The sequence below is a fragment of the Centrocercus urophasianus genome, unplaced genomic scaffold (genome assembly GCF_019232065.1).
Source record: "Centrocercus urophasianus isolate 14NV4802_14NV808 unplaced genomic scaffold, USGS_Curo_1.0 seq_10, whole genome shotgun sequence".
Lineage (NCBI taxonomy): Eukaryota > Metazoa > Chordata > Aves > Galliformes > Phasianidae > Centrocercus > Centrocercus urophasianus.
Genome location: NW_024884142.1, coordinates 96,765,760 through 96,903,607, shown reverse-complemented (window position 1 = coordinate 96,903,607; position 137,848 = coordinate 96,765,760). Strand labels below are relative to the sequence as shown.

General features: G+C 41.5%; 1 protein-coding gene and 1 long non-coding RNA gene across 2 annotated transcripts; one reads left to right on the top strand and one right to left on the bottom strand.

The window, feature by feature from the left end:
* The first annotated feature begins 17,200 nt into the window (after positions 1–17,200).
* On the top strand, positions 17,201–86,103 carry LOC122161982. The gene is made up of 5 exons (XR_006169367.1): positions 17,201–17,264; positions 59,174–59,262; positions 78,060–78,138; positions 79,861–79,995; positions 85,255–86,103. It is a non-coding gene; the product is annotated as an uncharacterized LOC122161982 (long non-coding RNA).
* Positions 78,510–88,371, bottom strand: ETAA1 (ETAA1 activator of ATR kinase). Its single transcript, XM_042821779.1, has 6 exons — positions 88,143–88,371; positions 86,419–86,556; positions 85,758–85,834; positions 84,123–84,241; positions 81,713–83,787; positions 78,510–79,764 (listed from the first exon to the last, which is right to left on the bottom strand). Exons 1-6 carry the CDS (start codon positions 88,369–88,371, stop codon positions 79,643–79,645), a joined length of 2,760 nt encoding a protein of 919 aa, XP_042677713.1. The 3' UTR covers positions 78,510–79,642.
* Between the last annotated feature and the right edge of the window lie 49,477 nt (positions 88,372–137,848).

The following is a 137,848-nucleotide window of genomic DNA, read 5'->3' as shown; positions in this document are numbered from 1 at the left end:
GTCCTGGTTGTTTCTGAATGCCCTTGATTTTTCTGAAAGCAGAGCGAATTGGGGCTACTCAGCATTTTTTGGTGTTTGCACTCTTGGCGTGCAGCAACTGGGAGGAAAACTGAAACCCATAGATTGTGCAGTCGCTCCTCGTCCATCCCATCGGAACGTTTGGGTCACCAGCACAGATTCCAATCTCAGGACGCTGAAAGGCCGATAGCACCGCTGTCAGCAGAAACATTCCTCTCTTTGCAGCTTCATGCAGCTTCACTTTAAACTTGTGTGGTTTAAATCTGTCCGCTGATCAAAGGATTGGATATGAAGTTTGATGTTGGGTTTCCTCACAGGGTTCGTGTTGGTAGATAGGGAGAGGGCAGTGTTTGTTGTTCACTCAGTTTACTCTCACGAAAAAGAAAACAAAATTAAAAAAAAAAACAACCCACAAAATTATTTGTATCAAAAATTACAGGAAAAGCCAAAATCTTTTACATTTCTCATTCTGAAATGAATCTTCAAGCTGAAATTCATCTAAATTAAATAAAAATTAAAAAAACAAACAAACAACAACAACAGAAAGGAAATAGGATCAAAACAAGAAACTCGCCTGGAATTTCTCTCTCTGCATGGAGAGAAATGCTCATGTTTCAACTTGCCCTTTGCACCGATTTTACTTTTTTATTTTACCAAGAAAGCCCATTGCATTTTGGGTCAGCTCCCAGAGAAATTTCTTCCTTTTCTTCTGTCTGTAGTCTAAGGGCACCCATCTGTCTTCTGGTGGCCACGGGTGCCCCTGCTGCAGCCCTGGTAGTGCAGATGCCAAGCCAAGGGACAAGCAGCTCTCCCTCTGAATGTTTTCCCAAGCCAACCTCTTGTGCAAGAGTGAATGTGTCATTTTCCCAAGCAGCCTGGGCAGTTGTGAGTCCTTCTTTGTCCCAGGTTTCTTTTAAACAGCTAAGTGAAGGAAGTGGGGATGGAGAATCCAGTTTTGCGTGCGTGTTGGTTTGGCATGAAAACCCCTTTCACCTGCCATTCATCAGAAATAGTCACCAGCTGCTCCCAGGCTAACATTACAGTGTCAATGGGAGGTCTTTAGCATGAGAGAGGGAAAAAGGTCTTTGCCAAGATGTTAAAAAATGGAGTACAGTGAAACTGGAAACTTCCCTTGATAGTGAGCGCATTATCTAAGCATCTTATTACAAATTACTGAGAGCACTTTTAGCAATTTTTTTTTATGTCTTAAGGGGATTTAACTAATTAGGCACAAAGTCTTATGCTCGGGATTTATTCAATCATATTTTTTCACTTAAGGTATGGCAAGTCATCTGTTTTTTTCATGTTCTGGTGGTCATTTGTGGACGAGGCAGATTTAGCTGGGAGAAGCCCAGCGGCAGTTTCTAATCATGCTCGGCGGTGCTGACTCCCCACACTTGCTGTGCACGGACTCCTGGTGGAGTCAGCTGAAGTTCCTAAGCTCCTGCCACTAAGCAGTTTTGGCCTTGCTGCTCAGATTTATGCCTTCACACAGCATCCAGTACAGCTATGGGAGCAGATGTAATCAGTGCTTTTGAAAATCATATATTTTGAGAATAGGAGGGTAGCAAGGCTGGGTCATAAATACTGAAGCATTTCTCCACATTTGGAGAACAGGAGCCCTCTCCTAAAAAGTTCCAGCTTGGAGCGGAGGAGGGACAACCACTGAGCCCTCCCTCAAGTATCTGCAGCCATCAGCTTGATGTTCTGGGTTGCAGTTGATGGATGGAATTGGTTCTCATTTGAGTTTGTTGCTGTAAAATGTTGCTTAGCTTATAAAAGATTTTTAAGCAGCCTTTTTGTTTCTAAGGAGTCAAAAATGTTGCTGGCTGAACTTCCATTTCAGGATCAGCTAATTTTTAATCATCTCGAAAGCCAATCCTCACGTTTTTCTAAATTCACCTGAGATAAAATTCTCAGTTGTGTTTTCTGATAAGGCATGAACTCCTCCATTGCATTTCTGAATTCTTCCTTTGGTTTCCTGCCTAGTGGCTAATTCAGAGCTCAGTTCTTCAAATGATCATCTTGTGTTCGTGCAACAGAACCTCATCCTGTGATCAAACTCTGCGCTGTTGAAGACTGTGTGCAGGTCTTCATATCCTGTGAGGCACAGGGAGACATTGCTGGTGTGTTCATTTAATTGATTTAATTCAGAAAACCAGACTGCACAAGCACTAAAATCTCACTGCTCTCGACTTTTACTGAACGCGTTACATGATATCTCAAACAACCAGAATCATGTGGCACCAACTGTGCTTGACTTACTGTCGTACTAAAAGGTATATAGCAAAAATCAATACCTGTTTTGTTTCACGGTGGAAGATCTCAGCATTTTGCAGCCTAACATATATTTTAGTGGTTTCATTGCACCACTAAAGGTCAAGTACCATATCTGTGCCTGTGATTTCCTGTGCTGCTTTAAAGCACATCCAGGGCCTGTAACTCCTTAAGCTCTTTAAGGATACAATCTGGTTACACTGGAGGTATATTTTGATAAAAATGAAATGTAAAAAAACCCCAATTATTTGTGCAGTATTTTTAAAGCTTTTCTTCAACCCTTGTTTTTCCTACGTAATATCTAGCTGTGATTCTATGAACTATACACCTGATTTTAAATTCTTGGATAAGCCCATACTGCAGTTTACTGGGCCAGGGACTCAGCTACCGGGAGCAAGGTTTGAGTACCAGATTATTTTTGTGTGAGATACTTTATGATTACAAATGTCACAGTGCCTTCAGAGGAATTTTGCATATTTTCTTAGTGTTGTTTCCTGGCTCAATTTATACGCTCTTGTGCAAGCTGCATTGTATCTCCAGTTTGTACTATTTGTATCATCCACCTCTTCCATTTGTCTACTGCCTAACAGGTTTTATTTTCTTATTAGGAACTTATCTGGTAAAATATTTGACACTACAATATCCCTGTGGCTAATTCTAGACAAATTTATAAAAATCTGATAAAACCCATGCTTGTTTACTCACCACTTCTGCATTTTATTGATGTTTCTGGTTCTGCCTACTTTCCTTCTTTATTTGCTGTGACTGAGGCTTTATGCTCTCTGATTTATTTGGTGTGGAGCACCATTACACATATGAAAAGTATGATATAAATCCATAAATAATAATGATAAATAAAGTGAAGCTAACATTTCACTTTATGATTTTCCAAGCATCAAAACCTGACGTCCCTGTTGACTGTTAGGTGTTAAAAAAAGCAGTGAAGAAACACATGCCATCACGCATTCTTGGAGCATACTTGATGCAATTAAACCCCAGGCTTAAGGGTGGCCTCCCAAGACTTTATGACATGTCTTTTGTTGGCCTATCTTTTACTTTTGAGCTGTATCATGTAAATCGATTCCTATTATAATTCTCATAAAAGTGTATTTTGTTCAATGAAGTTTACACTATGTGCTATTGGATAGCAAAACCCAGCACCCCTTAGCTTGCCCCAGCTGCGTGGGACAAGCCTATCTTATAAATTGCTCTCCCAGCTTGATGATGCATCTATGGTTGCTTGCAGGAAACTGTATTTTTTGTTAAGTCGAGGAGCCTGTAATTCTTAAAGTGATCCCTGAACCTTATTTCATGCTGCAAAACACTACAGGAAAGGGGGTTGAACTTTAATGTCTGCAAAGGGGAAAGTAATAACTTTCCCCATCTCTTCCGTAAGTGACTTGGGCTATGTGATGAATGCAGAACCTTCACTCACAAGGTTTTCCTGATATTATACACTTGTAGCAAATAAGGTTAGAACCTTTAAAATATAGCATTTAGTAATGTGCTGGAAATAGCTTCTTCTCGATTCCTTTAAAGGTCACTGCATTTGCTTTTCAGTCATAATTTTAGTTCAGGCCTCTACAGAGTAGAACTGAGAACACGTCTGGCGATGTTCTCTCAATTTCCCCAAGACCGAAAATAAAATGGCACAGGACATTTGTACACAGTGAACAAATGTGTCTTTCATGTGTCTGCGTTCGTATGTATGCAGACAGAAAAGAATCTTCAAGATGGGGAGCTGGTTACCAGACCAAATAATTAAGCATAGACGCAAAACACAAGGAAATGATCAGTTTAATATGCACGTGCCCTAAGTCTTTCTCAGCGTGATGTTTCTCCTTCCACAATCCAGAGCTCACCTAATCATCCTCCACAGCCAAAGGGCAGGCTTGTTCCTGATACTGTGATCCCATTTTGCTTACTAATGTGGCTTTGATGTGAAGCAAGATGTGTATTCCTTTAACGATTTAGTTAGTACATCCAAAATGAAGCAGGTCACTGAAGGGTAATGGGTTGGCTGCAAGTTAGGTTTTCCTCTCAGATTTAGGAAATACTATATAGATAGGAGCCATATGTTTCATAATGCTTATGTTTAGTAAGAATTACAGTTTATTCTTAAAGGACAGATTTCTATTAAGTATTGTGCACTCAAGGAGTGGGTTAGGAGTATCTGCAAAAGACAGGGTGAAGGAACTGGCATTTCACCTGAAGAGGAGTGGAAGAGGAGCAGCAAAGAAGAGTGAACACAGTGAATATTTGAGCTCCAGATTTCTACTTTCAGTGCAGAGTGTGGGAGCCATGGGAAATGTCAGGCAAGGGGCTGTGATGCCAGAGGTCTGTGTTGCAATACCTAAGTTGAACAGATTCCTCCGAGCAGATGCCGTGAGCTTGAGTTCATGAGCCATTGCTCTGCGTGGGGAATGGTTGGCAGCTGAAAGGATGTGCACTTTTTGCTGAAATAGGCCTGAGCCTTTACATTTTTTACACATGAACTTACGTTTCAAGGCTCACCCTAGGCGTATAAAACAAACGCTTTTTTTAAAGCACGTAAATCAAGTTGGATGTCAACTGGAATTTCCCAGGAGAATATTCATATTCAGTGACTGAAAGGATTTATTCTCTGTTTACATTTATGAGAATTGGCAACAGTTAATGGAAGTAGAAAAGTCAGCTATCTTCTTTTATAGCAGGTAAGTATATCTCTTTGGCTGATAAAGATTTACAAACATCTTCCCAGTTGATTTATGCATGTTAACATCACTACTATGCTATTTTAAAATGCAGAATGATGCCAGTTTTTATTTTTGTAAATGAAGGGAAAGAATTGGTTTTGTCAGCTACCAGTTAATAACTTTCCAAAGAGTATGTTTGGAGGGTTTCAGCAGAGTGGTGGGAAGATGTCTGGCCTGTTTTCTATTAACCAAAGGACTCAGAACTGCGTTTTCTAAAGTGACTGCTGAAAGTACTCACTAGTTGAGGTGTCCAGCTGTGACATCTGGTTTTGGGCTCTTAGGTGCTCAATGTGTGGAAATCTACCCTTTCAGGTGTCTCTGCTTGAATTCCAATTTGAAATATTCCAAACATTATTTATTCCTTCTACCAAATCCATTCTCTCTGCTCTGAGAGCATCTGCACTTGAAAGCCCTGTTGAACCCCTGAAATAATGCTCTTACTCTAGGTGAGGTTTCTAATGCAGTTGTTTAACTGCTGTGAGTGGCAACAGATCAGTTCAAGTTGCATGTTTGGCAGATGACCATCTGCATGAGTTGGTGTTTCCAAAAATGTTTGGAAGAAACCTCATTGTCAAAGCTGTGGCAGTCCCCAAAAGACTTTTATTTTATCACGCTTGTGGCAATCCAGGAAGACAGTGGTTCCCAACCACTTTATGTCCATGTCACGCTCTGGTGGATCTCATGGAATAACTTGCTCTGGTATGGATGTGGAAACAGTTTAGCACGTTTTTATGGACCAGCTGCAGAGTATTTACGAGGGCATTGCAGATCACAAATGATGCAGGACCACACTATAAGAGATCACGAATTAAGTCTATTAGGCTTTTCTGGCAGATTTATTCTTTTACGCTCTGTCTTGGCTTATGTGCTCTGCATTCAAACCTGACTCAAGAATATACTTGATTAATTACCTTGGTGTATTTGCTGGGCGAGGCACTTCACAAATATGCTAAAGCTACAATTACTGCTTTAAAAAACCCCTAAATCATTGATCATGTCCTTCTAAATACAGCCTATGCCACAGCTGGAGCACAGGCCACTTTGAAGATTGAAATATTGTCAAATATTCTCCTTTGCTTCTACAAAGGACTCGCACTCTCTAGACAAATTTCTTTGCCAGCTTCTTGACCATGCTTGCCATCCCTCACTGTGCAGCATGCTGTCTGCCTCCAAGCACAGAGGGGCCATAGAATATATTATTCCATTAACACTTGTCTGTATCCTGTACTCTGCATATTAAAGCAACTGAGGAGATCAGTTATCTTCAGCTGGGGATGCTAAGCCTTATTATGCCTTTTTTTAATGTTTATCCAGAACGCTATGAACTTTCATTCTCCAAAGGCAGCAATCAACGACGAAAAATCGAGTGGCAGCAAGCAGCTCTTAGCTAACTGCTTTCTCTGTTTGGCACAGGGGGCTGGATTCAGCAGAGGTGAGGCTTGGAGATGAAAGCTAGGAGAGGGTTGGGAAGGGAAAACCAGCCAGTTGAGATCACAGGGAAAGAGACATTAATGGCAAAGATCACACACAACAAAACCAAACAAAACGAAGCAGCTAAAGACGGTGATTATATAGATCTGAGCAGATTGTTGACTATGTGGAATTGCAATTATCTCTCAGGCTCCTGGGACCTTGCTCAGGGAATCATTACTACAAAACCAAGAAGATTGTTCTCAGGTGCAGAACATATTGATTTTGCTGTTCTCCAGCATCCTGCAAAGCAACTGACCATGTCATTTAAGTGTTCGTTAACCAAACACATCAATAAACATAAAACTTTCAAAAAAGTAAAAATCACCTCATAAATAATTATAAAGGAGTGAATTATTGCCTAGGAGCAAGTGTAATTGATGTCATTATAAATAAACCACAAAATATATCCTGTCCCAATCTTAAAAATGTATGAAGGCATCCATCTACCTTGTTAAAAAATGGTAGTTTATGCTGCCAGAAAGACAACTTTCATAGCTGCCTGATTGGAAGAGGTGTGTGCAGAGAAGAAATGACATTGTAAATATTTTTTTTATTTGATTTGGGGTTTTTTTTTGTTTTTATTTTGGTGTGAATTCAAGGCTTATAAAGAGAGATGAACTGATAACATTCATTACAACCCAGAATCAGGGAGGGCAAGAAGAGTTTCTCGGTGCGGTTCACATCAACCCTGACCTGCAGTGCTCCAACTATTGTAATCGTTGACCTTTGAAGAGTAGCTGTCGGTAAAAACAAGCTTCCCCCCACCCCCAAGTTTTCTTTTTTTATCTGACCCAAGGACTGCAGGGACAAGCAAATTCATTTTAAACGTGTGATGTGAGGTAATCAGTAATGGCAAAGCACTCACATTCTCTGTTCTTCAGTATTGCCTATTCACCCATAACTGCAATTAACACGAGTGAGATATTAGTGCTGGAGGAAATGAGACCCTTCACTCTCTGTTGACCAGTGTCTCAGCATATCTTTTAATCAGGGGTTGCTTCTTCACCAAATAGCAGGACAGGGAGAAACCCACAGGGTAGGTCAAAGGGGTGAAGATGAAGGCTTGAGATTTGCACTGACTAGTAAGTGAAATGGACAGATGAACCCATTTGATAATGGTCTTTTGCCTTATATTCTTTCATACATGAAGGAAAACAGTTGAGTAATTTCTTTGTTCATACACTCATTTAAATAAGCACAAATCCAGGGCTGACCAACTCCAGAGAAGTCAGCCAAAGATGGTCACTTGTGTGTGAGACAGAGCTGAAACGGATGTTGTTTGGCAAGACCTTGTACTTGCCAAAGGCTGCAAAACCTGAGAGTGCTGTGTTTGAGTTACATGTGAGCTGGAGATGCGACGTCATGTTGTGCATTAGAGGAACAAAAAGTTCAGATAGTGTGGGATTTAGTGAGTGTGTGTTTTTATCAGAGTGGGCTGATGTATTAGAAAACAAATATTTTCTGTTTTGAAAGTTTCTACAAAGAATTGAAAGAAAAACTGTTTTTGTTTGAGTTTTGGATATGTTCAGTGACATTTCTTTTCAGATCAGATTAATGCTAGTTTGTGGCTCTGCTTGGGCCGTCGCACATTCTGAGGTATTTCAAAGTGAAGAGGGGTTATTGCTTGCCTTGGATTCCCAGCAGTTCTTGCTTTGGGTTATTAAAGCAGTGCAACTGATGTCATCTACCTGGACTTTTGCAACACTTCTGATGTGGTTCCACACCTCATCCTTGTCTCTAAATGGGGGAGAGAGGGATTTGAAGGTTGGGCTATTCAGTGGATTAAGAATTGGTTGGATGGTCACAGCCAGAGGGTTGTGCTCAATGGCTCTATGTCCAGGTGGAGGCCAGTGGTGATGGGTTTCCCCCATGGGTCCATTTTTGGACTGGTGCTCTTAAACATCTTTATCAGTGGCCTGGATAGTTGGAGTGAGTGCACTTTCAGCAGGTTTGCTGATGACACCAAGCTGAGTGGTGCAGTTAATACAAAGGAAGAAAAGGATGCCATGCAGAGGAACCTGGACAGGCTTGAAAAATGGGCTCACACAAACCTAATGAGATTCCATATGGCCAAGTGTGAGGTAATGTTCTTGGGTGGAGGCATTCCCAGATGTATGTACAGACTGGAAGAAGAACTCATTGAAAGCAGCCCTATGGAGAAGGAGTTGGGCGATCGAGTAGCTGAAAGGCTTGATACGAGCTAACAGTATACACTTGTGGCCTGAAAGGCCAACAGCATCCTGGTCTGCATCAAAAGGGGAATGGCAGCAGAATGAGAAAGGAGATTGTCCCCCTCTACTCTGGCTGCCCTTGTGAGGCACCATCTGGAGAACTATGTCCAGGCCTGGGATCCCCAGTATAGGAAGGATGTGGAGCAGGTCCAGAGGAAGGCTATGAAAATGCACGGAGGACTAGAGCACCTCTGCTATAAAGAAAGGCTGAGGGAGCTGGGCTTGATCAACCTGGAGAAGGCTCTGGGGAGACCTCGTTGCAGCCTTTCAGTACTTGGAGGGAGCTTATAACCAGGAGGGAGACTGACTTTACATGAGCAAATAGTGATAGGACAAAGGGGAATGCTTTTAAACTAAAAGAGAGGAGGTTTAGGTTAGATGTGAGGGGGAAATTTTTCACTCAGAGGGTGGTAAGGTGCTGGCACAGTCTGCTCAGTCTGTGGATACCCCATCCCTAAAGGCTTACGAGACTATGCTGGATTGCAGCCTGGGCAAGCTGAACTAGTGTCTGGTTTAGCAGGTTTGATGATTTTCATGGCTCCTTCCAACCCAAGCTATTCTATGGTTCTGTAATTTACATTTCTCTCCTATGTTGCCTTCCCTCAGCTTTTGGTGGAGGGTCTCCTTGCAGATTTGTTTTCAAAGAGAATCTTGAGACTTCTATTCATAACAAGATCTAAGTGTCCTTTGCGAAGAAACTCTGATTTTTTCAACCAGATTCAAGACTAAGGCCAACGTCAAAATATTGGACTTTCTCACTGGGATTTTAGCAGCCTTTGCTTCCAGAGATCTTCCATAAATCTGGAGACACATTTTGCTGTCAGATTCAGTCAAGCTCAGGCACTGTCTTGGAGAGATGAGAAAATGACAAATTAGAAATGGAGGCAAGTGGGAGACTGAGATAGAAGGGCCAATGGAAAGACTCCCCTGGGACTGTATGGGACTTCCTTTAGATCATTCTGGGCAAAGGGATTTTATTCAGAGAGAACAGGGTGATGTTTTTCATGCAGCTTATTACTTTTATTTCCTCTTCCCACTCATAAACTTTGTTTATTCATTTCTTTTATTGTATCCAGAGCATCTGGATTGTTTTGGTTTTAACAAAATAAAGTTAGAGATGATATCTGTACAGGAGATGATTATTAAGAAGGTAAGAGGATGCTGTCACAGAAAAGGAAGAAGGTGGAGGAAAGTAGAAAGAGAATGGGAAAAAAAGATATAATTACAAAAAAAAAAGATTGAGAATAGGGGGAAGTTGGTGAGTTGCTTCTTAAAAAGAGACTCGCTTTTCTCTTATGGAAAGAAGAAAATTGCAGATTGAAGTGGCCAACTTTTTCCTCCCTATGTGCTTGAGCCTCGATTGCTCCCGTGTCCGACCCTGAGTTCCCAGCTAATGTTGAACACTCTCTCTGGTGACATTTTAGGAAGAGTTACTGAATTAAAAAATAATAATAGCAATCTCCTTGAGGATATATCAGACCTGGTCCATCCAGTTAGACATGGAAGTTTTTCTCTCAAGGTGCCATGTCTCTCTTCCTCTACTCTTCTGTGAGTCCACATTACCAGCCCAGCTTGCCTTCATTTTAGACTGCTAATTTTTTTGTGTCTGAAGTCAGACCTGCTTTAGAAGTCGTATTTCTTTCACAGAGGTCACAACTATGACAAGCTTTAAGTTTGCACTGCATGGGACCGTATAGCTTAATTAATAGAGTTGGCTGATGCAAGATCTCAAGGGTCTCACTCCTGCTGGATGTGCGTTATAATGCTGTAATAATTTAAGCGTATTTGAAATCTACAGAAGAGGAGGAGGAGGGTATGGAGCACAGCTGTCAAAAAGTAAATTCAGTTCATTAACAAATGTGATCGGATGGCTTGAATGATTTATCAGTTGATGTGAAATAGGAGACAGTGCAAGAATGCAGCTAACTTGAAGCAGACAAAAGGATGAGTTTTGGCATAACCGGTGCTGCTGTAAAGTGCTGGAACCAGATACTTGAAAGTTAAGCAGCAGATAATGCCATTGAAAAAAATAGGGAGTTGACTTGGATCTGCAAAACTTCATTTTTGTGTTTGGAGCTTTTTCCTCCGCTGTTCTACACCATCCAACACTCCCTCCAGCTCCTACAGCATTTCCTGGCACTGTCTCTGTAACCTGGGTTGGAGGAGCTTATCTGAAGCTCTCCATGGGGAATGGAAATAGTACATATAGTGCAAGTTCCTTGGCTCACCACCGACTCTGACAACAACCACAGCAACAACAAGAAGCTGGACTTATTTTTACAGCTTGGCAGTGCAACAGCCTTGGGAAGAAAACATTTCTGAAATTACATTTTCATTAAAATTTGAGAAAACATTAGAGGAGGAGCAAAAGGAGACATATTTAATGGTACATTAAGAGGCCTATTTTCAGCTAAGCAGAGGTGTGCTTGGGAATAAAATATGCCCTTGGACAAATGAAGAATGCAACAAGCTCAAACTGAACCCACAATTGAATTCCATATCCACGAAAGTTAGCGAATCATGCCAACAAAGAGAAGAGGGCAGCCTTTGAAGTAAGAATCGGAATACATTTCCATTTCATCTATAACATCTCAGCAAATAAGTCATAACTTTTTAGCTTCTGCTCATGTAGAAATCTTTTAAATCATTTTGTATCTTTTATATCTTTCCTAGGATAATGGGAGGTTCTGTATTAAGGAGTAATGCCATACTGACTCACTGGTTAGGTATTGTTGACGGACTAATTATCCTAGATGATAAGAATAGTTCCAACATTTGCAATAAGAAGAAGAAAAAAAGAACAAATTAACGTTTATTAAGTGCATTTGAAAAATAATTGTTATTCATCACTTCTTGAGGTTAGCGCTGCATTAATTATGTCTGCCTAGCTCATTTGCTCAGTCACACCTAATGAAGACAGCCGCTTCTGGAAACAAAAACTACTCTGTTGAGAAGACTAAAACTATAGGAGGAAGTCTGAAATTCATTCATTAAATTCTGCTGCCCAAACTTGTTCTAAAGTGTGTTTGTTAAGCTAAAGGAGGAGATTCCTCCTTTACTTCAGATTTGCAGAGCTTTAAATGAGAGCTGACTGCGAGATGTAGGTTTTCAGGATTTATTTTATGTGGTGGAACAGCTTGGTTCTGCACAAAACCAAAGTTGGCTGGTTCCCACATTCCTGATGATGACGTGCAAGAAGGAGTTTAGCACGTCGGCTGTTGATTTGTCAATAGCTTAATTCTCCATGACAACCTCCCCAGAGGAGTGAGAAAAGTCAATAGCACAAAGTTCACATCACCTTAGATAGCTTATGGGAAGCAAAACACAATAAAGAAGATAGAGGCCATAAACTGTGATAGGCAGTGATTAACCCATCAAACTGGAGAAATATAAAGAATCATTAAAGTGACAAAATACGATGAGTCATTTGGTGCTGATCTAATTAAATAATATTCCAATGTAAATCAGTGAGTTATAATCTGAGAGCCAGGGGAAAAAAAGAGCATTTGGTCTAGCAGATGATTTCTGAAAAGGCCCTGTGATTATGTTCCTCTGCTTGGTATCACTGTCATCTACCTATGCCTCACTTTTGTGAATCTGGTTTGGGTCGGGATGAGCTTGAGCCAGAACCACTTAAAGGCTGTGGAATGAACCTGAATAATTTCAGTCTGCTTTTTGGCACAGTATGACACAGGCGTGATGATCAGTTTGGCAGAATGGAGTTTTTTTTCAGCTGGGGAGAAAGATTATTTTTACCCTGAATGTGTGATCAAGTTTCATTATTGTTTTAGGGTAGATTTCTTTTTTATTTCGAATGGCACCAGAGATAGCTGCTGTAAGAACATGGATGCTTAGATTTTGCTTTGTAAGAACTTAAAATGAGAAGAGTGATGGAGATTTACGATCTGTATATTTTCTCCCAGGCTCTGGGGCTGTGAAATTCTTTTCTTTAATGGGAAAATCAGAGACTTTTTATTTATTAATTCATTTATTTTGCCATGCCATCTTTAGTATTATTTCAAGTTTATAATGTGGAAGCAGAATGGATTGATTTGGGTTTAGCTTCCATTTCGTCTGCGTGCTTCAAGTCTGAGGATGAAAGTTCTTGGGCATTTTCTAATTATTATGTTGATTTTCAGTAAAAAGTTAACATTTGTGAACTTATTTCTTTGGAAGAAGTGGAAAAGAAGCAGATGATACAGAAATTTATTTCCTGCCTATTTGTTGCTACTTTTGCTGTTTTTCCTTTATTTCTGTCAAATCTCATGCATGGTGCTGCTGTATTAGCTCCCTGCAAGTCAAGCTGCTTATGAACAACAGTATGGAATTAGGTTATTCTAGCTTTAATTCATGCAGAGAGCCAGCACTTCTGTTGTTACTGGTTGCAGTGTTTGCACAGAGGCCAGGTTTTGTTATGGAACCATGAAACAGGGTCAAGAAGAATGATGACCAGCTCTTAAGGATGTTTTCTAGTGTCCTGCTTTAATGCAGTTGGCCATATTGTTCACAGTGTGTGGTATAGTTTCACATGAGTTCATGTCACTATGTTGTTCTCACCAATTTATTATTCATCTGCCCTGGCTAAAATATTTATGGGCTGTAAGGTCTGTTTCTTCCCAAGCACCTGTAGTGCTTTTACACAACAGTAACATGGGCATCTGTCACAGCAGGCATATTTGGGGGACTTGGCTGCTGTTCCACCATCAGTGACCCAAAAGGCTCCTAAATGACCTAATTATGAAAAGATGCTGACCAGTAGCACATTTACATCGCTTGGTAGCAGCATTATTTTCAGCATAACTCTTTCACTTATGATGCTTCTGATCAATTAACCATGCCAGTGTCTGCTGTAATGCATGTCGGGTCTCCATCAAATAACCCTCTCTTATCCATTAGTAATTGTTGGCCGTGGCCTTCGTCAAAAAGAGTGAGCTGAAAGTAAATGTTCAGGTGGTATTATTTGACTAATGTACCACTTGAATCTGACCTCTTCTTCATTGTGCAGTATGGGCTGATAAGGAGTCTTTCAGAGGCTTTGCTCCTTTCTAGAGAAACATAATCTCTTTCATTAAAGTCTGAGTTATTTAATCACATCCTTTTCAATGAGGCCAGCTTTTCCAGCAGTCCAGGAAAAGAATGCCATTGTGAGATGGCTTCAATACATCCAAAGATGCTGCTTCAATACCTCCAAACCTTCGTTTTCTTTTTTCTTGGTTCAGTTTCTGCAGAAAGTCCTTGCAGTTTTATTTTTGCTATTTTCAAAGTAGTTTTTCATTCAGTTAAGCTTTCCCTCTATCACTTTCTGTGTGTCTTTTCAGCTATTGTCCCTCTTGCTCTGCCCTACTGATGATGCCAGTTTTCAGCATTGATAAAACAGTGTTTTATAGGCACTTGAGGGAAATCACAAAAGTTGTGCTGCTCTGCAGGTAGATATGGCTTAAAGTCTTCTTTCTTTATGGACATGAAGGCTCTCATTGCATGTTTCTCTTTGGGTAACTTTTATTTTAGAGTTGGAATGGTAAGTTTTTGCCAGGAGTTTATGATTATACTTTTACATCGTGTGTAATGGGACATGTTTGCTATTAAAAGTGTTCAATCTGCTCCAAGTGGCTCCAAGCTTTCCCTACTATCACCTATATTTTTAATTTCTTAATTGCACTTTTTCTTCAAAGAAGTCCATTTTATCTGAGAGCACCTCGCTTTCATCTGGAAATTTCTTTCTCTCTCTCTGGGATTTTCCTCTAGGTGAGGCTGTCTTCTATCTTCAGAGAGACCAGAGAGCACATCCTGAATGTTTGCAGTGTTGTGGCTGTTTTACAATACCTGCTTGTCTCTCCATTCCTGGTGCTGTTTCTTGGCAGAGAATTTTTCTCTATATCCAGTCGAGTGTTAGAAATAGAAAGCCTGTTTCCTGACACAATGAAGCTAAATGGGTTGCAATTAAGCACTGTGGCTTCAAAATACATCATCTGAGCATGAGTTGTCGGTTGCTGCAGAGCTGACATGGCCAGCTACCATCCAGATCAAACACAGTCTTCTTTGTTTGAGGGTACCACGTAGTAAGCAGGTGAAAAAAGAGATTTTGTTTTCTAAAACACACTTTCCAAAGCATACAAGCTTTATTGGCTGAGTTTATGGCAAGTGAGTTGATGTTGTTATTTGGTGTTTGGGATGCAGAACTTAACTGGTCGTGAGTTGATCTCAGCTGGCTTTTACTCCTGTGGACAGCCCCATGGACCCCCTCAGTGCTTCTTACCTTGTAGACTGTGCACATAAAAAGACTTCGACCTCACTGCTGAGTCTCTCCTCCTGGAGAGCCCTGCAGGTGTTTGCTAATTTGGAGATGGATCAGTTTGGGGCTCTAGCATACAGGGAAAGGACAAACCAAAACAGGCTCCAGCCAGCATGAGCATATAGACTTCAGTTCAGCAAACCCCTGAAGGACTGGCTGGACTTTAAATTGACTCCCAGTAGGACTGCATCACATGCATCAAATCAGACGTGTTTTGGGGGCTTTTCTAAATGAGAACCTAAAAACTTCAGACTTTGCTTAGTGAATGATGGTGTGTGCAGCATACCTCTGTCTCTGATGCCAGCCAAGGCACCCTGGAACACAGCTCAACATAAGAAGGACTCATTGTGAGCTTGAAATTGATTCCCAACCTGAAAATGTCAATGACTAACATCAAAACTCTTCATTTTTCTCCTTTTTCCCCTCTGGCCAGTGATAAGACCACAGGCTTGTTAGAGATCTGAGACCAATGAAAATTCGGAGCAGTTGTTCTTTACAGCAGGGCTGCCCATGCTGTTGTGGTGTCAAATTCCAACCCAGACAATTTTCTTCTCTGTAACGGAGAGGGGTTGAGAACCAGAGGGTGATTTAGTGCTGGTGGGAGGGACAGATGCAGGAGAGTAGCAGTTCTGGCTCTAACGCTGCGCAGCGTGTTGTGTAAGATTAATGACTGTGGACTACTCTCTATTTTTCTCTCTCTACAACTGTGAGCAATCTCCTCCAAAATCAGCCTGCTGCTGGCTAGCCAGCAAATAGATAATAAGATCCCTGTGTGTTAAATATGCACAGCTGCACATCTGACATTGCTGATCCATCTGCATGCTGAGATAGCACGTGCCAGCTGCCTTGCTCGGGGTGAACGAGGAAGGGATCCATTAAAGACAGAAAATCCGCAACGGAATCTCGGTCCTCTCCCCCTTGCTGTCTCCATGAGCTGCTCCTCTGGGTTCTTGGAGTTTCTCTCCCCTCCCATACTCCTTTTGGCTGCGGAGCTTTGAAACCACCAGACGGTTTTACTTTATGAGTTGGGCTGCCAGGTGGGCTTTCAACTGAGCTCCTTTAGTCCTGCTTTTCATCTCCCCAAGGTGGCGATTCAGAGGAGCTTGGCCAGTCAAGTGAGTCACAGTGCTCTCCTGCAACCTTCTTTTATTGCCTGCCACTTTCATTTGCTACAAAAGCCTAGCAGCCTTTTACTTGGCTTCCTCCTGTCTGCATCTCCCTTCCCGCACCCTCCAGCCCTCGAATCAGCCAGTTTCTGCTCTATGCTGCAGCTGGGAGAGCAGAAAGCCAGTGTATTCTTGACACGGTTGACTGATACCTGTGCTGGCCATGGAAGTCTGATAGCAGCTGATGAAAGAAAGGGCACTGTCTCTAGCCACAAGTTTCTAAACCAGGAGCTTTCAGCATTGCTTCTGGGTCCTTGTCCAGGCATTGTAGTCAATGTGAGCTGCTCTTGCTCCATGCTCTACTGCATGTCAAGCTTGATGCTGGTGCCAAGGTGGAGGTAATTATGCCATCCTTTGTTCCTTTGCCCTCCTCTTCCTTCTCAGGGTTGCAAGTTTTGGCTATCTAAGGAAGGAAAGGGTGGAGGAGAAACGAGAGAGCCAAGATCACCGTGGGAACCACAGGAGCGTCCAGTGGTGCTCATGGGCCAGTGCCATGCTAAACATTGCTCTGTGGCTGCTGATTCTGTTTGAGCTAGCTCACATCTGGCCATGCTGGATGACAAGAGGAGCATGTCTACAGCCAGGACACGGTGTCACCCCCAGAGACATTTTCACAGCATAGTGCCTTTCAGGGTCCTTGCTGGAGGAGGCAGTGGGCATGCGATAGGATGCAGTTATCTACAGGAAGTTTTATTTGGCCTTATCCTTAATCTTTTATTTCCACCGAAGTTGTGTACCATGCTTACAAATGAGGACTGTCATCACTGCTCTACTGACAGATGTATAAATCCCTTAAGCCATGATTTTATTATGTAAACTTTCTTGCCACTGGCATCCTGTTAGTACTGTAGTGGGAGGGCTTTCCTCCCCAGGTGTAACTGTGCAAACATTATGGTTACGGCACAAAGTCCAACTTGGTTAGATTCTGTCACATAAATATACGCTGAGTTAAATCAAACACAGCTTGCGTCCTGTTGGAAAAGCCCATTTGTAAGCAGTTGTTTGAGATCCGTAAGATAACTTGCTGTGTAAAGATAGCCAGTTCCGCTAAAGGCTGCTCCTGGGAAAGTGGGTGAGTGAAAATCAGTAATCAAGCTAGAGCTAATAGGTGAGCAATACCTGTGGGTATAATATGCCTGAATTTCCCAAACTCCCTCTACTTCTTTTTTTCCCCCTTCTTTGTTTTTGTGGTAAGGAATGGTTCTGGAAGTGGGGGAATACCCAGAATCTGGCAGGGAGTCTGTCCAAAATAACGTGTTACAGACGGTCACTGTCTGGGAAGAAAGGAAATGATAATACTTTGGAACATAATGACTTTTTTGTATATAAAATAATGGAATTGGCACAAGTATTGTGCAGTGCACATGCTTCAATTTATTACAAAGTGAATGTGGGAATGAATCACCTCCTCCCAGTCACTGTTACATTTTAAAGTGCAAAAGCATTAACAGCATTGAAACCCCAACTGGTACAGAAAAGTTTAGCAGAATAAGCTAAAATGGAAATAAACAATTCCTGGGGAAATTAAGTTTCTCACAGTCTTCTGGAGAGTTGGGTTTGCTATGACTACAGTATAGGAAACTGCCCAAAAATACAAAAAACAAACACAATACCACATTCGTGCTTGAAATATTCTGGAATCTGTGGTGATAAAGACATTTGTGTTCCCCTGACAATAAATACAGCCAAATAATATATCAAATTTATTTGCCCATATATATTATCATTGCTAAAATTCTACTTCATGCTTTCTATGTACTTTGTTAGATGCATGAGCTGGGACTGTTCCTGAGATCTGGCAGATCTTCGGGGGGTACAGGCATGTTGGCCCATGAGTGTAATGGATAAGAATGGAGTCAAGGCAGTCCATAGAAGTGAGTGACCAAACTTCAGCATTTGTCTGATTTTGGTAACACCCTTTGACAAAACAGTGCTCATTGTTAAGGGAGACCTAACAGAGAAATAGGTGTCTTGACCCAAATCCTTAGATATATTTAGGCATCTGTATCCCAGTAAATTACATTTGATAACCTCGTAGGTATAGATTCAGCCCATCTGACTTTTAGCAGTTACAAGATGTGCCTAAATGCCAGGTACCACTCTAATGGGAACAGAAAGGTGTCTCAGCTAGAATAAATCATCATCACGGAAAAGACCATGACTCTCCATTTGACAATAAGGGCAGTTTAAGATGATTTAGACTTCTAAAGTGGGCACTGTGGTTAGCTGCCCAAAGTTAGGTGGACCTGTGACCTTTTTGGAGACATTTTCGACCCCTGGTCTCTCTCATTCCCACCATATCTACACAGTGCCTAGCAACTCAATCAGATTCAAAAGCCTGCCTTAGGTAGGAATGTTTGGCTTCTACTTGTACATGGTGGTGGGAGAGGTAGTTTAGAGTGAAAAACATGATTATTATAATTTTATGTATCAAGTTTTGTAATCTATCTATGTACACATGGTACTGAAGAGTGTGTACATAAATTAGGTTGCTGAATGCAAATATGGCTAAGTAGATATCTAACTGGTTATCTGACAGGCATAACTCAGGACTGATTTATGCCTGCAGTCATTATAATGGAATGTACAGTTGTTAAGGGGCCAGAAGAGTCAGAGAGTTTCTTTGTGACTTCAGTCAAATTTAGGCTAAGCCCCCTGTAAGCAGTGCATTTCTTTTGCATTCCCAATATAAACAGCTAGGCTTCCCGCTTCTTTACAAGAATGTCCATTAAGATGTAGATGAAGAGGATATAAGCTATCTCACAATTCAGTGCTGAGGAAAATGGAAGCACTGGTATCAGGAAAATACCTCTCAGAGTTATGAAGCCACAGAATGTTTGCAGAAAGGCAGAGAACATATGAAAGTAGTCTGGTCTGGGGGCTTTGCTAAAAAAGAAATGTTAAGACTTGGCCAAGATTCAATGAAACATTTACTGGGAGAACAAGGCAACCTGCAAAAGCAAAAGTACAATTATCAGCCAGGAATTTTTGCTTGTCTGTGGTGCTCGGGCTCCTGCAATTTTCAGATCTATTCTAAAATCCACACAGTAAATGTATCTGGGTCGCTTGCAAACCCAGAAGCCAGATCACAGTCCAGACTTTGGTACAGCTCTGAGTTTCTCGTTTGGGCAGATCTGCTCTTCTTTTCTAGACCCATTAAATTCAAGCAGGCTGTGTTCTTGATCCAGTCTGTGTAGATCTAAAGTAATATCCTTTGACACAGTGAAATTATACTGGGATGAATGAAATTTGAATCTAGCCTTTAGAAGCAATGCACTCTGGAAAGCCACAAGAGAGGTTAAATCTACACGTTGATGTGCCAATGTACCACAGGAAAAACTGTTAGTGTATTTCTATACAGCCTGAAATTCTCATCAGCACTCTTGTCCAGTTTTATAGGCTTGTGAAGGCAGATCATAAAAGTTTCAAATTAGTGGGACACCTCAGAGGTAGTTGGCTGTATATTTGAAACATATTTTTAGAGGTGTGTCTCATCTCTGGTAATGAAAAAATCAGTTCTGCATATCCAGGTACATAAAGAAAAATACGCATCCCACTGAAAACTGCTTTAGGCTTGTTGAACCATTGTGTTTATGCGTTTAAAAAATAGTCTTTTCTATATACCCACATCATTCCTTCTATGTGTTTACAGGATGTTTTAAAAGGGCAGACACTAAAATTAGCAGTAGGGTGAAATGGTGTAAATCTTTGCTGCTGCCTGCATTGAGAGAAACTCTGCTTTTGAGTCTTCCCTAATGAGTGATGACATTTTGCATTCAAGGAACAAATGTGACTTTTCCTGTTGGCCAAGCACTCTCCTGCTTTCTGTCTTTTCTTTGGATATGTACAGCAGAGGCTTGCTAAGGAGGAAAACAGTCTCAAATAAATTGCAAAGTCCTAGATTGATTTATTATTTTTTTTTTTTTAAATAATATTATATCTGTGTAACCTTGTGGTCATGAATTAAGAGGTGAAAAAAATGTAGAGAGCTGGATGGTGGACTTAGCTACCTCTGCACAATGGGGAGCACCGCTTAGGAGTTCCTGGAGCCACAGATGCAAGGAGGTAAACTGAAGGAGCTGTAGGAATGGTTCTCTTCATCTTCCAGAGCTTTCCTGGTAAGTGTCTCCAATAGAGGATCTGCAGGGGGAGCAGCGTGTGTGAGTGTGTGAGCAGGAGGCAGCCTGGCTGAAGCAGCGTGAAGGATGCCTTGGGGCCTGTTCTCAACTGATCTCAATTCTCCTTGCCGAATTGATGCCCTCCCAGGGGATTGGTGTCTTCTTCCCACTGGTATGTGATGTGAGGTGCCAGGTTGACGACGGACAGCTGCACAGAGCTCAGAGAAGGGGCCTCTGCTTGGTTTGCTGAGTCGGAGCAAAGAGCCAAAATAGCACTTTTCTGCTGCTCTCTCACTCAGCCCTATGTACTCTTAGGGATCTGCACAGGCTTGAAGTAGCATCTTCGTATACCAATGGGAAATGCTTTTGTGTATTTGGTTTTAATGGGAGACAGAGGCTCAGGGATTCCATACCTCCTCTGAAATGCCAAACTTCTCTTTGCTTTTAATGTGGCAACTGCAAAAATAAAAGTGACAGATTTTAATTATGAAGTGGGGTGGGAGAGGGGAGGAAGGAATCAAATGCAATCCAACAAAGCCAAGATTTAGAGTGACATCACTTTCTGTGTAATTGCAATGCCAGCAGACACTCAATAAACATATCAGCATTGTTAAAATGATTTATGACCTGAATAGCTGAATATAAAATATTATCAATAGATGTGTCACCATTGATCTTTCCTGGGGCTAGCAGCTGAAGGATAGGAGAGGGAGATGATTTTAACAAACAATTCTTGACAGGAATCCAAAGGAAACAATGAGCAGGGACAGACAGCTGACAAATTCAGTATGGGGCCATTAAAACATGTGATGAATTTGCTGGGAAAGTATATATTTGTGGAAGAGGTGAGCTCATATCTACCATAAATTTGTCAGCCGTGACACAGTGTTCTCAGGCCTGGCATGAATAATGCCTAGCTATTTACAGGCTTTGTCTGGCAAAAGCTCTATCAGTCACTCCAGGGTTATTTACAAAGAAAAGTGTCTATCAGTTACAAGGACATGACTTTGCCACTAAAAGATAACAAAAGAGGAAATCAGGCATTGGCCTCTCAGTGCGAGATGCATCTTCTCCAGAGAAGCTCTGGACTGGAATGAATCGGATGGACTGCAGTAGGACCTCCTGGCAGAGTGCCTGGCATAGGCTGCAACAGTACATTTATCCACACTGATTAGATTAGAATTATTAATAGGGGTCTATGGAGTGGAGCAAAGGGTCATTTAGAGTTTAATTCTGTTCTCAGATAACTTCATTTCAGCTGATGGGATTGTTATTGTAGGGGTTTTATATGTTTATAGGAAACAATATACTCAATAATGAAGTCATGCATCCTTCTGCAAGATTAGGAGAGCTATTGTGTAGCTGGAGTGAAGTCTTCACAATTGTGTTAATTAAGTAATAGTGATTTGACTTTGTCTCCTCATAAAATGCATTGAAGAAGTGACTAAAAGCTGCTGAGAAAGTGTTCCCTCAATATAAATATATAGCAAAACAAGCAAGAAATGAAAGCAGCCTTGGATTGAGTAAACAGAATTGCTGACATGCTGCGTTTACTTAAGACAAATGGTGGCTTGGCCTGGAGTTTCAGCTTCCTGCTACCTTAATGTAAATGTGTATCAATTTAGTATTGAGTGTCCTCAGTCCTGATAAAAGTTGAAGGTGAGATTATAGACAGTGGTATTTATGGCGTGTTTACATGCCAGTCATTTGTTTCAGGCTTCAGACCAGAAGTTGCAAATGCTTTGTAGTTTGAGATTTCATCCAGCTTCTTCAAAGTGGGCATCCAAGGTCAGGCGCTGAGATCTGCATTTCAGATTGAAGTGGCCTGGTAGGGGAAGATAGCAAGTAGGGCTGGCGGGTATTTTCATGGCAAGATACAAAAGTACTCACAAGTAGTGACAATTAGGCTACTTTCTAAAGGAAACTGAAGAATCAATCTTGTATCAAATGACACACACCAAACATGCTGACCCACATTCTCTTCTGAAATGTTGTGGTCCTGGTTTCACACAGTGTGTCTTGCTGTTCCTAATACCACTGTGATGGGGTCATTGTCATTGTCACTAGGTACCTTATCTTCAAGCTCTTAGAACGCGGTGATAAAATTTTTCTGAGAACTTTAATTTTATTTGTTTTTCAGTGGCAGGGAGCCAGCTTCGTACATGGTGTAAATTGGACTCTTTCCATTCACTTCAGTGGGACTGTAGTAACATACACCATTTGAAATCAAATTAAGCAGTAAGCATGGAATGTGAAAATGCAGCATATTAATGCTTCGGGATAGGATTTCAACTGCAAGTGAAGGAAGTCTCTCGTTCATGACCCCAAGATGTGACCACAACATAAATAATAAATGCTGGCAGAAGAAAACACTTCCTTATCCTTCTGAAGGTGCTGTGGGTTACAGATAACAGTAATCCCACCTTAGTTTCTCCAGTAGGATGGTGCAGTTAGAGGTTTGTTAGGCAGATGTGTAAAGTGATGGTAATTGTGGTGCTCATGAGGAGGGTACAGCGTTTTCAAAATGGCCACCCAGCTTGTGCAGCAAAGGATGTGTAGAACACGAATGTTGTGTTTGTCTTACAGGCTTTGCAGGCATGTATGACAACCCCATTGATGTGATAAACTGTAAGTGCTCCAAAGGAGCTACCATGATCAATTGTCATTGATGGGTTGGCTCTGTATGATTTACTGTGTGTGATATATAGAATAACTGAAAGGAGTTACTGAGGCCTGGTGGTCAAATATATGCTGAAAGGACCCCAGGAAAGCAGCTAGACCAAGATCAAGAGCCAACCTACGTGTGACTGTCTTTGTTACTGACATAGCAAAAGCAGATTTCTGTGACTTGAAGTAGTGCATTTTTAAGTGCCCATGACAGCTCTGGGGGATCACTCTACTACTTCTATCCATTTTCTCTGTAACTTCATTGTGTCACTGAGAAAGCAAAAACGAATATTAGAAGACATGTCATCCAAACATAGAGATGGAAAACAAGGTGAGTACAACCTACACCATGCTTCTTTGTTGGGCTTTGTGCTGGGACAAGGAGCGGTGCACTGGCTCAGAACAGAAAGGTGTGCTTATGACAGAGTAACCGTGCTTTTTGGGGATCTTGTTTTGCACAGGTCTGGTGTTCATTTCCTCTGGAAGAGGAGTGCTTTGAAAGTTTGGGAACTTTTGTTGTGAGGGCTTGCACCATCCGCTCTGGGAATGAAAAGGCTGGATGGAGATCTGGTTTTGGCTCTGTCCTGAGTCTGCTGGGTGTATTTTGACAAATCTGGCATCCTTCTAAATTTGGTTTCCTCTATCTATGTGTTCAAGGCTTTATGCCTTTTCCTGGCTGTGTATCCCATGACTTTGCCAGGCAAACTGAAGATTGTTTTAACGAAAATCTCTTTCAAAATTCAGTTTCCACTACCGAAGCCCCACCCTGAGCCCCATCAGTTCCCACTGACTCTAGCGGCAGTCATAGGAATAGTGCTTTGAAGAAACAGCTTTAACTGTCAATTTAAAGCTCATTAAGGCAAACAACAAACATCTTCCTTCAATAAACTTTACATCACATTTTCAGAAAGATGTAATCCCATATATTGTTTTGGTAGGAAAATGTTCCTGTGTTGGCCTGGAAACTTCACACATGCCTCATTTTTATTAGAGGTATTTTCAGCCAGCTGTTCCATCAAGCTTCTTATTTTCTACTGAGGACTTTGCTGGCTGTGTTTCATTAGAGTCTATCTAGACTTGTGCTTTTAAAAAGGTAATGGTAATACAGTGACAGACTTGAGGTGGAATTTTAGGGTGGTTCATCTCCTTTGGAAATTTCCACACCAGTCTGTAGATCTCACAGCACTTGGGTGCAGCACGATGTCGTCAGTCCTGCAGCACAGGTAGGGAAGTAAACTTCACAAGACAGAATGCCTCGAATGGTCAGGCAGACAGCATCTCTCCAACTTATTCATTAAGTGCTGTGTGGGCTGTGGGAAGGCTTGCAAGCATGTGATAAGCACTTTGAAAGATATGAGAAGATGCTAAGTGGATCCGAGCAGGCTGATTTGCCTACAACCTACATAGGGTTGGGTTTGCCGTAGGGAGCTCCCAGACCCATGTGTGCAGCTCAGCTGTTGGGAAGGTGACAGGGCTCTGCCTGCGACCATCTCACCCCAGGCCTGGTTGTCCCTGTTGCTGGCTCACAGAGCAGGCTTGCATTTTGAAACCTGCATGGTCTTATGGTTTTCTGATTGTGGGTTTTTTGTTGTTGTTGTTATTGTTGGCTTTTTTTTTTTTTTCTTGCCCTAAATATAATTTGACTATAAAAAAAGCAAGCCCTTAAAAGCTCTGAAGCAGCCAGAAGTATTCATTCCTCTGACAAGTAACTTTAAAAACATGTCTTCAATTGAGTCCATGTGTCCGCTTTCAGACAACTTCTACTGGAAATGCATTCACAAGTCTAGGCATTGCTGTAAATAATCAGATTTCAAACACTACAACTTCTAGTCATTTTGAATATAGTCCTGGAGCAGGAATAACAGAAATAAAACTGGCTGCCCTAATACAGAAAAAGGAACTGTAAAGCCATCAGCAAAATCCAAACCAGGAAATGCTGCCAACTTAAGGCAAAGTAAACTGAGAGCAATAAATCAAACTGAAACATATTTTATTGTGGACTGAACAATACAGGGCCTGACATTTCTACAGTCAAGGCACAAATATCCTTTTACTATCAAAAACAAAAGCTTTTAAAGCTTCAAAAGGAGCTGCAGGCAAAGGAACAAATAATAAATGACAGACAGAGCTAGTATGAAGGGACTTTGTGGGTTGTGTTATGTAGATCTTAGAAGATTTGCAGATGTCAACTTGCCCTGCAAGCACTGATGCTGACCATGTCATCCCCAGCTGCTACTGCTTGCAGCACTTTGGGGCAGGTGAATTAAAACAGCTTAACAAGTCAGCTCCCTTCAGTAGAGCTGCTGTGAGTGCCTGGGCGAGCGCTCATAGCTGGCTTTCACTACAAAACAAAATGTTTTCCTTTTGCTGAAAATGATAAATCCATCTTCCAATGGAGGCTTAAGCCATCACATTTTGAGCTCAGAGCAGGGGCTGCTGGCCAGCAGGGGAGATGTCTTCTCAAAGTGGCCTGGATGCAGGTTGTGTTTAGGTCGTGCTGGGCTGTCATGTGAGCCTTCATTCTGCAGACTCAGTACAGGGACCAGGGGATGATGTTGGATTTTGCTTTTTAGTTTAATTTTACTTTGTGTTTTAGCATGTTAATTCATCCGAAACCCTATACGCAGAGCATATATCCATTAACATGCAGGAGAAATCATGCTTGACCAATCTGGTAGCCTTCTACAATGTCATCACCAGCTGAGTAGATGGGGATAGAGCAGCGGGTGTTGTCTACCTTGATTTCAGACAGGCTTTTGACGTTGTATCCCATAATGTTCTTCTAGATAGGCTTAGGAATTTTGGGATAGATGAGTTGACAGTGAGGTGGATTAAGAGCCAATTGATTGACAGAGCTCAGAGGGTTGTGATCAGCAGTACAGAGAGATTGTAAATATCTAAAGAGTAAAGAGGATAGGGCCAGGCTCTTTACACTAGTGCCCAGCGGCAAGACAGGGTGCAGTGAGCACAAAAAGGAGCACAGGAGGTTCCACTGGAACATGAGAAAGAAGCTTTTTACTGTGAGGGTGACAGAGCACCGGAACAGGCTGCTCAGATTGGTGGCAGGAGCTCCTTCTCCGGAGATATTCAAAACCCATCTGGTGCTTTCCCATGTAACCTAATGCAGGGAACCTGCTCTGGACTGGGTTCTCTCAAGCTCCCTTCCTATCCCTATAATTCTGTGTTTCTGTGAGTTCTGCAGAGCCTGATGGTCTGAGATGAAGGCATGCAACTTCTCAGAAACTGGAAAAAAGTAATCCTAGCTGCAGTCCTCTTTTGTCTGGAGAAAAAGCAGAGAAGGCATGGCAGCGTGTTACATTGACGTGTGAGCAGCCTAGGCTCTTCATCACCCTTTTAAAACACACTTGGGAGCCCTTTACCCGTACCCTCTGCCCTTGGGTTGTAACAGGAGTGACTGCAGCCCGCTGAGGCCTGCAGCAGCCTTCACCATGTTTCCCCATCCCCTAGGCTTGAGCACAGGCTTGTGGGTGATATTCAGCCCACACAAGAAGATAAGAATTAAGACTGAAAGGAACTTCCTAAGTCATCAAGTCCTGTCCCCTGCTGTGGAAGGCAACCACATCATATGATGCCTTTCAAACACTTATCTATTTGCATCTTGAAACCATTTAGGTTTCTTGCCCTCACTACTCCTACTGAGAGGCTGTCTTTCTTCTGGTGGTTATAAACCTTCTTCTAATTTCCAGTCTAAATATGTCCACTGCATTTTATGCTGTGTTTAATAGATATTGAGAAAATAAATAAGTCACCAACTTGCTTTTATTTATGTATATCAAGCTTTCAAAAGCCCCTCTGCAACCGTGTGTATTTTTTGCTTATGAGAATGGTGCTGGGAAGAGGGCAAGGAGACAGGGACATTCCTGCAGAGGGTTTGTCCATGGTGTGAAAACGAAGGAGTCGGAGACAGAGGGTGACCTGGGGACTTGGGGGGCAAAAGGGAGAGAGTGGAGAAGGAAGATGAGGAGTGGGAAAGGAAAAGGCCACTGAGGCAGCCAAGGGACAGGAGCGAGGTGGTGGATGAACAGAAGCCTGATGATGAGCATGGGAGAGAGTTTGAAGCAGAATTTGGGGAACTTGGGGAACAAGCAGAACTTGTAAAAATAAATACTGGTGCAGATAAAATGTAAACAGCAAAACAATTTTTAGGCAAGGGGCCAAGCAGATGGGAAAAGGATGTAATGTAGAAGGGGAAGATTCAGAGTTTAGCTTGAGGGAAAAAAAACAATTCAGAAACAAATAATAAAAGTATTTGAGCTGTGGGGAAGCCCCACTTGTTGGGCAGAGTCCAGTGCTGCTGTACGAGCTGGCTGCAGGCTGAGCTCTTTCCCAGCTGCAGGTCCCAAGAAAGAGAAGAGCAGGCTTGGTCTCAAAGGAAAAGAATTCTGGAGAGAGGCAAAAGTGTGCTTTCTCAGATTGTTCAAATGTTATTCCTGTAGATGCTGGGAACTTGAGAGGGGAATTAAGGGTATGGAGTTGTTATTTTGTTTTTGCTGGTACTCAGAATAAAGCTCCTCTGGTCTGTGAGCAGTTGTCATCATTAACATGGCAAATATGAATACCAAACGAGAAACCATCCCTCTTTGTCAAAATGTGCTTTAAAGAGAGAAAGACAAACAAAGTGGATAATTTTAGAAGAGAATAGGGTTCTTCCCCACTCTGAGGCTAGCATCCTATGTCACTGTTATGTGTAAAAAGGTGTAGAGATGAAGAAATGAAAACATGGGTAAACAGGCATATGCATAGGCTGTAACACAGACCTTTGCACTGAGCTAGCTTTAAAAATTCTGCAGGCTGCAGTATTTACTCATAGTTCACACCAAGCATTGTGTTACCAGTTAGTAGAAAGCTGTTTCTGGCAGACAGAGGAGATAGCTGTAAGATAACACGCTTCTGCTTTGTAAAGATGCATAAACAGCCATTGAGGATCTTGTTGCCTTCCAGTTGCTTTCTGTAGAGTGAATGCCTGCACAGAGGCCTGCAGCCTGCATGGAGCAGGAATAGAGACAGCACAGCAAGGATGGGCATCAGCCACATCTGACCCTCCAAAGGTTTAAGGACATGCTTTGCTTTGAGTGGTCCTGGGGACAGGACAGCTGGTTGTTTGCAGCACATCTGGGGGGCTCTGCAGTCAAGACCTGTGTGCATGCTGCATGCAAGGAGCTGATGGGAATATGGCCAGTGATCAGAGTGAAGATGGCCCTGGCTTTGGACTCGTATTTATTATTAATAAGAAACGGAAATGGAATTTTAGATGTCATAGAATCATAGAATCACAAGGTTGGAAACGACCTACAAGATCATCTAGTCCAACCGTCTCCTCATCACCATTGCCTCCACTAGCACTAAACCATATCAAGCAGCACATCATCCAGACGCCTCTTGAACACTGCCAGGGAGTTAGTTGGAGGTTGGATGGTGATAACAGGAACTCACCTGTGAGTCCTCCCTCCTCCCTTAAAAGCAGATTTAGAAGCTTCTTTTTCCTCACCTTGTGCAGGAATTCAGTAAGAGGGAACCTTTTCTGAAAGCAGTTCCTGCATTCAACAATCAGATCTTGAAACACATTTTTCTCAAATTAAGAAGGAAAGCCTTTACCTCTTCTGGATGAGACTGGTGTTTGCAAGTTTAATCCCAATCTGCAAATTAGCCAAAATTCATTCAGGATCATTAATTTTACATTACTGTGGGTTTTTTAGAGCACTGGAGGTGGTCGCTTTATTTTTTTGCTCCCCAGATGCACACATATGAAGTAGAGTTTTTTGTCCTTATAGCAAGACAGCGAGTTTCCATCAAGCCAATTAATGAACGGGAGGCAGTGTTCAGCATGTGTACCAGGGGCTGCTGTCTGATCGGAGAGCTGGGGGCATTGCCTGGATCTTAGTACAAGTCATCAGGTGGCAAATTCACCAAGGAGTCTGCCAGCTGTTTGACTTCATTACAGTCTATCATTATGTCTACCTCCTTTTTTTATTTCTATGTTTAATCACCTAATATCATTTTTATCGGCTTCTCAGGGCGTGGGAGAGAGCAGTGGGGAATTTGTTTCACTTCTTTACAGTACTTGTCTATTTTGGTAAAATATTATGGCAAGTTTATGTCTGTCCTACTTTGAAAAACAAGATTCAAGTGAAGTAATTAAGCCTGTGAGTACCAAAATGTCTAATTAGTATTAACTCTCACCTGTAAAACATGATAGGTGTCTTCAGCACAAGATAGATTTCCACATTGTTTGAAATGTAGAAAGAACCAGTTACTGAGAGCCAGGCAGTTGCTCAAAGACAGCACCTTCACAGCTCAAACCCTTCACCTGTTTTTGATTGAGGATCATTGCTGTCAGTATAACAAGACCTGTCATGTGCTATCAGAGAGCTGATCGGTAGATTCCAATGTATCTTCATCAGCTGTTTGATCACATATTGAGCCAAAGTGCTCCTTGTCCTTTACAGCTCAGCCAACAAAATGGGAGACTTCTTTGCCATGTGCCGTGTGTGTATTCTGCACGTGGGGATGTGCAGTGATTTAGGTGGAGGGCTGCTACCCTTGGTTAACTCTCACACAATTTTAAGCAAGCAATTAATAGCAATGCTAGAAATTGAAATTCTGGCTGTGCAGAGTTTGCCATTTATACCACACAGGCGTTGTGTCACATGCTGTACTTGTAGTATATGTACATTCTTGTATATACGTTGATCTAGAAATAGCCATTGTTCAAAACAAAACAAAACAAAAAAAATGCCAGTACGTCTAGGCTTTCATGATATCCTTGCATCCAGATACACTGTTAGGCTATGAATTCATGCTGGTGCCATGCATGCAATAGCCCAAGTTTCAGAGGAGACTAGAGTTTGTGTCTAGACATAGACATTACACTTTCCCCATCTCCTCCTGTGCCAACCTTTTGGTCTCATGGCTGCGTTAAAAAAATTACCTCTATCCAAGTACTCATGGTCAGCATGAGTAGTGCAGGCACTGCGGTCCTCTTCTGTGACACCTCCTGCCCGTGTCCCCGAGGGCCTGGAGCTGGGCTGATTGTTCTCCAAATCGCTGTCTTTCTAAAAGGCTTCAATGTCTCAAAAATTCGCTGTTGCTGACCTTCTCAGATCTCTCAGCTGGCAGTTTTCCACAACGCCATCAAGCTGGATGCTGTAACCTTTTAAAAAACATTGTTAACGTAGGTTAAAATCACAGATGCATTTTAGGTTTGATTTCTCTTTTAGAAATTCCAAATTACGCCACATATTGGAAAGGCCTGGTTTGGCTCCGAGCCATTCTGATAGATGTCATATTGCTAAACAAGATGGGCTTAGAAATATGCCTAGATGTTTCCTTTTTTATTTCAAACAAATACAAGCAGTAGATTAACATTTGGCTGACCCTGGCAGCAATTGCTAAATGTAATGTTTAGAGCAATCTAACACTCTGATCCTCTGTGGTCTTCCACAATGGAACATTGTTTTCAAACAGCTTTCCAAGTTGAACAAAACGTGGGCATTTCTACAACAGGAGCCTGACCTGCTGACCGGTGGATCAGTGGTCTCCAAAATGCATGGCCAACTGGCATTAGGGGGTTTCTCAACCCTGTTGTGTGAAGAAGGACAAAGTGTTCCTGGAGCTGGCCGCTTGCTTGTGAATTGCTGATTGAAAATAATACTTCTGTAACATTTATAAAGTTTGTGTGATTTGTACTGCTGAGGAAAGCTTTCCATGAACGGGGAAGCCAGTGCCAAAAATGGTGTAAGCAAGCAATAGAGTCGAATCATGTGAGAAAAAATTAAATTTTCATGTATCGTAAATGAAATATACATTAGGGACTCTCCAGCGACCTCCAGATTCTGGATTGGAGCTGAAGACTTAAATCATGTAGCCACAATGGCCTGTAACACATATATGGAGGGTACTGCCTTGCTGTGGGCCTGCAACAGTAAACAAATGGAACTAGTTTTGGAGAACTGCTATTGACAGTAAAATTCTAATTTTGCTCCAGCTCCCAGAACAGATGTACCTCGGAGTCCATAGACTGCAATACTTAACTGCAGCTACTCAGCTGTGACCTTCAGCCTCAGGCTCACTGCAATAAAATTTTCATGCAACCATATGGAAGAATATTTTAATAGAGATTTACTGTCAGTAACTGTCCCAAAGGAGCAAATAAGGAAGCTGTAACATATTGCGTACAGTAAATCAAGGGGACTTCAATGGAAAAACGAAACCTCCCCGAGGCAAGCATCTTTAAAATTACAGGCAACACTTTGTACAAATATGTGTACAAAGGACTAGATATGCACTCGGTTAAGCAACTCAAAATGGTTTTGATTTGAAGATATATTTATTAGAATTTATTTATTGTGTTTTGTGAGCGGTAATGGGGGAGGGGGGTCATCTCGCTGGGCTCACCAGCAACTGCTGTGCAACTTTGGATTCATCGTCTGTGATGCAAAACAGGCAAAAGTGGAGAGATGGGGGGAGAGAGTGAGCACCGAGTTGGTGAGTTCACGTGGCAAATGGCATCTCTCAGCAAACACAACTGCAATAGCGCTCTCGTGGCCTCCCTGACCGTGCTGGAAGATTTTCCTTGAGAGCAATTACCTTTGCAATTGCCTGGCTGCTTCCTGCAGCTTTGTGGAACTGGCGGGGAATGAAGGGGAAATTCCTGCTGGAGCGTGCAGTAGGAAGCAGGAAACAAAAATACCGCATCTTTGGAGGCTGTTCCCCGCTGGCGGTCCTCTGGGGATGTTCAAGCACAGTCTGAGAAACATAAATGGGCAGAGATCCGTCCATTTGGAGGTGTTTAGAGACCTAAGAATTCCCCCACTAGGGCTTCGTTCTCCTGCCTCTTCCTTTGCCAGTCCTCTTACAGGAATCTCTGCAGCTGGATAAAGGCGAACAGGAGTCTGAATTTCCCCTCTGTTCTCACACTGAACACACACTTACTCATTTTGTTCCTCTAATGAAGCTAATAACATGACAAGGCAATAAATCAGGAACAAATAGATTAAATGCTTACAGAGGTAAGGCTGAGTTATCCTTTATAATGTTCTGTACTAAGTGTCATGTAGAGAACAGCCTACCCAAAAATACACAGATGTATGTTGAGCACACTGAATCATGAAGTATGTGATGAAAGCAAGGCATAGCAAAACCCAGAAAAAAATGCTGTAGACCAGTAGCAGGATGCAAATCTGTCTTTCTGAAAGAAAAGTGGAGTGTTGTGTGTGAGGGACACCAGGAAGCCATAACAAAGAGGCAATTGCTGCATATGGTGAACGCAGCATGAGGATTTCATTCAGTGGGTGCAGCAGTGAGAGTGGCTGTGATAACCAGGTAGCACGTACACATACATTCACGTGGGGTTGTGTTAGGACCCATCAAAATGCATTATGTATATGGTTCCTTCTCTACAGCTCAGTGTTGATCTCTGGTTACGAGGAAGTGATGGCAGCTGCCAAAGGTAAAGTAGTGCAGGGTCCCCCCTGGCTCCTGACTGCTGTTTCCTACAGCTCTTGGCTCCCCTGGGAGCTGCTTTTTATCAGCAACCCAGTTCAAAAGAACTTTATGATGTCCAAATTCAACTATTTCAATTGAAGGATGGGTTTAACCATAAAAAAACCTAATGCCTACTCTGGATAGCAATTAGAGTTGTTAAAAACGACATTGTTATGCAAAATGTTTTTAAACTTTTTCAGTCAACTTTTCATTATACTTTGAAGCAGCTCTCTGAGCTCTCCTGTTCTCCTTACACTCAGGTCTCTTGACCTGCATGGAGTCCTCCCTCGCCCCCCAGTGTGAGTACTGCCTTTTCTCTTAATTCTTGCTCTGCTGTGAAACATCTCTCCCACAGCTGCACACACGTTGGCAGAAAGTAGCTTCTAATGAACTACAAAGATCTTCCAGTATGGGTTGGTTTTGTTTTCTGTTTTCTTATGTTTTCATCGGGATCTAGTTTTGGGTTAGGACAAACCAGAAAAGTTCCTCAGGATTTTCCCTTTTGTTTCAGTGTTTCCATTTCCATCTTAAAGTTCTCTGTTCAAACAGTGCCTGAATGGGGGGACAGTAAAAGTCATGTTTTGATGATCTACTGTTGACAGAGCCTTTTGAAGAGAGACAGATCACTGCCAGTCTGTGAGCATCACAGAGATTGTCTCTTCTTAGCTCAGTACCATTTAATCACCTGCAGGCATCCCAATTACCATAAGCAAAATTACTATCCCAATTAAGCAGCAGTCCTTGCCACTTGGTGTCATTAGGCTTAATTTGGTTCCTTGGGAAGTGTCCTGATTAAGTTGATTACCTGATTAAGTGGGTGTACTCTATATGATGGGCCTGATGCATCAGTGCTTTATGCCAGTTCTGCTTGTTGATTAAAGCACTATTATGACAGCGTAGGAATAGAGCAATGCCAAGGTGAATCTGGCCTGTTGCTTTTAGCAGTCCTTGTCCAAGCTTGCAAAACACTTTGCATTTTTAGCAGGAAGTCACTGGACAGAACTCACCCCTGGGATTAATTCTTCAGTTTTGGAGGAGATGAAACTGGGGTGAAATTGGGCAGTTGTTTTTATTCTAAGAGCAAAACACTGAAATTGGCTGCCAGGGAGAGAAATGAGATTGAGAAATGAGAGACAGTAACATTTAGAATTAAAATGAAAATCTAGCAGCTTGAGTTGCTACCGTTTTGCCCTCTTTTTTTCATGCCTGGAAAGTAGTGATGTGGCTTATCAACCCAATTCACTCAGGAACCTGAGAACTCGTGTCTGAGAATATGGTTACAGTTATGGTGTTCAACTCTCCTTATCTCTGTTTGTGTTTCCTGGCCACCTCTGGTCTGCCATGAAGCAACACAGTATTAGTTGTATGCTTGACATTATCAAAAGCAACGATATCTTAAGAGAGGTTAATTAGGCATCATAAAATAAAATAAAAAAAAGTTATTTCTGGCCCAGCCATGAATAAGAGGGAACCAAAGTGTGATTGGTAGAGAAAATTCTAGGAATGCTTTCTTTTGGGCTTCTATTTTATGAATGAGAAATGCTTCTTTGGCATTCTGTCTTTTGATGCGACTGTGACAAACGACAGCACACAAAATTTGCAGGCTCAGCTGTGAGCATTAACTCCACACCTAAATAAAGCCTGTAGTAGGATCATTCTCACCTAGCTTTGGGCATGTTTGTTGGAAACGTTTGCGCAGGGATGTTGTGTCTAGACTTCCTTTATATGCAAGGAAGAGAAACAGGAACTCCTAGGGTCAGTTCAACCTGAAACAGATGTCTGCTTTCGGACAGTCCATACCAAGTGAGTCTCTTGGTACAGCTCAGAGGTTAATGCCTATATTGCAGGCACCCAGACTTAGCAAGGTGAACCAGACCCATATTCTTCACTGAGGTTGTTCTAGTGAGCTGCAGACATGCCTGTTGCTTTCAGCAGAATGGGCTGAGAAAAGCCTCTATCCATCTGGCACAAGGTGGAGGGGTAATATCTCTGCTTACTTTTATCTCTTGTCCCTTTCATCCAGAACATATTGCTGCAACTGAAGTTAATACAGCTATTGGCAATGATATGAACATATTCGATTTTTTTCCTCCCATTAGGTTTTCTTGGAGGACAGGAAGCAATTTTCCCTTCTGTCATGCCATTTATCTAAGGATAAAGGAGGAGGGATGCAAACCTGCATTAAACTATCTTTGCTAACAGAAATCAGTTGTCCGGCAATATCTGTTTGATCTGTCCAGCTGATGGAAGAGATACAGAGCTAACTAAGCTGATGCTATATTTTCTGGGCTGCTAGCCAGCTTTTATCCATCTTCTGGAGCAAGAGGGGGTCTGTACAGTCCAAGAGGGAAAGAGGAAGGCTTGTCCAATGGACCCATCAGGATGGGAGCCTATCTTAGGTGCTTTGAAAGCCTGGATATGATGGATGTGGTAGTGGTAGATGCTCTCCAGGTAAAAGATTCTTAAAATAGCACATAGCTGTTGTAATACCTGTGTCTTCTCTTTTACCCATCCATCTGAGATAGTCCATTCCCTGAATAGTCCTGCACAAGGACTGCTTAGGAAATGGAAAAATTTCTCTCTTCATTCAGCAGACGAATTCCAGGAGTCCTCCCCGTAGCCAGCAGTCTCACTGGCTTCTGTGGCTAATACTTTCTTGCTGGGAAGTGCCTGGATCCCACCAGACCAACCTCTCCCTAGACATTTTCTTATGATTTTATGATAGCTCCAACTAAGCAGATAGTCTAGCCATGATGACAAGAAATGAAAACAGTGCTTTGGACTGAAGTGCCCAAAAATGCCTTTTGAGGTAACTGTGATACAGTGGTGTATATCACTGAGCAACAACACGTTTAAATCTTCTTTTCCTTTGGGTAATTCAGCCCCATACCTCCCATTCTTATCAGGAGAGTGAATAGTCTGAGCCGAGAAATGTGTTCTGAGCTTTATTTGTAAGCATTAGCAGGACAGATAGAAGACTAGAGAACCTCATTACGGAGTTAGGCTGATACACACCAGCTGGACAATCTGGCCCTTTGTACTGAAATCCTGTAAGCATGTACATTCAGCTGTTGTGACCCGAGCATGTGCAGTACATTATTTCCTCTATCTTTGCAATCTGGCAAGGAACTGCAGTGCCCTGAAAGGTTACAGATGTGGCCATAAAGTTAGCGGGGTGACTTGCTCAGCTGCATGCGTCACAGCTCCTACGCTGAAGTGTCTGCTAGTTTGTTGTGGTTTATCCCGACGCACCTCAACATAGGAATCCCCTGGGCTAGCCAGAATCCGGGCAAGCATGCCATGTTCTGCAGTAGAGCTGCGTGGGAGCGGTGCCTGCTGGCACAGCCAGCTCTCCTTGGCTGCCTGCTGCAGATTTTCAATGCCGTCAGCACACAGCGCAAGTCTACAAGGAGGCTCATGCTCACACGTGCCTCAGCCTGGCTTTTGCTAAATAATTGGGCATAGATTTGAGTCATCCTGCCACTTCATTCCGTGCTCTTGAAAGTACATTCCTTGTCGTGCTGATGGCAGCAATGATTTCGCTGTTTGCGTCATTGGGGAAGGCAGAAGTTGCCCCCTCGGCGGTGATGGAGCAGCTCCTTGTGCCCTGCTCCTGCTGTGTGCTCAAGGTCTGCTGTTTGGTTTTGTCTGTCGATGAGGCATCTCTGCTGTGTGGCTGGGAGCAACCATCTAGTCTGAATATTCACATCAAATGTACTGCAAACACTTCCTAACAGTTCTGTGCTTCCTATGGGGTCAGTCACTCTGAAAGCATTCTTGCCAGCAAACGTGTTCACTAGAACACTGACAGGAAGAAAACACAGAAAAGGTGAAAACATAATTGAATCCAATGCCTTTAAAACTGGAATGAATGAATATTGCTATAAAGTATTTGCAGTAACCTCCCAGATGTCTCTCATACTTCGGATGAACTTGGCTCAGAAGTACATTTTTTTTCTTTTCAGATTTTGCTGTTTAATAAGATTTTGAACAACATTTCAGAACCAATAATAAAAAGGTGTATTAAATCAGATGCAATCTTTCATAGCTGATAAAGAAAACAGTGTGCTGTAACCTGCTAACACATCAAGCTCTCCATGAAAATGCTGGTACCTTGGCCTGGGCCCCAAAATTCAGTGCTTTCCTGCATTTTGTAGGGTAGATATTTTAAGTTTGTAAACATGCGTTCCTGCAGCTTTCAACGACACAACCAGAATCCCCAGTGCTCTGTCTTGTGTTCGTAATATGGCATAAAATGTCAGGATGTGCCTTAGGAGATTTCCACCATTACAAATCTCAGAAAGCTCCTGAGAAAAGCTCATCTCCCAGAGTTCTTGTCGTATTGAGGTCAAAATCCTTTAAGAACACGGCTGTTCTAAAGAATTAAATGTGAACCCGATGTTAGCACTGATTTAATCTTGCTTGTAAACCTCCAACCCAAGCCAAAACCTCTCTACATGCGGATAGCAGGAATGACAGCTTGATGGATCTGAAACTTTAACAGTTGTGTACAGTTGGGATTGCTAAGCAAGATGAGAGATATGTAGATCCTTGAACAGTTTAGAAGGATATACAAGCCCTTCACAGACTTGTCAAATGAAAAGCAAATATGGATTTATGTGTTGGGATGAAGGAAACAGGAACCTTCCTACCAACAAAGGTTAGGGAACCCTTATATTTTCTCCAGTGATGTGATGTGCTTGCATAAGCCAAAGGGATTCACGATTGATGTTCTGCATGGCAGAAACAGCTGAAGTGGTTCCAGGAGACCCCTGAAAAGGAATGAGACCTTCAGGTAATAAAGTGTGTTGTTAGGGATTTGTTTGTTTGTTTTTACAATTAAAGGGAATTGAATCAAAGCCCTGGCTTGATTTCTCTTCATGGATTTGTCTGTGCTAATTATTGCTATTAATAGAACTGTGAGTGCTGCAGGTCCAAAACGTGCAAAGACTTGTACAGATATTTTGCATGCCTATTGAATCCCAAGCTGACAAACAACTGCCTGCAACGTTCAGTGTACATGTCTTTGCAGGATTTGGGCATGAGAAGGGGTTTGGAATCACTGTTCAACCCAACCAAGACAAGGGCCCATAGAAAACGTAAAAGTAACTCCCTTCATTCAAACAAACAAATCAATTGCTATCATTGAGACTCTCTAGCTAAGTCTTGTGCGGGGTAAAGCAGTAAGAAATCACAAGTGAATGACAAAATCAATCAAAACCAGGAAAGAAAAACAGCCTCCTTGCTTCTGATAAGTATCAGTTCTGTTTCCTCTGCACTGGCTTCATCCAAAGCCTGCTGTGATCAATAATATTTCTCTTTACTTCAAAGCACATTGGGTGAAAGCCTGTGGCTGTTTGCAGCTGTGTGGCTCTGGGCACAGCTGTGTCATATGATGAGCAGTGGTGCAGCCACCCTGTAACTTGTGCTGCACTCAGGATCTGGAGCATCTTCTAATCACAGAATTGCAGGGGTTGGAAGGGACCTCAGGGGATCATTGAGTCCAACCTCCCTGTTAAAGCAGGTTGCCTACAGCAAGTTGCACAGGTAGGCATTCAGATGGGTCCTGAATATCTTCATAAAAGGAGACATCACCACCTCTCAGGGCAGCCTGTTCCAGTGCTCTGTCATCCTTACTGTAAAGAAATTCTTCTGTGTGTTAATATGGAATTTTCTGCGTTCCATTTTGTGTCCATTGCCCCTTGTCCTGTCACTGGGCACTACTGTAAGGTGCCTGGCTTCATCCATTTTCCTCCCACCTCTCTTTAGATATTTACAGACATTAATCACATCCCCCCTCAGTCTTCATTTCCCCAGGCTGAACAGCCCCAGGTCTCTCAGCCTTTCCTCATACAGAAGATACTCCAGGACCGTTATCATCTTTATGGCCCTCTGCTGGATTCCTTTTAGGAGATCTCTGTCATTTTAGAACTGGGGTGCCCAGAACTGGACACAGTATTGTAAATGTGGCCTCACCAGGGCAGAGTAGAAGGAGAGGATCAGATCACCTCCCTTGATCTTCTGGTTACACTCTTTGTAATGCATCCCAGAGTACCACTGGCCTTCTTGGCACACTGCTGGCTCATGGCCAGCCTGTTGTCTGTGTCCAACTAGTTGTCTATTGCCATTCCTCTCCACAATGCTTCTGGAAACATGAGTGTTCAAGGGTGTTTTCTGAAGTATCAATGCCAGCTTCTTACTAAGCTGCAATGTGTGCAGGAGTCACTGCAAAAAAGCGATCTCACCTGCATTGCAGTGTGGTTTTGTCCCTTTTCTCACAAAAGAAAACAAAATTTTTGGGGAAAAAAAAAAAAAATTGATTGTATTTCCTTGCTATGTTTTGCTGTATCTTGAAGTATCTTGAAGCAACTCTGAGCCATGGTTTGTTCAGCTGCTTTTATGTATGTGTATGTGGAACAAACTCACTACAAGCTGCTGGATTGGCTTGAAGGATACACATAGCTTCTATAGAGCAAATCCTGGCTGGACAGACATTACGCTTACGTACTCGTGGAGCAGTTATCAAAGCATCAATGTATGACAATTCTGACTGTTCTCCTGAACATGAGGTGGACTATGAAACAGCAGTGTAGACTCATACACTGGATACGGCTATCTTATGTGTTTAATAACTGCTAACAAAGCTGGGGATTTCCAGAGGAGTCTGGGTTTGCAACATGCTCAGCCACACTTGAAATCCTCTTTGAAAGCTATGGGCTGCTGGGGTGGTAATGGGGCTCAGAGCATGATGGTATCTGTAGCCTGAATGCTGTTAGAGAGCTAGCAGTAGCTTTGGTATATTACAGTGCTATGGGAAATGAAAACTTGAGGATGCAGTTTGAGCTTTGCCATACAAGGCTATAAGGAACCCCCAAGCATGAATGAAGAGCAGCATTCTTCATGCTATTTTGAGTTTCTGTGTTTGAAAGATTAGCTTTAAGAACCAGTGTTCTATTCAGGAGCTCCCAGTTGTAGTCCCGTCCAATTTGTCATCTGCTGGGACTGCGTTTCTACCCGGTCAGTATCAACAAAAATGGGGATTCTCGAAAGCAGCAGAGGACCTACTTTGGAATTTATAAATTGTTTCACTAGAACTGAAATCAGCTCTGATGAAACTTAAAAATAATCCGTGATATGAATTTATCACAGTTCAGGCATTAGCAGAAATGCTAAGTCACAGCCTGAACCAGTCATTGAGCACCTGGTAGGAAGGCAGGGCCAACCAAGGGGAGCTCAGGTGAGTGCAAGGCATTGAGTGACCAGAAGGTGTGGAGCCAGGATCCACCCCTTCTCAGGCCTCATTTAAGGGTTGGCAGTGGAGGCAAGAGGGTTTCATTGGAGATGCTGCCCACCTGAGGCCTTATAGGCATATCCTCACTTGCTGCAGCCCAGGACTTTGCTGCTGTTGCTGTGCTTTCCACGGCATTGTAGTGTTACAGGTAGGCTGGAAATGCAATGCTTGTGCCACTTTTTTAGTGATGTGATACTGGGCCACCCTGATTAAGAGATTTACAGTATTAACAAAAAGAATGGTAACTTGCAAAGAATACTGAGGCTGTAATGTGGAGCTGTTCTGAAACACACATTTTCATTATGAAAATAGTGTATTTTCTTTGCAGGAAATCATAGAGTGCTTTGGAACACTAACAATGTTATTAGTAGGTGATGTGCTTTGCAAATGGATGACAAAAAAGAGCAAATACAATTTCCTCTAAATTTGGCATAAATTTCTATTACCTCTCTTACTATTGTCCCATTGGCCAATAGCACAGCTTTCCTAAAGTGTCTGCTTCCTAGATTATGTGGTACAGTTTGTTCTCGCAAAGCCCTGTATTGTTTCTACGGAGATCAGTGAAAATGCTTCGCTCTCCACGCTTATATAGGGATTGTGATTTAAAAAATAAAACAGGAGTGTGAAGTTAGGCATCTAAATGCATACTGAGACACTTGGAACTGGTGTCACTGTGAGACAGCAGTGAGAGTTGTGCTCTATATTTAGATTCATGGAGGTAGGTACTGGTCTCCTGTGTTCTTAAAGTCTTGGCCAATGTCTGCAAGTCATTTACTGGTCAGGCATACCTTATCTTAATTGCTATTTCCACATAGGTAAGAGAAATCAATCTCGGCAGCGACTTTAGGCATCAGCTGAGGTGAAGGCTTCACAGTGCTGGGCCTTACTGTAAAAAACTTTTTCCTGTGCTCTGAACAAGTGCTGTGCAGAGCTTCTTAGGGTTAAGAAGGAGTGGTGTTCCCCCTCTGCAAAGAGGAGGCAGAAATACAAATGGTTCTGATGGCACTTGGTCAGGAGTCTCTGTCAGAACTGGAAAGAGAACTCGTACTCTGTTTTCTTCTCTTTGAGTGTTCCTAACATCAGAGCAGCTCTTCTCCCATTGCCTCCCTCACTGGTTTTATTAGCGTGTGGCTGGACCTTGGCATTTGAATCACTCCTGGTGATCATTAAGCAGCATCTTCTAGGACCTGGGCGCTGGAAGTATTAGATCTATTCTACATAATTGATATAATTTACTCTTGAAAGTCAGAAGGGAAAAGGACCCCCTAAGTTTTGATTAGGCACTAAATTCATTATTTCGCATTAGAATAGCCTCACCAGAGGACCAAGGATACTTACTTGATTCAGTAATGGGAGCTCCAAAGGGTACTAATTTAGTAAGACTATTGACTGTTCATTACTGTGATGTTGCTCAAATAGCTGAGAGCATGTGTGGTGTTTAATGTGATCTTAAACATTACTATCTACGGTAAATCAGAAACAGGGCACAAGTGCTATAGCTGCTGTTTAATGATGTATGAAAAAGCTGCCTGGTAAAGTGCACCATTAAGAAAAGCTAAAACCAGTGCTGAACAAAGACCTGATGAAATATTGATACCTTTGCAGCCAATACCGTTTCTTTTTACTTAGAAAGTGACTGAAGCCTGGCTTTCTGAAAAATCATGCTGAACTTGAGCAAAGCCATAGCCTCAGTGTGGTGGTAAGAAATTATATATCAGGGGGAAAAGAGAAAAATAATAGTCTTTAATACATCCATTCTGAGTTTACGGACAGGAGACTTCCAATTCTTCCGTTATCCCCTTTCCATTAAAATACCGAACTTTTCATCACCCTCTCCTCAACTTTTTTGTCCAATTGGAGGAATAATCCAATTATGAAGTTAAAATAGATTGTCTTCTAGATTGTTATTATTATTAAGGATGAAGAAAAGGATATAGACTTCACCCCACTTCTCAAAAACGTAAACCACTGACACTCAGGGAAGTTCTCCCCTGTCAGATATCACTGCAGGCTCTTGGGCACTCACAGCTCTGCAGCAGACATGTGTGCTCTCCAGAGAAGTGCTCCTTTGCTCTGCACAAGTATAGATGAGAGCAGGACCCTGCCTAGTGCTGTTTCACTGCTACCTAACTTTGGGCCAGTAACTTGCATCTCTGCTTCCCATTATTTCAACGCAGCGCTAGTATGTGTGCTTGTGGACCTCACGCCAGTATAGAAATAGCTTCATAAGCCAGGGAAGTACCTCTTCAGCTCTTTGTGCACTGTAACTCAAACGTCTGTGCAAATGAGGCTATTTTTGTTATAATAGCTGTCTTGCTTCCCACTTCTGTTTCATTTTCCTCCTTCCACAATGCTTGTTCTGATGTGTTACTGGGGCTATGGTGGTTCTACTCAGGTGCTCTTTTTTAGCTTTCCTGGTCCAATTAAGTCCCATGGCTCATTCAGCTTGGAAATTAATAAATACAAAAATGAGAGGGTGAATAGAATGACCAAAGCAGTGTTTGTTTGTTTGTTTTTAAAAGGCAGTGCTTTTTTGCGCAGTACATAATGAAACTGTGCTACTCATTGGCACAGGATGCTGAGGAGACCAGAATAAATCTGATGCAAAACAAAATAAAATTGCCTAATCCCAGTATTAGCGGAGCTCCACTGGTGGTTATTAATGAACTGAGTGGAATCTCCAGTTCAGAAACTTCTGGAGCCATTGATTTTTTTTTTTTCTTTTAGGAAGCAGGACAGAGGAGGACTATGCTTGCCTGACCCTAATGTTTCCATCACTGAGTGATGCTGGAAGCTGCTACCAGGTGTGGAAACATTGTTTTGAAGCAGAATAGCCCTTCTTAATGCAAACAAATTGAAACCACAAGTCAGACTAAGTCCCGCTGACATCCACAGGTCTGCACTCTGACAGGAAGGTTCCCATAAATGATTAAAAAAAAAAAAAAGAGAGAGACAGAATTTCAGGATGTGGCATGTTTATACAGAGAAAGGTGCTTGTGCTGCTGATGCATTGAGAAGATGGGAAGTCATGGTAGCACAGGCCTGTGTCTGAGCAGGGCTTGAGTGCAGCACTGCAGCTATGCACAACCACCTGGCTTCTAGTTTGGAGAAGCTCAGGCTCTTTTTTCATATAAGAGAGCACGCAGAGCATCCTTGGTACCTTGTTACCCTTTGTGTTCTTTGTAACATCCTTGTTGTCCTTTATTCTTAAAATCTACTTAGTCCTGGGCACAGCTCCACCTTTAGAGGTCATTTGACCTCAGTGGGAGCTGCAGAGGTGTATGGTGTCCAGACATAAGGTTCCTAAAGTACTGAGCGGACTCCCTCCCTCCCTCCTCTTTGTGGAACCAAATTATTTATCCTAGATGTGGTCCAAGGCGCTAAAGCATGGATCCTGGTCATGTATAGATCTGCTTGATATTGTACCAGATCTGCTTGCACACATGCACGTGTATCTGCTGACTGAGAGGTGAGCAAAAAAGGAAAGAAAATCACGAGGTAAAGCTGTGCTCCAGCAGCCTAGCAAGTTATGTGAGGCAACAGCATAGCTTTGTCGCAAGTGGGTATTTTAAAACTAAGTAATAAAAGAGATTGCTGAGATAATTGATGTAGATCTGCGGCATTGTGCGAGAAAGTGCCCTGAAGAAAGACCCTGAGACAGGCGGCTCATTCAGATTGTAATTAACTCACAAAGAGCAGGTGAGGGGAGGGATGAGCCTCCAGCCTTTTCAGTCTTATCCTTAAACAAAGACCTTTACAACTATGTGTGTATTAGAGCCTTTGGTCTGCAAGTTTTACTCTCACTCACACCATCATAAAAGATTTAGAGGGCTGTATCTTTTTGATTACTAATTTATGCTGTTTACAGATGGGTAAAGGGAAAAGAAGAAAAGCACTGAAAACTCTTAAGAGCTGTGCTTTCCTGTTAGAAGAAGCTGGTGTTCAGCAGACGGTGTTGTTCAGCCTGGTACAGGATTTTGTGTGGCTAGGGAGGAAGGGCAGACCCAAAAGCAGTATGTTCTTCATTAAGATAGAGCCCTGTTCAGCAGAGGGCTCTCAGGAAAGAAACTACGGATGGGTATGATGCTGGCTTGGGAAAGTGCCCTGAAGAAAGTCCGATGTGAAGAAGAGCCTGTGCCAAGGGTTTGCATCACAGCTAATTTTGCCCCAAATTGTGAGCAAGGTTTACGATCATCTTCAGCTGCCTTCATCTGCTTCCCTGGGCTAACATGAGTTTGGCCAGGCACAAAAAAACCCCTTTCTTTTCCCAAGTACTTTGGAGCCATGACGTCCTGCTCGTATTTCCCAAATGTCAGGAAATCTTTTTGTGGATTTCAGGCTGCCATGCCCAAAAGCAGGGTGGTGTTTTCCATTGACCAGTCATGGGGCTGCAGGTACAGCACAACTGCCATCGCCAGCTCAGGACTGCTGTGCTCTCTGCCGCTCCTTGTTCAGTGCCAAGCCTTAATTTTGATCAGTGGGAGTCAAGTGTCCAAGGGATGTAGGTGCAAGCCATCCATGAGACTCATCTGGGACCTCTGCAACTTGTATTTCTTGCTCTTTTTTCTTTCTTTTGCTCTTAGACAAGCAGAAATCTGACTTTCTTCCTCCCCAGCAATGCAGCTGAAACATCAAAGGTCTACAAATTATAATTCCTTCCATTCACATCTTTTTCCTGGATTTCTTAAACTCATTTCTTCATCTAAATACATGAACAAAGCCTTCCCTCTCCTTAACTTGAGCCCTGAATGGATCCAGACACCCTTTAAATTAAAATAAAAAACGGCATTGGGATGCTGTCACTGCTTGAGAAAAGCCAGAGGAATCAAATTAAGGCCATCACCATTCCTAATTCACACGTTTGTGGGAAGGAAAATTGAGACTTCAGCACCATGACTGAAAGATAGAGTCCCAGTTTGTCATGTTCTCGTCTTAAAAAAACGTGTCTCAGTGATTTGATAGATCACAGGGATCCTTTCCTCTGAAACAAAGACATAGGAGATGCCTTTTGGCTGGTGGTGTAAAATAGGAGCTGCAGAAAGCCAATTGAAATGCGTCCTCCATTAAGCATGCAAACAGTTGCACTGAGAATGCTTGCTTGAGGTTGAGGTGCTGGCTGAGCTGTGGCCCAGGCAGAGCCTTACTGGGAAACAGTGCCACGTGAATGCTGAAGAATAAACAATAGCAGGGTCCCACTTTAACTATCAGCACCCAGGTGATGGTTGTGAAGTAGGATGCAGGTTATAGATGCTGTTAGTGTAAGTGGGCTCAGCTGCTCTTGGTGTCTGTTGTTTTGCTTGCCAGTATGCACACAGGCTGCAGATGCTTTTCTTTTAAAACGTTTCTCCAGATCTGCTCTCTTTAAGCTGTGTGGAGTTCCATGGAATGACTCTCAGAATTAACCAGCTTCACAAACAATTCACTTTTCTTCTTAAAATTCAGCAGAGCTGAGAGAAACATTTTATTATGAGGAAAGGCTGGCTCTGACGTCTAAGGAAAGAGGAAGGAAAGTAATAAGTAAGTAGATCTCTGCCTTTCAAGTAGTTTAACAAAGCTCAGCAGATATAGGTCTGAAATTTGCACCGTGCTTTCCAAACATGCTGAAGTATGGACACATGCACACATAAATGCATGCACGAAAATTTACCCATAATGCCAGCACATGCTTCCCTAGTTCAGAATAACCCTCTTCCCTGAAGGGCCACGTGCACAAAGTTGCCAGTACATAACGGCTCATGTAACTGAATTTTAAACTCCTGAAAATAGCAGCTTAGATTGGAAGTGCTGACATAGGCTTAGTGACAGCAGTGCCAATTTAACAGTTGTATGCACTATGGAGTGTTCTTGCAACATTCCTCATTTGAAAGACAATCTGTGCGTGGTATAGGCTAGTATGGTTAAAAAAAAAATGGGGAGGGGAAGGGGGAAAACCTGTGGTCTTGGCTGACAAACTCTGTCAACCAATGCAATCTGTGCTCCTGATGTTTACTGCTTGAAGCTAAATAGGATATTTAGCCAAATTTCAATTCCTGCTACGAATAAAGCTCAATTTTTGTATGTGTGTGTGTGCAAGAGAGATGATTGCTCATTTAAATGACAACTTTATATATGATAATTACAGTCATTAATGAAGACACACTTGCTTTACCCATAGATTATGAGGATAAAAGAAGATCGCCCAAGAATCGCGTTCTGGTATAGACTTAAGTCAATAAGAAAATTAGTCCAAATACTATCCGGAAAATTGTTCTTAAATAATGCCCTAAAGGTTAAAGGAACAATGGATGAGAATACAATGGAAGGCATTTTAAAAGCACACTAGAGGTCACTGTTGCTACTTGAGCAAAAGCTTTTTCTGCTTCCCTTCAGTCGCTGAAGAGCAAATGCTTCAAGAGGGAGGGGGAAAAAAAAAGTAGTTCTGTTTCTATATATTTCAAAGCGTGTACAGTTTGATATCCTGAAAAAATAAACAATGTATTGATGTGGAATGCATGGCTGTGTTAGAGTTGTGAAACAGTATGTGCTGTATGTACCAAGAGCTTGGAATCATAGGACAATGCTGTTCTATTTTGTGCAGCATCTTTCATACAAATGGCATCCCCAAACACTTTATGGGTTGTAGTATTAAATAATATAGCTTTAAATTACAGAGATAAATAATCAGCGGGAGAGAAATTAAATGTTATGGGCAAAGGACAAAAGAAGTGTTCTATATCTGAAAGCTGTGCAAAGACATAAATTACAAATCAGAGCCAAAGATAAGTGAAGAAGCCAAACAATTAAGCTTTGTAATGCAGGGGAAAATACCTCAGTCTTCCCAAATTATTCATGAGCTGGGTATAAAAAAGGAAGCAATCGTTTTGTATCATAAATATAGTCCTATGCCTAAATGGATTTATAGATGTGTGTGTGTGATGTGTGTGCCTCTGTACGTGTATTTATATCAGAGGAAAAAATCCCAGTGAATGCCCAAGGGTGTAGACACTTGCTATAAATGCAGGACTAGACTGTGCCATGTTGCATTTGTGACAGCCTTCAGCAATTAAAAAGGGCTGGTTTTAAAGGAACACTTTTACTCCTTGATATGGTGGTTAAAGTCTTACAGTTCATGTAATGAGGATATCAAATGCAGAAGGTGAAATGTTCTTTCAGAATGCAGCTCATCTTCTCTGAGATCTTGATTACCTCTTAAATGCCACTACATTTCAGCAGACAAACCTGTTTCTCTAACAGCAGCGGAAATTAAATACGAGTGTAAATAATGACAATAATAAACAATGGAAATGAGTGAGAAGACAGATAGATAGACTGTTTTTGAAGGATGCTTTTCTTTCCTATCTTTAAGCTGTAGTTATCCTTTTGTCTTTCGAAGACTATGCTTATTTTTGGATGTGGGTAAAGGTGGTTTCCCAGTAGTGGGTGTTTTATCTGATGAGTCCCTTACGTGACGAAGCCATTGGGATCACAATTACCAGCTCCCTAGGAACAGTACGAGAGCTTAAGATACTTGTTCAGCTATCCCTCAGGTCAGTCTTTCTAAAACATCCATAGGTCTGTTGACCTTGCAAGCAAGGAACTCAGGGAATATAATCTCAAATAATTCTGTCATGTTTAGTGATAAGCCTTATCTTTTGCAGGCTATCTGCTGTCAGACTGTCCCTTTTATCTATACGTCTGGGGTTTTCAGATATCTGGCAGCCCAGATACTCAGCTACTGCACTGATGGGCTGCAAGATGTCTGGACAGTTGGCCACAGGCACATAGATTGAAGCTCTGTCCCCCGTATGTTGCTGTCCTAGTATCACTCTCTTCTATGATCTTCAAATGCTGGCAGCTCAGGGTAATCCCAAGAATTGAAAAGAGAGTTAAAGAAATAAGAGAACAGCAGCAAGAGTTTCTGCTTGTGTATTTCCCCATGTAATCTGTATCTGTGTTAAAGATGTGGGCTGCTCTATTTTGTTTCCCACAGCTGTAATTTCTTGTTATCTTTGCTGAAATAGTTTCCTCTTAAGGCATTATGGATAGATGTAACTTTTAATGTAACTCCACCCAGACCTGCGATGTTTTATATTTAGGACAGCTAAAGCATTCCTACATTCTAAGATGGCTTTAGTTTTAAAAGTGGGGTTTACTTTGGATGAGAGTGCATTGGTAGCTGCTGGGTGACACTGGGTATACATGGTCAGTTTTCTGCAGTGATGTTTATGGGGCTGTAATTTTCTCCTTGGAACTCTTTAGACTGAGAAATGTTCTTCACTCCATACAATCCTAATGAGTAAAGCTTGTGGAAGTGAAACTGCGCAAGTCGTTTAAGGCTAGAACATAGGAACTTGGACAATTAGTGGTGAATATGTTGAACAAGTTCAAGGCACCCTGATCTTTCTGAGAGAGTGCCCAAGCATTTTGTGGAAACGCAGCTTCTGTAGCTGTGGTTGTGAGTTAAGCTGGATGTGGCCTGGTAAGGGCAGGAGGGAATGAGTAACTTACAAAAAAATTTCAGTTCTCTGCTCTTGATTTGCCTGATCATAATCTTTTTTGCATTTTGGCATTACTCTTTGATCATGTAACACCTGGCACTGGATCCTTGTATTTGGCCTTTATTTGGACGCTCTTCTCATCACAGCCAGCAAACAAGAGGGGATCCTTTCTGGTTTAGGAGGAGAGATTCTGCAGAGTAAGAAAGACTTGGTAGAAGGTTCTGCATTTTCTTACAAGCCAAAAGATGTTTTGCTACTAGCTCTCATGCCTTGTTTATCTTCTAAGCAGCAAAGTCACGTTCTTTCAAGCCCCTCTTCAAATTCCATTCCTTTCATGCAGCCTTTGGTGAGTCTTCAAACTAGAGAGACAAAAACCCGCGTCATCCCTTCTATCATTCACTTTCTTGGATCCCTACTTATGAACTGTGGACACTTTCTCTTCTTGTGTGTCTAAACCAAGACCAAGATATTGCCTGTGAATTGCTTGAATTGCTGGTAGCTTGATTGGGAATCAGCTGCTGAATGAGCTGTTGACTTCCCAGCCCATCCACCAAGCTTCAAGGTAATTTCCTGATCCTGTTTCCCTCCTGTACTCTTAAAGAGGGAATATATGTTGCTCAGTGAATATGCAGCACCTAATATAATGGCAGCTAGTCGTTACTGCAGTGCATATTGTAAGTGGAAGATGATATGGCATTTTTAAAGATGAGAGTACTTACTTCCTTGCTGGTCTTTTTTCCATATTTTTCTTCTTTGTCTATTCAGAGGATGTATCTTCTAAATAACAGTGGAATTATGCTTTCTTTATGATGCACACAATGAAATTGTGAAAACTCCCAGTACTGCCTCTGTATTACTGAGAAACAACAAAAACATGTCCTAGCATCTAGCAGTCACTGCATGTGAGGGAGAGGGGGGCAGGAAATTAGAGAATCGTGTTGCATGCCCTTACTGAGCAAATATTGGCTCTTCAGGGTACTGTGTTATCACAAAGCACTTAAGAAATCCAAATTATTGTAAGTCTGAACCAACCTCACTCCGTTGCTTCCCTGACTCACAGGCTCAGTTGCTAATGTTATTTTAATCCAAGATTTGATCGACAGTGTTAGGCAGATAGTTAGCAGAAGAAAATTAACACATGCACATCTCATGAGGGAGGAGATTCCTATTTTTAAATCTACGTTTAGCTTCTCAGTATCCAGAGATGAGCACCTCAGCCAAAATGCACTGCGCTTTATCTGCCGATCAATGGAAACAGCAGTCCCTGCACCCAGACTTAGAGGAGAGGCTTGCCTGAGGTCTCAGGCTTTTTGGTTTGAGGTTTTTGAAGGAAAACAACTCCTATCAGTTCTAATGTGAGGAGATGAAGGAACTTTCAGCTTTCAGCTTCACAGCTTTCAACTTTCCCAGCCAAGTAGGTGGTGCGGTCCAGAATCTGCTTAACAGAGCTGAGACGTGATGGCACAAGACGTTTAAGCAATGTCAAATTTAAATCCCTATTAAAAAAGAGTGTTCTCTAGTCTGCACCAGGCCATCCATCCTGGTAATCTCATTCCATATTTCTTTTGTTGTTGAAAGAAGAAGTAGATTGATGGTGGCACAAATCTCAGTAGAAAGAGCATGCTCCTTATAAGGCAGGCTTGGGGGAGAGGTGGTGGAAGTGGTAACACAGGATGACTTTGTTGCCAGAGAGAGTTGTGTTGGTGCCATTTATATTTGAAAATCCATCACCCCAGTCATCGTTGTTCAGCCAAATCAACTCCATCTGGATGAATGGAGCTGAGGATTACCCGTCAGAGAAAGGCCTCGGTGGCACACTGTACCCCAGTGCCAGGTGTGAGCTGCCTGCTGCTGGTGGTGGAGGATCTGCATGGACAAGGGGTGGCTGGCAGAGGTGCAGCCGGGTGGGTCTGAACAATTCCTGCTTGTCCAAAGCTCTCTCCCAGCTGGTTCAGCCCTGCCTTATTGTTGCCTTTTAGAGAAATATGGTCGTGATTCTTTACGGTCTTGAATCAATATACAATCTTGCTAGACAAGTGAATGTTCGCTATTTGCACCGCTGTCAACACATGATGTTTAGTGAGATTCCTGTGATGATTTCTAAAGCCTCAGGCTCTGGCGTCACATGAATATAGACTCATCCCTAGCTTCTTGTAAAGGAAAAAAAGAAACAACACCAAACTTAAAACAAAAACCCAAAACCATAAATGAAGGCTTTGATCTACATGAATGTAGAAGACAAGGATGAAAGTGTGGTGCCAATTTGACTGTTAAAAACAATACATGGCAAATAAAAATAAACATGATATTTCTAAAAGCTTCTTCAAACTTGTCTCATGTTGACAAGAAGGGGCTGACATGGTCACTTGGAGAGGTGCAAAGCACCATAAAGCCACATTGTGCTGTTAGAGAGGCTTGTGGTATGTAAGTTTCTCCCAGTACAGCCACTTATGGGTATTTAATTGCTAAGTAATGTGTAGGACTGTGGATGTCTACACAACCTGTGTAAGGACACAAAATAGGCATTCTGTTGCTGCTTTTTGGTAAAGGCTGGGCTTGTTCAAGGTCATCTGGAATGCTGAAAGGAAGCAGGCAGCGCTGCCTGCTTTCTGTGGAGCAGTTCCACAGATCTCCCTCTTGGCCCCAGGACATTGCTGCTCTCTGCTGCCCTGCAGCTGCTCTCACTGTCCTGGTACAAAGCTCTGCCATCAAAGCTGTTGCAGATACAGGGATTTGTTATTTGCTGGGTCGCAGAGAGCATCAACAAAACTCTAATCCAGAATGGAGAAAGGGCATGTCTTCCCATCCATCTTCAGAACTTGGATGTGAATTCAACCACTCGCATTTTAAGTAAAGAGTTATTTATCTCCTGATAGCCCTAAGAAACCAATGAGACTGATAGTGAATGGACCATGTCCTCTGAAGGTAGAGGGCAGTCTCGTATTTGAGGCATTTCCAAATCAACCAATATATGCTTAAGTTGATGCAAAGGCTTACGCAGTAGTGCATGTCTGCAAAGTGTGATCTAGAGTGTGGACAGGAAGAAGGATGTGATCATGCTCATCTTGTCTTTTTTTGTTGAGGTTGTTTAATGTAGCTCTATGGTTTTTTGTTTGTTTTTTTTTTTTTAGTTGACTTTTTATTTTGGAGCCCTAAAATTGAGATATTGCATTATATTTTGAGTCAGAACCTTCTGTTACCATTGCTGGAATATGTTTTGGCTTTTGATGGAGGAAGAGGAGAAAGGAGGAGTGTTTTGGATTAAGCCAAGCAGATTTTATCTTTCCTTTTCAGCCACTGAACTGAAAAAAATAAAAAAAATAAAAATCAATGATTAGTACTGCCCTAATCTGGAGATATATATTTTAGGGATCACATTATGCTGAATATGTGCATTACGTACTCAGAGTAAAAATCCATGCCATTATTGTGCCTGTTCAGTAGCCACTTTTCAAATTGAAATATCTCAGCCATTTTAAATGACGTTTTTATTTTTGCAAAGACGCTAAAAGCAATTAGAGGGCAATATTGACTGTTCACTTGCCAAATTCCACTGTTCCAATGAAAGCTGCTTTTGAGTTACTGTACACAAGTGCAAAAAGCATCCCAAATCATTTTACATACATTACAAGCAAACACAAAAAGAAATCACCATTTAAAAGAAAAGAAAAAGCTGTTTATAAAAGAAATGCTTGCTCCCAAGTTGAAACCATGTGTCAGCCTAAAGCAATCTGTTAAACTGGAGTTATGAACCCCTGGAAAAAAAAAATAGTTGCTTGCCGGGCAGATGCTGAGACTTGCAATTAAAGCAGAGGCATTGTGAGGAGAGGTCTTGTGATGATGTTCTGTGCAGGGAAAGTTCTTAGAAAAACCCTAGGTGGGTTTCTATCTTCTGTGTCATTAGCTCTTGTTGGTTACCTGCTTTAGCTGTCTATTTCTTAACAAGAGTGAAACTGTGAACCTCTTGCATATGACTGTGTGCAAATGACCAGGATGGATTGCGTATGATTGTAAAGGATCCCAGTAAACCCATTCTTTCCAGAATTGAAACCTACGTCCAGTCCACCTGAAGAGCTATTGATTTCTGCTCAGGATGAGTTTAGTTTATGCAGGAGGATCACTCTTAGAGAGTTAAGCAAAAGCACAGATAAGTCATCTACAAACTTTTCCAATGAACTGAGACACAAGGTGTTTTTCACATCCACGGGAAAGTATCAGGAGCTCACTATGAGGAAGCTTGTGTCTTGAGTAGCTGGTTGTTTACCCAGGCTGACCTGGTAGCTGATGCCACCATCCCTGTAGGTTGGTTCCTTGCTCCCACCTTGTTCATGCTGGGTAAGGGGCCTCTGGTGTCACATTCTCTGGCTATTGTATTAAAATCAGTTGAGTTACGTTGTTGTGTTGTCTACTCCACTATCTGCCATTAATTTATCTTCGGGCTGTGAGCCAACAACTGTCTTCTCTACCTCAATTCTCATTAATTCTGAGGCCTTGTTACACCTTCTTGCCAGTGAAAAATAGCCTTGCAGCAGAATTTTATCTACACCCATTTGGTGGCCCCTTTTCACTTCTGACACGCTTTTCCTCCTTTTCAATGCATGTCCTGAAGAGCTTCTGAGAGTTTTGCTCTTGGACCTGTGTTCTTATTACTGTGTTGTCTGCCGGCGTGCATGGAAAACAGAGACTTTATCTGCCAGAAATGAATGAGTTTTTATCATAATGGTCCAAGCAAATGTCATGATTCACAATGTAAAAGGATCAGCGACGTGGATGAGTTGCACAATAAGTCTGTGTAAACAAAGGACGTGAAGAGGAGGAATGGCTTCCTTTCCTTTCAAGTCAGATGTTATCCTAGAATCAAACTGGGGTCAAATTTTTTGAAATCAGTGGAAATTCACCATATTTTAAGAGGCTGTCATGTAACCACTAATTTCTCCTCTCTTCTGTATCTTTTCCCCCTCCACCTTAGGGAATTGAGAGTTTTTCCTTGGACATCCCAGAAAGGGTTGATATATAGCTGATGTTTTCTGGAGTGGAGAAAACAATTTTCTCCTTCATTTCCAAAGGACAGTTGAGTGCCTCACGGTGCACCTTTGAGATACGGGAAAGATAACCCTGTTGAGAATTCAACACAGCCATGCAGAAAAGGAAAGAGAGTTCTTTTAGTGGAATGATAGAAGGACCATGGTTAGTTGGCTGCACTGAGCCACAATTCGTGGGAATGTAGGCTCTATTTAAAAATTATAAGTAAAGATCAGTTAACCGCCCTGCTGAGGACACTTATTTGTCTCTGATCTTCAGCCCAACTGCAATAAATGCAGATCAAATGTTCACCATCCATATAACAACAAGGATCAGATCCAAAGCACATTTCATTTTACGGGGATACCTTGGATCACATGGTGTTCTATTACGTTATGTATGGATGCAGCATTTAAAGGAAAATAATGTAGAGCTGAACATAAAATATAAAATATAATATAAAACAAGGAGCTGCAAACAACTGTAATAGCTAGTTGGAGCTCTTGATGCAACTGGAGACACTGTCTGAAAAGTAACACCTTAGCCAATGTCCATTAATAAACTTTGTGCACAATTTACAGTGCTGTTCTACATGGTTTTATGCTGTCTTCAGTTAGCTATTAACATTTTGAGAGAATTAAAATGGAAAATTTAAGCAAGCCTACTGTCAGGGATTTAAAATAATACCAGAGCTTCTACTGACTTCAGTGGAAATTATAGGTGCTCTTTGGCTCTGGGAACACAGCATTTATACTTTGCTAGGTAATCATAAAGAAACACATTGTGCAGAGCTTCATGCCAGACTCCCCATTACTCTGCAGGAACGTCCCGATTGCGAAAGGAAGAGCTCAGGAACCAGGGAGCGATGTGGTGAGCGTGGTGGTGGGGTCTGCCTCACCTTTGCTCCTCTCTCTTCCAAAAATGCATTTTGACTTGATCTTTTATTACCTGTTTACTGCTTTTACACAGAATCTGTGCCTTATTGAGAGCACCAGGTGGATGGTGGATGGCCAAAAATGCAGTTCAACAGTCCTTTTGCATGCTTGCCACCGAGTGCAGCTTTCATTTATTATATATCTTTCTTATCTATGTAAAATAAGCTGTGGCTTTTCTCTTTCTTTAACAAACTTCCCCACAGTGCCTGTTCTTGCAAGATCTAAGCTTACCAAAATTAGTGAAGATTTTCTCTTCAGTCATAGCCCTGGGAGTGTGTTTGTCCCAAAGTCTCATGCATGGATGTAGGCACTTAGTTCTAAGCACAATCTCTGGGTAGTATATATTCTGTACAAGAACACTGGTGCCTCTGAAGAGAATGTCAGAGAAGGCAATAATTATGGGTATAAGTGGAGGCTGTGGCATCTGTCTCTGCCTCATTATCCTAGGGCAGTGAAGGACATTTGGGGACAAGAATACAGCACAGTGCAGCATCCCTAGGCTTCACTGATCATGTAAGTAACAAGGCAGAAGCAGAGACACTCCCATCACTATTTTGCATATCCATACTCCTCTTTCATCTTTCTCCTGCCTGATAACTGATGCAGCAGGATCATGCAGAAGTTTAAAAAAAAAAAAAAAAAGAAGAGTTAAAAAAAAAAAAGATCTGTAGACTTGCTTCTCTTCCTCTCCCAGATCCCAAGGTTTCTCTATAAGCTTTGTTTTGTTCTGAATGTGATACGTCTCATATTGTTTTATGTGCCAGAGAAGTAGAAGTCTGTGTCTCATCCAGTCACTTGAATGCTGTAACTTAATGATGATGGGGAAACACACACTTACAGCACATGGTTGGTGTGACCTCTTTCCAACACCAAACCAAGCAGGGGGTGAGTCATGCCCTTACTGTACTTATGTCTGTCAGCTTGCTGTGCAGAGAGCCCCAATGACTGGCTCTGAGCCCCAATGACTGGCTCTGAGCTGGAAGCCTGCAGTTCAGCATATAAAATAGGGGTGGAATCCTATTATTCCTGACTTCGGGGTGTGTCAGTCAGATTTTTGGGCCCTTACTCAACAGAGCACCAGGGCCCGTGCTTTGCTTCAAAGTGGTGCTCCTAGGCCTTGCTGCAGGGAGGTGACATTGACCGCCTGCCTTGATGCCAGGCTGAAGTAGCTCCTTACTGTGCATTTTATGGGGTATTTACAAAGAGTAGCAGAAAATATTCCACTGTCTCCAGCTGTGTGCGAGACTGCAGAAAATTCAGTGCAGATCCATTTGTCTGGACCAAAAGTTGCAGTAGCAGTACTAAAAAATGGGATGCCTAACGTTAGTTTTTTTCAGAGGTGCACATGGACCCTCATCCCCGAAGCACAGAATATCTGTTTCTGTCACAATTGCTGTGTTTTTCATCTGTCTTTGGCAAGTTTTAAAAATGCTTTTTGCGCTGTCAAATACAACCATATTACAGAAAGGTACTTTTTGCAACTAAGGGGAATTTCCTACGGAACTTCCCTAACTGTCATCTATAACCATCGTCAATGACACACATAAGAGAAGGTACAGAAAAAGGATGATTTTTTTTCTTTACAATGAGCATCACTGTTTTTCAAGTGCAAAAGAAGCAGAGGCTTTTCATGCTTTTGATTTTTGCAACTGCCTTCAGTCAAAGTAGACAATGCAGTTGTTTTCTTCTGGAAAAGCTCTTCCACGTTTCACCTAGAAAGGGGAAAAAAAGCCACAGCTTTAGGTTTGTATAAATATTTGCACAAAGTTAATTCTAGAGGTTGTGCGCGATCATCTTTAATCGCTTTAAAAAATCATAATAAAGAAAAAGTATTTTTCCAAGAACTGTATGCAATTACGTACAGAGTCTGAAGCAGTGGCTTAAATGTACAAGGCTGGTTAAGTACGGAAGGAATGGATTTGGCTCACCAATTTTGAGATGAAACAGAGCTGTTTTTGGAAAGCCATTAGGAGTGTCAGTTTGGAAACCGGCTATCTCTGCACCTGCTGAAGAGCTGCAGTAAGACCGATTTCCATTGCACTCTCTATTTGCTGTGAGAGTATGAACAGCAGTAACAAATGTAGGGGGTTTGGAAGGTGCTGCCGAGAGCAAAGTGGGACAGAGCAGAGGTCCACTGGCTTAAAGGGAAGGAGAGAGGGCAGAGGAGCTGAGAAGGGGCCTGCTGTGTGTCTGCAGGATTTTGAAAGCTTGCTGCAGGTCATGGACTGATGCGAGAGCTTCACAGTCCGAGTTTGGGAAGCAGATTGTGAGGTCTGGGAATGGTGGAAAACCAATTCTTGCATAGCATAGCATGCATTTCTCCAGGAGCAGTTGTGTCAGCCCTGAAGCGAGGCTCTTACTCAAGTGTGGTGTTGTACAGGTTTTTACCGCGCCTTTAGGGCTGGGTGGTGACTGTTATCAGTGTGGATCATAGTGGTATGAGTTTATTAAGTTGGGACTACTTACTTTTAGAAAACAGTATTCTGGTTCAGGAGCGTCCCTTATGATTGCTTGGTACTTTTTAAAGAGTCAGGAGCTGCTCAGGACAAATATGCCCACTTCCTGCTGTGCTGATGGCCACACAAATCCCAAAGGAAAGGGTCCCAAGCCCTCGCTCTGAAGACAGCTCCGAATTACAGAGGTGTCCCCGACCCTAAGTACTAGCCACCTTCAGGTCCTGTGTCTGAGCAGCTCCAGGCTTTCTGGGGTTTGAAAACTCAATTCAGATATTTGGCCCAGCTTCTTAATGAAAACGGAAAATTGCATTTTGAGCCTCAGCCTTCCTGAAGAGCAGCCCGTGCCAAATGCGAGGCGTCGGAGATGAAAACAAGAATTTGCAGGACGCGGTGTCCCATGGCAGGCAAAGGTCAGCAGGAGTGCCGAGCCGAGCAGGACTGGCCCCTCCGGCTGGAAACTTTGCTGTTTGCTCCACGGCCACTGCGGTTTGAGGCACCCGCAGGTGCGTGGTGGGAGCGAGCCATTTGTTTTGCTCCGAAGAGGATATTTGTGATTAGGGAAATCACCGATTTTATGCACTAGTGTTTTTTGTTTCCTTCTTAAGGAAAAGAAAAAGGAAAAAAAAAAAAAAAAGGGGCGGGGGGGGGACCTTTAGAATGCCAAAAGCTTGTCTTAATATTTCACCAAAGTATTTTATAAATGCACGTTGCAAATGGCAGTATAAATTCTCCGCTATGGAAAATTGCTATCTGGTTTGAAACTAGGCAGGATAAATAGAACTATAAAAGGTTACCTGGAGTAAACAGATAGGGTTTCCAAAATGTACCACATGAGATAGATTGGAGCTCATAGTAATCTATTTTCCATGCTTAACATACGCTCAGCATCAGCTGAACTCTGTAACTGAGCTGCCATCTGTATCAATCCTGTTCCTAGATGTCATGGCCCTGTTAATGAAATCTGGAAGTGAAATTGTAAATGGATTCAGTGAATGGTAGATGTCAGCCATTGCGTGATGGGCAATCATCAATCATCCACTGTCAGTTATTTCTGTCTCAGTGAGTAAGCCTTTATTTAAAGCATAAAGTAAGAATGTTGCCAGACCACAGGAACAAGCCCTGAGCTGTTTGCAGGTGCTGCTATTCACAGCTGCCAATTAAACCCCTGACATTTCCATAATGGCCAAGAGGCAAAGCATATGCACTTGATATAAACATTTTTGTAAAAATTAATCTCAGTTTATCAATACTTCACTTTTTCTCTTTCTTTTTTTTTTCCCCCTTTTTTCCTCAGCTGTGTACAACATCCTACTTGGCCTATTGTTTGTTTGCTGTAGAAAGAGAGAAATAGGAGTTGGAAAGCAGCCAGGGCGTTCATTTCCCCAGGATATACAGTAGATTCCAGTGGCTCATTTCAACCCTTAATTGGGGAGGGAAAGCAGAGTCGTGAGGAATCAGACCTTTGGAAAACGTTGCGTGTGCCCCTTGCCCCCCAGTCATGCACACGTGCTCCACCCCAGCGCTTCGCTTTGTACCGGAGCTGGCTACAAATGCCATGCTTCATCTGGCCTATGCTGCCACTCAAGTCACCCAGCCCAGTGTGGTTCTTGGCTACACCACCAAGATTTTGCCTTATCTGGGTGTTTATGGAGATCTCTGGGTGTGTGGCTGCTCTGGTACTTTTCGTTCATCCTCTGACATCTGAGCTAGGTTGTTTTAAGTGGATTTTAGTTTTTTTTGAGAGAGAGATGAAAAACATTTTCGTGGAAAAAAAAAAAATTAGATATTTCTACAGAAAAATAAACTGCCCCATACTGCCACCTGACATTTATAGTTGGAGGACATAAAACTTTTCTGAGGTCCCTTTATTTTTTGCTCTCAGCTGTTTATAGTTCTTTGGGGCTACGCTGATCTGTAAGTAAATACAGAAAAAGAAAGGGCTGCATTCACATTTCCAAGGAGATTTCATCGCATGCTGATTGCTCTGCTCCATTTTGCTGCAAAGCCCAGACAAGGCAGAACAGTGACTGAGAAACTGGATAGCGCTGGGGCATTTTAAAGTTGGCTTCTTCATTCTGCATGGTACTAATTAAGATCACAGAAGTCAAACAGGAATCTAAAGTGTATTTTCATGTATTGTACTATCTGGTTGTAAAATTATGCACTACTGGATGAAATGGATTTCTGAAATGTGAAGACTTCTGTTAACATGATATATTGGGAGCTGGTGTTAGAGGGCTTGCTGGCATGTGTGTATTAAATTGGATGTGATTTTTTGCCAGATAGCTGTGCTGGTATGAGTACTAATTGTCAGATGCACACTTACTGCTGCAGCTTTTCTTAGCATCGCTAATTTTATTTCACCTACCTGCACGAAGCCGTCCTGCCTTAAGCACTTCCCTGGCAGTGGAAGTGTGTCTCTATTGAGAAGTTGTCTACCTACCAATGTATTTGGAAGTTTTAAGTATAGATTGATCTGTGCTCAATTTGCCATTTCTTTTGTCCATGTAGGTGCCTTGTGAAGTTCCACGTCGCTCCAGATTTCAGAGACAGATGCTGCTTCATGTACCCAGGACTTGTTTCAACTTCAGCTAATTCAGGTAATTTTCTGGCAGGATTTGCATGCTTCTTAATTGTTGAATGCTTTTTAAAATTTTGTTTCAATCAAAAGCATTCTGTGTTTTTAAGATCCACGGATAAAGTAGGCATTAAAAAAGAATGTTACTTTCTAAATAATATTACTCTAGCTCAGCTCTCTTTAGAACCTCAAGGACCAAACAGGCTGAGCAAACTTACCCAGGACAGATCAATGAACTCTCTTGTTTCTTTTATTTTAACCAGAAAGTGGTCCAGACAGGCTGGCTTATCAGAAAAGGTTCAATGGCAGAAACAAATCCCAAGCTAAAAGTCTTCTCTGTGAGGGATCTTTGTGGCCATAAGTTTGTTAAAACTCAAGATGACAGTCTAATCTGTGCACTTTCACGTGAGCAAAAGTAACTCCTAAATGTTGATGAAATCATGTTGCAGTGCTCTCACATCCGACAGCCTCTGCACTGAGCTAAAAGGCAAAGGTAAAAGGTAACTAACCCACATTAGGCTCAGTTCCTGCACTCTTGTAGATGTTACAACAATAATAATAATATTGCTCTGAGTATGTCCACATGACAATGCAGAAATACCCAAGCTAGCTGTAAACGAACCATTGTAGATACTGGACGCAGTCTAGATGAGACAGCAGAGAACACCGAGAGGACTAATTTACCCTGCTTTTTGGCAGTGTTAGCTCCATATGGGCTAATTTATCCTGCCAGAAAGCAGGCTCATTTATGGCTAGCTCATTTATAGCCAGCCTGAGTACCTCTTTGCTATACTGGAATTTGCAATGTAGACGTACTTTCTATTAAGGTGACAAGTGTGTGATTGTAGGAAGTAAAAATATGGAGGTTGGGATTTTGAAGGCACCTTAGGGCTTCTTTCTAGGGCAGTTTAAGAGGTTACCACCTCCAGTGATCCGCTTCTCAACTTCTGCTGAGGATAACTTTCTACATACCTGAGTTAGTGTGGGAGTTATTGCCCACCACAGAGCCTCTTGAGTTTACAGCACAACATTTTAGATTAAATCAGTGAAGAGGGCGTGCTTGCATTAAGACATTAAATGATGAGCTGAATCAGAGCAGAGGTATCTATGGGCTGCAGTAGCAGGGCAGACAGCTTGGGAGCTAGTGCTCCCTGTTGTTTATCAAGCCCAAAGAGAACTGGGCACCAGGTTCCATGGAAGCATCTTTGTGCTGTAGAGTGTAATGGGAGTTGGGTATCTCATTCTCCTCAGATCCACTGAAAAAAAGCTGTCAGCAAAATCTGTCCTCTTAGGGTTGCATAGATCCAAATGTTGCTATCCAGTCATCTACTGTAAAGTCCGCTTAGGTCTCTGATCCAATAAAGAAGCTGTTACACAGACCTGGCTTTCTAGCATGACTCCAGTGAGATTTCTCAGGTGCTTAAAGCTAAATGTATTTTTAAATGAAGATTTGTTTGTTCAAGCTCTACCTCCATTTACTTCAGGGTAGTTAATGCATGTTAGCACTTCTGGTGCAAAGGGAGACTAGCATTTGGAGTGGGATTTGGCATTCAGAAAGGAAAATGGATACAGCCGCCATTCTCACTTCGACCAGCGCAGTCACGTACGATGTGCTGAAGGCTTGTCTCTTGCTTTCTGCTTCTTGGGCTGCCCAGCTATGATCTAGTATGCTGACCTTACAAGCCAAGGAATGACTTTCATGCCTCTGAATCCCATCAGGAACTTCATGTCTCTTGTGGTTGTCTTCATCCATGGCTAACTTGTATTATCATTGGCACGCTTAGAATTGTGATGTTATGTTTCAAATGTTTCTAAAGCTGAAACACACAAGCTCTTTTATTTCACTTTTGCCTAGCAGGATTATTTCAGCTCCACACATGCAAAACCTCATATTATGCAAGAAATTAATCATATCAGGGCAAAGTAGCTACTGAAAAATTGCCAAACACCATAAACATTGGTCAAAATGCAGGCCAACCATTTGCACAGCAAGTAATTGAAGCTAGGGGTTCATTGGAGCGACGCGTAACTTTTCATTATGAATTAGAAAGCTTTTCAAACATAAAATGATGTCTGAGAAGACTGCACTACCTAAAAGGTTTCAGTAAACACTCACACACACACAAAAAAGTGCTAAAATATGCTGGAGAGATCAATCATGCTTTATGGTTACTTGCTCCACGTAGTTTCACACACATTCTCCGATAAACAATGTCCCACACGCTCTGCCCAGACCCATTATTTTCTTCAGCACCAAAGCATCAAGGGCCAGATTCTCATTTGGTTTAAGTCAGCAGAGCTCTGCTGAGGTTGACTGCTCACCATTGATTTATGCCAGCTGAAGATCTGGCCTGAAGAGTGACAAAAATGTAATTTTATGTTTTATTTATGGGTGTAAAACAATAGTCCTAAAGGGAGCAGATGTTCCATGTCGAGGGAGGAGGTTTATGAAATGCAATTCCAGACACAAAAGCTAATCTCTGTGGTCAGGGAAGGCATGAGGCCTGTTTTACATGATGAACTTTAATTGAAATCTTGCTCTTTTGTGTTCATTTATTTCTTCTATTTGGGAGCCGACAAGCGTCATTTAAATTACTTACCAGCTGCCAAACACCTTAAAAAGCAATAAACAGTTGACTTAAACACCTGGAGAAGGTTGGACAATTTTCACTTGTCCCCTCGGTACCTGCTGAAGTGGTATTAATTTGGTATCCCATATTTTTAATTAAGTGGTCACTTCACTGAAGAAAATTCCATCTGTTTCAGATGGAACTGTGGGGAGAAAAAAGATCATTCCATTTTATGGAGGGTTTTGCAATTGTAAGATGTCTGTTTTTTTTCCATTTTGGAAGGAAAACCAAAGTATTTTGAAATTCTCTAAAACAGAGAAGGGAGCGCCTGCCTCTAAGTCTCAGGCCCCAGACCTCTTATTGTCCCCAGTGCCCAAGCTATTCTCTTTGCGGACCATCTTCCCTCTGTAGTTCCTAAAGTGGAAGTTCATTGTTGCTCTGAACCAGTAGCCAAAAACTGAAATAAGGGAGCTGAGAGAGTGGTAACAGTCTGCTTTCAGGGCTGTCACAGAGTTTGGAGCACCTTTTCATTGTGTTTTCTTTCAATGAGCTGACAAATTTAACTCCTAAACCATGGCTCTGCTCTATAAAGGAAAGTGCGTTCAGCGGTACACCTTCACCTTGGTTTTATGTGGCACGAGAACATAGCATGGTGAAATGTGAGCTCAGAGGCACAAAATAGTAGTCAGCAGAGCAGTACTGGCTCACATCAAATTAATTTTCGACCGAAAAGTGGAAGGATGAGATTTTCAGCCTGACTTTCCATATTCCTCCCCACACCCATGAGGTCAAGCACAGTGTCATGGGGAGCTGGAGAACAAGCTGAGCTTATCAGAGGCTGGCACTGATGGGCAACTTCATAACCAGAGGGCAAGTGGAGCAAAACTGTGAGTGCATATTAGTGTATTCTATGAAAGCTAAAAGAGTAAAACAAAATGCAGATTGAGGAGGGATGTGTCTGAAGGATAGGATGCAGCAGGAGCTAACTGTCTCAATTTAGTTGGAAATCCCAAATGAAAGGTATGATTTTGTTCTAAAGCAGGGTGAGCAGGAGAAGACCGAAGTTCTCTATGAACCAAAATTAGAAACCGAAGGCTGAAAATTGGATTGCATGAAACATTGAAAAATCTAATTCATGTTTCAGCAGAATTTTTTGTTGGTTCATTTAAGAAATCTGGTGCGTCTTCATTGTAACACTTTTCAACACAGCAGCAGCAACAACCACAGTTCTCCATTCTAAGAATTTCAAAACGGGAGCTTCCAAGGTTATAAAAACGCTTAATTTTTATTCACCTCTCTGAAAAAGAAGTCAGCACAATAAGTTGTTCAGAACATTTTAATTTTGTTAGGCACATAATTTGTTCCCTTTCCAGATGCCCATTCCCAAGGGCCTGATGCACATCATGTAAGGAGAGATGTCTTTGGTGCAGCTTTCACAGTCACTCTAGATTTCCTTAGAAGCCTCCTAGAGCCATCTTGTTCTGCTGAAGAGCAGTGCAGAGAGATTAATGCCAAGGATCAAGTGAATCCCACCCAAATATTCTTGTCCCTAGAGATAGCTGCTGTGTTATACTGAGTAAAGCAGTTCACATCTCTGTGCAGGATGTGCTGCATTTGTGAAAGAAGCATTTATGTACTGAAATCACAGAAGAGTACTAAAATGCTCAAACAGTTGTAAGGACTTAGATACAAGGATGTATGGAAGCACCAAAGCAAGTACCCACGCAAAGTATGGGAGGAATTTATTACGTGGATAATTATCACAAACAACTGAAGGGGAATCAAAATTAGGGCTTTCCGGGGGAACCTGGGAAAGAAGTTGGGTTGTGATAAAGGTGGAAGTAATTTTCTTATCATATGATCTGTTTGGTCTGGGGAGTATTTTCCAGGAGAAGCAGTAGTCTCAGGCTTTGAGTCATTTCATACCAGAGCTTGGAAGGGCACTTAGAGATCCTTCCTGTCGAGGCAGGGAATGAAAAAATAGGGTCTACTGATCTTATCCAGCCCTCACTTCATTCAGCAGGAATCTGTTCCACTGACTAAACCAGGATTTGGATCAGACCCATTTTTACCTCCTATGTTGATGACTGTCTGAGAAGACTTAGGAAAAGACTGGAGCCCAGGAATGAGGCTAAGAATGGCTTTTTTGGGCTGCTGTAAGGAAAAATGCAAGTCTCCAAAAATTATGAAGATCACGGCTGGCAAATCAGAGAGACTGCTTTATAGCTGGGAGCTGAGTCAAGCTCTGAAATGTATTTGCAGAATTAAATGACATTAAGTCTGGGTGTTGCTAATTCCCTTAATACCGTAAGGAAACACTTCTCAAACAGCAGCTATAAGGGCAGCGTCATTGCTTGGCAAGTTTTGCCTTTGCCACAGCAGGGGGATTTTGCCACAGCTCTGCATATCCATCTTATTTTATTTATGTGACCAGCATTTGAGAGTGGTTTTGTTGTGGGTAACGAAACGCAGCTACATTTTGTATCTGATTCAAAAGGAAACAATAATGATAGAAGTGGGGTAACATTTTTGTATATGCCTGAGTGATTCCCTTTGCCTGTTTTCAACCTACCTAACGGCAAGCCTCGCTTCAGTCTACACTGGTCTAATTAATTTGACAGGACTGGAAACTTGCTCTTCCTGTTCACACTTATTATTCATCTCTTCAGAATGCCCTGTAGGGAGTACAAAGCACAATAAAGCAGTATTTACCAAATCCCTCGATGCTAAATACACCTTTTAAGCTGACTCTGCACAATGCCAGCAGTGAGAAGATCTGACTAAAGGGCAGCCAAAGAAAAACAACATTTTCCAGAGCATCGTCTCTTTACACATGACTAGTGAGTCTTAGGCAAGGAAACTATGTGGTTTTGCCCCCCTCCAAATTCTGCAGTAGGCTCTGGGGATCCTGGTGTACTCCTACTGTATCTGAAACCTTGGCCGTAGCCAAAGCAAATGACAGAGTGATCATACTCAATAAGATATGATGTTAGTTCACAGGAGCCACTGGGTAATTTCATACAGGCGTATCTTTTAACCTTTCATCACCCAAATTAGAAACATCATCACACAACATAAAACACATCTGAAAAATCCATCGGAGACAGGAACTCAGAGACATGTACAGTAGAAATAAGCGTTTTGAGAATTAGAAAGTGTTTTGAGAAAACACTGAAATTGAATGTCAGGGTTCCTTTTTTTAAAGAAAATTCTCATCGCAGAAAGGGACCTTTTACAAACACAGGAGGCGATTAAGGAATTTAAGAAATGAAACATGCTTATTTGCACACACTGGGGAAGTAACGCAGGCATTTTGTATTTTAAAAGAAAGATCTCAGAAAAAGATTTTCAGCAGCAAGTTACCAGTTGGCTCCTCAGCTGTAATCGTCCGCTCCCTTTGCACCTTTATGTCTCTGTAAGTCTCGCCTTACGTGAAGTTAAAGGTTACGTTTTCAAAGTACCCGAGAAAATTTCTATGCAGCATAGAGCAGCACTGCACAAATATACCCGAATCAGCTCAAAACGAACTAACTCAAAAACCAAAAAGGATGGAATCACGGCAGCAATGCAGTTTTTCCAACTTCTTGCTCTTAACCTCCAAACGTTGCTTTGTGTGGCGTTCAGCCAGGCTGAGATGCCACAGTATACAAGTCACTTTCACAAATAGTACCCGGAGCCAATTTTCAAAGGCATGTAGAGAAAAGGATAGACATTCGGTGGGATTTTTCATGGCAGATGTGAAAATGGAAAGTAATTAGCGGCATAGGTGCGTTTGGAGATTATGTTATTGGAAATTATGTTTCAAACTTTTGAAAAATTTGAGAATTGGATTCCTGATCTATTTCTGAAAAATTTATGTTGAGTCATTTTTCCTAGCTCCTGATCCTCCTTGTTCGTGTTGGAGAGCAGCAAATCCCAACATATTTTATGAAAGACCATGCACGCATATATCACAGGTTTCCTTATTCTCCAGAGTCTTAGTTTTCCTCCATTTATTTGTTGAGCTATGGAAAATTTCATCCTTCCTCCTTTCTCAGTTGTAGAGATCTGTGCCGTTGTTCATCTCCGTGCAGGTATTTGGGACTTAGAGTAGCACACTTTCCTGGCGATGACACAAAACATAATGAAGATAACCAGGAGACTCCCGCCAGTTCGGCTTGGTTTTGTATCAGGCTGTAATAAAGAGAGGAATTGGGATCATTGGATTTTAGATACAATAACAGATCAACTCCTTCAGGCGTAGCCCCTCTCTGCTTTGCCGTAAAGAAAAGCCCACTCTCTGCAGACTGAATCTGGAATAAAACCTTGGGTAGCTGGGAATAGAAGGGGTCTCCATTGACTTTGAGGAGAACTACTGTATGAAAAAAAAAAAAAAAAAGGTGTTCTGGCAGTGGCCTTTGCTATGTTACATGAGAAAGATGGTTCTTGAAACTAATTAATCCTTGAAAAGATCAGCTGACCCATCTCATTGTTAGCAATACATTTTTAATTATTCATTTTAGTCAAGCATCATTTGAACACAAGTCAATTTGCAATTTCATTAGAGTACAGAAAAGGCCTGGGGTCTATTCCTGGTAAAAAGGAAAAAATCTCTGGCAAAATTTCATAAAGGATGTTAATCCTCTAATTAATTTTATGTATCAAGCAAGAATTAATGTGTCCTGCTATTTAAGCAGAAGTCATCTTGCCAAGAAGTGCATTTTGTCATACCTTCCCCTCCAGGAAAACCTCTTTACAAGCTTTGTGGCAAAATACCCTGGCAACTAATGACTAGCTTTGAAGCAACATTCACAGACCATTTGCTTTGATGACATTTGGAGCTTTCTTCTCCCCCCCCTCCTCATTCCAAAGTCTATTGTAAGTGTAGTGCTCTCACTGCACTGCCTTTGAAAACTAATCAATAAAGTAAGATTTGTCAGGTTGCATCTGAGGAGTATCACATCTTTTAACTCCTTTCTTGGTTGAGTTGCTGTACACATTTTTAAACTAAACCTTATGAACAGATTTGAGTATGTTATACTTACCATATTCACAGGCACGCAAGTGTGACATGCTTCTTTTTCTTCCTTATATTAACTTCAAAAGCTCAAAACCCATGTCAGTTAACCTTCCATAAAACTGACATTCTATGGCCTTTGTGTATAATCAGATGATGGATTGCATGTCAAAAAGTCACAAATAGGGAATGTTTACCTCTGTTACAATGATGAGAATTACGGTATTGCAAAAATGGAAAAAAGTGACTTCACCTCAAGCCAGAGATTTCCAAAGAAAACATACCCACGTTAGCAAATACTGAAGCAAATTGCCTGATGCCAATTAGCTCACTAGCATTAGTATAAATACTAGAGCAAGGCAATCTGTATTTGTAGTGGTGGATGGGAGATCAGAATATGGGCCGCAGCGTTTCACCTGTATTGTAACTTTGGACTTTTCTTAATCAATCATTGCTAAAATCTTTAGGTCTGATTTCTCATTTCAATGGCTTTGTGTAATGTGTCTCAACTGTACCTCATCTAATTTAATAAGATGCAAGCTAAGGAAGTACTTAAGTTACTTATCAAGGGTTTCAGATGACACATTATTATTGTACTCAAAAGTCAATATTTGCTAATCATGTTAGTACAGGAACTGATCCAGAGCTACAATTCTTGAATTGCAAAGGCATTTAAGATTAATGAAACCCATCTCCTCCTCACTCAACACACAAACATAGCAGCCCCCCTTCACCCCTCTGCTGGAATGGACAACTCCATGTCTCGATAAGAGAAACCCGCCAAGCCCGAGGCTTTGTGAGGAAAAGCTCTTGAGCTGCTTAACCTTCTCCCTCCTCTGCTGGCCTGGTCCTTCTGAGCCTGACTTTCAAGCACTGCAGTGACTCGTGTTCAGCTCTTGGCGTCCTTTGGTTTGGTGTTGACACTGATACAACACCAAATCAATCAATTCTACTCTACCACTGCTTTTTGCAGAAGACTGCAGATGAGATGGGGAAGAGCTGTGTGCTGAGCAGACACAGAGCAACGTGGGCACAGTGTGAGGCAGGCTGAGGAAGCCTGATGGCTCATCTCATGTTAGTAGTGATTGCAACAGGCTCACACATAAATGGCACTGAGGTGTTGAGCAAGCCTTATTCCACACTGTGGCAGAAGAGCAGTGAGTTGATGCCTTGTTATGCATTCTCATTTTTCTTTTATTTTACATAATGGGAACAGTAAATATATGCTCTGTGTTTTTCTTTCTCCGTTTTAAAGCTGCTGATGAATTTGGCATGGATAGTCTGAAAGATTTAGTGCATTTCCTAGGGCTAGGAACAGTGCAAGCAGGTGATGTGCAAGCTCCCACATGCAGAGCTGCCAGCGCACTCTCAGGCTGGATTTGCAGCCCCTGGGCTCTGCCAGACTCAGGCTCCTCCAGGCATTCTGTCAGCTGCTCACAGGCCATGCCTGCGTGCAAACATGTGCACAGGAGGAGCAGTATGGTGACTTCCTGATGCGATCACATATTTATTCAGAAGCTGGCTTAGAATGAGATACAGATTTGCCTTGAAACAGCAGTCTCCTGGGGTCTGAAATGTGGCTGATCTGCTCCTCATCATATATTACTGCTGTTGGTATACTGGTGTGGTTTTCCTTTATTCCTTTAAGCCTAAATGGTGCAGGTGACATATTTAGATGGAAATGATGGTGCAGAATGGGAGATCAAGATTAGTCCCAATAGGAAACATTCTGATATATGTAGCACTGCGATGAAATACAGAAGTGAGGCTCTCTCCTCTAGTTAGTCCCGGTTTACTCTCATAAGTGGGACAGTTGAACTGGATATTGCAGGTCTGACTCAGTGCAGTCACTGGTAGAACTGGTGTAGGTCTGAAAAATGGGAGGAGTTTGCTGTTATCCGGAGGTTGAAGTAATACTGTGTGTTGAATCGTAAGGGTGGCTGCATGGGCTTTGATCTAGACATGTGAAAGTAACTATTCTGAGAACTGCCTTATGCTGTCTGCTTGCATCTCTGACCAATCCAGATATTAGTGAAAATGCTCACACGTGTATTTTACAAGATTACAATGACACATTCAGTTTAATATTCCAATGATTGTTGAACTGTTAATCTGAAGGTGCTAACAGTGGCTGTTGTACAAGTCTAACTTCTGAAAGCCTCTAAGCAGTAATGCACTATCCTCATTTTTATCTGCTTATTCAGTTTAAAGAATGAGACAATTTACCTTTTAGAGATTTTTGCTCACCCCCCTCTTTTTAAATAAATTAAACATTATTTTATGTGTGGCTTTTAACATACTAATGGATTCATTTAGACCTGCCACGCAGAGGCTGAGCTGCTAATTCATACATATTTATTTCTTTTTCTTGAAATCAATAATGATGCGATTTTTAGGATGCTTTGGAAATACTAAAAATCAGAGCTATTTCTGTGTGCATGCATCTGTTTGCCTCAGCTGATTGTTAGGTCAGGGAATGTCACACTTACCTTTTCTGGTCTATGCAAACTCAGTGTGATAATCTTAGCTCATCTCCCAGCGGAGCGAGTATCCGTGTCACGAATGTCACCTTTGAAACTGGCACTAATTGGCATTCATGTTGGAAGTCTCAGTGGAATGGCCATAGACACAAGGTGAAATTTTGGCTCTGTTGAAGGCAACAGGAGTTTTGTCATTGACTTTAATAGGGTCAGGGCTTCTTCCAGAGACTGAGCCGCCCCTCATGCAGATGTTCATACTGGGTTGGGAGCTTCAAACCCTCTGTGTTTGCTCATGACTAATGAAATGTTTTGCTGCTAACTTCTGTCCTTCCCATGCCAGGATCAAGTCCTCTTTTGTAAGGACAGAGTAAATAAGCCCAGAGAAGACCTCCACTTCCTCTTGCTCTATCCTCCCCTTCTCTCTTCTTCCTACTTCTTCACAATGATTTTCCAGACCGAGTGCAAAAGTCTTCCATGATCTGTCAGTTCTTCTTTTATTCTCTTCTTTTAACCACTCTGTTTTCTAGACTCTCTGCTTTCAAGTATGCTTTTGCTCCTTTGTCTTGAAAAATATTCCACTGTTTTCAAACATTGAAACATTCAAATATTGAAAAATATTGAAAAATTCCTTTAATGCAGTCTGCCTTTGTAACAACCCACTGATCTCCTCCTGCCATTCATCTTCATATTCACAGAGGTTTAGTTTGTTCCCATTATCTTAAATACCTTCTCTTTTCTTAGCTGCCTCTCATTTATAATAAATAAGCTTTTCAAGTTCCTGTGCCATCCAAGGTCAATCTTTGCCATCTTTATCTTGTTCTCTCCCTCCCAACATTTGACTTCTGTAATTCTCTTCTTTCATTTCTGATTTTGCTTTGAAGACTCATCCTTACTGATGGCTCCTTGATTTTTTGTGCTCCCTTTGCTACTTGCTCACCTCTTTGCCCAAGCAGAGGTACCTTTGTGAGAGTCCCCAGTGCACGTGGCCTTCTGTCTCTCTCTGTGTCTGCCAGTAATGCTCTTATCCAGGCTTTCATAACCATCTGCTGCCATACATCCCACTGCCACTTCAGTAGTGATTTGAATTCTTAAGGTCACTTATTTAGCATTTCTTCTTGATTTTCAGATGCCATCTCCTTTATCAGTTCTGTGACATCACCTCCTAAGCTGTCTCCAGGATGCTCAGTTCTCACACCTTGCTGCCCCTTTTGCCATTGTTTCTATTTCCCACGATTTTTTCATCGCTGCCAAGCTAAAAATGTTGTGGCCAACCCCATTCTTGAAGGTCGATGTCTGCAGGTTCTCCTTACGTCCTCCCTCCCACCTGCACTGCTGCTTGACAGTACACTCTGCAGCCAGCGGCTTCCTAGATTCTCCACTGCCTGCTATAACAAATTCAAGCTATTAAAAAACCCTTGGAAATGTATTGCTTGAAGTTCTGTTGTTATTTATTTGTACTCCATTTAGCCAACTGCTTCTCCCATTCTTCTCTTTTACAGGTTTCCTCTGTCTCATTTCTCCCCTCTTTGCACTTTCTGCTGATGCCATTCCATAGACAAGGAAGCATTTTTTAATGTCACCCAAGAACAGTTTTTTCTTTTGCTTCTGAAATCTTTCATTAAAACTTGCCTCTAAACTTCCAAGTGTACCTTTTTCTCAGTCAGACAGAGGCCTTAACGCACCAGCAGGCCAGAAATGTGACATGGCCAGGGGCACTCAGTGCAATCTCTTCTCTTGTGCCAGTAGCAGCTCTGAAGAAGTCAGATGTCTGCACCTTGCAAACTGGAACCAGTGGAGATGAGAGAGCAGCGCAGGCCTTGCATTTGTAGTGTGTGGGAGGTACTCAGAGCAGTACATTACAGGGGTGTATGGATATAAAATCATCAATTTAGGGGAAGGAAAAAAAGCAAAAAACAAGTTCATGCAGTGAAGCCTGAAAAAAAGTTGAAAGCAGGACTTGCCAGCTATACAACTAACCTGTTATCTCTATACTGTTTAGAAAGAATTCTGTTAAGAGCTAAGAGCTCCTGGCACTCACAGTTGCTTGTTGTGACGAGGAAAGAAGTTGTTATACAGAACTTGGGATTTTACTGGGTGAGATTTTATGGCTATGACTATATTGGAGTTAGAAAGAGAGTCTCAGGGACTTTGATAGAGCAGGACGATTTTTTTGCATAGGGTTTTTTTTTATTCTACCAATTTCACCCAGCTGAATTTAAAGGAGGGGGGGTGACAGCTAAGCTCCTTAGGACAGACATAATGATGTGTGGGCTGTTAAGTGAGATTATTAGAAATAATCCCTCTGGTATAGGCAGTATATATAATGATATAGAGAGCTCTTGCTTCAACATGTGGCACACTTTAGCATCGTGATCTAGAGGCTGTCTAAGTTGTGAGCCAAGAGTGTGGATGCGCTGCAGGTAAGCGAGTCACCTTCCAGTTCCTTCAGGGCTGCCCTTGGCTTTGGAAATTCAGGTCAGATGGATATATCCTATATTCTGCAAAGGACTTTGTTGCACCAAGGTCGTGATACAGTTTGGACAAGGTCAAGAGCTGAAGAATTGAAGTGGTGAGAGCTACAGAAACATGACTGGAGGGGTCCAATCCAGGTTCCCAGCCTGCTTTCAAGTACAACGTGCCAAAATGTTGAAGGTAACTAAAGCTTTCCCTCTACAGGAAATGAAATGATTCTGTTTAAGAGTGAAGGGCCTTTAAGTCAACACAGGCCTAATCAAAGGCTCACGACCCCTTCAGCAGATGACCACGCAGTGCTGTATTTATCTATGAGCTCTCAGAATATGTGTGGCTTACCCAGTGCAATTTCAGCAGCAAGTAAATATTTCCAGCCACATTCAGAATGTGCCTTAGAAAGGACCTTAAAAAGACATCTCTCTGCTACCCAATGGGCCATTGCAAATACCCATCTTGAGCAATAAAAGGTGAAGCACACCTGTGGGGCTGGAGTTAGAAATCATGCTTCCCACTGAGCTCAAAAGAAAGTTTGTGCATTCCTGCTGCACAAGGTCATTTCATGTATTGGAGGCTGATGTCCTGTGCATTCAGAGGAACAAATCCTCTGGTCGTGTAAAGCATCCCCAGCTCCACAGAGCAGCTATGACAATTTACACCAGCTGAGGTGCTGCTCAGCGTTTTCAGTTATGGGCATTATTTACTCTTGGCTAGTTAGAGTTCCTCTGGAGCTGTTGCAACACAGGGTGGGTGTAAATCTTTCTTTAGATGCCTTTGGAGCTCATAGAAGATGGCATGCCTATCTATAAAGTGGAAGTATCCTTAAGCATATGCCTGGTGTAACCTCACAATGGTGTTGGAATAATCTGTAATACAAATACTTTTACCTAAATGAAGATTTCCAAATGCAAATTGTGCCCACTAAAAAGATACCACACAGGATAGTTGCATAGTGAATTGCAGATCATAGAATGATCACTGTGTTTTCACATCTGTCTGTTTAAGCATGGAGGTCCCAGAACAAAGCTAGTTCCTCATCCACCCAAGTGTGTTATGCCAACTTATTTGTTTTTAAAGTTGCTTAGTCAGGGCATAGTGTCAGCCACTTTTTAAATTGAAACAAGTTTGTTACAGTTAAACAGCAGCTGCATGTAGACAACACCTGAAGTGCTGTCACAGAGCATGAGATTTCAATGCCGTTTCTGGGCTTGGTATGGAAACTGTCCTTTAGAAAACTGTTTCTAAGTAACATAAAGGAGAAAAAGTAGGTCCAAGTCAAAGAAAAAATATTTCCTTAGCAGTTTCTGATTGTAACAGTGCTAAATTACAGTGTAACTTCCCAAGAGTGTCCTCACAGGTTATTTATACTGTAACACATAAAATCATTCCATTAGTGAGGTGGCTATTTTTGTAATCAGTTTTGAAGAATGTGCTCCATCATCGGAAATGTTTTGATTTAAGTGCATATTGAGGAGCAGTCTAAAAGTTACACTCTGAATTACTCCTTAAAATAAGTCACCTGGTACATTCATGCAGTGTGGGTTGCATGTTGGCTCTGCGTAATTAAATTCTTGTCTAAAGTTGTCATTAAGTTGCAGTAAATATCGAAGCCGGCATCATTTTAGAATTAGATTTACTTCTTCATTTTATCTGATGAATATTCAGCAATGGAAAATTAATTAAAACGTGCATGCATACGTATAAGAGGGTTGGGCTGGTGGTTTCAGCTGATGGAGGAGCCAGACTGACAACAGCCTCTGCCAGCCTGGAGATAGCTGGGGGAAGTGCAGAGAAAGGCACAAGGTACTGCACAAGGCTTGTTGGGGGATGGAAACCTCAGGCCCTCTCCCTCCTTCTCCTGCTCCTAGGTCAAAGATAACACCAGATTTCTTTACTAACTAGTGAACCCCTAGACTTCCTATGAATAAAGAAAATTGGGCAAATTTGGAGGCTGGCAATAATCTTCTATGTGCTGAAGCCATCATGAGTGCAACGCTACCATTGAATGAAAGGAATAGGGAAATCTCACTAGCAGACTAGGAGATAGGAGTCCTTTAGAGAATATAAAAAACAATGATGGTTTTTAGAACCTTGATGGAACAGAGAGAGTTGATGGAAAAGGAAGTCTCAAAAAATCCCTTTATCTCCAGAAAAGCTCAGGTGTGCATTCCTTCTTACCAGTCACTTGGGTATCCATGCTGCATTCTCATGCTATAAATGACTCAGCTGAAGAATCTTCAGTTGCAACATTCATCTTTTTGAATCTTAATTAGTTTGTAAGAAATCAGGCTTGATTACTTTCAGTGCTCACAAAAGCAATTGTGATTTTTCTGGAACGTGGACAGGCAAATTGCTGTGATGACATATATATCCGATGCGTCTTCCAGGAATCTCTCTCTCCTTGCATGACTGTTTGAGTCTCTCCATCTCCCAAATGTATGCTTGTTTGACATTTTTATAACTAACAGGTGTTTTATGTAGCTTTGTTAGAGCCTCAGACTTTCTCAAGAAAGTGAAAAAAGGGTTTGTCATTACCTGGTCTGCTCTGATTGACATTATCTTAAACCATCTCCAAATTTCTTTCCACTCACCTCCACAACTCTTTCTGCAGGCTGTCCTCCAACTTTTCTTCATATCTGTGTGGTTATCTGTTAGAAAACTGTTACTTAGATAGACTTTTTAATGAGTTATATTATCAGCATTTGACACTCTAATGCAGTTTACTCAAACTTTCTTGATCTCTATAAATTTTTGTCAGTGATGTGGAGCATCTCATAAATTTCACATGCATAGATTGTTGTACAGCATATATGATCTTGCTGTTCTCATTCACCCTGCACGCCTCCTTCAAAGGCAGGCCAGATATCCCCCTCAACGTCTACAGATTACAGATTGCACAGCCTTACCACATCAAATGCCATATCCTTAAATGTCAGGAGTGGATGACTTATGCCGTAGAAAATATCTGAGTTTAAGAACTAAACTAAACCAGAAGTGAATGTAAATTTGAAACCTAGGAGATAGCTCCAATCTTCTGTATAGGGGCAAGAAGTCTGATGTGGAAGCCTTAACAGGACAAGATTCCTAACAGTTGTATTATAAATGCAACCTTTTTCCATCAGAAACTTCAAAAAATGTGCGTAAACAATTTCTGATAAACGCAGTGCTCTTTTAGTAGATTTATGTGCTAAAGACAAGAACTACTTACAATAATGAAATGCAATGGGCTCAATTCTCTGCTTGCCTGAGTCACTCCATTACCTCCAGAGCTGGAAGGAAATTGCAGCAGGAGGAGAATCAGGCCCTTAATGGTCTGCAGGCTGCCATGCTGCCGTTACACGCAGACAATAGTCAAAGAAATTTATATTTAGTTCCACGAGAACAGTACATTAGGTATTCCTAAGTGTTTTATGAGGCAGGACTTTTCTGACTATTCTGACAAAAACAAGCATGCGTAGGAACCGGAGCTTTGAGCAAATATTGCAGTTATGATTTACAGCACAATTGCCGGAGTCCTCCTGGCTTCATCCTTGATGGCTACTTACTCAGGCTGTCATTTTTAGCTCCACAGATTCTATCTGCTATGGCCTCTTCTACAAACACTGGATTCACTGGAGTGTGGTACAAACAATGCAGCTCTCAAACAATGAAGCATTTGTGTTCATTTTCTTCTATTTTATCTTTGGAATTCTACTATTTAGGTCACTATCTGTTGCTTCCAGCTATTCTTTCCTGACAAATTGTAGCTCTTTTTAGGCTTAAAAAAAAGATATAATCAATGAATTCATCTATGTTATTCCTCTGGGTATAAAGGTCTAGATGTAATAAGTGGTACACATAGTATAAGATTACATTGCCATTCCTGAAGTGCAGCCCCAAGATTAATTGTGCTTTGTAGACCAAAACTTTGAGAGCTGCTGGATTCTTGCCTCTTTGAAAATCTGACATAAATAACGCAATAAAAAAAAGTCACCAAATTTCTCAAATGCTTTAAACAGGGTCCATTCACCAGCATGAACTGAAAGGTTGTGTATGAATAGATGTATTTTCTAAAATATACAATTTTAGATATAGGTAAGAATAATGATGAATAGGTTCTTTACTCCGCTATACCTGTCTATGTAAAATAAAAAATCAGCACAGGTTTTAGCTGAAAAAGATAATCCTTGTATTTTAGTGAGAAACATCCCTCACAGCAAGATTATTTCAAAGCCCATGAAATAAAAGTTATACTCAGGTATGGGGACATACAGGATTTCCATTTCCATTTAAACTGAAGCCTACTGATTGCTCATGTAAAAATTACTGTGCTCTGAATGAAATGAAGATGAGTCCTTAAGCAAACAGTCATAAATTAATTTATAATGAAACATGACAGTCATAATTTAATTTGGGATGTATTTAAGATTGTTGTTACTATTCGTATAGGTCCTTTTTGCCTGGAGGAAGATGTGGCTTCATAGTGGAACGCCAGCTATTGAAATACCAAACTTTTTACATGTACATGTGTATTAATTAATTACAATCATGTAGATACTTTCCTAATGAAGAACTGTTGTTTCCTGCAAGCAGTGAGACAAGAGCTTGCATGACTGAGGCTGGCACACGCAGTATGGATGGGTTGCCAAGAAGGGTGCCGAGCAAAATGTGCAGAATCTGTTGGGTTGTGGGGCTGCTTCTCCCCTTCCTTCCTCAGGGTGAGCAGAAAGGGTGGATCAGGGCAGCAAGCAGGAAGAATGCAGGTTTTGTGCTTCTCATCTGGTCCACGTAGATTCCAAGCTGCCCGTGTACATCACAGCAGCTGTCTGGGCCCAGCACCACAGCCCTGCAGTTTCTGTTCAGCTGATGGCTGGTTTTGTCAGCGCAGAACTGAAAGGCACTTTGGGCACCTGAAGTCTGAGCTGCCCTTTCTGTCTGGCCTGTGCCCATTGGGGTAGCTGTACCCCTACGATGCTGTTTGTTCAATGTGGGATTAGGCTAGGTTAAGCTCTTGCCTGCCCACTGCCATGTCTTAGGATCATGGAATATCCCAAGTTGGAAGGATCACTGAGTCCAACCCCTGGCTCCATGCAGCACCACCCAAACCCGACGTTGCTGCCCTCCGCTCCCTGCGAGGAGCTGCAGCCGCCATGGTGCCTCCCCTCAGCTCCTCTGCTCTGCACTGAGCAAACCCAGGGCCCCCACTGCTCTGCCTGCTGGGCTGCTCTGTGTTCAGTATTCTAGGAAGGATATGAATGTGGTGTTTTTTTTTCTTTTCTGAGATAAAAATACCTGGCAGGTGGAATTTTGCTGTTGATATTGTAGATGTTGATATTCTTTGTAGTTATTCCTATGCCAAAATGAGTCTTGCTTTTGCCTTCACTGAGTCCACCCATGAAACTGTAATTGCTTTTCACTTTGACCAGAGATTCCAATAAAAGTGGTATAGAAAGGTTCTAATTTTAAACCAAGAAACAATTTCTCTGTTTCTAATAGCACGAAGTCACAAAAAGACTCTTTAGTTTGTTAATTGGAAGATGATACAGTAGGGCATTTTGGGATAGCAAGGTTGTGACCAGAAGAGTCTTATTTAGTCTTGACAGCAGTTAAGAAACCACGATCCCAAAAAACTTGTGATTTCTATTTGGAAAACAGTGTTTAACAAAGGCCAAATTAAAGGCCTTGCATTGGAGCATCTATGCCAAAAAATAGGTATTTATGAAAAGAAGAAGTCAAAGCCCGACTGTAATGATTATGTTAATGGGGGAGAGCAGTAGATGCACTAGCTGTAAACTGTCAAAAAGATGTTTCACGCTTACTAGCAAATACCCTTCAATCATGGTTATGCAGCACATAGGAAGTGACCAGGTAAGCAAGTGACAGTAATTCATCAAAAGGTTGATTGCATCTTCCTCCAATTGCAAAGGGCTCTTCGCATATCTCTTCTAAGAACAGAATTCCCCTCATTGTGCACTAAGGTCTTTTCTGCAGCTCCAAGGACAAGTGGGATGGTCAGATCAGTAACAGGATGAGCAAGTGCTGGGTCAGACCAGCATCATTTCAGGACAGCCCCAGTGCCTTACTATTGCCTGTGCCTGAGATCCCTTCATCATCAAACTCTTACTGGGATAAATACAGTGTTTGCAACCATGACTTAGTTGGGTTTCATGTGTCTGTCATATGGACCTGCAAATCTAAACTGTTAGAACACTGCCAGCAGAGGTTCCACAGCACGCTATTTTATGTTATCTGATCTGTTAAGTGTGTCATTGTGGTGAAGTTTGCTGAAAGGCTGAAACCATTTTTTCTGGGTTAACTTTTTCAGATCAGGAAGCCGATCCAACTCATCATTTGTTGCAACGGCTGGAGCTGGCAGGACAGGGAACTGCAGCCAGAAACTGCAAGTAATGCTCATTTGGCACCAATATGATCTTTGGTGGACATCAGGATTTGATTTTATAATGCACTAATTAGCACCAACGATGGTGGTTAATACAAAAGCACCTTCAGTAGTTTGAAAAACAACACAGCAGAGTATTTATTCCAGGACCCAACTGCAGATGGTCATGCTTAGAACCACCTAAGCATCCTATGGAAAGGATTTTTAGTTTAAACTGACCACGGGAAGTGGTTTGCTACCACTATAGGTAGAAAAGTGAGGCGTAGAGTAACTGAATAAAACCCAAAACTGTAAGGTAAAGTCAATAGAGAATTCCCATTGCGCCTCCTTTTACCAATTTCTCCAGTATTTTTCAGAACACACTAGAGAAATATTAAAAAAAAAAAAGAAGTTTAATAACAATTTACAAATATACAATACTTACATTTTCCAAAGTTACAAAAATGGTACATTTAACAGAAACCAAAAGCTTCATCTGACCTTTGGTACATTTCAAAGTTAGTTATTTACAAAGAAAAATCACAGTCACTTTTCATAGTGTCACATGTTTACATGTAAGCATCCCTCAGTTAAAAAACATCTCACAGCTTACCCACAGGCCCTTTTTGCAGTTTGAGCTCTGCACCCATCTATCACATTGAGAATTCTATCAGCCCCCGTTAAGCTGACATGACATTGCATTATTATGTTTTAACAGACTTCAGTTTGAAGAATATGTATAACCATCATGCTGAACTGATTCACAGTTGGTGACATTTCACCTGGTGCATTTTGTATTGCTTACGGCTTGGTACAATGACAGAGACTTCCCTTTCTAATTAGCTTGTAACATGTTAAGAAACAAAAATGGACTAGCTTTATTAGGTAGGACAATTCCATCTCTTCGTAGAGGAAATTAAAAACAAAAGCGTTCTTCCCTTGCTTGTTATTTCACCTCATGAAATTTGTATATTAAACCCTTTCTTCACCATGCACAATTTTTGCCTAAAGGTAACAAACAGATCAAGGCTTCCAAAATCTATTCATTTCTATGACTTTTTTAGTTTGCACTTATTTTAACTCAAACTTTAGAAATTTCCCTTGAGAGCAAACACAAGTATTGCATTGTCTGCGTGTGCTTTGAGTGTCATCCTTTAGCTTAAAATATTTCCAGTGAAAGAAATGCAGCCAAAATACATACAGCCCATTTTTGAAGCCTCTTAATTATTAGCGTGCACCATTTTTTTCATGTGGTCATGATTTTTAGAGCATGTAAGTCCAGTGCCTAACAGAATGGGAACTCAAAAAGCCTGGAAATTCATTGTTTTGAGGACAGTGTGGGACTACACGTTTCCCACAGGTTTGTTTTAATTAAGACTAAATGCCACCAGGATATCAGTAACGGCTCAGGATCAGGATCTTTTTTTCAATCAAGAAATAAGAAAAGCTTGCTGTCAGCAACCATGGGTGCAGTTTAAAATGTCTTCCATCGTTACAACTTTGCCCTCCCAAGAACTTAGAAACTCCAGTCAAACTGAAGCATCTTTTAAGAATGCCTGCATTCTGGATTTCCTTCGTGCAAGAGCTTCTTGTTTTTTTCTTTCAATTTCTTCTTGAGAACATTTTCTGTGTTTCTGTTCCACCATAGACACTGTAAATAAAAAACACACATTTAGGACCCTACAACTTTTTTTTTGTTTGTTTGTTTTGTTTTTTCCCATATTTATTTCAACTCATCTGTTTTCAGTGTGTGAAGATACATAGCAAGAGCACACTATTGTGACATGCCAGGCACCCAAGCCCATCTATCCTGTCCCCAGGGCAGAAGGGGGATAAGATGCATGACCTTTGCAGTGCTGCTGATTACTACCTCACAATGAAGGTATGGGGGGGGTGCAGACATTTGCTTCAAGGAAATTTTAGTTGGCTGCCCTTCAAGTGAACCTTGTGACACAAGGAGTCAACACAGGAGACGGCAGTGGGTTAAGAAAATTAAGGCTATTGGAATGAAAAGGGCTCTACAATTTAGTGAGTTAGAGAGATGGGCATCGAGATGGTATAGACACAGGGTCAGATATAGTACAGGTGTCACACAAATAAAACCAGAAAGGTTGAAAAAAGGTCAGAAGGAGCAATAAAAATTGTCAAAGGAGACAAGAACATGATAGCTAAACGTAATATTTTATATGTTGTGTTACAGAACTATAAATTCCTGTACAATAAAATCCTGACCTCATTGGAACCAACAGGAAGGCTCCCATCATTCTTCAGGTCAAGAATTTTACCATTTTTATGCACCCATTTTCAATTAATGTATTCATAATAAGTAGTTTTCCAGACTGGATAAACACAACAAAGGCTCAATTTGATTCTTAAGAAAAGATGATTTACAGATGTCCATTATATATTAGTTTTTGCAAAGACTGCTTCATACCCAGCCTTCCATTGCAGCAAGGTCTTTTCACAAACAGCTTAAGATAGAGGAAAGTTCTGTTGTTTCTCTGGAAATAAAATCTAAGCTAAGAGAGCACTTTCTATTTCATAAATACATTCTCTAAAGCATTCTGCAGAATGACGATTTAACTCCCCCCCCCCCTCCCATCCAAAATGGTTTATTTCCATTTGTCTACTTCTTTGCTGGGTACAGAAAAGATAAAATAGTGATTCTTTACATAATGCTGGCTGACGGTTTCCAGGAATTACTTTTTGTTTTTATAACAGCACTTCCTAGCAATTGAGGTTGATATAGTACACTTCAAAAGGCCCATTTTATCAAAATTAGTACTAATAAATACTCTACCAAGCAATTAGGTCAAGAGAAAGTGAGGACTGACTGAAACTTGGCTTGTTCCACATTTCTCTAGCGAATAACAGTGCTTAGAATATTGCAGACCACTTCAAAATGGTCTGGTCTAGTGACCATCTGGGAGGGTAAATAAAAGGAAGCGTTAGTGTTTGGGCTGATTACACAAGGAATATTTCACTGGCAATTCTGGTCACAGAGCAAATAACAATACACGCCTTGGTTTCAGAATGATTCGAGGTTCCAATTTCCAGGCATACAATAAAAAGAAATTGGCATTCTGTATCATTTGCTGCCTTTTCCCTGCCCCACCATAAACTGGGGTTTTAAAATCATGGCTGAGATAAATAATTTTTAATGTTTTTTATTTTTTTTCCCAATACATACTGCTAATTCAAGCACTGACTTGCACTACAGCACTCACTGCGTACCAAAATGCTTTGAAGTAACTCAGAGCACAGTGTGCTGAGTGCTGCCATCAGAGTATACCTGATTCTAGTGGTTCTGAGTGGCTGTGGAGTATGAAGATTTCTGAGAAGCGGAACAAAAATAGGAAAGAAAAGTCCTTAACTACAGCAATTCAAGAAATGTGTCAAGACAGTTTTAAGTTTGGAGAAAACAACTTCCAGATTCTCATTAGTACATTTACTATTGCCTAAACTGAATGGATAAATATTGAAATCTGTTTTAAGATGAAACACGGTATGAACTTATCCTGTAACTTCCTGTGCACAATGAGGAAAAAAATAACAACAGAAAAGCAGTTCAGCAGTGATTCAATATCTAAGGCACGCACCTGATGTAGGCAATGCAAAAGACTCTGAAAGGTGCCTCTTGAAAGGTGGTTTTGTATTTTCAGGCTTGCTGTGCGAGGTCACATTCACCTGATTCTTACTTCCTTCCAAACCCTGAAGAGCAATTCCAATGCCAGAATGACTCCCTGGATTTTCAGGCCCTACATGAAGAGCTCTCTGAGAACTGTCAGTCTTTCGAAACTTAAACTTTGAAGGCAGAAGTGACATGCTGTTACAGGAACTGTTATTTGGCATCTTTCCTGTATTATACAAAAGATGCTGGCTCTCTGACGATTTGCTACACAAAATGTTTATTGCATTAGCTGGGCTTGCTTCAGAACTAGTTTCTTTTGCCGGCACAGAGTTTGACCTATGCCATTTTCCTGAAGCACTCCTTCTAGTATCTTCGGAAGCAGCTTGATGATAGTTTTTTGACAGTGTGTATTTACTCTTCGCTGAAGTACCAGAGGTCGCTGTTAGAGGATTCAGTACGTTTTTACAGTTTGCTACGTGCCCTGTTGCAGTCAGCCCATGTGTAACCCTTAAGTTCCTAGAGTTGTCTAATGAACGACCATCCTGCTGTGCATTTCTTTGTTGTGCTGAGGGGTGATCAGATAGTCCTGGTTTAGATGCTGCAAAGCCACTGTCAGCATTTGATCTGGATTGAATACTGGCTCCTTGTATTGTTTTAGTTCTTTCGCTTCCTTGTTTAACATCCTGGTTCTGAGTCTGCTTTTCTACATCATCACATACCTGATACAATAATTCATCGTCCTCGCAGTTTGCATCCCAAAGACTATCAGATTCACAAAACATGTCTAAAACCTCATCAGAGAATTTTGGTTCATTCCAGTCATCAAATGACAGAGGACATTTCTTTGGTATTTCAGCTGGATTTAAGTGACCTGTATTGACATTAGGTTTCGTATTGGTAGAAACACTGGTTGACTCACAGAAAACAACGTGTGTGTCATTCCCTGGTTTTTCAGTCTGAGGTCTACGAGAATGAGATCTTGAAGGACAAAGAGGAACAAGGTTACCTTTAGGCTCAACAGTTCCATTTCCATTCTTCGCTTGAGACTGCATTGAAACAGGAATACAGTTAAAATCGTTGTTGGGGGCACTTCTCCAAGCAGAATCCATGCTTGCCATCTTTGAGTTTTCCATCTTATTATAAGGCTTTTGTAAAGAAAGAGATTTTGCAACATTTTGTGCATTTTTACTAGGATGCTTCAAAGGTGAAAACTGGAAACTGTTAGATTTGTGTACGCTCTCCAAACAAATTACTGAAGTAGAATTACTTCTTTCCTTTGTTCTGCTGGCATCACTTGAACCCTGCACAGATGGATTTATAGGAATTGGTGGAGCTTCTTCAATGTTTATCAACTCGGGATTTTGGGTTATTTGCATCACAAAAGAGTCATCTGCCAAAAAGTCTGTATCCCAGTCATCAAAATCATCATTAACTACTCCAGCAGGCTTACTGGAGACCACCAATTCTGTCTTCAAAGAAGAATTTTTTTTTGTCAGCATGTGAGTATCAGTTTTTTGAAAAGCCTGTTTCACACTTCCTAGTGCACGTAGGGTATCTTTTCGACACGCACCTGATCTGCCATTTTGCACGTTTTTAATTTGCTCAGGAAGGTGGTCAATCTCCAAGATACTTTTGTTTTCACAGAAACTGTTATTTAGAGAAATACCTGAGAGCCCTTGGCTTAACTGTCCACTACACTTCTGGGTAGAACAATCAAAAAGAGCATGAAGGGCTATTTCAGCCTCAAGGTCTATAGACTTTTGACTGCTAGACTGACGAGGCTCTCCTGTAGGGATGCCAGTGCTTTCTCCAACTGGTTTCAGAGACAGAGCAGTACCTGTTGCAGAAACCTCATCAAGGAGCGATTTCAGGTTCTTGATTTTTGATTCATCTTTGTGATCATTTAAAGACTCGGAGGTGGTCTGGATAAAGCCATGACTAAGCTTCTCTTGTTCATGAACAGCATCTAGCTCTACCAGATTTTTATCAAATTCCTTGGCCAGCTTCATGAGCTCCTCTTCAGGACTTTTTATTTTTAGATCTCTAGATTAATAAAACACAAAAGTAAAATAAAATAGAGAAGAGAATCAGACCTATTGAGAAAGTTTTGCTAAGTTCAGCTAAGCTACCCTATATGCTGTTTATTCACTAGTTTAACAGCTACTGAGAGTATGACTGAATCCTGCTGCTCTCAATGCACGCAATCCTTTAGATAACTCCCAGTGATAACCACCCAATTAACAAGATAGCAACTGCAAAGTTAAAATCTTTCTGTATGCTAATACACAACCACATGGCTCACTATGCATACTGAAACACCACATAGCCTTTTTACATGAAAACCCAGCTACAATGGGCAAGGCAAAACTCTGACTTACCTTGTACAACACAACTTTGTCCTGGCTCGCACTTTTACTACTCCAGGTGTGCAGGGAATAGCATCCTCACCAATCCACGTCCCCAGAAGGGAGCCTTCATTACAGGCTGCTTTTTCATCCTGGATGATTAGATTTATAATGCTTAGCAATTTGATTTCAGATAAGGATTTGACTAGACACACACCTTGCATTAGTTAACGTTACTAAATCAATTAAATTGGATCAAATCTATTGAAAGCCAAGGATGGGAGCTAAACCAATACAAGCTAAGCAAGATTACTCCAACACTGTCAACTGATAGTTGTATCAGTTTAATTGTATCAATTTAATGCTGAAACTTCAATTAAAATAATTGAATTTTAGTTTGGTGATTAAATCTAATGCTATATTTGCTTCCCAGTCAGGTTTACGAATAATCAGCAATATTCACATTACAAGCTGTGATTTAGTTTATTTACTTTAGTACACAAGTAAGAAGCTACTTAAGATACCCTTATCTTTATCCACTTACAGCAGCATTAACAGATCGAAGAATTTGAAACAGATCATATTTTGTATGGAAAAAAAAATCTGACTTCTTCCATTACAACTCTTAGAAAGGAGCCTTTAAACAGAAATCAAGGATGTTTAGAAATGGAATGAGCTCTTTTTACAGCTTCAACATTCAGGCTGGGATCTGAATTCCTAAATCTAAGAGATACACTACTGCAGCAGTACAGTGAGTACAGGGCCAGAGCCAAACACTGAATGTGAGGAGTGACTGCATGTTAGCCAACAAAGGTAATTTGAACTTCACTGACTATCAGGGTAGTTTTCAGTATGTTTCATTTTTCAAGAAAAAAAGAACGCAAGCAATATATATTAGAAAACCCAGTATGATATTATTTATAGTCATTATAGAACTGTAGTCATTTAAAAGGAAATGACATCCCTTATCAATGATTTTCTAATTCTCCTTTCTCACAAATATTCAAAATAGCAAATACATTTAAATGGCTCTGTCAAATAAATAGGCATTTTTGGCAAGCCACGTTCTACAGACTGTACTGGGAATGACAAGTTCTCTTCTTCCATCTAGTACAATGCAAACAATAGACTCCTATTAAAAGACTATCTTCTTTTCATTTTGCAGGCTGTGGATGTCAGTTTGACAGCCAGAAAGAGACGTCAAGAGCGTGGACCTTGGGGTAAAAAACACAAATTACTTAGAATAATGGTGCAGCTTTACTGCGTTTATAGCATTGAGCAGCCTCTCTTGGATCTCCGAGTCAGATGTTGCCAAGTAAATCCAGTATGTGAAGAAACTATACCTTTTAATGCACAAGTGATTAAGGATATGTAAACCACAATAAATCTTCTAAGATCAGGGGCAATAAGCTGAGTTCTGCAAGTAGAACTTCCTAAATGCAGCTGCAACTAGTCCACTTTCTTCATACATCTTGTTTTTTTAAGAGTCAAATGTTGAGCTTATGATTATAATTCAAGCCAGTTTTATAAACATGTTTCTAGTTATCTGCACACTTGCTTCTTGCCATGTATGTTAGACTACTGTAACTAAAAGGGAGCCTTCAGTAAAAGCACTGTTCTGTTTCAGTACTGCATATACAGAGCATTGTTTTAGAAAGTAACAATTACCTGAGGAGCAATCCTATTAACAATTTCTGAAATTTCTACTGCACATCTACTGGTAAGCTGTTTGGTTTTTCCTTTGCCTAAGAAAATAATAATAATAAAAAAAAAAACTTAAAAAATGGCAAAACTTTACAATTTATAAAGTTCATTATAGCTCAAATTACACTTGATGAAGTCCGAAGTTCATATAACACTATACTGAGCAATCTGGGGGATTTTAATAAAAGTAAAATCAAACCAAACACCTCTGGACTCACCAGGTGCTGTCACGATACAAGAAGGGGCATTTTTCCAATAAATTTGAACTTTTATCACAGAATCATTTGACCTGGAAGGGATCTTTAAAGGCCACGTAGTCCAACTCCCCTCCAATGAATAGGGAAACCTACAGGACTATCAGGTGCTCAGAGTTCCATTCAGCCTTAGCTTGAATGTCTCCAGGGATGGGGCATCCATGACATCTCTGAGCAATGTGTGTCAGTGCCTCACCACCCTTACTGTAAAAACCTTCTTCCTTATGTCCAATCTAAATCTCCCATCTGTTAGTTTGAAACTATTTCCCCTTGTTCTGTCACAAGAGACCCTGCTGAAGAGTCTTTTCCCTTCTTCTAAAACATTGCAATTGCATTCCCTTGATAGGCACCCTGAATTTTGTTAATATTACCTATTCCACGTGCAATTGGTGAATGAGGATCCCAAAAGATTTCTTGCTGTATATCAGTGTCATTAACTGGTGAGCTGAAGGTGGGTATTCTGGATTTCCTACTCAGTGATCTCTTTGGAGTTTTATGTAAACATGGCTCTGTGTAAACAGAAACGTGATCCTTATTAAACGATAACAAACACACAGGTGAAGAAACTCAGAATCGAACAGACCCAGGGCGAGGCACAATGGAGATGCTTTCACAGAATCATGGAATCACTAAGGTTGGAAAAGACCCACAGGATCATCCAGTCCAACCATCCACCCATCATCAATAGCTCTCACTAAACCATGTCCCTCAATACAAAATCCAAACGTTCCTTGAACACCTTCAGGATTGGTGAATCCACCACCTCCCTGTGCAGCCCATTCCAGTGCCTGACCACTCTTTCAGAAAAGTAGTATTTCCTAATGTCCAGCCTAAATCTCCCCTGGTGCAGCTTGAAGCCATTCCCTCTGGTCCTATCACTAATGGTACAAGAGAAGAGGTCAACCCCCAGCTCACTACAACCTCCCTTCAGGTAGTTACAGAGAGCAATGAGGTCTCCCCTGAGCCTCCTCTTCTCCAGGCTGAACATTCCCAGCTCCTTCAGCTGCTCCTCATATGGCCTGTGTTCCAGACCCCTCACCAGCTTTGTTGCCCTTCTTTGAACATGCTCCAGGGCCTCAATGTCTTTCTTGCAGTGAGGGGCCCAAAACTGGACACAGTACTCGAGGTGCAGCCTCACCAGAGCTGAGTACCGGGAGACAATCACTTCCCTGTTCCTGCTGGCAATGCTGTTTCTGATACAAGTCAGAATGCCACTGGCCTTCTTGGCCACACTGCTGGCTCATGTTCAGCCAAGCATCAATCAATACCCCCAGGTCCATTTCCCCTACAGTCTTCCAGCCGTTCTGCCCCAAGCCTGGTATGTAGGGTTGCCTGGGATTGTTGTGGCCAAAGTGCAGGACCTGGCATTTGGCCTTGTTGAACCTCATCCCATTGGCCTAGCTCTCCAGCCTGTCCAGATCCCTCTGTAGGGCCTCGCTACCCCCAGGCAGATCGACACTTCCAGTCAACTTGGTGTCATCTGCAACCTTACTGAGGGTGCACTTAAGGAAGAATCAAACAAAGCTCACAGTCATCGAGGTTCTTTACTTACAGGATGGGTTCTTTCCACTGCAGTTAATGCAGGACAAGATGGTGATATCACATACAGATGACAGGATGCTGACAGCTGGATGCCCAGCATCTAACACTAAATATGAGGACTGCCTATCTTCTTACCCGAAGGAGTACTGTGTGTTAATGAAATGCTATGTAGAGCTATGTTTTGTGTCCTGCCTCACTCTGTGTCTTACACAGTAAAAGATCGTATAACACTGGTCTGGGTCAAAACACCCACAGGCCCCTGAAAGGCTCTGGGTCACAACTCCCTGCAGGTGCACCATCCACACTTCTCTGTGCCTCTCCAGGTGGGGCTGATAACAACAAGGACACAGCTGCGCACAACAAGCTCCCAGCTGCCTCAGCCTGCTCTTCACACGGAACCGCCTGCACAACTTCTAGAAGACGCCATCCTTACGCCAGATGCACCCTGCAAGCTGCTCTACGTCGCGGCTCCTCTCCTCCCAGGCCCTGCCCTCCGCGGGGAGCTGCTCGCCGCGCAGACGGGCGGGCAGAGCCGAGGCCGCTCCCGCCGTACCTGCCGCGCCGCGCACCGCCGCCTCCCGCGACGGCGACGGCCGGGGCGCCTCCCTGGCGGGCAGGCCGCGGCCCGCGCCGCCCTCCTCGCCTCCGCCGGCCGCCGCCGCCTCTTCCTCCGTGGGACGCTCCGCCGGCCGCCGTCGCCGGCCGAGCCCGTCCTCGCCGCCGCTCCGCCCCCGCAGGGCGGTGAGCCTGGGGCAGGGCTCCCTCCGCCGGCTACCAGGCATGGCGAGCGTTACGGCGGCGCGGCATCCACCGAGCCGCCACCGGCGCCGCCATTTTGCCGGGCAGCCCGCCGGGACAGAGCCGATTGGTCGCCGCCGCACCGCGCCGGGCCACCATTGGTCCTGCGGCGCGAGGGCGGACCGACGGACGCGGCAGAGAACTTTGCAACGTGCTCGCGCCGCGCGCGCGGCCGCCCTGCAGCCCGTGTGGGCGGGAAGCCGTGCCCTCGCGTTCAGCTGGGTCCCGCGCCCACTCTCTGCTCGGCGGCGGCTCGTGCCTCGCGCTGGCTCTTGCCAGCCTCTCTCGTGCGTTCCAGCTCTGTGCTGAGGTCCTCAGGGTGTGCAGGGAGCGCCCTCAGAGAGGGAAAAACAAAAATCAGGCAGGAATAAGCGGTTCCAGCCCTGCGTGGGAGCTGGGGCTGGCAAACAGAGGCTGCCAGAAGCCAAATTTGGTAGGTAAGGGACGGACGTGAGGTTCCTGAGGGGCTGTGATATTACATCGTTATTTAAAAGTGCAAGCACGTGTAGGTGTTACGTCATAAGGTGGGTATTTCCTCTGCAGCCCACTGAGTGTAAATGCATAAACATCCACCAAGCAGATAGGTCAAGGACGGACCTGCTTGTGAATTGCTTGCCTGCCTGCTTTTTGTTTAATCAGTTTGGAGCACTTTGGGCTCACACTTCATTTATAAGCTGTGAGCAGGGGGTTTCGGTTTGGGATCAGGTATGAGGAATTTTAAAGCCACAAAAGACTGATTCCCTGCATTGGGAAACCTCTTTCTACACGAGGCCTCAGGCAAGCAATATGCTTTTTTACTTCTCTGTCCTTGTGGACATAATTAATGCCAATGGAAGACTTTCTAACAAGGAAAAAATTAAGTAGCGTGCATTAAACAGAGGAACTGTTACACATGGAGCTAAACTATCGCAGTCAATCGCAGAAAGTTGTGACTTCGGAGTAATCACTGGTGTCGTACCCACCAAATGCAGATCAGAGACCAGGCTGAAAAAATAGATGTAGAATCAGGCTTCAAAATCCATTGCTGGATGTGAATGTGAGTACTGCCTTGTACTAACACCAGCATGGGTGTTACACCTTGCATTAGTGTGAAGTATGATAATGGTCTGCATAGCATATTTCACCACTGTTTGTCAATGTAATAATTAAAACCTGTGATGTACAACACTTGTACAAAGATGGCTTGCCTATCACATATACCAGAATGGTGCACCTTAAATTACTTGCCCTGTTGTTTCCAGGGAAGATGGATACTGAGAAGAGGCCAAAACCAAAATCTGCACCATACAGAAAAGTTCAACAGGTATGTGATGCCAAAAAAAGCTGCTTTCTTAGTGGGTATTTATTTTGTTGCAGCTTAAGAATTTAGCTCGGAGCTGATGCTGTTTATTCAGTTGAGAAACTTAATGGTGGAAGTTTGTGATGTTGAAGGGTTTCTCTGCGGAGCTGTAGCCTCAAGGAGGAGGGAGTTTACACTCCCTTGTTGTGGTACGAGCAGCTGGATCAGTGGCTAATTGTGAGCAGGCTGCGTTCCAGGGACTCGCAGCAAACTCCTGGTGCTGCTGTTGTGAGTCCTACTTTCACCTCAAGAAGGATAAATAATGGAGGAGAGGGAATGAATAATAAAGTTATTTCCGTTCTTAGTTCTGTCAACTGCCTGAGAACTTTTCATTGTGTTTTATGAAGGAAGTTTTGAAAAGGAATGAAACAAACGTGGAAGATCTGAGAAATTCCCCAAGAAATACTGATCACTGTAATTATAATACTGTAGGTATGAGTGAAAAAATGCTTCTCTCTAAAATCCTTTGAGCACAGAGCTTTAAAGTGAGCATTTTTTTTCTGTGATGGGAAGAATATGTAGTGTGAGGTTTTACAAAGTGTGGTATTCTTTGAGTTAATGTAACTAGCAGAGAAAAATGACTGTTTCTTATACTTCATCTTTCACGTTTGCTAGAACTGAAGAAAAAGGCAAAATAATTACAGTGATTTCAATGAAAATATTTGTCATAAAACAGAAGGTATCATGAGTAATTCAATTTGGCAAATAGTGTCTTTTTCTTTTTTGAAATACCTTGTGACATTTTCGAAGTGAACTATCTGGTCCTTTACTTCTACCTCAGTTTATATTGCCGTGTGTGTGTATATGTGCAATTGGAGCACTTGAGACCAGGTGACAACTAAAGCTTCCTGAGCCATCTGTTCCTTGGGCAGTTTGCTTTAAAAAGTTGGGTACAAACTTGGGACTCAATACAATTACATGGTATTTTAAATATCAAATGTTTTCTCCTGTGGAAGGAACAGTTAGAGATTATGTAGCTGAGAATCTGCCTGTATGGTGTACCTAAGGAAATTGGATAAATAGGTCAAGTCTCTCCTCTGTTTCTGCAGTTAGACTTCTGGCAAGGCAAGCAGCAAGGAAAACCATGGGCTTTCTAAACCTGTCAGAATCCGTCTGTTTCTTTGGTTGTGTTCAAAAACAAAATGCAAAAGCAAATGTCTACCAAAGGGAAACATGTCTGAGTTTATAGCATGACTCTACATGATCTGCAGTTCTGCAGACATCTTCAACAAATTTCAGTGGTCCTGAGATCCTGAGCCTCTGGCCACACTTCCTTGCACGGTACAGACTGCTCTGAGCCTTGTGTTTCTGCAAGAGTATTGTTCAGGGATGCTGGGAGATGAGCAGAGGGGAATTGAATGAGGTGACTTATGTGCCTGAAATCTCCCAGGCAGTGTTGCTCATTCAGAGCTGCTTTGGATGCTCCTGTGCAGCACTGCTTTATGCCTACTGTATCTGGCTTCCCATCTGTAAGAAGTAGATAACAGTTCTTGGTGCAGCATGTGTTCTGGGCTTACTCAGTCTGGAGAATAAAAGGCTCCAGGGAGACCTCATTGCAGCCTTCCAGTATTTGAGGGGAGATTATTAACAGGTGGAAGACCAGCTTTTTACATGAGCTGTTAGTGATTGGACAAGGGGGAATGGTTTTAAACTAGAATAGAGGAGATCTAAATTAGATGTTTGGTGGAATTTTTTTTTACTGAGAAGGGCAGTGAGGCCCTGGCAGTGCTGCCCAGAGCTGTGGTGCCCCATCCCTGCAGGTGCCCAAGGCCAAGTTGGATGGGCCCTGGGCAGCCCGAGCTGGTGGGGGGCAGCCAGCATATAGTAAAGAGGTTGGAACTGGGTGGGCTTTAAGGCCCCTTCCACCCTAAGCCATTCTGTGGTTGTCCTAGGAATAAGCATGGAGCTGTTGTGTGCTGTGGTGAAGAGAAGTCAAAGGGTTAAGGTGAGACATACGAATAAACACAGCTCTCTGAACCCAAAGAAAAATAAACTAAAGCATTGGTATAAAACTCCTAGTGAAAATAAAAAAATTCTAGCTACAATTTTCCACCCCTTTTTTCCCTCCAGAAATCTTACTCATCCATATATTCTCTTAAGAAGCCTTGGAGTGTTTACTAAAATAGAGCACTACATGACAGCAGATACTTTATACAAGTTCACTGAAAGAGATATGTGTTCTGTTGCCTTCTTTGGGACCTTAGGAAAAACTGAGAGGGTATCTGAAATGTTAACTTAATGGACAATAATTTTTTCCATCCATGGGGGAACACAGGCATCGTGCGTGTATTTTTGCTTTTATTAATAGCATTTTGATAGCACGGTTATAAAGCTTGTCCTTGGCTTGCCTTGAAATATCATACTGACTTCACTTATTACTTTAATTTTCCAAGGTGAAATGTTCAGAGAGCAGAAACTGGGGAGGAAAATATGGCCCAAGCAGTTACACATACCTTTATTTTTAAAGTGCTGTCCAGAAGGGTTTGCAGCCCTTTTTGCTGATGCATAAATTGACCTAGACAGTAAATGATACATGACCTTAAAAATATCTGAAGTAGCCTTGCTTGAGAATTTTTAGTAGAGAGTTATTAAATGTCAGAGTAATTTACACAAGCATAGCCTAGTTTATGATTTTGCATTCTTTTCCTCTTTCCTCCATGCCAACCAAGAACCAAAGGAGCTTTAAAATTTATACATGTATCTCCTTTTTTCTTCTTTTATCATAGAGGTTCGTCTGATTTTATTTATCACACTCAGGAAATCTAGTCAAATGTGAGAGCATAATGTAGCTCACAAAGGCCTGATCCAGCAGAGTACTTAAGTACCTGCATAATTTCATCGTGATGACATTTTCCATTGCTCATTAACTGGCATTTAAAGGAAATTTTCCATTGCTTGGTGTCTGGGCATTTAAAGTAAATTGTCAGCCAAAATGGGCCAGCCATTTTGAAGAATTAGGTCAGGCAGTGAACAGGCTACAAGCTGCAGAGGTCTGTCAGGAGTCCCAGAGGTACATGCCCCTTACAGAAAGCTGGTGATAGCCACTGGGAGGGCCTCAGCTTAGGTATTTGTTGTAATGTAGGCTTAATTCTACAGCTCTTCTCTGGTGCTCAGAGTGAAATACATCGAGGGCCTGCTTCTTAGCCGTGCAAGACTGCAGACACCACTGTTTGTAGAACTCCTGCTTTCAATCTTAGCTGGGCAAGGTAGCTTCAGTACCCTGCTGCCTGGAGGCACCTCATTGGCTGCTCCCCCTGGAACTTATGGGTAACCCAGGCGTCTCAACCTGGTGCTGGCTTGCAGTGGGTGGGCTTGCACCAGAGAACAACCAGGAGGAGCTGAAGCTGCCACGTCCCATCTGCTCACCTGTTTGCTGCACCTGGTCCTGCTGCCAAGCTTGTAGAACCTTTTACTGTTTTTCATTCGTGCCTGTTCACTGTACAGTGAGGACGTTCTCTTGGGTGATCTCTCAGCTGAGATGTGTCCTCTGCTATCTCATTGTTTATATGTGAAGGCAATCATCATGAGGGCAAGATCAAAAACTACTCATAAAAATTACTGCAGCAACATTTTCCTTCTTCATTTTCTAATCTGTTGATCCTGTTGTACTATAACTGCAGGCTATCAAGGAGTGAGAAATAGGGTTTCTGTTCTGCTCTCTTAGTTTCTGGAATTTTTTATTCCTTATAAGAAAACAAGTCATAAGGTTCTTTAAAGAACAGGAAAGAATAGGTTTCTGCCTTGTTTGAAATGCCTGACAAACATTAATCTACTTTATATGCTGTAGATGATTTCTTTCATCACTGACAAAAACTGACCCGTCTTTGAAGATCTAGACCTGCTAAAATCAGTGAAGTATTCAGGCAGCTTCCAAACACAAAGCAATCAATGGCCAGAGAAGACAGCTTTTTGATCAAGCATTCTGGAGAAGAAAATAGACAGTGCTTACTTATTTGAAGTAGGCTTAGCTTTTGATTGATACATCTGTTCCAGGAGAATGTTTAGCCTGCAGTCCTAAACAGCTTACTGAGGAATCAGTGATCAAACTACTATGAAATTCTCCAAGTACAGTCATTCTCTGTTTTTCTCCAACAGACTCAGCAGTTTCTGGATAATTTTATGTCAAGTGTTCATAGCTTTATAGAGCAGTTAATGTTACTCTGTTACCAAAGTGCTTTTTTTCTTTCGTTTTTTTCCAGGCTTTTGTTTCATAAATCCTTTACATTATCCTTTGAGCCTGTATCTTATTAAGTGTAAGCCGCAGTTTACATGAAAATGCATAACAACGAAGTTCTCTCTGGTCCATGTGTATGTAGGACTCTTATGCAGTGTATACTGCTGCTGTTTTTAATGTTGGGGTGACTGGAAGTCATTCTCTCTTAGCAGCAATCTTGTCACCTCTGAAAGGATTCACAGCCTCTGACCAGCACCCAACGCCTGCGCTGTGGAACTGCTGTGCTGTGTGAGCTAACTGCCATTATTGTTTTTTTTCTGACAACACCAACCTTGGGGTGGATATGAAGGTTTGGCTTCAAGTTGTGGAGCTTTAGTATCATGGAATCATAGAATATCTTAGGTTTAATGGCTTAAAGCCCATCCAGCACCAACCCCATACCATGGGCTGGCTGTTCCCACCAGCTCAGGCTGCCCAGGGCCCAATCCAACCTGGCCTTGGGCACCTCCGGGGTTGGGGCACCCACAGCTCTGGGCAGCAGTGCCAGGGCCTCACTGCCCTATGAGTAAAGAATTGCTTCCTAACATCTAACCTAAATCTCCTATTTTTCTTTAAAGCCATTCTCCCTTGTCCCATCACCATCAGACCATGCAAAAAGTCAGTCTACCTTATGCTTGTAAGCTCCCCTCAAGTACTGGAAGGCCACCATGAGGTCACCCCAGAGCCTTCTTTAGCCTAAACAAGGCTACCTCCATCAGCATTTCTTCGTTAGAGAGGTTTTCCAGCCCTCTGATCAGCTTCATTGCCCTCCTGTGCACTCTGCTCCAGCAGCTCTGCATCCTTCTTGTGCTGGGGACTCTGGTTTCAAGAGGGAAGCATAACAAAGTTACGTTTCCAACTTGCTCTGTGGTGACCACAGAGATGGGTGGCCCCATTTCTTTTCCCGAAATGGTCATTTCCTCAAGCAGGACAATTCTGGGCCCAGGATCCCTTCCAGCTTTACACGCTATGGCCTGATGGTCCTAATTCATAGAGTGAGCAAACAAATGCCCAGATAAGAATTAGACACCCTTTTTGATTATTAATTTTTTCATTTATTTTCAGATGGCTTTGCCTTTTGTCATATTGTTCACACATAACGCGTCTGACTCTTCCTATGTCACACTACATCTTCGCAGTAATTTTCTGCGCTGTTCTGTCCCTCTGGATTTTACAGCAGTGGATCAGAAAGAAAGTGCAAGCTCTAGCAGAAATAATAAATCCACTGCAGGTCTTGAAGGTACTAATTTCTGCAAAACAAAATACTGCCTCAATTCTGTTATGGGCTGGAAGGGGTGATCAAAGTGAAATACATTCATTGTGGAATTGGTTTGCACAACCTGCTTCTAAACCATTACATCCTCCAAGATTTTTATTTATTTATCTGCAGAAGTAAATAATGCAGTTGATCCAGCCTGGCTTGTGTGCAGTGAGTTCCATGCAGCTCCTAGAAAGTTCTGGATTAGTCTCAAACTGCACCCTTGTCCCAAGATGGGCAGGGGAGCTGTGTTAGCTTGGTCACCGGGCTGAACCTGGGTAATTTATGGGATATCTGTAAGGAGATGCAGAATGTAGAACTAGTGTGCTCTGCTAGGAGCCCTCCACACAGCTGCCACACTGCAGTGCCTGGGAGGCAAGGTCCTCTCCAGCTGCAAGCTCCCCAAAGAGCTCCAAGTCTGTGGCACTTGTCCTGTGGCTCTCAACTGAAGGTTAAGATGGTCGATTATGGCTGGAGTAATCTGACATTTGAAATAATATTTTAGGAACTGTCCTTTAATTGCAGATATTTCTAATCTATGCAATCTTATCTAATTAGGTTCAACCATGCCCAATTCCTTGTCTGATTGCCTGAGCCTTTCCGCTTAACCAGTCAGGTTTATTCAATAAGGTGTCCTATAATGTTATTTCCTTCTTTGAGAGTATATGTTATCATCCCTGACATAGACTTAAGAATCTCTCCACTTTCTTCTTATTTTAAGATCCTCCATCTCTACAGTAAAGTCCTGTGCTTTAGTTAGGAATCACCTAGCTGAGGAGAAATCTGGGTGGGAGTTTGGGTCTCATCAGTTTTAAGTACCTGCGAGATTCTTAAGAGACACAGCAAGCACAGAAGAGGCAAAATATAGGTAGAATCTCCATAAATTGAATACAAGATCGTTCAAATTGTGGATTCAAATAGTTAACAAGATTAGAAATAAGAAATGAATACAGTTGCACAGGCAGTTGACTCACTATTACTGTCATTTCCTTTTGGCTTTGGTCATGGGGGTAACAAGGTAAGAAATAACTGTTTGTTTCCTTTTATTGATTGGTTTGGTATTTGAAATAAAGATGATCTCTTTTTTTTTGTATGAACAAGTCTTTTGTAGGTTAATATTATGTTAATTAGAATGGATGTCTTCCTGAGACTTATTTTCTCGTTCATTTGATCTAATTAGCTGATTAATTTTTAATTGCCTACTAAGAGATCTTTACCATATTGTGATTTGTGTTTTACCTTTACATTTGGAAAACAATAGTACACCTAAAATGACTCTAAAGTATTGTATTGAAGTATTTCTGTGAGGGATAATTGCAAATTATGATTTCTTCCTGCTTAGTAATTTTAGAGCAATCTACTTTGAGTTAGTGCTCATTAATCAAAAAATTTGCATAGTGTGGAGTAGTAGGAAGGTGCATTAGTTAGGCAAGCTTCACAGGAGATGGTCTGAGACTTGGTGATCAGATGGAAATGCAATCTCTTGGCTGTGTACGGAGCCATAGTGAACGCTTCCCAACCTAAAACATTCATTCTTTTTCTCCACAAAAATCTTCTGAGATTCACGGGATGAATATAGTAATAAGCTTACAAATAGAAGTGTACACTTAACAAGGCCAGCTGTTGATTAAAATATATTTTTCAATGCTGGTAGATAAATCACAGTTCTTGGCAAGTAATGTCAAGTTATTCCCTGCCTGCGTTAAATTCATGCCTCCATTTTAGACTGAATTTGCTGTAACTTCTAGCCCTTGGATTCTACTTTTGCCTGCTAGTTTGAAGAGCCCTCTATGATCATTTTCTTGTTCCCCGTGGTAAGCACTTGTAGACTGTGATCAAATCATTCTTTAACTTTATCTTTGATAAGTTAATTGATTTTGTGCCTTGAGTCTCTTGCAATAAGACGTGTTTCCTAATACTGTAAATGTTCTCCTGGCTTCCTCAGAATCTGTGGATTTTTTCACAATATTTCTTAAAACAATGCTGTGAGCTCAATCAAACTACTAGTTGTTTCACTTTTGGCAAATAAGATAACGTAACTTCTGTATTTGTCTTTGTTATTTGTACGTCTGGCGATGTACAAACAATGTAGCTTTTGTTATTGCACCACACTAGAAATTCATAGTAATCTGGTTACTTGCTATGGCTTTTCTCCAATCCTCCACTTCCCTGTAGGATCTCTTTCTCCTGGAGTAGTCTTCCATCATTAAATCTGTCTCATTATTGCAGTTCCTAGATCCTCGGCCTTCTGCAGACTGTCCTGAAGCGCGTAGCATTTGGTTGCACTTAGCTAACCAAGCTGTCTTTTTCATCATTTACCATTTTCCATTTTCACTGTAAATATTGTGAAAATGATTGTTGGTTTTTTTTTAACAAAAAAAGAAGAAATAGTCCATCAGCCAGTAACCAATTATGGTACTAGTGACTTACCCAGTCATACAGTGGTGGGTTATGTACATCTGCAGTGTGGTGGGTAGGTAGTTTAAGAAGCCATTCTGATTCATTGCATCAAATTCTAGCAACCCAAAAATTAGCTGCTAGTCGCTGGTAGCTTTCTAGGTGCTTAACAGGAAATGGAGAGAGATGGAGACCTTTACAGGAAGACATAGTGAACTTGACCAAAGAGTCATAAATCGCTTTCCAAAAATGCCATTTTGTCTCCACAGGCTGTAATGGGAACATACAGATTTCTTGTCTCCTATGCTTTTTAGTTTTTTGGTGTGTTACAGAGCCAGTTCTCATACAGGCATCCATCAGGATGGTTGCCTTCAGCAGTCCTGTTTGTAATCACATCAAAATACGATATCAAGTTAGCTTGACAAGATCTATTTTCCAGAAACCCATATGGATCAGCTCTAATTGTATTATCCCTTTTAGTTCTTTATCAGGTTAGTTATCACTTATATGCCTCTTTTGCTTTTCTATCAGGTCTTTCTATCAAATTCCTACTTTTTCCACTTTAATATTGACATACATCCAAATAGTGAAAAATGTATTGCAGTGATGTCTTGGACATTTTGTTCATTTGTTTCCATCCTATCTAAATCAGGTGAGCTTTTCTGTGAAGTGCTTCAGCTCTCCTGGATCAGTCAGGGATAGATCTGAGGATGACTTAGAGCCTTATCTTACAACTCAGAAGGCTTTACCGTACAACCCATATGGCCCATTTGCTGTCTTTGCAGTGATGGGTGGGTATTGTGCCTTTTTCTTTCAGCACTTTGAATGAAAATTCTTGTAAATGTATTGTGTCTCTATTTTCTAAACTCACATGTTTCAGAACACTTTTAAATGTCTGAAGAAAAGTTGCCTCATTTTTGGTTCTTCTTTTTTTTCCTCTGTAAAAGAAATACATCTGAAAGTAAACAGAGAGACCATAGTCTCCCATTGACTTCAGCATGCAGAGAGACTTCCAGGGTTGAAGGGAAAGCAATAACACTTCTTGCACATAGGAAGTGCAAGGATAGCAAACTTTCCAACTTTTTTTTTTCTTTTCCCAATGTAATATCTTTTGCACGAGGAAGATGCTCTGGAGTAAGGATTTCTGCCAGCAACTCATAAAAATTCCATAGGAGAAAATGTACACAATGGAGTCCTTCTGAACCAAGGAAACTGCCCAAAAGCTTGAAACTCCATCTGAGTTATTTAGGTCACCAGGTGACTCAGAACCCACTGGTAGCACTTCAAGTTTCATCACAATAAGCTAACTGGTACCAAAGTGGTGAACTGTAAAGGCAAGTCAAAACTGTCCTGCTCAGCTTGATCCTTCTGCTTGATTTTGACCTGAAAGACAGTAGGTGTCATAGTTCATGCCAGCACATCCACTCCACTGTTGGAGAGATGTTGCCATTTTAGAAGTGACTTGTTTCAGGAGGTGCATATGAGTTTCTTGTACCTAAAAAATTGTGGCTGCAGTGTCATGTAAGAAGGAATCATTTATTTTCATTTAAGGTGGATTAGAGATATAAGTCAATGACATGTCCTTCTTCCTGGGTAATCCAAGGACAGATTTTGGGTGGAAAGGAAGATTGATGTTACCTAATGGTGATATTTTACAGTGTGTAACTCTTGAGTTTCCCAGTAAATATTAGGGAAGCAGTTAACACCTAGTGTGACTGCCTATGCTGCATGTAGCTCATCTCCCTTGGAGATATGAGGTGTTTTCTTTCTTCTGCTTATTTAGTCTTCTCATTTATTTTTGCAATGTTCTCCACTATTTCTGCATCTGCATCAGTCAAATGTAAGCATCATAGTTTCACAATGGCCAGATCACCAGATAGGCAAATGGATTCATTCATTAAGAGGCTGGGAATGTTGATGTTTTCAGGTTCTTTCTTTGCCAAACTAGTGTTATTCAGGTCATTTTTAGACAATATTTTGCAAAATGCAGATTTATATTCCAGAACTGATGTCTTGTAACACAGCAAGTGCTTCACAGGCATGCTGCATAGTTAGCACTACAACAGCTTCTTCATCAGCTTAACAGAACATTTGCACTGAAGCCATTTCATGTCTTTGGGACGATGGCACGCTCATTATAGGAGCTACCTATCCAGCCATGAGTTGCATCACAATGTGAAGGTATTTATGTGATTACTTCTTGGGAGGTGTTCATCCAAGTGTAAATTGCTCTGCCTCAGAACAGATTTTGGCTGGTGCTGACAGCTTGGATGACTGGCACATTGTCATTTTCATAACACACCTAAAAGGAAAGTGCCAAAAAAATTTAAGTGGCTTCAGTGAGAAATTTCCAGTAAAGGTTTTGTCTCAAGGTAACTCAGTCGAAATAGGTTGGCTTCAGTTAATATTTGAGATAAAACAAGATTAAGAACCATTATTTTTCTCTCACGATGCTTCTGAGGACATCTCAGTTCATGTGAAAGCGGTGCACGGTGAGACTGCCATGGTAACACAACACTGTGGTTTATACTCCTCTTTGTGCCTACCTGTGCTTTTAGTTGTCACTGAATTACCCTTCCACACTTATGAAGAAAACTTTCCTATCCCAACCATCCTATTTGCATGGGCTGATCCTTCTGTGCTGTTATGGGGATTTTGCCCTGGCTCTCCTAAGGAAGCACGGGTTATGCAGTCATTCTGTGCCAGCTGGGCAGTTATGTTTCTCCCTTTTCATTATCTAGTTGCAAAAAAAAACCCAAACACCCAACCAACCAAACAAAAAAAGAAGGATGCAAAGATGAAGATCTTTCTAAAATGTGATTCCTACTGGCATTATAAAAACTAATGGCTAGGAGGAGCAGACAGCCCCAGTTTATCACCCCCGTTCCCCTGGATGAGAGAATTGCCACACTAGAGCGATGCTACATATGCTCCAGAGTTCTCACATTACTGAACACATCTCATATGTGCTTTATTAGACAGAGTATAATCCAACCGTGGGATGCAAAATCAAAGCGAACCACACTTTGTAAGTTTACAGCTCAGGAAATGGAGAGAAGCTGCTTTCCTTCTGCTCACTGGAACAAAAATGCTTTTGAAAAGTAGGTTCCAACCCCTACTTTTTGGTGCTGCCTGAGATTTCATCCCATTAGCTGTGATGGTCACCATTCCATCGCTTCCAAGCGATGACGTGATGTACTGGGGGAAAGTGTTGTTTCCAGTGTTATCAGGATAAATCTTCCTATAAACGTTTGACCAAGAACACACATGTTTTACAATTATGTCTGCTTAAAGAAACCAGTCATATCCTCATAGTACTGCAGAATCTTTTTTTTTTTCTGGCAAGAGATGTGAAGAATTTCCAATTTCTATATATTATAATAGATTTTACTGCAGAAATTATTGGTGTCCAGATTTGTAAATCAGACGGCACATAGCCCACAGTTTTGTTTGTTTCATTTATTTAGCATGGCATGGCTGGGTCCTGGAACTAGCTTATATGAGGTCATTACCCTATTGATTAAATAGTGTGATGAAAAGGGCATGATAATGCACTGCTGGGAGATTATTGCCAGACACTTTGCAAACAAAGCTGCTGAAAGGAGAGCAGTTGTGAGACCTTCAGCGTGGTGGGTAATTAGCAAGCAAGTAGGAATTAAAATAAAGGATACATGGCGTGATATAGTGATTATGTGCAGATAAGTAATGTTTTGAGTACTCCCTTTTGGTGACTCTAATGAGAATACATTTTAGTACAGGAAATGTCTGCTGGGACTACACTATCCAGAATCTTTAAACAAGCTGTGCAGTGTGTTGTCTCTGACAGAGAAAACAGAGCATGGAAGCAGTGCTGCAGTTCACTCTTTCTCTTCAGACCTTTCTCTTTTTCTTCCAAAAATCTCATACTGGTATAATGAGTCTTAGAGAAAGAGTGGATAAACCTATGCCCCTTCTCTGGGATGGAGCATCATTTCTTAAAACCAAAGAAAAATAACAGGAAAGAACTGAGTCCAACAACTGGATCTGAACCAACCACCTTTTCAGTGGAAAGCATTGACTCCTACAAGATGCAGAGGGCTAAACCTGGGATGTACAGGCACTAACAAATACACAACTGCTGCATTTAGACTAGCCTCTCCTCTGCCTCCTGGGAGACATAAATACACCCATGTTCCTGAATTAAATCTGGGCACCTGATTGATTCTGCAGCATACGTTTCATCTCAGCAACCTTCTCAGGTCTGAACAATCCAACAGGTTTGATAAATTTCAGACAACGCCTCAGTTGCCTAATGGGGAATTAAATGAAATTTTAAAGAATATGGGATGGCCCAACTGAAGGATAGGCTAAGCAGTGTTTCTTTGTCAGATTTCAAGTTTCTTTTGTTCGTGAGATCCATGACAAGACACTGATAATTTCATATATTTTGTTAGTGTAATTCCTCAGAGCCCTTGCCCACAGTGTTACACACCAGAGTGTACGCCCTCCTGCATCTTCCTTTGCAAGTCTCAAACTGCACCCAGAGTACACTCAGGGGAAGTTAAACAGCCACAGCAATGGGAGGGAAGAGGGCACGAGATAAAGAAAAATAAAAAAGGGAGCAGAAAGAAGAGAGAAAAGAAGTACTGCTTTGAAGGAAAACATCTACTGAAGGCAAAAGGGGAAAGCATCTGTGGTGAGGGCAAAGTAAATGGGGATTACTCTATCCAGTTCTATTAACCTTAATTTTAGTTCCTTTTTTCCATTCTTTAGCTTAAGTAAGTAAGCATATAGCCTTGTTTAGGTAATAGTTGGAGTAATGAAGATGGAATATACCAATTTGGGGCTAATTCTCGCCCTCAGGAGAGCACCAGGGACTGCAGCTGTGGCCAGCCCCTACTGAAAAGGAGTGGTGAGGAGAACAGTTCCTTGTGTCCGACTTCCCATTACATCCTCACCAGGGACCACCATAGTCTAGCCCTTAAAATAAATAGATGAGGTTAATTTTTCCAGCAGTAGAGTGGGTTTAGCAGCTCCCAGCACTGGTTCAGTTACACACCCACTCAAGTTAATGAAGTGCTTTCCTTGAGAACAGTTGGACCCACTGCAAACTGTTTGAAAGGACCATTTACAGCTCTTTTCAATCACTGGGTTTTAAGTCTTGGAACCATCTTTGTTTTTCGTTTTTTTTTTTTCCTATTTGATATCTTCATCTTCCAGACCGTACCAGGGAGGGTTTTCCTCATCCTTTATGTTAATGTCGTTATGTGCCCTGGCCATAATGTCCTTTGATTAGAGAGTGTGGGAGAAGCGTGCACCGTGGCACATTTCACCACATCCTCTGAAACCGAAGTTGTGGCTGAGCTAATTATTTTCATGACTGGAAGAGAACAGGCAATGCTGCCTGAAGAGTGGGCAGATACGCATATGTGTGAGCCTGTGTTTGTGTGCTTACACCGTTTGGCAAGCGCAGATCCAGATACACTTCCTCTTGGCATTATTTCTGTGCAAATCGTCAGTAAAGATGTGAGAGGAGAAGTCTCAGTTCTCTGCCTGGAGGCCTGCTTTTGCCTCAGGTTAGACGTGCTGGGGGCTGCCTCTCACTGCAGAAACCCTGCCCTCTTGAATTCCTCTTCTGCCATTCCCCAACTGACGCCCTTTGCTTCTGTGGGCAGGGGGGAAGTTGCCCTTCCTCCGCATGGCTTGTTTTTGTTATAGCAGCAGTATGAGGTACCCTTTATTTATAATCTGAACGTTAGGGATGTTGGGCCAATCTGGTGCTTCCAGCTGGCTGAACACTTCCTAGCGCTTTGGATGCCAGATATAACATAATTTATTGTGGAAAACAGTAGGGGTAATACACTTCTCGCTATCAAAGGTTAATGTAGAATATCAGCAGCTCTTCGGCAAGGATACGTGTGTTGTTGGATGGTCTGTGATTATGTATCTCTTATTAAAATAGAAAAACAAACTGCTTTGTTTTTAATACTGCTGTATCTTTCCCCCCCTCTTCCCCCCTCCCCATTTCCCCTCCTTCCCCTCAGTTATTTTAACTCCTTCATTGCATTGTACAGTATTCACATGTTTCCTCAGGGAGAAAAGAGCAATTGTACTTTGCTTCTTTGGCATGAAATGGAGAGAAATAAGGGGGATTTTTTTGCTTTGTTTTAACTAAAACATTTTTTTCTCTGCCAAGACAGAGTGAAACTGCTGAATTAGCCAGGGCTGTAAATTGAACCAGTCCTTTTACCTCTAGAAAATATTAAAGCATCCTTCTGCCACTGAGCTGGCACCCGTTGCTGGATCAAGTGCTACTATTAACGGGAAATCGGGAAAGTACATTATCACTCCAGTGCTGTCATTACCAGAGGGTTTCACTGAACTGTAGCATTCAGGAAAGTGAGACTGCGAAGAGTGGAGAAAAATGGAGAGAAAGCTTCAGACAAAAAAAAACCTTGAAGTTACATTAAGAGTTGGTGAAGGTACCCAGCATGGGAGGCAAGTGGCTGCTTCTTTGAAAAGAGATATGATGGGCAAAGCCCTCTGTTATTCTTCGAGCACAAGTGTAGAAAGAAATTGGTGTAGACTTTTCTAATAGGCTCATCTAATCAATTCTAGAAGATCTGAAACCTGTTAAGGCAAGATTGTGTCTGCCTGAAATCTAATGAGGTACATTCTGCACCAAGAAAAACTCCAGAGAGGTATTTATTGTGGGTTTTTTTTTTTCTTCCCAGTGGAGTAAGCTCTCTCTCGAGGAATTATTTTGTTAGAGTTTTTTTTTTAATCATCGGAAATACACAGTAAACTGTATTGACAGTTTAGATAAAGACTATAATAAAAAATTATAAAATGATTGGTTAGTAAGGGTTGCGGTTCTTTAAGATGTTAACTTGCCACTGGCTCAGGGTGATGCCTCGTCAGCAGGTGAGGGAGCTGCCTTCTGCCTGTGAAGCCGTGCTGAATTCATTGGCTGTTTTGGCATCAGAGCCATAGCAAAGGCTTAGGTGAACATTTTGTTATAGCTCACAGCCCAGGCTGCATCTGACTTCCATTTTATGGGATAGAAAATGACAAATAATAGATAAATTCAGTTTGTTTTGCTTTTCCTTTTCAAAGTTCTTTAGAGACTTGAAATAATCTTCCTGACACCCATGCAAGGTAGGCATAGCTATCGAGTTTTACAGATGCGAAAGCCGAGGCAAGGAGGGGTTAAATGTTACATTTCAAAATATGGTACCTAAAATAAGGGGACTGAAGCCCACGGCCCAAATAGCAGCAGTCCTGAGTTCCTGATTTCACTAGAAGACAAGGGCAGTCAGCATATATGTGGGTCAGGCCATACTTGGATGTGCAAGACTGAGGGCTGCGGAGCAAGTATGTCTCAAGTCCGGTTCCTCAGCTTCGGGTCAGACCAGCAGGCCATAGCAGTCCTGAATGGTTTCCATGACAAGTTGTTTCTAGTCCTGTTGAGGATCTGGACATGTGACAGTTTTGCTGATATTTTGCTTCCAGCTTGCCTGCCATTGGTCAGATCCCTTAACTCTACACCTGTTTTTTCTTTTGTAAAACGTCTCCATTACAGGCATGAGTAACTGTGCAAGGAAAGCTCTATATGAACATAAAAGATATTTTTGTTTTTGTTTCCTGGGATAGGCTTCCCTTTGAGAATTACTCATCAAGCCACATATTTGCTTTGCTCAGCACTACTCTAGCAGAAATATTTCTTGTTTATTTAGTCAAGCATGTGGGTCTGATCCTCTCTTTTTACCAGAACACAGTTGACTGAGAGCTTAGAGTACCCAGGGTATCCAAAATTACAGCCTGAAAATTCAAAAATGAGCACTGATCTTCACTGTGCAACTGCTGGTGCTTGGATCAGGGCATCAACATGTTTGATTTTTTGCCGTCCTGAGCTTTGGTGCAGAGCAGGGTTATGGTAGTTCTGGGTGTCCAGAAGGCAGCAGCTCCAGCAGTTCATAACAAGCATTCCTGACCCGCCACTCCCAAGGAGCAGATGTACCTTTGAAACAGTGGTTATTTTGACCAAGCACGTAACTAGTTTGACTAGCACGACTTCTGTCAACTCATGGTAACAGTAAGCTAAACAGTACTGAGCTGCTATTTCACAATCTTCAGAAAAAATTCCCAAATTACAACAAAAGGGAATATTCCACCCTCCCACCCCCAAGCTGTTTTCAAAGAGGTTTCAAAAATCATTCAGATAATTGGACTTCATTACTGTGACATTTTATCAAAGGGCATTTTTTTTTCCCCCCCCCTGGACTCAGATATGATCCAGTTTTGCCAATCAGATAAAACTTCCCAAGCTCTTTCCTAGCAGCATCACTAGTTAACTTGATCTTATTGCACTGTAAAGGATTTCGTGTTACAAATAATTATTTTCATAGAATCTCTGTTGTGTTGGATAAAATCTGGACAGATTATTTGTGAGAACATTGCCAGGAATATTAACAGCACAACATAGTCTCCCATGAAAGAAAAACAACTTAAAAAGGGTTTCCTTTAGATTAATAAAAGAGAGAATGTATAATGAGGAAAACATTTCCCTATCAGCCAAAGTGCATTAATGGACAGAAGAAATACCTATTAAGCAGAATAATACCTGTATGCCAACCCCCCTTCCATTTTTAAATTGTATATATTATCTTAGCTGTTGGGACTCTTTCCTTTCACCTTGTGAAAGCTGACAATTTTTACTTACAGCCTGGAGCTAAATACTGCAGTGCCTCAAAATGGAAGATGAAACAGGCCAACAGGTTTTCTTTGTCTTCTGAAAAAAAAAAATGGAGTGTCATTTCTTCTCCTTGCCCTTGTGTGTCCCTCCCCCCGCTACACCCCTACCAGCAGTAGCAGCTTTTCCTCCAAAAAAGCACTAGATGGTGCCCCTTTTCTTTGAGTGTGTCAGAGCTGGATTTCCCAAGAGAGATGCTACTGCCCTGCCGTGAAGATCACCAGGCACAAGAACTTGTAGGGTCTCCTTGTCCCGAGATAAGTCTCTTTTACTTCTTTTACATCTTCGAACCTGAACCAGATCCATCTTTAGGAGACTGTCTTGTTAAGGATGAAGAACGAGTCATGAGTCATGACTTGAAAGATTCAGGAGCACTGAGATGAATAAAAGAGTGGTTTCAAACCGAAACAGAGAAAAAGCAGACTCCCTATCTTGCTGTGTTTATTTCCAGCACCCCAGTGCTGCAGCATCAGAGAACATTTGCAGTATTCTTGAGTGCAAAGAAAACTTTTCAAGTTTATCTTTATTAAGATGTTAGCTGGGAATCTGATCAATATTGTTAACTTGGTCATTTTATTATGACCCTTGGCCTTTAATGAGACAAACAACATTTTGTGAACAGAACTGATTTTACAGTTTTTTTTCTCTTATAAAATAAAGTGCCAAACAGGAATGTGGCCTTGCCTTATATTTTGCACATTCTGTCAACTTGCACTATGTCTTTATTAAAAGAAATCTGATTAGTCTTGGTTAGCAGATTGTTACCTAGCCTTTGAAACTTGAACAAATCATTGGTGAAAGTGATATTATCAATATTATCTGCATCTCTATTTCCTTTGGCACTGAAATGAACGTGCACGTCATCTTTGCATTTAGATGCTTACTGTATTTTAGTCCCTCAACAGCATAAACAGATAGCATGACATTGAAACAAATCTGAAATCAGCAACAAATAAGATGCCTGCTTCCTGGGAATGAAAGCTGAGGCAGACATCAAACCCCTCCGTATAAAAAATCTAGCATTTAACTGAAACTTCTCATCTGTTTGTTTGTGCATTAAAAAGGACATTAAAATAAGCATTCTTTGAAGTGACCCAAGATAAATTAGTCCAGGTTTGTCATTTCTTACTATTTTTGTAAATTGTCCTTAGAAAATTAGGTCTGTTGGCATCTGGGAACAAAAATTCAACTGGGAAAAGAAGCTTTAATATGAAACAGAAAGAATTATTCCCATGCTCTGGCTGCCCTGTCATATGTCATGACATGTGGCAGGTTGACTGCTCATTAATTCTATTTATATCAGTATGATAATACACCCCACTGAGTACACATGTGTTAAAATATTCATAAATTATGTTTAGTGCAAGCAGATATACATTACATGCCAAAAGAAGACTATTATTTAAAGACAAAACTGGTAAACAGTCAAACATGAGAAAGTCTTTTTAATGTTGGTCCAGTACCTTGTGTATCATCAAACTCACGTTTAATTGCATCTCCTTGCAAACTGTCTCCAGCAATGTCCTATGCACCTTCATGTGTTTTAGCAACTTGCAGAAGAAGCAGCATTTCCTGAAAGCAATTGGAATTTCAGCAATTACTGTAAATGTCATATTATCTCGCAGCAAGAAGTATAACAATTTGAAATATTTAAAATGAAGGTTTACTTTGACCTTCACATGGCTTAAGGTTCTCTTTACACTGCTGAAAGCCCTATTCTAAATATTACACAATCCAAATGCAAACTATTTTTTTAGGTGAAATACGGTCCATCCTCCAGAATATTTGATCTTAATTTGCAGTTAATTTATGCTAAAAATAGTCTAAAAATAATTAATCACACAGCTGCTGAGGATATTTTATGTTACACATAAATATTTCTTAAACATTTAAGTGCTCTTTAAAACAGTACAATTAAAAATAGTTTTTAAGAGTAATTACTTCCCTATCTCATTAATGTGCCTATACCTGTTTCTTAACATCTGGTCATTCAGAATCAGCATTCTCTTCTACATGCATCAATTGTGGAGGTGCTTTTGGCGTGGTGTTAGAATGAAGAACGTTGAGACACACATTTTTTATCTCACAGAAAGGCGTCGTGAATTCCTTAATTTAAAAATACTTACTGAATGACCTTTTACATTTAAAAATACATCTCGTACCTTCATAAATTATCACAATTGACTGTGGGCTGATGTCACAGGTGTTAAAATCACTGCGAGCTTCAAAATTATGAACAGAAGGTATGACACATTACACGTTTGTTTGCCGTTATTGGGATAGCAGTTATCCTCCTAAGTAAGTACCAACCGAGCTGGTTTTTATATCCTGTTAGTGCTTCACGTTTGGAAAACAATTTCAAAACCTTTTAAAACATCAAATGTGGTAATGGGGGCAGGGAGAAGGAAGGAGGCAGTTGCTACGTGGTGGAATTCGAAAAAAGATGTATGATGAGAGTCAGAGTTTATGTATTTCGTAAAGGGCAAATAGTTACCCTGTTTCTACTCAGTTTTAAGGGATCTGAACGAGGGCAGGATAAAGTGGCTGGCTGCAAAGCATATATAACCTTTCTAATCACAAAACCATACTAATGTTTCTAGCAGCAGCGAAGCACATTGACTTCTGATAAAGGATGAAGAGGGGCACAGGAGCACGGTGTTACCAAGCCAGCTCTTGAGCACGTTTTGTAGGATTGTGGCTTGCCTGGGTGACTGTAGGCAAAGCAGGTGCCCCTCTGTTTGGGCTGCACTGCCACATGTGCCCAGCCAGATAGGTGGCGTGGTTTTACCCACCAGCAGAAGGGTTAGAAGGGGTTGGGAATTTTCTGTTTCTTTGATTGCAAAGGCTGGTTTGAGGAAACTGAAACTTTTTTTTTTTGCAGGCGGGTATCGATTTCAAAGACACTTTCATCAGAAGAGATTTGTCAGCCGTCGGATGGAATTTCTGGTCACGACCAGGAGGAGATGGCAAGGTTGGAGTATCAGGTAGCGCCACCGGCGGGGAACTCACCTGGAATGTGGAAAATCAAGGTTCAGGCCTAGGGACTTGAACGTGAGATTTGCAGAGTGAATATCCTGAACGTTAGCTGTGGCATTTAACTGTTTATGCAGAGTGGAACAGCGCTAGCAGAAGATCTGGAGACAGAATGTGTCGGGCTAACCTGATGCTTAAGACACTGTGTAAAATGGGACAATGGCAAAGCAGGCAGCACCAAGCAGCTGCTCTACTTACCAGGCTTTTAAACACTGTCTCTCCTTCTCTCATACCAGTGTATAATATTCAAAAAGTCTTGGTCCAAGAGAGGAATGAGAACACTGCTGCAATCTCATCAAATCTTTGCAAAACTTGAAGCCTGCTTCTTCCACTCCGCTGCTGATCCTCTTTGCCATAGAAACAAATTGCAAAAAATCCACTGAATTCTTGGGAACAAACTGTTTCAAGTAATATAATTTGTCAATAGCTGGGGAATTTACTGGGTATAAGGTTCATTGTTAGTGTAAAAAGTGTGGTCTCTTAATACGACAGCTTTTATAAATAAAATGCTCTTTGAATTTTAAGAAACTTTGCAATAATATAAACAAGGCTTTTAATCTTGTTAATGGTAACAGCATATTATATACACCATCTAATTTTATCAAACAGTAACAGTTGTAGTTTTTATCTTCAAAAACAGGTTGTGAGTGCTAGAGGGGAATAACTCTTCATAGCAAAAGCTAAGTTAATTTTATGTTGTCTTATGTTGCTGGCAAAGAAGCCTCTTTTTTTTTTTCAGTTCATTTTTTTTCTGATTTTTTTTTTCCTGAAGAAAGGAATCATTTCACAGTTTATTTAAACATAAAAAAAAAAAAAAAAAAAAAATCACATTAAAAAATCTCTCATTATAAGCTTTCTGAAAGTTTGCTATGCACTTTCATGTAAAACTTGGCCTCAGTACAGAACTGCTGTACAATCATTTTCATCTGAGATTTGAACATATTGGAAGAACTAGAGCAGTCCTTTCTTCTATCCTGTCATTTTTTTCCCTTGGAAATGATGAGCATATGGCAACCACCCTCACTGGATTCTCAAACAACAGGAGGGACCTTATTTCGATTCCTGCATCCTGTCATCAGTGAATCCCATGATATTTTGTTCTTGCAAGGCTAAAGATGTGATTCGCATTTGCCATAAGGACAGAGCTTAATGTGATGCCATTTTACCACAGGAGCCCTCAATCAGTTAATTAAACATGATATAAATCACTGCATGTATTTGTAAAGTAAGATTAATATGGCAAAGTCAGAGTAATGAGGAATCCTCACCATTGTCTGAGTGTGAATCACTGATACAAAGATTACCCTTTTTGAAACTGGATATCTTTGAGTGGGTTTTGTTGGCTTAATCCCTCAGACTGCTTTGTGCAACTTGAAACCCAGAGCTGTCATCTTTAGCCAAAATTTCAGCCATAACTTCCTCAGCTTTCACCCAATCATTTAAATCAGCATTCATAATACTTAGAAAGATCAAGCCTTTCAGCATACCACAAGGCTTCTTCATTCCACCTGGGACATTGGCAACATGTTTTATAAATATTTCATTTCATTTCATTGTGAAGATTCTTCTTTTGTGTTGTTGTGTTTTTTTTTTTTCTTTTCTTTTCTTTTTTTTTCCAGGGGAATTATGGAGTACCCACAGCAGCACATTCCATCACTGCGGTCACTTAGGTTTACAGCCTTAATAAAAGGATTTTTTTTTTTTTTTCTTGAAGTGCTATGGAGCCTTGTTAAACTAGAGCAATTACAGACACACAAGATAGGTGCTCTGGAAAGATCAAAGCCCCCCTAAAGACAGCTCTGTTGGATTCTGGAGCTCTCTTTGAAAAGCGCTCAGTTTACAAAGTAGAGATGTATTAAACCACACATTAAAAACCCCATGTTCAAATAATGCTAACAGCCTGACTTTAGTTAGAACGGAATCCACGTTAGCCACTGTCTTTTCACATCAAACTTTGAACCACTGTGAAGGAAGTCTCCTGATATATCAGCATGCTGTGACACTGCATGCATCCTGTGACATGCTGTCTTGCATGGAAAGATGTCCTTTTGTTACAGAGCACCAGCCTTATACTTTGCTATTCTACAGCTCCAGATGTGTGCTATGTGTGGTAGGCAGTCTTGATCCGTGATATTTCACTTAGGAGAGCAGTGTGTATGAACGGAAAGGAAAAGGGAAGAAATGATGCTGTCCTTTTTGAGCTCAAGCCTGTGCTTAGGGGCAGGGGATCCAGGAATCAGGACAGAGACAAGTACATTGAAAAGGAAAGGTGCTATGGCACCTGCCTCCTCGAACAGGGCCCTGTGCTGCACACCTGCATGGTGGCTAGAAAGCATATCAGAAGCAGAATCCCATCAAAGGAGCTAGCAAGACCACCAGAAGTCCTGTGTGCTTTCCAGAACTCATAGATTTTACTCAGAAGAAGCCTCCAACAGCTTGATAGATACCAATAGCCATGTGATGAAAGAAGCACAAAAGGGGTACTCTTTTAAAATGCCCCATCTGAGGCTGGGGTGTCTGGGAAATAATTAAGTGTTGAGGAAGTAAACTTACATCTCCCAGCTCACACGAGAAGCCCCTGCTGCTGCACTGCCTGCTCCCTCATCAGAAAGAGGAGGCAAAGAAGAGATCTGGGTGCTTTCTGTACCTGTCAGTGCAGTTGTGCTGCTGCACATTTAAGATCACAAGGAAAGAGTGCAGTGCTGTGTCTGAAGACCAAAGGAGAAAGGAATGTCCTGAAAGCTGGTCAGTTCTGCCTACTTTACCTGTGTCTGAGCAGAATAAGCAGTGAGTGCCACATGCTCAAAGTGTGTAATGTGCACTGGTGGGGTTTGTGTACCACCAGACATGGGTGACTTGTGTGCAGGGGTCTACCTGCTGTTTTCTGTTCATGTGCCTCTGTTCACTCGGAGGCCTTTACTTGATAGCATCCCTCGAGTGTTTGCCTCTGTGAACCCTAAGTGCCTTGTGATTTTAGAGCGTGCAGAGCTGAGCCCTAAGGTCAGGGACTTCTGTGGTTGCTGAGGGAGAGCTCCTGGCTGACCCTTTTGTCCGTCCCCATGGCCTTCAGAAAACCGGTGGATCCTGTGCAGCTGGAAGCACTGTCATTGCCCTGGAGGTTTGGAAGGTCTGTGTTTGCAAATGTGTGAATGATGAAAGTAAAAAGGGTAACAGGAGAATCCCTGTTGTATTCATAACTCTTCTGAGCTGCAGGTGCATAAATACAAACATTCGAAATGTGCTGATTTCCTTTCTGTGCTCTGCAGTAAGTTAGAATTGAAAGTGTGTTTTTTGTTCGTTCACATCCTTTTTCAATTCCACAAATTCAGAAGATTTGCTTTTTGTGCAGCAGTTAATAAACATCATTGTGACGCTGATCTGTGAATAGCAATTTGAATTTTAGCTTAAAACCGTGCATGAATTTCCTTACTATACCTTGAAAAGCTATCTGTGTGAAGAACATCACTTCTCTGTCATCACTGTCAATAACGTTTTCCAGGAAAAGACTGCCATTCTATGAAAATATGATAGTACTGCTCTGAAAGGCTATCAGATAAGAGATGTGTTTTCCTTTGAAGTCATACAAGTATTCCTAGATCTGTTATCATGTAGGATTCTTATCATAAATGAGTTATTTAGAAATTACTGTGCGGAGCTGACTTAGAAAGGACGCTGTGCAGTGTGTAAGAAAAATCTCTGGAGCTGAGTTAAACCTGTGGGTAGGTGTGCTGACCATTTGCTCTGATCATCTGTGAGCATTGAGGCTGTTCTGAGATGCTGCAGGATTTTACCCATTTGGACATACCTCTGGACTCACCAATCAGCAAGTTAGCCATTTGGTCCACTCAAGCATCCTAGGGCAGGACAGAGCTGTCCCACATGTTTTCTACAGTTTTCTGTTTTGAGTTGCTTCTTTTCTACTCAGGGAATCTATCACTGTCATAAAACTCCAGTTACAGCTGCATTTACTTACTGTGTGGCTTGCTTTTACAGCTCTCCCAAACCTATATTACCTTTTATAAAACCTGCAACATACATCCCTGTGTTCGTGCTTGTTCTTATTTTTGCCCTATGGGTCATATTGCTTACTTATCCAGGGCTGTCAGACCCTGAATAGCTTTTCTTTATTTATTCCTTTCTTACATTGTTGTGTTTTGTGTTATCTCTAACCTAAAATTCCTTGTCATTTGCGATGAAAACTTGCAAAATGCAAACAGTTTACTTAGAGGATTAGGGTTGATGTGAAGGATTAATGCAGAGCTAAAGAATCTCCCTGGAAGATATTTGGATCAAATTCAGCCAGCACAAGTTTCCACAAGTCGTAGTGAGCAGAGAGAATGTATATTTTCATAGATCTGCAGAATATTTGAGGATAATCACTTAAATCTTGAACTGGTTTTGTTTCAGTCAAACTTGTAAGTTTTTAGGGCAGAAGCAGTGTTGTTTCTGCTTCAGAATTCATAAACAAGTGAATTTCAGAGTTGGTGCCTGAGCATTCAGGGAAATGGCATTTGGAGCCTCAACGAGGCTGGGCAGCATGTGGGACCAGCATCCTTGTTGATCCAAATCTTTGATATAGAAGTGGGAAGAAAAAAAAAGAGATAATCTTGGAAAGCAGTCAGCACCTTTCTGTTCATGTGCTTTATATTAAATGTGTTCTAATTTCCTGACAAGTTCTTTTTTGTAGCTTTATAATCCTCCTTGTGGTAAGATTAAGGTAGGCTTACGGGGCTGCATTATGGGGATGTGTACCTGAATTTGCCTTGAGAAGAGCTGGTGAATGCAGTCAGAGCTGTTGCATTACGCTGGCTGGAGTGTGCTGAGGATCTGACCCAACTCTGGTGCTTGGTGGTAATGCTCAAGTAGGCTTTAGTGGCTTTTGCTCTGCCTTGTAATTTCTTTGCAGCATAATAAAAAGCTCTTTAGAACATTGCTACATAGATTAATATAGAAAGTGCTTGTGATACTTTTATACACAGAGAGTTTAATACTTGGATGCAAGAGCAAATTGATTGCAGGCAATTCTGCGCTTGAGTACCCAGGAGTGAAAGGAATGATTACAATAACCTCTGGGATTTCTTCTCAGAAGTGGTTCCCGAAAACACCCACACCCACAAAGTATTGGGCACAACAGAGTATTGTTCCCTTCTGATGTGGAATCACAGAAACATATTTTACTTTGGGAGGTGGGAGGGGTGAGGGGGAGAGGAAACTCAAGAGACATTAATGTTTAATGTTTTTAATTTTGTAAAATGAACAACAAAAAAGGATATGGTTTGTGAGTGCCTCTGAGATTGTTTAAACTCTGGCAGCTTGCTATCGGATGAGATGCTAAAAGCCAGGAAGGAAGAAACTAAGGGGCACAGCAAGTAAACTGCTGCTATCTCACCTTTGGCACTCTGGTCTGATGGAAGAGTGAAAGAGCGCTGAAACAAATTTGGCATGCATTGCTGTGGTCTCCACTAAATGACTTGTGCCACCTTGAATCGTATCAGCTGGGACCTTGAACTGCAGCCAGGCAGGTATATTTCTCTTATTTGTGGAGGGTTCTAGCTGGTATAGAGCTCATTTTCCTGGCCAGCCCCTGGGGTTAGGACTACATGAATTGTGCCTTTGCTTCACTTACCCTTTCCAGGTTGCCCTTTTCTTTTGCCCTGACAGAGAACATGTCTGTGTCCGATGGCTTCAAGAAGACAATTCAGCATCTCTCAGGAATGGGGAGTAATTCCCCGAGGATCTGAACACCTACTTGGATTACCAGGGGTGAATTAACCTCTGGTAAATGCTAAAGAGAGTGATGCAAGTTACATGGGTTGGAGCGGTGTTGATAAAGACTGCACAAAGGTGCTCAGGAAACACAACTGCTTCTCTGTGGCAGAGGCTGAAATTTTGGACTAGGGAGAGTGACAAATAATTTGAAGCAAAAGAATAAACTCTGAATTAAAAATCAGTTTGGAATCTTTAAAGCTAGGCCTCTGATACTCTAAAATGCTTAAGAGATCATATCAATGTTAGCAGTTTAACATGCTGCAAAATACAAGCAAAGCAAGAGAACTGAAACAAGGATTACTGATCTGAAAATTAAACAGTTCTGTATTTTCAAAGCCTGGCATTTAAGCTTTTATTGTGAAACTGATTTTTTGGCAGAAAAAAAGTATCTGCCAGTATTTCTTGCCCTCTTTGAGGCTGACTGATTGCTTTAATTTGTAGGGTGTATGTGCTTAAAGTGCTCTGGTTGGAGGTATCCATCTGGTGTATAAAACTCTCAGTGGTCAGGGCATTATAATGCTGTGCCCTGCTGGAGGTTTTCCTGGAAGGGGATATAGGAGTTGCTCCAGCACAGCTCTGACACTGGTGAGACTGTGGCAAAGGAACAGATGTTACTGTAGGTGAATAATAATCTGCTGTTATGGGGAGTGGGAGGGTGAGTATACTACAGATGAACAACAACACAGAGCTCATTTAGGTGTGTGCTGGTTTGTACTGCACCTTTTCTTGTGACGTCTCTTATAGGAATCTTCTTTGTAGTTTCTGTTGTGGAGGAGTCCCAGGATTAGGGCATCCTGCTTGTTATTAAAGCCTGCAAGAGACCTGGGAGGATAGGAGCATGTCCATTTATGGATACCTGTCCACAGGAAACAGGTTTTCCAAAGAAGAGTTCTCTGTGAGATGGGAGTCCACAGTGTGATGTGTTCCCAATTCAGTTACTCCCGAGAAACTGTGCAAAACTTGAGCCAGTGTGGTTTAAGTCATACTTGTTTTTCTGTATTTCCAGCCCCCACCTCCTGCTTTGGGCCCAAATATGGGTTCAAGAGTTGTTTGGACAGCCATTCCTAGGGGACAGTGGGATGCACAAGTGTTTGACAGCCAGGACAGATTCATACAGGAATTCATGTTATTCTTCTGGCAAATGCCTGAGAACTTGTAGAGGATAAAGCAATGCTGACATTTGTTTTACAGCGAGCTAAGGATGGAGAGACTCCAAAATGATGCCTAGAATAACACTGAAAACAGTGTAAAGCATTTATATCACCTCTATTTTAGAGGTTACTGACAACTGTTGCTTTTTTTTTTTCTCTGTATAAGTGGAAAAGCACAAGGCTCAGTACCTGTATGAATCTACTGCCAAGCGCAGGCACTGTCCCTAGCTGGGCCAAAACCAGCTTGCAGAATAAAGACATTTAATTGGTTTTCTCATGCAAGTTCTTCTACACCAGTATCTTCAATCTTTTTGTATTTGATGACTATTGCAGATGCTTCCATTTTATTTGGATCATCTAGGCACACTATATTGACAGCTGCTAGCTGTAGCGCTACCGAAGAGCTGCTGAACATTAGGACAAGCCTAATAGATAGGTTTATGTTTTTCAAGCAACAAAAAAATTGCTTAGGTCCATAGGATGGAGTTTTAAAAAATGCACTGTGATCCTATGAATCAGCTTAGTTCTAACTAGTTTAATTTAGAAAAAAGCCTCTTCAGCAAATGAAATTTTATGGCATCATTCCCAGTTGGTCTCACTTGCCATACGGATTCTGAATGGCAGTGCAGAGCAGAAGTCAGCCTGAACTTCTCAGTATGAGGGTGGCTGGTGTGCAGCTGCTGCAGTGACAGACAGCTTTGGAGGAGATGGTAGAGCGGGGTTTTTTTCAAAACTCTGTCAAGTAGCTTGCAAACTGTATTTTAAAGTGAAGCAATGGATGTGATCAAAAGGAACTCATTATCAGCATCCATTAGGCCTGAAATTAAACCTGCTGTTCTGTTCAATTTACAGGCATGCACAAACTCCTCTGCACCATAACCAGTGAGCAAGCCGAATGTGAAAATGCTGCCATACTGTGTCTACTTCTATGACCATGTTAGCACTGAAGTTCTTAAGAGCTCTACATTTCTAATCTTGTCAGCATGTCCCCATTCATGCAGCATACACTCCAGCTACTGAGGAGTATACTCATCACACGGGTACAGCTGCCTTGTCTCAGTCAGCATCTGCTGTTGTGAGGTGGTTCGGAGCGTGATCAAAAATAGATAGAGGCTAAACTTTGACAAGTCCTTTTTTTTATTGCCTGGCTCTTTTCTTTTTGAACTGACAGCTCTGAAGGAAAGAAGAAACTGGTACACATGGAGAGAGCCTATGCAGCGAACAGTGGTTCTGTTTGATGCATGTGACAGACTGAAAAATTCAGGAATTCAGTAATGATGAAGTTTTCCAGGAGGAAGGAGATCTTTCTCTGGCTAAAGAAAGTGGTTCCAACTCTTCTGCATCTTCCAGACTTGTCATAATAACCCCACATCTGGGAGTTCAGATTGCTCTTATTTAAGTAGACACTTTTGTTTGCCATTCCTGAATGGAAATCCATCAATTAAATGCTTTCAGGTTCATGAATCTTCTCCAGAGGATCCTGCAAGTGCTCCTAATCTATCTGTCCTGATTCCTCTTCCTGCAATAACCCGTTTGGATCTCCAGAATGAATCTCATAAACAGAGAGCTGGGTTAAGGCTCAGATACTCTCTGATTTGACAAGCCTCTTGCTTGTTAGTCTTAGCGTAATCATGCTGCTTTGATGGGTTTACCTTGGAAGGGGCCTTATGTTGTGTTTCCATTGTGGCCAGACAAGCTTGCTTTGCTTTCCACTAATGTTGTCCTATATTTAGTGCTTTGACTTTACATGACCCTGACATTGTGTTGGGGGAGGAGAAGGAAAAAATGTATTGCTTATGGCTAATCCTATGCATTGCTCAGAGACTGCATTCACTCTAGTAACCTTTTTTTCATGGTAATATTTTTTGTTAGCAATAAAAGGATTAATTCTAGAAATCAAGCTCTTTGATTATGATAAGCATAATAAATATCTTAGATAAATTGCTATCCTTTTAAGAATATTAGTAAACGAAGACCTTTGCTCTCCTTGGCTAGGCTTGAGTCTGCTGGTACATGCATTCATACCATCTGCACTGTGTGCTAATACAACTCCTTGTTGTCTGGTCTTCCTGGGAATGCATTATATAGATTGCAGCTGGTTCAGAATGCAGCTGCCAGGGTCACGACTCACACTAAGATTAATCATTACGCCTGGGTTAGCTTCATTACTTTGGCTACCCATTACATTTAGCAGAGATTATGAGATGTTGCTTTTAGCTTACAAGGCTTGGGTCTAACACCTACTCACCTCAGCAACATGCTTTTATGTTATGTTTCTCTTGCTAAGTCTCCTAAGCAGAGCATCTCTAGATGCTACGCTTTCAGCTCCAGGATGAAACCTTCAAGCATTACGTGTGTGAAGCGGCATAGCATGGGATTCTCACAGCTCTGGATGCACTTCTCCAACGTGTTCTCCTCTCAGTACTTAATGTCAGTACAGAACTTCTTGCCAGAGAAGATAGTATGATGAAGAGGAGAATGCAGATATCATCCCCACCCCACACATAATTAACCTTGCAATCTACCTACTTCTCCGTGTTTACTGCCAGGTGCTTTGGGTGATAGCAGTTTAAGGAAATGTGGTTTCCTAGGAAGGAAAGAGAGCTAGTGTGAACGCTTCCACTGCAAATGAAACTAGGGTCATGAAACAGTATGACATTTCCTAACAGAAGCTTACAACATAAATTCAGCTAACAGAAATGAACACAAAAGTCTGACTCCACTACATTCCCCAAAGCTGAGCCTCTGAGGTCTTCTCAAGCATAAAGGAGAAAAAAGCCAAACATACAGAAGAACATTTGAAGGACAATTGGCTAAATGTGCCTGCAGTGTTCCACATCAGAGCTATGAAGAGGAAACTTGAGGTTACCTTTTTTTTCAGTGTACACATGGCTTGGGTTCTTGCCCCTAGGGTTATGGCAAAAACTATTGTTGCTGAAAACAACGTGATTGCTCGTGTACAGCATAAAAGAAAAAAAAAAATAATTAGATTTACATGCTTTAATTACACCATAGTGTCGTACAGGCTTCTACCTAGCCAGACCTCTCAGTTCTGAAAACAATGAGAAAAAAATATCACAGCATCAGAAAGCCAGAGCATCTGACAGCTACTGAAAGGAAAAACAGCCTTATGTAGCACAGAGACACAAATTTTCAGGGTTTTGTTTGGCACAGTATGGAGGGGTAGTGTTTATTTCTCTGATGAAAAGTAGTCCTGCTTTCTGTTGTTCGCAACATCCAGAGGTCAGTTGCTTGCCACTTTTGGGATAAACTCCCTAAAAAGACTGTTGTAGCAATAGGCTGGCTTTACCTTATATTGAAATTAAGCACTTAGCAGGGGTAAGCAAGCCAGGAGTCTGCTTGCTCTTGGCAGCCTTTCTTGTCAGTGATAAGACAGACCCTCCTCCCGAGAACAGCTGTGCCAGCACGTACCTTCAGCCATCCTCTGCAGGTGCCCATTTCTCATCACTGCCTTTTAGGTTTAGGAAAGAAGCACCTCAGGTTAGCAGGCAAGACTGAGCTATAAGAATCTAGCTTGCAGTGTATAGTTCAATCCCATGAAAATCAAGCATGGCTAAATCAGTCCTGGATTGAGTTATCCTAATTAAACATATAAAAAAGTTAGGTTTCATTAACTGGTCTGAAGAGAATCAGAGCATAGAACACAGAATGGGCAGAAGATCTCCTACTGCTGTAAGTAGGTATATTGTGCCATCCATGCAAAAGAGCAAACCTCTGCAGAGCTGTTTGGGGATTTCCCATCCTTATGCTAGAGCCAGGAGAAATCTTTTCAGCCATCTAGGAAAGCTCTCAGGGCTCACCTATGAAGCTGTTCATGAAAAGTGGAGCTGCAGGAGCCAACTAGGTATCAGGCCAAGCTACAAAACCTGGGAGAGGAGCACCAAGTCTCTGAAATTGTGCCTGGTCAAGAGTTGATCTTTCTGCCCTACCTCAAGATGTAATCAAATGCTAAGCGTCAAATTAAGGACAAAATGCCTTCGTGAGGTGTAGCAGAAATGTTGAGTCATGACCTGAAGCAATGATTGAGCACCTGGTGGGAAGGCAGGGCCAACCCAAAGGAGCTCAGGTGCATTGATTGAGCAGCCGGTAGGAAGGCAGGGTCAAACAAAGGGAGCTCAGGAGCATTGATTGAGCACCTGGTAAGAAGGCAGGGCCAAATCAAGGGAACTCAGGTGCATGGAGTGCATCTGAGTGACTGAGGGGCTCCACCCCTTTCCAGACCTCATATAAGGGTTAACAGTGGAGGCTAGGGCTTTTTGTTGGAGATCCCTGCATATTTGAGCTCTTTAAGGGGTAAGCAGCTTTTTTCTTTAATTTTTGTAGCTGTTGCATTTGAGTAAATCTTCGCTTGTTGTAGTTTGTGGCTCTGCTGCTGTTGCTGCACTATTGTATTATGCAAGGTATCTAATAGAGCTATCTTCTTTGTGATTTCTCAAGTGTTTGTTGGCTATCAAGGGATAGATATTGAGAAAAGAGAGTCAAAGGTATTGCTATCACACTGATTTTTGGAACTAGGGGTTGTTTCCTCTGACTCTTACAATTCAAGGTATGGTAGCTAGGGTGTAGGCTCAGTGACTCAGGGGTTCTTTCTACGTTCTGTGTCTTATTATTCATTGCATCCAATTATTGTAAGTTTTTTAAGTAGTCTTAAAATGACTCTAAGTGTGACTAACCCTTCATCGTACATCTTTGGATTGGATTTTTGTAGTAAGTCGCTCCAGTAAGAACTACAGGGCTCTTTGATGTAGCAGCTTTAGAAATGTTGATACAAGATGGCCTCTTGTATGTAGTATGTCTGACAATTTTGCTAATTTAGGCACTCCCTTTGATTTCAGTCCTTCAGTGTTTCTAGATGCCCAGTAAGTTTGTAGTCCCGCTGCGTTAACTGCTGTGTTTTATGTGAGAGTGTGAAAGAACCTCTGGCTTTCAAAGCCAAATTGTCCTCCTTCAAGACCTATGTGTAAGGATAGTGAAAACGTGGCTGTTACAGTCACCTGTATACAGCCTTGTTTGTTGATGTCATGCTCTGACACTAAACTTCTAAAGCCTGTGTTTTTCCCTCCACGTGTAGAGGAAGATGCTTCACTTGAACCTCCCCTTCCTTAAAATTGGTATTGCATAGGGTGCACACCAGCTTTTTTTCAAGCTGCTTATGTGATGTGTGTTCTTGTATGCCTATATGTATGCATTGAAGGCTTACAGCTGGGATTGTGTGCAGTTATTAATCTCCGCAGAAATGTGCATTAAGTATGGAGCCAAAGCACAGAGGTAAGGAGCAATGATCAGTAACTTAGTACGTTGCCTAAGGGATGGATGGCAGAAGGCTGGGCTGCAACTGTACCGTCTGTCAGGAGATTTCCATGGGATGAATCTTATTCCACTCCAGGTTCCTCTGAGAACTGCCTGTAAGCCCAAAATGTATGGAGTTGAATTTTTTGGAGGATAAATTACAAGCTTCTGCATCTGAAAAATAAGTTGGTGATACTCTTTTTGTATATTTGAGCCTTTTTGTTGCCAGCTTATAGCAAAGGAAGATCCTTTTCTCATGTGTTAGTTTTCTTTTTAGCTCGGGTTATTTACCATGTGCAGTCATGAATTAATAAAGCAACGGCTTCGCATGCAGCCATGAAGCTGTGCACTTTGGCTTCTTCTAATGCAATCGTTTTGGAGTAGGGAGGAAGGATGGTGTTTATTAGATGATGTTTCTTTAAATCCCTCAAGATTCAGATTTTCAGCTCTGTCCCCACTAGACCTCTTTGTAGGTCACTTCTGTGTGGTATTCTGCTTGCACCCATGGTTTGGAGACGTCCGTATTCAAGTGACCTAAATTGCATTAGGAGAAACAGGGAAAGGGGGAGGGAAGGTCTGGGGGATGGTGGGGAAACAAGTCGGTCTAAAAATGCAACAAAATGCAGTTCTTTTGCCTGGAGAAATTAATTTAGCAATCAAATGGGTTTAATAAATTTTCAAAATACAGAAGACTAGGCAGAAAATACTGTTTATGTAGCATTTAAGATTGTTACTGGAGCTAAAAATGCAAGTTGAGTATGGCTGCAGAATATGAAAGTAAAAGAGTTTCTACAGTGAGATGTCTGGCAGGGATCCAGCATCATCCAGCAAGTGAACTTAAATTGGCTGCACTGATACGAAGTTCATATGAGTGAAGGAATCTTCTGGAAGCGATGGTCCCATTAGCGAAGTGATGTGCCTTTATTAGTGCTATGCAGCTGCAATAATCTTAATGGAGTAATCTAGTGTTCTTCCCAAAGGAAGATCTTATCTCATTTATTAATTGTCTTTCTAGTAGTTATGAGTTCATCTGAACTGGGATAAGTGTTCAGGCTGAGAATTTTGGTGCCAAAGAGTGGGTTTGATACAGAGTATTGGTGGCTGTATTCTCAGCAAGGGGCTGTGCTGATCAGCTCGTGTCTTGCTGTGTGTTTCCTGCTGCCTTGACCACTGGCTATGTAAATAATCAGTTTGAACTGCAGGCTGGATTCATCGCCTGTTATTAATGCAAAGTATATATGCCTTCCTTCAAATGCTGGCAAGTGGCATTTAAATGTGCAGCACTCAGCATACGTGATGGAGATCAGCCTGTTGTGTGCATTTCTCATGCTGCTTCTGGCCAGAAAGTGAGGTGATGATTAACAGAGAAAGCAAACTGGATGCAGTTGTGGGAAACTCCCTTATTGAAACCTGCAGTAAGCAAATGTTTTCCGTATAGTCTCTCTGTGTGGGTTTTGTGTTTGTAATTTTTTTTTTTTTTTTTTTTAAGCAGAAAGCAATGTAGTGAGAATGGGATTTCTCATTTCCCCCATGACACCTAGTCAGAAAAAAACTAATACCTGCCCTTTGCCCACTTATTTGTGGCACATACACTGTAGGAGCAATTTTTCAGTGCATCTTTGTGGGGGAGTGAAATGATGACAGCTTCTGTTGGTGCGAAGGGTGATGCTTAGTAAAATCACTGTGTGGCTTCTTTACTTTACAAAGATACTTTTGGGGACATGTTGGTTCCTGGGAGAGTGTTCTGAAGAAGAGCCTTCCCAGTCCTCCTTTGCTTGTGCAAGTCGTCTGGGGTCAGGATATGCCAGAGACGTGAATGGAGGACATTCTGCATTGATAGATGAACTGACTCTTCACGATAAGTAGGTGGACTGGATGATCTTGGAGATCTTTTCCAACTTCGGTATTTCTGTGATATGATTTCAGCCCTTATCAGTACCTTAGGGATCAAATGGTGTCACACAGCAACAACATATAATAGGATACTGATGAGAAGGTTCAGCCTCTGCTGCCAGTCCACCAACATCCACCTCTGACATCATGGGCCAATGTAATAGAACAGGAGGCATTACTTTTGGAGCAGACTTTGTCGAATATATTTAGTTAATCTATATAAGTATCAAAACTTATCTGTTACTATTTTTATTAAAACATTAAAAAAGATCAATAAAAACATAAAACTAACGGGATAGCTTACTGTTTTTGTGGATTTAACACATCAGTCTGGTTCAGCGGCAGATGGTAATTCCTAGCCATTTCTCGAGGTGTTTGTCAGACTTCTGATGGCGTTTCATTCTTCCTGTGCTTCATCCTTGACAATAATTGTTCACAAATGTGTGTACTGCCAAAAAAAAAAACAAAAACAAAAACAAAAAAACAAAAACAAACAAAAAAAAACAACCCAAAAGAGATGACCTGAGTCAGGTTTGGTTGTGAAGTGATGGCTATCTTTCTCTGGGAAGAGAGCTCTCATAAAAATCTAGTAGAGAGGCATTATTGCATCTTTGAGTTGAATATCTGATTGCCACTCTACACACTGCCTTTGAAAATTCACGGGTAATGTCTTTACATCTTCTGAGAATGGAGTCGCAAATATAAATGGATGATTTTCCAGCCATCTTGAAACTTGCTTCTCAAATCCCTTTATCAAAACGGAAAGAATGACTGCATAATTTTCTCTGTTCGTGGGACTGTGCTTGGCCAATGTATCAAAACTCATACTGTTATTTACTATCAGTTGAGTCAGTAGTGCACTGCATCCTCCCTTTTCTCTGGTTTCAGCCCAGATAGTGTTACCAGCACCCCAATGGGTGTTGACGGGAGCTGTGGGTGCCTGGTGCTAGGCCAGGCCTCTCTCTCAGGAGGGCAGAGAAGCTGCCATGATGGCATAGGGCAGGGCAGGCTGCAGTGTGAGCTGTGCTGCAGGCTGTGGGTTGGACGTGCCTGGCTTATGCCCTGAAGCAAAATGTATAATGCTTAGAGAACAGTGCAATTTTCTTTCTTTTTTTTCCTTTGTTGCTGGAATAAATTATCATGTTGGAGTGCTGGACTTATCCCTAGATAGGCATCACCAGTAATGTGCATTTAGCAAATAATATCAAGTTGAAAAGATGCCTCTTGAAAATTTTATGGGTTTGCAACAAATGGAAAAATAACAGCATTTGAGGACTTCTAATATATTGTGTTTTCAAGATTAACCCCACTGATGCTTGCTTCTCTGCATCCTTCAGCATGGCTTTTTGTAGGTCATACAGTGCTGCCCTTCAGCCATATGGGCCTGTTATATTTTCTAATGGAGACTAATACACCACTCGCATCAGGTGAAAAATCCAAGAGAAAAATAAAACCTCTACATCCCTAATATTCCTTTATGTCTTTGTCAGCAAAGAATGCTATTCTCTGCCCTTGCTTATGTGCCTGACACAATACCACTAGGTCCGTGTGTGCAATATTCAAGTATGAACACCAAGTGCTCTCAGGTTGTATTTATGACCTGTTGTGTCCATTTCTTCCTCAAGAAATTTCTGTCAGGCTGAAATGTGATGTGTGTGATATGAGATCTGAGGGACATAAACCTGGAGGAACTGTAGAACGAAAGTAAACCCATCTTATTTTCTCCGTGGAGTTTGATTGCAGTATTCATGCTGCATAGCTAAAGAACAATTGAAGTTAGGAAGTTAAACTTAGGGGACTGTAATGGAGTGAAGGCTGACTGGTGTTTACAGCTCTTAATGCTGTTGACACTGTAGGAATTGTTAGTTGTGAAGGAAAGTGCTTGTGGATCCAGGCTTTATTCTTTTGTCCAGCTGAAAGAAAAATTGTTTGTCTGCAAATAATAGCTTATTACTTTTCTTAGGCACACACAAGATGTTAAATGTTTTGTACCTAAAGTGTATTTATGGTGTTTCTCAGTGCTGTGAAGACAGAGAATATAATTGATGTATTCAAAAGAAAGGAAACATCTTTAACTGCTAGGGGAAATGAAGAGAAGAAAGTCTGTGCTGTTGATCTATATCAGTTTAGTTGCCATGAGTAGAATTAGGACAGAAGTTGGCTTAGGTCCACATTGCAGCATTTCAGCAGCTGCAAGCACCTATTCCCCCATGGCAGTTTGTTGAAGAGGTGGTGTTGCTGCTGTTAAGAGTTGAGCAAAATTCTATTTCCTTTGCTTAAGCTGTGTGCATACATTTTGTTAATGATTTTTTCCCTACCAGAGTTGGATACCCCATGGCAGAAAAGATGATGCGAGTTACTGAATTTGGCAGCAAACTTCTATTAATCTCTCAAGCTTCTGAACTTGGTTTTGCTTCCCTTCTGAAAACTTGCATTGGTTATTTTCTTTGTTTTCTTTATATTAATGAGCTTGTCTCCATCCAGATTTTGAAGAATGACAAACCAGGTCAACTAATGCAGAAGAGTTAGAAGGGGAGAAGGGAAGCTTAGCTGAAAATTTTGAACTATCATGTCTCCGTGGAATGGCCTTTTGTGAGACTTATTCTACCACTCAAAAGAAAAAGCAGTTAAGTTGCTGAAGAGAATTCAGATTTGCTGGCTGATCAATATCAAGGATTAGTAATGCTGTTTTAGAAAAGACCTATGCTGTATGCTCAGGTCTTATTACCATGATGTTCATTTATCGATACTAACACTTGATCATATACAACAAGTTATTTGGAAGTTATTTTTAATGAATGTTCCTACATATTATATGGCTTGATCTGGCAAACCTTTACTCGTGAGGGTAGTCAATTGTCTTCAAAGATTTGCAAGAAGGGCCCATATGCAATACAACCCCGATTATCCAGATGTCAGGGGAGACATTGAATAAGTTCATATAATCGACATTTTGAATAATGAGGAAATTTTCAGTGCAATTAATAGATGTCAGGGGACATGACCATCTTTCAAATGACAGGGAGTTTTCAGAAAATTTAGCTTTTGGTAGCTGAGTTTCTAATGTATGTGCTGCTGACAGACTGAAATTGCAGAACATCTGAAGTGTGCCTATATATTCATAATAGCCCTTCCTGTGAAATCAGCCTTGGCTCTATTTACTGTGGTATTTGCATTGCAGGTCAAATTGTCACAAGTGCTTAGCCTAATGTTGCTGTGTCTCTGCTGTTAAGGGTTAGATTCCTGCAACACAGTGGTAAATCAATATTTGAATTGTCTGAGGGAAAATACTATTTAGAAATACAGCAGTGTCAACTTTAGGAGTCTGTTTTTGTTGTTTTGATTTGCTTTTGTTCCTTTAAATCCCATAAGAACATGGAAATAATGCTTAGGAGAAGAAGCCCTTGGAGATAATGACAGAAGAAGGGAGAATTCCAGACCCCTTTCTGTAAACATGGAAATACGCCAGCAAACAACAATGTGTGTCAGGAAGACCCTTTAAACTTGGAGCTGGTCAGTCAAAGATAATGCAGGGCTAAAATTCCTATCTTCTGATTGCTGTTCATCTCTGCACAGCCAACAGAAGGTGCTGTAGTGGGAGGTGCTGCTTCCCTTCTTCCCCTGATGGCTGCACGTGAGCACCCAGGGATGCATATGGCTCTGCTGGCTCCTTGGGCAGAGAGCACTGATGGTGGCTCTGATCGCCTGTCCTCAGGTTTGCTCTGCCATTGCTTAATCAGAGTTTATTTGTAACCATGCTAATAAGCAGTACCATCTTGCTAGCTTCTCAAATGCTTATAAGTGGCACAAGCAGAATTATGACAATTTCTGCCCTGAATCAAAGAGCTAATGTTTATAGGAAGCTGAAACTGATGCATCCATTTATTTTGGTGGAGAGATGAGCAATCACTTGTTTCCTAGGAAACATGAGGCTGTGCATATGCAGCTTCAAGCGTGCACCCTAATGTTTTCCTTCATGTTGATAGAGTAGAAAGTTCGTCCAATGAGATCCATTATGCTTAAAACAGAAGGGAAGATAAATTTGGGAAGTTTTTCTATTTAAAAATAGAAAAAGATATCATCAGTACTGCCAAAGATATGAGAAGAAGACGGAAATAATTCAAGAAAATAGCGAAAGTGTTCTTTCTGTCTATCTCGTCTAGGAGTCTCAAGATTTTTATAGTTGCAGAGCCATCTGCTAAGTTTCATGCATTGTGCAACTCTGCTACCTCACCATCATCTGCTCATTAATCTGCCTATTTTAAAGGCTATTTCTGAAATTCTCAACCTCTGAACATCTGTCAAATAGCTGCCATTTGTTTTTAAAACAGTAATATAATGTAAAGATTTTTATAGTAAATCATTTTGTGTGATTTCAGTATTACTCAGCAAGAGCTTAGCCTTTCATAAAGTGTTCACCTCCAGCTTGCCAGTAGACCGCTTCCACCACACCCTACTCTAGCTCTTTATTTCCTCTTAGAAGAATGAATGAAGCATATTCGTGGTGATGTGTTGTGTCTCAAAAAGTAATATCCACACAGCCCCAGGAACTGAATGAGCAGTAGCTGCCTCTCAGTAAATGCTGCTGGAAGTATTATAGGTCTGAGAGACTTGAGTCCTCTCCTACTAGTTGGCCAGCACATCATTACCTGATGTGAAGCTTGTGGGTGCCTCTGTTGTTCTTGCTCTGAAGTTTCCTGATGAATTTTTTTTAGGCATTCATTTCATTTTGCCTGCTGTAGGTGAGTCTCGGTAGCAGTGGATGATTCAGCTCAAGGATTGTGTTCTTTGGGGGCTAATCATTCTGTCTTGACCTCTGCTTCTAAATTTCGGGGCTAATCTCTGCAGGCTTCTTTGGGAGTGGCTGGAGTTTCCACTCTAAAAACTACTGTGAAAGGACTCTCCTGAGCTGTTTTGAATTGCACTCTGAGTCTCTTTCTTCTCTTGATTATGCGTGGGGCTAAGGAGACTGTATTTCTAATTTTGCAGTTACAGATGAGGTACCATAAGATGGATGAGCTGATCTAATAGCCTGCTGATGCTTCCTGGCCATGTGTTCCTGCTGTTTCTCTTGCTTCAGCTTGGGTGTTTGTGCTAACATGGGAGCAAGCTACCCCAGCAGCAAAGCAAATGGCACAAAGGCAACCTGAGCCTACTACCTAGGGTGAGGGTGACGGAGGGAGTGTCTCCCTGTAGGGTGACAACGTTCAGACATGCCTGTGATCCTTGATATCCTTTTGGTGTGGGATGTGTTCCTTAAATTAGAGTAAAAACTGTCAAATCCTGGCAGTACTGTGATTTCCCTCAGTCATTTCAAGACCAGCAGCAGCAGCACTGATGCTTGCTGTTGCTTCTGACCCTGCAGAGGTTTGTTGTGGTTCAGGCTGGCTAGGAGCCAGTAGGAACGGAGCAGCCAGCTCTGCTGCTGAATTAGGGAAGAGGATGCATCCCTGTTGCAGGAATGCACTTCCTTTACTGGAAGAAATGGTCAAAATGCAGAATTCTTTTTTTGAAGGGCACTCCTGACTTCTTGGATGCCTCTTTCAGTGTAAGAGGTGTGACTATGTGTGCTGCAAGTAATTAAGAACAGTCTATCAGTAGCTAATCTACAATCGTGTTGGCAATAGAATTAGAAACCAATAATAATTGTGGAGCTATGAAAATGGAAGGCCCCTCAGTAAAGTGAGCTCAAAAATGTGCTTTTTTTTTTTTTTTGATATTTGGAGATGAGTCCTCTGCAGCAGAAAGAATAGAACTATACCTTTTATTTGTAGCCCATTTCTCCATTAGGAGTAATCAGTAGTGCTGCAAGCAGGAAGTTTTTCTAAGAAGAGAATACTTCACGTTGGATAGAACACATCCATTTTTTTCAGTGGCAGTGCTCTGACTCAGTAATTTCTACGTCTTCAGTCTGAAGGGTCTGGCATGTTGAGGGACATGGGCTATTGTCAACATGTCCAGAGTGAGGCTTCCAAGCAGCAATGGAAGTGCTCTTCATCCTGAGAAGTGATTTAGCCTTTTCTGTGCCTGTTTGTGATGGATGAATTGGAGGAACAAACTGTGAAGGGAATTGCATTTGGAACAGGACAATGAATAATGAAGTGGTGACCTTCGCCTTAAAATCCAAAATGAGATTTCTGCATTGGGCCAGAAAGTGATGGTCTGAACTCTGCAATTAACATTTCAGACTTTATTTGAAGTCAGTGATTCTGAAGGTTATCTTCTTGTGTAACCAAACGAGTGCACGTGCATATGGCTCAGTGGGGGATGAATCATGCTATGGATTAATTCTGGGCCGTGCAGTTGGATTTTAACAAATCCATCCAGTCCCATGCTGTGGAATGTGTGGACAAGGTTCAAGTTTGCACTGATGGAAAATGGAAGCCCGTTGCTATACTGAGTTCAGTTTGTTTTCACATGTGGTGTGTTGTCTATCTGGTATGTCTATTTTATTTATGGCTATGTAAATATATATTCCTTAAAAAGCTAGCTGATGATTTTCACATCAATATTGTTTTCAATGGAAATAAGCTTTTTAGTCAGCAGAGGCAAAGTTTTATTGTTTTGATCAAAAAAAAGTTTGGTTTTAATGAAATGTTGGGAAATGAAGATGCGGAGTTGTGTTTTTTTCCTGTAGAATCACAAAGAACTTGAGGCATTTGTTAACAAATTGCTCTTTGTTAAAAATCTTTTGAGTGAAAGGATATCACAGCTGGCCGAAACATTATTGTATGCACTCTAAATGCATTATATTTTGCCTTCTGAGACCTTGGAAAAGAACTTGCTTGTGGGCAGTAGGGAAAGCTGGATTTGCGGAATGTGGGTTTCTTTTATTTATTTTTTACTCGTTTAGGGATTAAAAAAAAAAAAAAAAGACACTGGTCAATTTGCCAATGTTATCATTAGATCTGGCAGCTTTTGTCTGAGACTCTGAATGCCAGGCGGTCTTCCCTGTTTGCTTAGTGAAAGCGGGGGCCCACTTCACACTGTTTGCTCTGAGATTGGTGCTCTGACAGGCAGGCGTTTGTCCACGTTTTTTTTTATTATTAACTAGAATAAGCAGTTTAATAACTAGGATTAAACCATCAGATCATGACAGAGTAGCATTAGCTGCGGGAACCAAGTTGGAAAGGATTCCAGATGTGATTAGATGAATACCTGCCCTTTAGGGGAAATAGTTGAGCAGGCCTCCATTTTTATTGGTAAGGTAAATGTTTCTTGGGCCATTCCAGGCAGGTATCCCAGGTTTGCACTTCTACAAAGGTATTGCAAATCCTTAGTGCCAAAGAATAGATTGTATTCTAGACTTGAGCCAAAAGTGTGTCTCCCTGATGAAAATCTACTGTTTTGCCAGAACACACAAGATTCTGCTATTGCTTTGAATAATTTAGATTTTTGTAATAAATGCAAAGAAGCATTTATAGCATGCCAGTAGATGAATATTTCCTTTGTGGGGGGAGGAAAAGCTGTGGTCAGAGAGCTCTACCAAACTGCAATTCACTGAAGAATTCTCTTCTCACTGAAACACATGGCAAAACTTCTATAGGTTTCAGCTGGATCAAAAATGGTCTTGAAGTTATTCATTCCCTCATCTGATGTAAGTAAAGAGATGTGTAAGTGTGTTTTACATGATTGAGTTTGTAGCATATTGCATACAGATTACATATTCAGCATGATGAGAGACTGTATTGAAGCAGGAGGAAAAAAAGATTTTTTTGGAATAAAAATGTTTTCTATCATTCTGTTTAGAAATTAAAGTGATATAATAACCTTGTTTGACTACATTACTGCAGCTCATTCTGTTAGAAGCTGGCAAATTCAGTCTTGTTCTTTTGAGATGAATGCTGAGAGTTAATATCTTTTCCATTATTAACCACTTTAGGCTATCCTTGCAGAAGTATGTGGGTGCCAAAATAACTGTGTAAATCTAGCCCTGGAGCACTGTGATAAACTTCCCCCAAATACTACATTGAAATACTGTTCCAGACTTTTTGATGGGAGACATATTGCACAAGAAGGCCTCACAAATCTATCTGAAAACAGCTCTACTTTCTGCCTTGTCAATATATAAGAAAAATGAACTGGACATGAGGCACCAAGTTCCTATTGGTGACAAAATAAAGCGTTAAGTTAGTGTATATAACATCTTAAAACCTTTTCTCCTTGATCGCTCTCAAACAGCCTAATAGCACAAATGCCTCAGAGGATGCTTAAGTTCAAGCATAAGGCTTTCAGGGGGACATTGTCAAGGTGTCTCTTGCATCCTAATGACTTCAAGTCTTCCAGAAACTACCCAAACTGACCACATGCACCTTTTAATTGTATTATTTACTTGCTCTCTCCCACTTAAAAGCTGTGATGGTGCATGTTGGTCTAGGGTGCCTGGAGGATCACAGAGAGGAGAACACGGAATAGTGAAAGTAGGTCCATTCTACCCCTGTTTCAGTGGATCTCTTCCGCTCCTCTTCTGGCACTTGTCTGTGTAAAAGACACCAAACTTTCACTTCTTTCCTGTGGTGTAGAGGAGTGGTTTCTTGTGGTTGCAGAAATGCTTGGTGAAACCTAGAGTACTGCAATGCAGGTGGTCCTCCCAGAGAGAGGTGCGTAGTCCTGAAAGAGTCAAAGGAAGAAATACTGCAAAGATAGTGACCAAAGTTTGTTTGCATTTGATGCAATGTCTGAGTTTGTGTGGCCTGATCAGAAGCTCACTGAAGTCAGTCTTCCTACGAACCTTGATAGACTTTTGATTACTACTCTGAGAATTTGTTTTGGCTTCTGTTATTGAGAGATTTGCATGGCTGACATGAAATTAAATGAGGTCATGGAAGGCACTTTATTTCCATCACCTACAAGGGAAATAATATAGATATTTTCTTGAACTTCTCAACCCTCATTTCTGAAATCCTTCCCTACTGCACCGCGGTGTCTGGCTGTTTTCCCTTACTGGGAATAACACTCCTGTAATGCAAAACACAAGATGCTCTTAGCTAAGAGAGTGGAGGTGGTTTGCCCACTGAGATAACAAAAATGGAATATGAGTCAAAAGGAAAGGGGCAGTCTCAGCAAACAGTAGGTATTCAATAAAAGGAAGGGGTAGCAATATTCAGATTGATTGACTTTGGAAATACTCATAGCCCTTTTTGCCATAAGAAATAGTAAAATATTTGTCATTTTTCTTGGGGGTTGGGACTAGATTATCTTTAAGGTCCCTTCCAACTGAAGCTGTTCTAGGATTGTCCTGAGTGCAGAGGACTTTGTGGCTCTGATAACAAGTGAGATCATGACAGCAGTGAGGTAATCCTTTTCCAGTTTTTCTCTGTATTCCTAATGCTTCCAAAACAAATATTTAGGTTGAAAAAGCAAATAAAAAAACCCCACCCCAGGCCCATAGTTTAAGTAGCCCTTCATATTTTTATTACTGCTCTTGTAAGAGTTTTCCCCACACCTGTGGCTTTAATGAGGCTTGGAAAAAAAAAAAAGTAGGAAAACACCAATATGCTTATCAGTCTGAATAAAAGCTTGTCATTTTTTGCAATTGCTCTGCAGCTTGCAAAAGTCAGTGAGCCTTTCCAGTGGGTTTTGCATCAGACTCCTGTTCTGTTAATCTTGAGGGGTACGGGAAGTGTGAGTGTGTGGGATGCTTCAGAATGGAGTTTTGGAGGGGCTTTTGCAAGATCAAGCTACGGAAGAAGAGCCTTTCTGGAGAAGATGTGCTTTTGGTCCCCACTTTACCATATACATGTGGTAGGAGCAGCTGTGAAGGAAACACAGCAGGGAAACTCAAGTGCAGGATTGACTTTGACCTCTTCTGCTGCTTTGTAATCCCTCCTCCCTGTTGCCCTCTGAGGCCCACAGGCTTCCTGAGGTGATGGATGACTGGGAGCAGGAGGGACCTGAGTGTAGCTGATCTGATCCTTTTACTTGGAAATCTCCTTGAAACACTAAGAAGCCAAGCTAATGATAATTTTAAAAATGAACAAATGACTTTCTCATGTTTGAGAATTTTAAAAATTGTCACGTGCTCATTTTTCCTGATGGTATCTTGTTTGATTAATTGGGGGGAGGGGGAAGGTGGCCTTTTCCCTCTTGTATATGTCATGAATTGCATTATATAAGCAGCTGCTGACAACAATTGATGGAGATAAATCAGTCAACCTGTGCTGACTTAGAAACAAGTAAAAAGGCATTCATTAATGTAAGGGCTTTGTCCTTAAATCTTTAGGTATGATTTTTTTTCTCCTCCAACTGAGAATAATATAGATGCTTTTGTCTCAAAACAGAGATCCAAGTACCAAATTGTTGAACAGATTTCTCCTTTGAAAATGCCACTGTCACTTGAAAATGCCATGTGCACAATGCAGCTGTCTGACTTCTCAGGTTTACAAAGAAAGAAGACCACACGAAGCCTATAAACAAGCTTGTAACTCAATGTGTAAAACTTCTATGTTTATTTTGAATGTTTGGAGACTTTTCTTTTCCATAAATCCATGTTTGCTTGCAAAAACTCCTGGTCCTCAAGTGATCATATTGAATTTTGTAGCTTTTGTCATCACTTCTGTTCGCACAGCCTTCCACAAGTCTGAATAATGCAGCATGATTTTAGCATCAAATGTGTTTCTGCTTTACAGCCTTTTATCTGCTTTTTTTCCTTGCCACACAGTTGTATTTTTTTTTCTTCCACCTCTCTTTATTCCTCCCTAGGAATATCTTTGTTCGTTGTTTTTTTTGCTTTGAACCATCTCTTCGTTGGATGTGGGCTTCTGAGTTTCCCATTCTAACCTGCCACTGAGGTGCATTCTTATTTAAAACAACCCTTCATGGCTAGTTCATTCAAAGGGAGGAACTGACTGAATACTGCTGGTGTTGACAAATATGATAACTGCATCAGTTTATCATCTGACTTTACCATTGTCCTCTTCATTTGGTGTTCACTGGAGTTTATGATCTTACACAAGTATCAATATGTGATGCTTTTGTTCAGGTTTGGCCAAAAGAGACCTTTTGATAATAAATGCTCTGTTTCAGCTCTGTGTATATTGCAGTGCCAGCTTGTAATCTTGTGATGAAAATTTTGTAGTCCGAACAGATTTGGCCCAGATCAGTCATTGTGTAGCAAATCTCCAAGGAATGGAGATGAGCAGATGACACTGTTACCAAAAGCAGATCGGAACATGAGAAGGCCTTTTGCTCCTGGAGGTTCTGTTTTTTTTTATAGAGTGAGATGCAGATGGGTTTAACACTCATATCCTCTAGTCAGGACAAGTTACATTTTTTCGGGAGATCTTAGCCTTGGTCACTGCGTTTCTCAGCAAATAGCACAATACCTGCATCTCCTCTTTAAACTGGAGTTGACCTTCCAGCTTCAGCTAAAGCAGTGTTGAGAGGCATTGGACAGCTGCTATATTGCAAATCAAAGCTGGCTGCCCTTTTCAGTAGACTTGGCAATGTAGCCCAGTGCTTTCAGAGAGAGAGTTTAAAGGATAGTCGTTAGAGTAGCATAAGAAATGGTCAGCAAGGATCATCTTATCATTAATTGTTGTTTTTTTTTTTTTTTTTTTTTTTTTTTTTTCTTCCAGATGCCCTTCCAGAAGACTGGAAAAAAGAATTTTGGAAACTACCGTATTCCTCACTTTGTTGCTTCTACCTTCCAAATTCTGCTGCTGCTGAGACAGATATCTCTGCTCTAACATGGCCAGTCCTAACTCTGGAAAGGTATGTTTGCCACTTACGGTATGTTCAACATATCTTGCAGTGGAGTAGCAAAGAGTAATTATTGCTGTGCAAGATGAAGAGATGCTGCAGAAAATTTTTGCAGGCTTTGCTAGGCATTTGGTTGTGTGCAAGTAGGTTGCTGAGTTCTGTGTGGCCTTAAGGGTTAGGGAGAGGTTCACATGTGTGGCAGCTCAGTGTCATTACAATCCTAGCTGCTGAGCTTGATATCTCTTAGTGAATAAAACCACATCTTCTGCATAATGCATCAACTCTCAAAATGCCCAGGGTACACGACTTCAAGGATGTTTAACATGAAGTTTTATAGTGTGTTTAGCTGCAATATGCCTTTTGTAGACTATTTCCAGAAAGATTTTTGTTCATCAACAAACTGATTTGTTGCAGTTTTGTGCCATTTCATTGCTTTCTGCAAGCGAGAAGAACTTTGAGGTGACCACTGCTATTCAGCTGGCTTTGTGGCACTGATAGGACCCAGGAAGGGCCCTCTGAGCATGCTGCAGCTACATATTGCTCCATTTTCTTCTTGCAGGAGTTGAAAACTAATCTTTGCTTTGACTAGAATTCCAGGGAGGAGGCAAAGTAAATGATTTTGAACTTGGTAGGATTCTTGGACTTAATTCTGTGTAAATGTAGCAAACATTAATAGGGAATTTACTGTATTATTATTAATAGGGAATCACTGTAGGGAATTTTTTTTTCCACTGCTTTCAAATAGACACTAAAGGAAGTGTTTTCACGGGGGTAGAGATGTGGCATCATTTAGGTGTATGTGATATGTAAGAGGGCTATGTGGATGGTAACTTTCCACTTAGTTGAGAATGCTTCTCTCTCCACAAGAGCCAAATGAAATGCGAAGCAGCTCCTTTCTGGGCCCTGCTTTTCTGGAAATGTAGTAAAAGTGTTGGTCTGAGCATAGGCTCTCTTAGTCCAAGTAGAGCCGTGGAGAAGTGGATTGAGGAGGCTGAGCCTGCTAGAGAAGCTTTCTGGCAGTCAAATCATAAAATTGTAGAAGTGCCAAGGTTGGAAAAACCTCCAAGATTACCCGTAGCAACTGCCCAGGATCTCTGCTTATGTCAGTGTCTGTCCATGGGGAAAAAAAATGTCGTATCTTCTTTGTGAAACTGAGTAAAGGTAGACTGGACTGTGCTACTATCTCAAATGAAAGTAGGTTAAAATCAACTTCTAGAAGAAATAAAATAAAAGGCATATGGTCACAGCATTGCAGAAGCTACTTAGTTTCTACTTACTGCACTGAAGGATGGCATACTTAACAAAAAGAGCATATCCATGATCATCCAAGGCATATAAAACACAAAAAGGTGTTATAAGGTTGAGAGTTTATATAGCCAAAAGCTTGTCACAGGTTGTATAGGATGTTGGTTTATTACTATGTCAAGTACTTTGATATGTAGCTATATGTGTCCATGTTTTCAACTGCCAAATGTCTTTTGTTTCGTAAATGTGAGGAAAGCTATTGCAAATACCTATGAGGTCAGAGCATTTATATAGGCAGGTCTGCAGCTTACCTTATTTATAACTCTTATACTTTTATACTGAAATATGAAATAGATTCCTTACAGCCAGAAGGAACAAATAGGAATGAAAAGCTTCTAGTTCATTAGTTTTTTAGCAAAGTTGAGTAATTGCAGTGTAAGTAGGTGAAATACCAAATGGGACTTCACTTTTTGTTTATAATTCTAAATAGTATATACAGTTCCAAGAAAGATTTACGTGAAGAACACAGATAAGTAAATAAATGGAGTGAGCATGTGATTAATGATTTTAAAATAGTAAATGCTTCCAATCTGTAACATTCTTGAAATAGATTGGCCGTGCAGGCCTTGTTTTTCTTCCTGCTTCACAGAGCTGTCTGTGTTGTATTTATTTACTGTACAAATTTATATTCAATGCCTCATTTTCTGTTTGAGCCACAGGAGAGTTTTGGTCACTGGAAAGATCATTAAATTGTATTAATATATGTTTAATTAAATCTTTAACAAAAATATGTATATAATATGTAATATATAAATATTATAAATCACTCTGTGTAATTAAAAGGCATGAACAAGTTGAACGGTGACAAAACAGGAGAATGAAATTGGATGTGTGAGATCAAACATCATGCCAAGAAAAGGGGCTGTGGAGGCCAATGTGGGCATACTTTTTCAAGCTATTGCAGGCCACGATTAACAATGCAGCACATCAGGATTGTTTTTACTGTTGCTTATTATTGTTAGCTGACTGCTGCTCTCGTCTGATGCTTCTCATCTCATGCTGTATTCAGAGTGGTGAAAAAAACACTACATCTGAGCTGTTGGTGCTTCTGCAGATGATAATGCTGGCAGCAATGCCGTGAATGTAAGGGGTTGGTAGCTAGGCAGTTTCAGTGGCTGGGAGTAGGAGAGGTTTCTTTCTGAAAAATAAGGAGCCTGTAGAAGAGAAGTAGTTGTTTTTGTTCCTATGGTTTGTGACCGTAATTTTGGCAGTGTAATGAAAATCCTGTTTCTGTAGAGGACAAAAGCCACCTCTGTGTCTTAACCAAGTGCTTCCCTGAGCGTGACCCCCAAACAGGAGTTGTAGAACAGCTTGTCCAGTTTGAATGAGCTACAGCAGCTCATCTTATGGCTGTCTCAAGCA

Excerpts from the sequence above, each read along its gene's own strand:
- ETAA1 (XM_042821779.1), bottom strand. The coding sequence starts at position 88,371 with ATGCCTGGTAGCCGGCGGAGGGAGCCCTGCCCCAGGCTCACCGCCCTG. Across the intron at positions 86,557-88,142 it reads GGCGGTGCGCGGCGCGGCAG|AGCCATGTTTACATAAAACT; the intron begins GTACGGCGGGAG and ends CTGTTTACACAG. Across the intron at positions 84,242-85,757 it reads TTAATAGGATTGCTCCTCAG|GATGAAAAAGCAGCCTGTAA; the intron begins GTAATTGTTACT and ends CTAATCATCCAG.